This window comes from Cupressus sempervirens, chromosome 4 (assembly GCF_028749045.1).
Source record: "Cupressus sempervirens isolate cs-2001-9-10 chromosome 4, ASM2874904v1, whole genome shotgun sequence".
In the NCBI taxonomy this organism is placed as follows: Eukaryota; Viridiplantae; Streptophyta; class Pinopsida; order Cupressales; family Cupressaceae; genus Cupressus; species Cupressus sempervirens.
The window spans coordinates 485,326,777-485,470,955 of record NC_143121.1 but is presented as its reverse complement, the minus strand read 5'-3'; the positions used below and the strand labels follow the sequence as shown (position 1 = coordinate 485,470,955).

Sequence of the window (144,179 nt, the reverse complement as noted above, 5' to 3'; positions counted from 1 at the left end):
CCTCTTTGAATAATTTTTGATTGATTTGGGAACTCATTACATCAAAGAATGAAGAATCCAAGTAGGTAAAAGGAGATAGAGAGATTTGATTCCAAAGAATGAAATGCAGAGTGAGATAGCAAATCCTAAGTGCACAACAGGGCAGCGATAGTACTGAACACTATATATATATATATATATATATATATATATATGATACCAAAACTCAAGAAGAGTACTAACATCAAGAAAAGTAGATAGGTCAAGAGAAAATGGAAAGGTCAAGCATATGCTCCTGAGAAATAGATAGTCATGGCAAGCAAGCAATTTGCAGTAATGGTAGAATATTCCTACCCCTTCAGGATTGAAATCAAAATGAGGTATAGGGGATGCAAATATGAGAAAGATATGATCAAATTGAGATAAATCAAGGTATATGATTAAATATATGTGATAAAAACCAAGAGTGACCACTATAAAGTTATAGAATGCCCCAGTTCCACTAGATTTGATGAAGAAAGACAAATCATGAAGATGAGGTCAAAGTGAGAAGAAAGATGGAAAGATATGACATGGAGTGATCTAAAAGGATGGAATAGAGTGATAATGACAAAGATATGAATAGATAGTGATGCCCTAATGAAGAATCAAAGGTTAGACCTTAGAAGGTCAGTTAACCGCATAAAAGAAGGTAGAATTTTAGAATATGATTTTGACCATCAAGATGAATTTAGATTTCAATTTCAATTCTAAAAATGGATCTATTACATTGACATTAGCTAGGGGTGCAATTTTTGCAGAATTTTGAGGAGTCTCAAAAATGGGTCAAATTGGGTCAAAGGCCTATATAAGGGGTCCAAGGGTCATTTTCAACTCATTTTGTCTTTTGTGAATTTAAGATCTGTTGAGTGACTAGAGAGAGATGGTGATAGCTCAAACATGGATTCTAACACATTGACATCAATTCAAGCATAGCCAATTGCACAACCAACCTCCACAATATGGTGCCCCAGGAAGTCATCAAAACATTTAAGTGTTTTAGTCATTTTTTGCATGTTTTTGGCACATTTTATGCATTTTTTGATATTTTTGTGCAAAATATTATGCAACACTTTAAAAATATCATATACCTATTATAGAAACTATTGTATGGTACTTCTAGCAATAAAAAAGTATTGCACAATTGTTTGGGGAAGTATCATATGAGGACTACCCATTAGTCATGTGATATTGTGCAAATTATTGCATGAGCACAAAGTATCACACTCATATAATGAAAAGTATTGTACGATACTAGATTAGCTATAAGTATCCCACTAGTATAATAGAAAGTATTGCACAACTATTTCTTGAGAATTTTCACATGTTTTGAAGTGGAATTTGATTATGTTGGTCTTGATTTTGTACTTTCTTAGATACTTATAGCTTTATTTGATCTATCACGATTAGTATTGATTCTCTTTGGTTATAATTTTGGTTATGCAAATGGTATTTCCTACATTTATCATCAGAGCCCCCAAGGTGGTGGGGTTGTGATTTTTACATTATCTAGATGATGAGGATAGAAGGATACTAGAGACCATGGATTTTGGTTGGTCATTTTAGATGCCCCATATCTAGGTGAACAATGGCATTCTTATAGCATTAGTAGAGCCATGGAATAGTAAGCATAACACATTTCATTTTCCCACTAGAGAGGCCACTATCACACTTGATGATGTGTATCACATCTTTTGGGTTCTATGCCACAAGGACTCAATAAGTATGATAGGTATGCTTTGAGGTTTTTGCTTTTGGTTCATGGTTTTCATATGATGAGTGTTGACATGATCTTTTGCATGTCATGGGTGTATTATGATCAGGCCCCAACAGAGGGGAGGGTGATAGTACAAGATCTTTTTGAAGATGTCACCATCCTATTTATGCACTTGAGCTAGAAGCATTTGGTAGAGGAGTATGGAGATTAGTTACCTATAGCCTATCTTTTGTGATCTCTAGTAGCCTAGGAACTGGTGATGGATAGGAGCCACAAGGGCTTCCCTTTAGGCTAGGGTAGATTGATAGCAAACCTGGTAGACTGATTGAAGTGGATGGCATGGGGACTGATGCTAATTAAGAATATGTATCATGAGCTTCATGAGATCATATATGTGATGGGAGGACTTGGGTATGCGGTGCAATTTTGGCCCAGATTTGGGTATGGGAGCACATAGTGGTGGTCTATCTATGAGTAAAACCTTGAGAGAGGAGGTACCACTTCATATATAGATACACCACTTTTATCCCATAGTCTCATAGTGGTGATTTGACATACTACCAGAGGCTTTTTGAAGAGTTGTCTTCACTTGAGTGGAGGCCCTACTAGTAGTGTGCAAGATGGGAAGATGTTGATGATGGGTTATGGTACATGTCTTGCAGTAGACCACTCCTTGGTAGGCACTCAAAGATTGTAGAGCATTTTGTGATCAGCTAGGTGTGGTGATAGTTTGAGTGCCAATAAGGAGTATCCACAGAGACTACAACGTATTTCCAATGTTAGATTACTAGATAGCCTTACAAGATACTTTAGTATTACTGTAGGAGGCATGGGACTATCTCCCTAATTTTGCATATGCAAGGGTAGAGCTAGTATATGTGTATGAGATGTAGAGGCATCCATTTCCCCAATTCAACATGTCAAATGCCTTACCACATTAGATGTATCCCTATGTTAGATTACCAAATAGCCTTACAAGATACTTCAATATTATAGTAGGAAGCATGAGACTATCTCCCTAATTTTGCATATGCAGTAGTAGAGCTAGTATATGCATATGAGATGTAGAGGCATCCACTTCCCCAATTCAACATGCCAAATGCCTTACCTTAGGTGGCAAGTCAAGGAGGGGATGGTGGAGATAGAAGAAGAAAGGGGAGAGGTGTTAGGAGGAAGGAGGTTGGGAGCAATTCTAGGGAGCCTTGATTAGTCAGACATGGTCTCAATGTAGAGCCAAGAGGGAGGAGGTTGAGGAGGAGGAGGGGGAGGAGGAGGAGGAGGAGGAGGAGGAGCCTAAGGAGGAGGAGAGATTGGTCAAACACCAAAGAGTGGAGAGGGTAGATTCGAGGTGGGAGAAGTCTGAAGAGGGATGTAGGGAGGATCCTTAAGGTGCTTAGATCTAGGTGCTGGAGGTGAAGGTACAAGAGCTAAGGACAACCATTGTAGTCAGAGACCAATAGCTAGTTAATACTAGAGTAGAGGTTGATAACTGGGAGAGATCTTTGCATGGTGATCTAGTAGAGGAATCGTGAGAGGCAAAGAGACATGGAGCCAAAGCAGTATACTATCATGGGGTCTATATAGTTGCGGTTCTAGCAGGGCAGTGAGTACCTCTCTATTTAGAGAGAGAAAGTAGATCAGCTTAGTCACTAGTGAGGACACAGGCAACTCTCCTTCAGTCATATCCTCTTCTTGAGGGAGGGAGTGAGTCTTAGGTCTAGGACTAGCTCTAGGCTAATGTCCTTGTGATACATTGATGTATATGTATTTTTAGATAGTTATCCAAATTTTTGGATCTCACATGTATATGTACTTTGATTCATCTTGAGATATATGAGATAATGGATTTGATATCATTGTGTACTTGTCTCTTGTCATGCTCATGTGATGGATCTGTATGGGTGTTTCAATATTTTCTCTTATGTTTCCATGTGATATTGCTCATGTATGTTCATTCTTATGTATGCTTATGTTTTATCTTTATATGCTCATGGATGTATCTCTCTTGTAGATGTTTTAGCTCTCATGTTTATGATATAGACTTGTGATTTGAAAATGTGATACTTGGATATATTAGATATGATGATAAGATTAACACCTTGTGATGACAGGTATAGAAGAAGCATTAAGTGGACATGATGAATGGGAGTGAAAGACATGATCAAGAGGAAATTAGAAAATATGAATGTAGTTAGTTGATGTGTTCATGAAAAATTAAGAGAGATCTCTCTTCATATGCAAGATGTAAGACTAAGCTAAAATTATCCTTAAAATGCAAACTAGTATGAAAAAGGTTTGATCGCAAGGGACACATAACTTTGAGACTCTAATTTCATCATCGAGCATTATTTAGGAACATTGGAAGATCGTAATGTTGGATACAATTTTTCAATTGTGTGTTGTCTTTGATGTCACACAAATGTCATATCAGTCATCAAATAGAGTCTACCGAGCTCAGAAGGTCAGCAAGGCAAAAGACAGTATCTATCGAGCTCAAAAGGTCAGCAAGGCAAAGGACAATGTCTACCAAACTTAGAAGGTCAGCAAGGCAAAGGACAGTGTCTATTGAGCTCAGAAAGTCAACAAGGAAAAGGACAGTGTCTACCAAGCTTAGAAGGTCAGCAAGGCAAAGGATGGAGTCTACCGAGCTCACTCGATCATCAAAGGAAATGTGGCAGAAGCAATTCTTACCAAGCTCTCATGAAGGAATTCAATTCCTATCGAATAAACTCTACAGCCAAAGGATTTTAAGGATATTGCAATGTTAACCGAGTCAAGAAGGTTAACTTAGGAAATTTTTGGAAGCAGTATTTATCGAGTAGGGTCGGCTAGTAAAGGATTTCATTATTTTATAAAATAACATTTATTTTTTTCATGTAATATTTGTAGCCGACTGATGTATGGTTTATTGGTAAATGTAACATGTAAATGGGCCAACTTAACAATCAAAATGGTATAATTAAGAGGTCAAGTTGCGAATTCTAGGTGTGTGTAGAATTAATGTGATATGAAGACTGATTATTGTGGAAGAAAATTTGAAGGATGATCAGAGATCATTGAGGAGCAACAAAGCTATATTTGATCAAGGAGGATCTAATGATGCTAAATAGAGACCTATAGTCAGAAAATTCAATTACATCTTGTTTAGGTCAATTCATTGTTGCTTTCTAACCATTGTAGCAGTGATTTCAAATCTCTTAATAGAGTTGGTTTAACAGCCATTTTGTAAATCCTCTAACAAGGTGACAGTTTAGTTGAATTATTCTAAAGACCTCTAGCAAGGCCACTCCTAATAGGGTGATTAAATCCTTTAACAAGGTCACACCTAATAGTGTGTATTGTAACCTTTAATAGGGTTGGCTCCTAACAGGGCTCACTTCAGAAGAGTGAAAAATTGGTGACTAATTACTTGGTGGTTTTTCCCATATTGGGTTTCCATGTTAAATCTAGTGTCTCTTGTGTTCTTTTTGTTTTTAGTTACATGCATGAATGCTTGAAGATAAGTAATAGTTTAATTTATCGAGTTATAGAATTTTTTTATTGAGTATCAGCAATAACTAGATCTTTAAGACATCTAAGGGATCTATGGATTAATTTTTGTAATCGATTCACCCCCCCTCTCAATTACTCTATCTTTAATCCCAACACATAAAATGGTCACTATTATAACTATGAGAATATAAATATGATCGATATCAGATAGGTATGTGGGAATCCAACCTAAGCATCAAAGAAATGTAAGTCAAGATGACTAATGTAGTTAGATTTCCTAAGTTTAGCATAGAAATATTACACATGTATCAAGGCATAAGTGCCAAGATAACCCCCGAGTGCGGTCTTGCGAAAATAGACAAGGATGATACATTGTCTTCCCAAAATGTCAAGTAGGACAAGCATGAATTCTCATAACACTTTATATCAAAAAAGTATACACAAAAGTAGAAAACAAGTAAAACATGCCCTATGCCCCCATTCTTCTAGTCCATGACATCTTCAAGAGACTATTAGGGATGAAACATTCAGCAAAGAAATTGTCATAGACAACACACAAAGAAAGTAAAGTCAATCAAGTCTCAACAAGTTTAATGTGTGGGTGCATGTATGTAAGTCACATGATTATCTCTTTAGGAATCATATCTGATAGTGAGAAATGTTGCAACATCCTAAACTGTAACTAAGGTATCTAAAAAGAGTTGAGAAATATTGTTGGACAAGTTTGCCAAAGAAGTATGAATGCACAAAGAGACCCTGATAAGCTAAATAGTTGTAACCCCTAGACCTAAACAAGAGCTAATTCTAAGTTATGCAAGAAAAAATGAAGCAATTGAGTGCAAAGTAGGAGTGATAGATATAGGTGCAAGGGTCTCAATTAGCACTTGTTTCTAGGTTTTCACCACTTGGCATTTTTTTCAAGATTTTTTATAATTTTTTTGGTGATACATCAAAGCCCCTATTGCTAGGTTTTCACTAAGATGGTCATTTGTTCAAGAAATTTAATAATTTTTAGGATTTTCTCAAGATCATAAAGTATGTACAAATAGTTGATCCTTAAGAGCCTTAGGCATAGAACTTCTTCAAATGGAGGATGTTGATAGGGTCAGAGAGTTGTTCACCCTCAGGTGTAGAAAGCATTAGCATCAGGCCTGAATGTAGCAGTGACTATGTATGAACCTAATCAATTTGGCTCAAACTTGCCCTTCTGCTCTCTTTTTTGTTGATTCTTAGGATTCTCTCAAAAGACAAGCTCACCCACTTGGAATTCACAAGGATGAACTTTTTTATTATAGTTAGTGGACATCCTCATTTAATAAGCTTGCATGTGGCTAAAGGCATACTTTTGGCACTCATCAAGAGCTTCAAGCTTATATATTCTTATAGCCCTATGGTCCCCATCAATTATTAATCCATGCAAAGAGACTCACAAAAATAGAATATCGACTTCTAGAGGAAGGACAACTTCAGAACCATAGACTAGTGAAAAAGGTGTAGCCCAAGTGGGAGTCTGTATGGTGGTTCTACAAGCCCATAATGTTGGATTGATCTATAGGTTCCAGTCCCTACATAATGCAAGATTTTTAGATGTTTTTTGTTCAAGGCCTCACCTTGGCCATTTCCTTAGGAATGATATAATGAAGACCAATGTTTCTTGATTTTGAACTTTTTGCAAAGTTGTTTTAGGTCCTTATTTTTAAATTGCCCTCCATTATTAGTGACTATAGATGAAGGAATACATAACTAAAATTGATTTGATCCAATAGGAATATGGAAACATGTTTTCCTATTGCAACTGATAGCAAAAAAAAATGACCCATTTTTAAAAATATTCAATTACTGTGATTATGAACTTATGTCTGGTAGACAAGTTGGGATGGATCTTACCGACTAGATCAAATGCCCATTGCTAGAAAGGCTAATGTGTGATAGAAGGAATGAGTTCATGCCCAAGAGAATGAATCAAGTTTCCATGTAACTGACATTTTTTACATAATTTAGCATATCTAACAGCAACAAATTGCATAGTCAAGAAATAGTAACCCACCATAAGCAATTTCTAAGCAAGTGCAAGGCCATTAGAGTGTGACCTACAAATGTAATCATAGACTTCAGCTAATGCCTTTTCAAACTCATCTATCTCCAAACACCTAAGGATTTTTTCATCTAGGCTCTTCCTATATAGGTTACCAGAATGAGGGTATAGTGAGAGGCATTATGGATAAGCTGGAATTTTTCATTGTATGTATGGTTTTTGGGAATGATTTGATCACACAAGTAGAAGAAAATAGTAGAATAGTGGGAGGAATCATGACTGACAATAGTGAAAATTACTTGGTCATCAAAGGATTCATAAGAGAGATGACAAGTTCTTCCACTAGCAACTCAAAGCAAGATTTATGTTCTTGTAGTTGTAGGATAGATGCCAAAGTAGTCATAGCATTAGCAGCTTTAATTTCTACCATAGGAATTTTTTGGAATATGAAAAATGTGAAGTAATTCCACAAGGCATCAATCAACTTCTTGTAAGGTATGAGCTTTTCATCTTTAGTTTGGTACTCATTGTTCACTTGGTTGATGAAAAGTTGAGAATTTCCATAGATATATAGTTATCTTATTCTCCATTCTTGGGCTAGCCTGATTCCATTAAATAGAGCTTCATATTTAACAATATTATTCGTGCATGGAAACAATAGTTTATAGACTTTGGGATAGTGTAGCCATGAAGTGTTATAAATAGAATTCTAGCACCAATACCATTTTGATTATGTGATCCATCAAAGAACATCTTTCAAGTTTTGTTTGTAATGTACATGATAGAAGCATTTGGGAAATCAATTTGCATAGGAGCACTATTCGTGATGGGAAATTCAGCTAGGTGATCAAAAATAGTTTATCCTTTAATGGCCTTATGCTCAAAATATTGAATGTCTAATTTAGAAATAATCATCATCCATTTGGCTAGTCTATCTATAAGTGCAACCTTACTTAGGAGATACTTAAAAGGGTCAATTTTGGAAACCACCTATGTGGTGTGAGCAAGCATGTAGTGGCACAATTTTTGTGATTCAAATACTATAGATAGAAAAGCTTTCTCAATGTTGTTATAGTTAAGCTCATAAGCTAACAATGTGTGGTTGATGTAGTATATGGCCTTTTCTTTCCCATTTTCATCATGTTGTGCTAACAAAGCTCCTGGGGAATTTTTTGTAGCTGAAATATATAGAATTAATAGTTTCTCTTGAATTGGAGGCATGATAATAAGTGGTTTGAATAATTAGTCTTTAATTTGAACCAAGATTTTCTCACATTCTTCATTCTGAATGGATATTGATCCTTTCTGTAGATTAAGGTTGGGACCAATCAACTAATCAAGAAATGAACCTCCTAATAGACTAAAGGTATCCTTGCAAACTACTTAGTTAGCTAATATTTTTGGGAGGTGGCATCTCCATAATTGCTTGGACCTTATATGGATCCCCTTAGCTAAGATGATGTAACCCAATAGTTTTCCAGATGTGACACCAAAAGTACATTTCTTTGGATTAAGCATAAGTTGAAACTATTCCATGTGGTTTGGTATCAGACTTAGGTCAAACAAGTGATTTCTTCTTTGTTTAGATTTTGCTAAGGTATCATCAACATAATCTTTCATGTTTTTTTGCATCATATCATGGAAGATTGTGATCATGGCCCTTTGATATGTAGCTCCTACATTTTTTAGACCAAAAGGCATGGTGTTCCAGCAGAAGGTTCCCCATAAACATGTAAAAGATGTTTTCTCTTGATCCTTAGGAGCTATTTTGATCTAATTATAGCCTAAAAATCCATCCATGAGGGAATACATTTCATAACCCACAATAATTTCTACTTCATGTTTATGTTTAGTAGTGGAAAGTCATCGTTTGAGCAGGCTTTATTTAAGTCCCTAAAATCAATGCACACATGAATGGATTTTTCATGTTTGAAAATAGGGACAATATTTGAGATCCATTCAGCATAATCAATAGCTCTAATGAATTTTGCATTTTTGGAGATTTTCTAACTCATCTTTCAAAAGTAGGTTTGCATGTGTATGCATCTTTCTCAATTTTGTTTAACGGGCTTGATGCCACGAGCTATAGCAAGATGGTGCATAATAAGATCTGCATCAAGTCCAAGCATGCCACCTTAAGTCCATGCAAAATTGATTTTCTTTTCCTAGAAAAACTGAGTGAACTATTATTTTTCCTCTACTGATAAGGATTCAGCCACATGTATGGTTTTAGGAGATTATATGGTACCAAGATTGATTTGCTGTGTCGGTTCAATAAAAATGATGATCTATCCTAGAAGTAACTTGGGAGACTACCCAATGCATCATCCTTAGGTGCCTTTGAGAGGTTTTTACCCTTTGATACATCTTTATTTTTACTTTTTTTTGGTTCAGACATTACCACAAGGTGGTTTTCACCATTTGAATGCATATTTTTCATTTTTCTTTTAAATTTTTGACTAATGTATTAGATGTCCATTTTAGTCATATTGACTATTGGTTCACTGGTGGAAGAAACCATAGGTTCAATAGCACTGAGGTAACATGCAATCTCATAGTCATTTTGTAATAATGGAAGCTCTAGTCTTTGATTTTGAATAGACCAATCTATGAGATCTAGGTGCATGAGGGTAAATGAGGTGGAAGCTTCAAGGTTTTTGATACAAAAGGGTTCATTTGTGGTAATGAGAGAGGTTAAAATTATAGAGAAATCTCCAAAAGAGTCCAAATCAAGAGGAGACCTAGAGACATTAGCATGGTCTATTAAGGAAAGTTAAGAGTCCAACTCATCCAACCCTACACAAGAATCATCAATTGTGTTTGGTTGGGTAACATATTCATGTATCACATCCACACTTAGTTCACAAGAAGTGTTAGAAAGGGACTCCCACTCATATTTTTGAGAGGTAGTACTTTGATCATGAGCTATTAGTTGAGTTGTGTTTCTTATGATTCTCTCAGTATTAGGATTTCAACAGTTGATTCATTAAATTAGGTTTTCTAGACGTGGATGCTTCAATAGTATGATCATATAATAGCATATCTTCTCCCCAAAGAAGGGAGGTAGAAGGAGTGAATCCCTCTTCATGCATCAAAGTAATAGTAGTGTATTGAGTTTCCTCTTCAAACTCACTATTAGTAGGAACTTCCCTATCAAACTGTGGCAAGTCATTTTCAACACTACATCTAAGCCTATTGTATCTCTACTTTGTCATCCTTTAGTGTGACTTAGGGGTTGAGTAAGAGCATTTTTGTTGTTATTTAAAGTTCCTTGACCTCAATAACCCATTTCTGTCAAAAATTTGTAGCATTTCCCATATCTCTTAGGACAAATGGTTGTAGTTAAAATGACCTCATGATTATCCTCTTCCTCTCTATATATCCAATGTCTAACAACTTGGTCCTCTTTTTTAGGGATTTGAGGATTAAACAAACATGCCAAAAATAGCCATGGTGGAAGCCAAAGGATTCATTTTCTTAGAGGGTCATAAGACCATGGAGAAACTAACAATGTTGCTATGGAGTCCAAAATGTACTCCTCCATCCCAATTCCCATCATTTTCAGCTTCTTTTCACACTCTAGAAGAGGTGCTGGTACTAGTGACTTGGTAGTTATAAGAATGTTGATGGACATAGAATTGTCCCCTAGGATTGATATTTTTCACCATTGAATGTGAATTTGAGACATTGGTGATATGTGGATGGTACAACTTGTATCTCATGGATCCATGGTCGACCCAACAAGAGATTGTATGTAAGTGGGATATCTAGCACTTGAAAGACCACCTCCTTCTCAACAAGCCCCACATAGATAGGAAGGATGATTAAACCTTTGGAAGACCTTTAACCTCATCATATTCTTTGATAGTGATCTTCTTTCTAGGGTCAATTGTGAATTCTAACAATCCCAATTGTTGAATCATGTTGAACGAAACAATGTTTAACCCCACACCATTGTCTATCAGGACTCTTCAGACTTGGGTGTAATAGATTTTAATTTTAATATGGAGAGCATGATTATGGGGATGACTAAGGGATTTTTCATCTTCTTTAGAAAATGTAAGGTAATGATGTGAAGAGATATGATTAACCATAGCTTGGAACTATTCAACGTCAATATATGTGGGAAGGTTAGTAATATGCAAAACTTTTTCTAGGATCTCCTTGTGCAAAGGAGACAACTCTAGAAACTCAAAATAGAGATTTGGGCTAGGGTCCACTGTAATTGACTAAAATGATCATAACTACATATAGTGAAGGTAGCCACTTTTTTGGAAGATGAGGCATTCTTGGGATTATTTGCCACTTTGAGCACAACCTTAGATTACCCCCTAGTAATAGCATTTAAGGTCTCACCATGTGAAGAGGAGGATTTTTCCACCTTAAGAGATACCCTAGACCAAGTGCCTCTATAGTTTTGTTGAGAGTTGTTTGTTCTCAAGACTACCTTAAGCTTCTCATCGTTGGTATCATAGTTGGGTTCCTCATCAAACTTGGGGCCCATCATGTAAATGCTTTAACTTAAGGGTTCAATTATGTTGATCATATTGTATGTATTAGTAGAAGCATAGTTGACCTTAGTGTCATTCCCCTTTTTGTTTTCTTTGGACATTTCTCCTTTCTCATAGATAAGTAATGGTTTCTTGAAAGCTTTGTGATTAGAGTTTTTGACTGATCCATCCATGATGATTTTTCCTTGATCAATGAGATCTTGAATGGTATCCTTAAGTTTGAAGCAATTATTTGTATTATGACCCTTGTTTCTATGATAGTTACAATATTGATCATCCCTTCACCAATCAAGCTTGATGGGTGGGTCATAGGGACAAGAATTGTCAAGCAATATAGTGAGCTTGTTAGCAATCAAAGTCTTTAAGACCACCTTGTATAATTCGACCATTGGTATATAGGTGTATCTTGATTTAAAGGACTTCTTAGATTTGTCAGAAGATTGTGGTTTTGAGGTCTCTTGTTGTTTTGTAGCGTATATGACATTGGAGAGGTTAAATTTTGATTCCTTTGTCTAATTAGGAGCATCTACAACTCCATCATTAACTATGTAATTATTTTTGTTCAGAGATTTTCCTTTGTCTTTCCCATTTCCCTTGCCAATTTTGTCCTTATTAAGAACAATAATACCCTTCTTGATGACAACATCCTCAATACTCTCAACCATGTTGTTGAATAAGGTGAACAATTCCTTTCTAAGATCATAGTATAACTTTGGCACAAGCATGTTGACAAAGATGTCAATTTTCTCAAAATAGGTATTTACCAAGGGTACCTATAGTGCAATAATCTCCAGTGTTGTAGATATGTAGCAAATGGTTCACACTAGTTTTGTTTTATATTTCACAAGTCCAACATAGTGATGGGATGGTGTATGTTGTAAGAGTATTGTTGAATAAAGCATTGTGCAAGTTTATCCAATGACTTGAGGTGGGGTGACAATTTAGTGAACCACTCCATAGCTTGTCCCCTCAAGCTTCTAGGAAACAACCTCATCATGCATAAAGTCCATGCTAAGATCATAGAAGTAACATACATGGTCGTATGGATTACCATTTCCATCATATTTGGGAACCTAAATATCCCTAGGAAAGGTACCATGTAGAGACTGCCACCAAATAGGAGAGCACATATAGATTCCACAAAGGATGTTTTAGGTTGATCTTTCACCATTTCTAATTGTGCAAGTTGACTTTTTAACTCTTTCATCTCTTTTGTCAAGATCTCTGCCTCAAATGTTTCTCTCTTTTGTATGATTCTCTAAACATCATAGTCATGGGGGAGTTTCCATCCCTTAGAGGTAGTGTATTGGAATTATTGGTCCCTATTTTGTTCTAAGGCCTTTAGCATGATTTTTTAGAGTTAATCCTATTGGAATCTCATAAGGCCTTCACTATTAACTTTATTTTCCACTTCACTCTCATGGTGTGATTGTTCTAGGTGGTGAGGGACATGTCTCTGCATGTATTCTTGGAAACCTTGGCGGTGTATTATTTCCATTGTTTCCACCAAATGGATTTTTCATAAAAAAGGATTGTTGCAACTACCATGAGTATGTTTAATCTCAAAGTCATGTGCTTGAGTGTAGGTCTCTACATATTGATAAGACATTTCTCTAGCCGCTATGTGGCTAGCCTCATCTAGTCTTTCTCTATCTAAACTCACTTGTTCCTCTTTTTGTCCAAAAAGGTCCTCTAGGTGGTGGTTCCCCTCTTTGAGATGCATGGTGAGTGAAACACGGTTGGCAGCCCTAGGGGTGTCAAAGAAGGTATCAAAGAAATTAGCAAAGCTATAAAGTGGATTGTGCCAAGTATTGGCACTAACCTCTTCCTACCTATCAGGGACAGGTTTTCCTATGAAGATGTCTAGTTGGAGTTGTCAATTTTGTAAAGGTAAATGAGGGATAACTTCCTTGACCAACTTGGAGCCTAGTCACAACCAGCATGTAAGGATTAGTCTTTAGCATAGCAAGAAAAATAGAGCCTTTTGTGGTAAAACTTGTATAGTCACAATGATCACTTGTCAAAAGATAATATAGAGCAAGTGGCTTGTCAAGGGTGCTCAAGAATTTATAGCAATAATGATTCCATCTAAGAATGGAGTAAGAAGCTCGATAGCAAGTAGCTAAGAGAATGAGGTAACCATAATTTTGACAAGTGAACAAGAGTGATATTAATTTTGTATCTGAGAGACTAAACCATCTTTGCATTTTTAAACCATCCTAGACATGAAGATTCCAGACCAAAAAATGATTAGGCTAGGAAAAAAATCCCTAATCCAACTAAGATGTCGTCTAGACTCAATTCTAGAAACAACAAGAACCAGGCGATATTTCTTAGCAAAGAAGATGATACTTGTTCAACAAATATTATCATGTGATATTTCTCTCAATAGTCAATATTTCTCTCAGTAGTCAAGTGATACTTTTTGTTTATGCAATAGTTTTTGGTAGGTCATGTGACAAACTTTTGTATAGAAGAGCGATAGAGTCTGTAAAGATATGTGATACTTCTGGTAACCACAAGTATCATACAATATTACTCTAAACTATGGTACAATAGATAGTTAGTGAACTTTGTAAAATGAAACTTAATGCCTAGAATGTCTATGTTTTAGTTCAACTATTAGATATTTTAGACCAGAATACAAAAATGATAGAGGTAAACTTTAGTTAACAACAATATGCACAATGTTTTGAAAATAGTAGACGAAATGAGCATGTGTCTCAAACAATTGAACAAGGGACAAAGTAACCTTGTCAACACAAAAAATTGTGATATCAAAAGGAAAATCCTATGAATGTTAGCACCATGTTTATGTTTGAAATATTTACACAAATATCATCACAATTGAAAACACATTCCAATTAGAACTACCTAAGGTCACAACTCATTAATCAACAACTTGGCCCATGCTTGATACACCCTCACCTAAAAAAAAGTGGTTTTTCACAATATATGTTGGCTTTGTCATGGAGGTGTCATTGACATAACCAAAGGGATGCAAATGGTGAGTGTAAAATTGTAGGGTGATCCAGGTAGTCCACTAGGATTGATTTTTGCACCAAGATGTTGAGCGAATAAATAAGGTAGCTTATATTCCTATGGTGTTGAAAAAGGGTCCCATTCACAACCTCTTGCACCTATGAATAAAAACCCTCCCTTGTGGTAGGTAATGGAACTTACAACCACTAGAGTACCTTATTTCTTAGTATTTTCCTCATGGTCCCAATCCTGCAAGTACTTATATTAAATAAAGACAAGTGCTACACCTCCCAAGGCTTTGGCCTTTGTCAAGCGATTTGTGATTATAGTGGGTTGGGTTAGTTGGGTTGTGCTCATTCCCACTTTGGTTCATTCCTATTGGTATCTTTCCACCAATATCAAGCCCTCTAAAGATAATATCTCTTTAGGAGATAGCAAAAAAATGGATCCAAACCGAGAGGTCAAGATTTCTAATTCACCGCAATGGTGAAGAGCATACTCTCCTATTCCAAGTGCTTCCCCCAAAAAAACCAAGAAAATTAATTAAGACCACTAAAAAGTGGAATATTCCATTCACTTTTGAGATCTAATGGTGGGTCAAAAATTTTGATTTACCTCAAGGGTGAAGAGCGTACTTTCCTACCAATAAAAGACCCTACTCGCAAGTTTTATGTGCCTACAAAAAAGAAACAACTAGTGTATTTATGCATATGAAATGAAAAAAAAAACAAGCATTCTTGGTTTGTTTATTTTTTACTTTGGGCAACCCTGCAAACAAGAATTAGTAGCCCTTTTAGCACAAAATATTTGACATGTGTTCTTTTAATAACATTTTTGTATATAACCTAGGAAAACCTACAAAACAAATAGATTAGTATATTAAGGGATTAGCCAAATATAATAAAACTTGTAGAAGCTCACTGGTTAAATAGTAGAGAAGTCTAAAAAACCTAAAAGTAGGGATACCCAAACTTGAAATTTGACCAAAGAAACTCAAACAACGAGCTATTTTGGATTAGGTGATACTTTCTACTGATCAAGTATCATATGATACTTCCTTGTATAGCAAGGCAATATTTGATTCTTGTGTAATACTCTATACCATATACATGCAACAAAGTTCACAATTGTAGTGCGACACAATGTGAACTTGGGTGTGATACTTTTATTGGAAAAGTATCACATGATAGTACTAGAAACTATCGTATGATACCAGAAAATATTGATTTCATCTACAAAAATAAAAAGACATAGAACAACAAGTGAAAATGTAGAGAAAAATGTAAATAAAGAGGCAAAATAGAGATTTTTTGCCCCATGATGGGTGCCAAAAATGTACACTCAGATTGTGCACTTATCTAAACCATTCTATCCAAGGTATCTCATAGATTGGAAAGCTTAGACGTTGGCCTAGAGCTCCCTAGTCATGGAGTGCAAAAGGATACAATGAGCAATGACATGGCTCTAAGCTAAGCCTAAGGAATGCATCCCCTTTTGAATAAACTATGAAATGGGAGAATCTAAGACAAGAGAAAGAATGCTAATGTCAAAGAGTTTCTATAGAATGCAATGAAAAATGCAACTGTACTAAATGAATGCAAAAGATGCATCTATGCTAGCAATATGAGAGTGTTACAAAACCATTCTAATTAAGCTAGGTGTGTTATTATATTGCATAAAGGAAACTAAGCTAAGATTATATGCAAGAATGAGAGAGAGAAGATAGAAGTTCTCCACAAATGCTCCAAGAAAAGTAGAGAAAAACCTGCAGCATAACAATAATTCAAATTTGAATCCTTAGATGAGGAGAGGGCTCTCACTTTTAAAGATGTATCTATGGTAGAGATCAAAATCTAGAGGCATATGATCAAAGGTGGGGTTGGCTTTTAATGATCCATGTGTAAGATCATTTCTACCAATGAGAAAGAGTTGACTTTTGCATCTCCATGTGAGACAAAAAGTCTTTTATTTTATTTTTAAACTGGGGAAAATGCTTTATGTGTGCAAATTAGGATAAAGGAGGTTTAAAAGGGGTCTTTTATTTAATTAAACGGGGACATGTTCCTTTTAATTAAATATGAACTTAGGACATAGTGGTCAATGTATATGATAAAATCAAATAAATTAATTTTTAAAAATTTGTTCTAGGCAAATAATTAAATAATTTAGTCAAAATGTTAAAAAAGAGGGCTAATGGTCTAGATGACTATTTTTTGGTGATTAAAGAAACATGTTTAAGAAAAATATACATAACAAAAAATACATTAGCTTGTAGATTGTAAATTGTGAAAGACTCATGTAGGGTTATCTAGGATTGAATAAATTATCCATTTTCCTTCAAATCAACAACACAATTTACAAAGTACAAATGCTTGTGATGTAAAATCAAACATTTGTGCAAAATTAAATATTTCTTGAGGTACTATGAATTTAGGACATCAATGTATATGTATGAAATATCAACTTGGTCCATCACCTAAGTAGTTCTAAGTTAGTTTTCAAACTTTACCTTCCCTTTTTCTCAATAATTCTAATAGAAAAGGGCAATTTTAGGTAATTCGAAAGGAGTCAAGCCTCCTTGGAGGCTCATTATAACATAGGTTACTCACAACCCAAAAATAATCTTATGTTTCAATAAGTTGTTGAGCTAACAAATCAATAAGGGAACAAACTTAATAGATAATAATAACCTTATCATTGACATGAGGCGAGATATTAACATGCAAAGATAGAGCCTCAACAAGAATGAAATGATTAACTAAGAGATCACCCAAATATTTAGAGTAGTAATCACTAGAGACATCATGTTTAACATCATCCTTAACTTTTATTACTTGATGATTGTGCGATCCCTTAATCACTGCATAGATTTCTTATCAGGGATAACTTTAAGAAACTCCTTCCAGAAAAATTACCTAAAATCCTAGTGAATCCAACATTTTATGGGTGGGAAAATTTTCATGTCGAGGGAAATTCTTTTGTTCAATGTAGGGAAATAAAATATTATATGTTGGAGATTTTTTTCTTTCCCTAACAAAAAACATTTTAAATGTGGAAAATTAAAAAAAATTCTTGCTGACACATAAATAAATGTTGGCTATTTTTTTTCTTCCCAAAAATTAGTTTGTAAAGTTAGAGGCAAATTACTTGTTTTGTAGGAAAATGAATAATAATAGTCTTGGTTAATTTTTAGTGGTAAACTAAAATTTTGTTTAATCTGAAAATGAATTTGCCAAGTATATTGACTAATGACCTTTAAGGCTTTATGGTTGCCAAGTGTAATATCTATTATTAATAATGTTAGTATCATCATTACCAATTTGTCCACTATCACTTTGGTATCATTAATACATTACTTTTATTGACTATTCATTAATTAGAGATCAAGAACAAAGATGCATTTTGGGGCCAGTTGCTCAAAAAGACCTAGAGCCACATGAAATTCTTCAAAATGGAGGCATGTGGCAATTCTTGCATGCCAACCATTAACTAAAATGTAGTGAGTTCCATATCAAGATTAAAATCATAAATGTGGAACTAGCACTTACAATTAATGCATTCCATTTCTAGCTAGCTTAGTAGGCACTTTATGTTGATCTCAAATTGGTTTTGACAATTGAGTGTCAACACACTTAAGATATTTACTAAGTTCATGCCGAGCTGGTAATACATGTTGAGTATAACATGTATAGATGCCAAGTTGAAATGAGTTTCGAATCACTCAAGTGTCGAGCAGATAGACCATGCTGAGTGATTCAAGTGTCAAGTAAGTAGTTGATGCTGAGCAATTTAGGTGCCGAGCCAGAAATAGAACTACAATATGTGTCGAGCATCGGTATCATCAAGTGTCAATTAGCATAGATTAGATCTAGTTGTTTGTGATGGCACAAACAACTATGTAAACTATTTTTATGCTGACTTATGGATAAATCTTGAAGCTTTGAAGATAAGGATGAATCTATTTGGATTCCCTATGAAATCAACATGCAACCAATTAGAAAATTGGAAGGGATTAAGTGGCAAAATGAGTGAATCTCAGTTGTAGATTCATACCTAACCCTAAGACACCAAAGTCTTTTTAAGGAAGATAAAGCCCTATAATTGAGTATGTATGCATGCAAGTGAAGAGTAGAAGGAAGAGAAGGGGTGAATTGATTAGAAAGCATTCTAGGTGACTTAGCAGAGTGAAAGAATTGTAGAATTGATTTACAGAATAGAGGATCGAAGACTCAACATTGGCAAATCAAATCAAAAAGGATTAAGAAGGATAGAATGGTGATCTGAAACAAGCAAGTTAAAGTTGTAAGTCCTTAGATCAAACATTCTACTATTACTTTCTAACAAATATATTAGCAGAGTGAAATCCTTTGAACTAAGGTTGACTTAACAATCATTGTAAATAATAGGGTGAAATTCCAAGTGAATGTTCTAAAGTCCTCTAACTAGGCACACTTCTAGCAGGGTGTTAAAATCCTTTAACATGGTGAGATTCGATAGTCTCTTATAAGCCTTTAACAGGGTAGGCCTTTCATAGGGCAGATCATATTTTATGGTCAACTTATTGTAACCTTAACAGGTGACACTTTATTGCTGCAATAGCGAAGAATTGTGGGTGTCATCTCCACCTCAGTTTGACCTTCTCATTTAGAGGGTTTCTGGCTAAACATATTAGGTGTCAAGTGTGTATGCTTATTTGATGCATTTGCTTTACATTTCATTTCAGTTTATTACATGCATCTAATGAATGGTATAAGAATTTTTAGTGCTGAAGTTTGAACTTTTGATTCACCCCCACACCCCCCCCCACCAAGAAGTGTATGTTTCCCATTTTTAATTCCAACACTCTGATATTAATGCAACTACATTTCCCACAATTGCAAATTAATAGGAATATGAAAACAAAAGACATGAAAGATCATGAACAATTTAATGCAACTACTATTAAAGAGTCTCTTCAATTCCTCTTTCACTATCATTTCTAAAATTCTCGATTCTATTTTTGGTTCTTAGTTGTGTTAGTTTGTAGAGTTTTTTAGGTGTAGTTTGTAGAATCTAGGTTTTTAATTGTCATGGATACACTAATTCAATTAAAATGCAACACAATGGGTCTACAAAAGTCCTTTTTGGGCATGATACCTAAGGATGTTCTAGCTATGGTTTGAAAGGAAGATTCTACTGGTCCTTTTTTCTACTATGCTTTGTTCATGGTCCTCGACCATGAATTCTTAAGAAATGAAAAGAGGTACTACATATCCAAAAAAATTATCTCCCATTCCTCCCATCTCTTCTCGACCTAGAAGGAAATCAAGTAGACATTTTGGCTCTTTTGTGTAATGTTTTTAGAAGGTGATGTCAAAATCCTTGTATTAGTTGAGCACTTACTGAGCATTGGAATCACTTTTCTAGATGTAGCAGACAAGTGTTGGTAGCAAGACATAGGGAACATTGTACATAAGAAACCCTTCCTGTTGGGCTCAAATGAATGCCAATTGATTCACCATTGAAAGTGGGCATGGCTTAGGAGGAATTTTTTGCAAAAGTGGTTGTTATTAGATGATGCCAACAACATTAACTTCACATGGTTGCACGAGTTCAGTGGCATTATCATCTCCAAGAGATTCCTCATGGAGGGGCTTGAAGACCTTTCCAATTGAAGGCTTCAAACCCTCACTCTATTACCTATTCCATGTTTCGTATTCCCTATTATTTGTTTCCTCTTCCATGAAACCTTGTTCCTTTACACCTTGTTTAATTAACCTATGTCCTTTGGGAAAAAAAATATTTTAACATTTTTTTTATTGATAAAAATGATTAGTAGTTACTTTGGATTGGGCCTTGCTCTTGCATGTAAATTATGGAAGAGTAAAATTAGGCTGGATTTAATTAGCTATTTTGAATATCTATGCAATGAACATGTACAATCTAAAATCTAATCAATGAAAAAATGGTTTTTGGCTTCTTGATTCGTTGTTCCTATAAATTTGTGAATCGTTCAATTTTTTTACAAATTAAATTATTTGGTTTCAACTGTAATTGCTATAGAGTGATATTGATGAATCGTGATTTTTTGAAATGAAATGCTAAAATGTTGGTTTGTGACTCTATTATAAAAAAATAATTTTTAGATTGTTAGAAAGAAAAAAAGGGTTTCAGCAAGCCCTTTATGGTTTCATATTTGATTCATGAATTATGGTCAAAGATTATTCAATTGAAAATTCTCCAATGAAAATTTCTAATATGTATATGTTGGAAACAATTGATTAATTGTGTATTATCTTTGATGTTACAGAAAATGTAATATCATTATTAGTTAGTGTATGTCGAGATCACTCGAGCAGTGAATATAGTTTCTTGTGTCTACTAAGCATTCCAGAGTTTTCCTAATTCAGAAGATAGTGTCTACTGAGTTCACTTAGGTGACAAAGTAAAGCTTGCAGAAGTTGAGTGTTAACTAAGCTCACTCAATTAATGAAGGAAACGTTGGATCAAACCAATCTTAACTGAGCTCACTTAGTTACTAAAGGAAATTTGTGAATACCCAGTGTTAATCGAGTTCACTTGGTTAATACAAGAAAATCACTTTGAGTTGGTATCTACCAAGCAGGGTCGGCTAATGAAGAATTTTCTTGTTTTCACATATTGAATTCAATTGAATTGTTTGTTGGTTCTAGCCGACTAAGAAGATGAATATTAATTATTCTAAGTTGTATTCAAGTTGACTTGACATTGTGTAAGATATAAATATAAGGTCAAGTTGAGGATTGAATGAGTGGAACATAATTGAAGATTTGATGATGCTTAGAGGAAGCGAATTAAAAGGATAAGCAGAATATCCTTATTGAGATGAAAAGATACATTCAATCAAGAAGGATCAATTATACAAACTAGAATTGAGATATGTAATCAAAAATTTAGTTGCATCAAAAATCAGGTCATATCATTGTTACTTTCTAACCATTGTAGTAGTGATCTAAATCTCTTAATAGATTTGGCTTAACAATTATTTGTAAATCCTCTAACAAGGTGGCATTTCTATTGAATTTTCTAAAGACCTCTAACAAGGCCACTCCTAACATGGTCATTAAATCCTCTAATAGAGTCACACCTAATAGTGTGTTTTTTAACCTTTAACAAGGTGGGCTCCTAACAGGGCTCACTTCAGAAGAGTGAAAATCAATAACTAGTTGCAATTGGTGGTCTTTCCCAAATTGTGTTTCCATGTTAAAATCGTGTGTTCATGTTATTTCTTTTATGTGTTTTCAACTAAATTAAAGTAGCATCAATCACAAATAATATCTTAAAATTTTTATATTAAGCATTTGTCGATCTATTTCAATGTTTACCAAGTTACAACAATTTTCTTGTCTGTTTACCAAGTTACAATAGAGTTTAGTTTTGATTTACATTGACATCTAAGGGATCTAAGATTTATTTTGTGGTAATTGATTCACCCCTCCCCTCTTAGTTACTCCTCTTATATTTCCAGCAATTGGTATTAGAGCTTTTGATGCTTGCAGAGAAGGTTTTAAGGACCAAAGCTAAAGATTAGGATGTCTTACAGAAGGGAGATTCCCAAGTTGAACCAAGAAAACTTTGCAACATGGCAAGGACTTATGAGGTTACATTTGGCAACTATTAGTGATTCAAGTTGTAAACATCTTGATAATGAATACAAGACTCCTACTAGAATATTATCAATTGAAGATATTGTTGAAAAGAAAATTCATAACATCATGATGATTGACATTGCTTCTGCTCTTAATTATGTTGAATTTGATGAAGTCAAAAGTTACACTATAGCTTATGATATGTGGATCAAACTAAAAACCATCTATGGAGGAGATGAAAATGTTAGAAGAGCTAAATCTGAAAGTCTTAGAGGATAGTTTGATCAGATGAAGATGAGAGAAGATAAAAACATTGCAAAATATGTTGAGCAAATTAAAGCAAGTGTGAGCACAATCAAAGCATTCAGAGGACAAATTGATGACAAAATAGTTGTAAGAAAGGTACTTAGAATCATTCTTCCTATCTTTGCAATTAGAGTGTCTATTATTTAAGAAATGAGTTGTGATCCAAATAGCAATATAACTTCAGATGCTCTAGTTGGAAGATTGATAGCTTTTAAGTTGGATAACTATGATAACTATGTCCCTAGTTCCAAAGATATTAAGTCTTCATTTGAAACAAAACTTTCACTCAAGAAAAGGGGTAAAAAATCAAAGGCCAATCAATCAAAAAGTGAAGAAGAAGAAGAAAGTTTAGACAGTGATCTTGAAGTTTTTGAAGCCCTACTTGCAAGGAAATATTCCAAAGGTAGAGGAAAGTACAAAGGTAAGATTCCTCTAATCTATTTTTCTTGTGAAGAAGTTGGTCACATTGCTACAAGGTGTCCAAATAGAGAAAGCAAGGATGAAAAGAAAAGCAATAAGTTCAAAGGCAAGAAGGAATTCAAAAACTACAAGGACAAAGGTAAGAAATCTTGTTTTATGGCTAAAGACTTTGATAACAATGAAGATGAAATGATATATATTATTGTAAAAGATGAATCTAGTGATGAAGGAGATAAAATGACACTTATCTCTCATGTTAGCAAAAGTGATACATGGATTATTGATAGTGGTTGCTCACATCATATGACTAGAGACAAAAAAAAGTTTGAGCACATGGAACATTATGATGGTGGTAGTGTGAGATTTGGAAATAATGAACCTTGTTGCATAAATGGAAAAGGGTGTATCTCATTAACCAATGAACTTAGATGTGACAACACTTATTGGGTTGAAGGACTAAAGCATAATCTATTGAGTATGGCACAATTGAATAACATTGGATTCAAGGTAGAATTCATGATTGGGAAGGCCAAACTATTGGATGGAAAAAGAAATCTGGTTGGATTTGGCAAACAAACAAAAGGTAATCTATTCTATCTAGATCTTAGTGAAAGTTCATATTTTTTTGCTCAAGTAGAAGAAGTTGGTTATGGCACAAAATATTATGTCATGTGAACTTTGATAACCTGGTCAAGATAAGCAAAAATAGAAGAGTAAGAGGTATTCCTAGCTTGAGGAAACCTGATATGGGTCTATGAAAAAAAATTTAAATTGGTAAGATGGGAAAAACTAGTTTGAAAGGCAAAAACTATCATTCAGAAGAAATCTTAGAGCTTGTACATACAGACTTATGTGGACCTATTGGAATATTTATTTTTGTTGATGATTATTCTAGAATGATGATTATAATGTATCTAAAAGAAAAATCTGAAGCTTTTCAAAAATTTAAGTGGTATTTTGCAAGAGTAGAAAAAGAAACTAGAAAGAAGCTGAAATGTTTGAGATTAGACAGAGGTGGTGAATTCATTCCAATGAGTTCAATGAATTCTACATTGAAAAGGAACTAAGAGACAGGTATCAACCCCTGGTGCACCCCACTAGAATGGTATAGCTGAAAGAAGGAATAGATCCATCATGGATTGTGCAGGAAAATTGATGATAGAAAAGAATGTTGCAATCAAATACTGGAAGGAAGCAATCAGTACTGTAGTGCATACCTTGAACAAAGTACAATTGAAGAAAGACTCAAATCAAACTCCTTATGAACTATGGTATGGCTACAAACCTAATGTACTTGAAAGTATTTGGTAGCAAATATTATATCTTGAAAGAATCTAGGAAAGGTAAATTTGATGTCAAAGGTGATAAAGGCATATTCTTAGGATACTCTTGCAAAAGTAAAGCATACAAATGTTTAAATCTATCTATTTATAAAATCATAGAAAGTGCACATGTGAGAATTGATGAGTTTGCAAAAAGGAATGAAGAAGAGAGCAACAAAGAACATAAGGATTACATAAGATTTGTTTACTATGAACCTGATACTTTAAAAATTCTATCTAGAAGATAAGAGGCCTCATCTCCTAGGTCTCCAAGATCTCCAAAACCTATCAAGTTGCAATTAGTACAACCTGAGTCACAATCTAAAGGACCCGAGTTGCAGTCATAAGCTACCAAGCTATTGTTAGAGAAAATTAAGTCTGATGGACCAAAGTCATAGATAGTGGGATCCAAGCTTAATACAAAAAATCATGAAGAAATCAGTGAACAAACTCCAAAACCAAAGTACCTGTGTTAGCAAGATATGTCAGAAGGCTACATCATGCACCTAATCAAATCATTAGAGACAAGTCAAATGGAACAATGACAAGAAACAAATTGAAAGGTACATGTTTGCTTGCTAAATTTGAACCTAGAAATGGTAAAGATGCTTTCGATAATGAAAGTTGGATTGAAGTAATGAATGAGGAAATACAACAGATTGAGAAGAACAAAACTTGGACTCTTTTTCCAAGACTTAAGAATAAAAAATGTAATTGGCACAAAGTGGGTATTCAAAAATAAGCTAAATGAAGATGGAGAAGTTTCTAGAAAAAAAGTAAGGTTAGTATGTAAAGGTTATTCTCAAGAAGGTATTGATTATGGTGAAACTTTTTCTCCTATTGCAAGATTAGGTGTTAGAATTTTACTAGCATATGCAGCTCATAGAGGATTTAAATTTTATCAAATGGATGTAAAATATGTATTCTTGAATGGAATTCTTGATGAGAAAGTCTACATAGAATAACTTGAAGGTTTTGTAGACCCTAGCAAAAGAGATATGGTCTACAAATTACACAAGGCATTAAATGGTCTCAAGTAAGCTCCCAAAGCTTGGTATGAAAGACTTCATAACTACTTGATAAAGATTGGTTTTTAAAGAGCAAATGATAACAATAGTTTGTATATTAAAGAAGGACCAGAAAAGAAGATTGTATTGGTAGAAATATTCATTGATAATACTTTATTTACAATAAATGATGACTTCTGCAAGGTATTTTTGGAAGAAATGAGTAAAGAATTTGAGATATCTATGTTTGGAGAGATAAAATTATTTGTTGGATTGCAGATCCAGTAGAAGAAAGATGGTATCTACATTACTCAATCTAAATATATCAATGAGATACTAAAGAAATTTGGAATGGAAGACTCAAGACCAGTTGGAACTCCTATGTCTACTGGACATAAGCTTTCCAAAAATGATGATTCCAAGGAGGTAGATTAAACCACATACAGATCAATGATTGGAAAAATGTAGTGTGTAGTGCATACAAAGCCTAATATTACATTAGCAGTCGATATGGTGGTAAGATTCTTAGCAAATCCTAAAGAAAATCACATGATGACAATCAAAAGAATCATGAGATATCTAAAAGGTACTGAAGACTATGGTTTATGGTACCAAAAAAGGAGGCAATTTGGATTTAAAAGTATTCACAAACGCTGATTGATCAGGAAGTATTGATGATAGAAAGAGCACTAGTGGTGGAGCATTCTTTCTTAATAAAAGACTAGTGTCTTGGACAAGCAAGAAACAAAATTTTACTTCTTAGTCCACAATAGTGGTAGAATATGTGGCAACAATAGTTAATTGTTCTAATATTATTTGGTTCAAACAATTGTTGGTAGGTATGAAAATAGAGATCAAGGATCTAGTGGTTATATACTATGATAACACTAGTGCAATTAATATATCAAAGAATCTAGTGATGCATATCAAACAAAATACATTGCTATAAAATATCATTTTTTGAGAGAATTGGTACAAGATAAAGAGGTAAGATTGGAATATGTAAAAACAAATTGTAGACATATTCACTATGCCATTACCTAGGGATGCATTTATGTATCTAAGAGGTAAGCTAGGGGTCATTCCCCTATCCAAAGCTCATTAAATGAAGTTTAGTGATGCATTAACTAGAGTGTGTTGAAGATCAATCAGTTGATGTAGTATTGACAAAGGCACATTGCAAATGAATTAGTACATGAGGTTCATTGATATTTACTAGGGAGAAACTAAAGACAGAGGGAGTTCACACCGATAGAGAGAGTTCTCATGGATGAGAATTAGAATGAGACTAAGGATATGTTCCTTACTTTATTCTTGCTCTAAAATTTCATTGCATTATGACATGTTGTGTTGCCATCAATGCCAAGGAGGGAGATTGTTTGAAACAATTGATTAATTGTGTATTGTCTTTGATGTTACACAAAATGTCATATCATTTCTAGTTAGTGTATGTCAAGCACACTTAGGCATTGAATATAGTTTCCTATGTTTGTTGAGCATTCCAGAGTTTTCCTAGTTCAAAAGAAAGTGTCTACCAAGTTCACTCAGGTGACAAAGTAAAACTTGTAGAAGTTGAGTGTTAGCCGAGATCACTCAATTAATAAGGAAATGTTGGATAGAACCAATGTTAATTGAGCTCACTCGGTTACCAAAGGAACTTTGTGAATATGTAGTGTTAACCCAGTTCACTCGGTTAACATAGAAAAAGTGTTTTGATTTAGTATCTATCAAGCACGTTCGACTAATGGAAGATTTTTTTGTTTTCGCATATTGAGTTCAATTAATGTTTGTTGGTTCTAGCTAAATGAGAAGATGAATATTAATTATTCTAAGTTGTATTCAAGTTGACTTGACATTGTGTAAGATATAACTATAAGGTCAAGTTAAGGATTGAATGAGTGGAACATAATTGAAGATCTGATGATGCTTATAAGAAGCAAATTAGAAGGATAAGCACAATATCCTTGTTGAGATGCAAAGATACGTTCAATCAAGAAGGATCAAGTATACAAACCAAAATTGAGATTTGTAATTAGCGATTCAGATGCATCAGAAATTAGGACATCTCATTGTTACTTTCTAACTATTATAGCTTTGATCTAAATCTCTTAATAGAGTTGGCTTAATAGCTATTTGTAAATCCTCTAACAAGGTGGCATTTCAATTGAATTGTCTAAAGACCTCTAACAAGGTCACTCCTAATAGGGTAATTAAATCCTCTAACAGGGTTGCACCTATTAGTGTGTTTTGTAACCTTTAATAGGGTTGGCTCCTAACAAGGCTCACTTCATAAGAGTGAAAATCAGTAACTAGTTGCAATTGGTGGTTTTTTCCAAATTGGATTTTCATGTTAAAATATTGGTTCATGTTATTTTTTATTTGTTTACAACTAAGTTAAAGTAACATCAATCATAGATAATATCTTAAGATTTTCATATTAATCATTTGTCGAACTATTTCAATGTTTACTGTGTTACAATAGAGTTCAATTTAATTTATATTAACATTTAAGGGATCTAGGATTTATTTTGTGGTAACGAATTCACCCTTTCCCTCCCAATTACTCCTCTTATATTTCCTATTGTATATGTATGGCTTGGAAATTTGAAAACCTGCAAATTTTGATAATTCATGGTGGATGAACATAGGGTCGAGCAAGTTATATAATAATTATTAATAATTATTATAATTTGTAGTTAATAGTTATAATAATTTTAATTAATAGTCAATTATTTTGAAATATTAAATAAATAAATAATAGTTTGCTAAAGATAAACTTATGATACATGTAACATCATGCAATTTAAGTTGTATAAATTATATTAAAATTTGATTTAAAAATAAAAACTTTAAATTATAACTTATATATAAGTATTCATATAAATTATTCAATATTAAATTATTAATTCATTACTTCCTATTTTCAAACTTAAATTTATTTAAATATCATCATAATAATTTTTATCATATTTTGAATTAACTAAAAAAAGCTATAGTTATTAAAATTGTTTAAACTTTACATTCTATAATCTATTATATCCTCAAACAATTGAATAAAGTTTAGACATGATGTTACAAGTTTCAAGTTTCAACAAAAGTTTTAAAGTTATATAAGTATTTTAATATTTATTTGGGCAATAACATCATCATTTGTCAAGAAATTCAAAATAATTTGTATGTTTTGACTAAGTTTTTGCACTTTGTGATTTAAATTCTAATTAATATGCTATATAGGCAAAATAATTTAATGCATTATGTTGCATGCACAATTTAAATTTAAATTTATAACAATGAGACAATTTAATATTTGTTATGTGAAAGGTTTGAATGAAAGATAGATCAACAATCGTGGCTTTATTTTGGGGCTAATTTTAAAAGTTCTATGTTAAATTCCATTTCCACCCAAAACCAAGACATGTGTCCCAAAATCACTCAAGAGTCAATGTGACAATTGTAGTCTTTCTTATATTCAAGTGTTGATTAAAAGAAAGATCGATGCCTCGAGATGAATTTCAAATCAATTTGGGGAATATTTTCCCTTGTGCCTAGATTTGTCCATAATTGTAACATGTGTCTAGTCATTTCATATTAACAAGTGATGACATGGTAGTTGTTAGCTATACTCTTTTAACAAGAGTCTCTTTAGTCATTGTTAATCCCAACCATTAATTGAAAGAAAGATCAATGACCTGATATGATTTTTGGGTCAATTTTGGAAATTTCATCATTGTTGACAAGAGTCATCTAGAATCATGACACATGTCCATGACATGTGTCATGATTCTAGATGACTCTTGCCAATAGCAATAACATTCCACAAATCGACCCAAAAATCATATCGAATAATCAATTTTTAAGTTCATTTTTTTATTATTTAATTTATTTCATATGTAACAATGTATTATATAATTAATTATTACCTATTATCACTATGTACATTATTGTTACTATTTATATTAGTAATATTAGTAACTTAGTAGTTTTAACTTACATGTATATTGTACAGACTACAATACTTTAAACCATTAATTGCTTAAGTTTTAACATTTTAACTTTTGCTTTTATGTTTTTAGACTATGAAGTTTTCGAGAATATGAGACCATAGGGTTTTCAACTTTTCAAAGATTGTGAATGAATTCTAATTTCAATTTTGAAGTCTAAAACTCAAGGATCAAAAGAGAACAACAATTATCTGAGTCTCTGCTAGCACCGCTATTATCAAATCTTGATTGTGGGTATTTGAATTTTTAATTTTTTTTGTAGTAGACTTGTAGCAATAGAAGTCTTATTGTCTTAGGTTTACACTTTACAATTTTTTTAATTAGGTCTTGAAATTGAAATATGTGAAACACCAGTAGCATGCATGGGCAAAACAAAGTAAAAAATCGCCAATACAAGTGTAAGCTAAAAGAAAGACATTATAGAAATCAGGTAAGTTCTAAAAACCCCATGTTTCACCAATGAATATCATGATTTTTTTATCCTGTTATCCATAGAGATTTGGAAATCATGGGAATTATACATTCATTGTTTAATAAGTGGAAAGATCCACATAAGGGGATCAAATATTTCAAATTTAATAAAAGTATTGGCACACATACAAATAAACTAGTTGCTTTGGTTAGTGGATTAACAAACTTGGTTGTACCTGAAGCATTTCCTTGCCCAGAAATTGTAATACTATTCACTCAAATTTTTGATGAAAATAGAAAGGCAATTGTAAACCAAAATACTCAAGAGGAAATTTTATCCATAACTGAAAGTGAATTTTTCACTCCGTTAGACCTAGGGCTAGGGTTTAAAGTAGAAAGCTTTAATGAACACATTGAATTGGATAAATTAGCACATGCTTATGACAAATTGGAAAGAATTTTTCAAGATTCATGTATTAACGATTTAATAAACTCAAAGTCATCTATAAAGAATACTAGTGTTACTATTACACTAGACAAAGATCATAAGCCTCCTTATCAATATGATATTTTTGTTCTATAGATTTAGAATACTATTTCTTTGTCATTATTTTTTCTAGGATTGGATAGTAATAAGGCAGTTGGGTCCAATGTTCTTGAAATAATTTATAATATCCATTGTTGAGGTCACTCAGTTGACAAGGCAGAAGTAATATATAATTATGTTCAACACATTGTTGAATTTATGCAAGAATAATTACTAATGATTAAACTAAGTACAACTAGAAGCAAGATGAAGACATTTAGGTTCACAAGTTACTTGTGCTACCTTATTTTAGCAAATGATCACCCAATATTTGAGACTGAGAACAACAAGCTTAATATTGAGGTTTATAAGTTTGATGAGAAAACCCAGAAGAAATTAGAGACTCCAAGTCCAGTATATGAGTGGACACATAAGATGAGGATGATTGGTAACAATAATAACTACAACCATTTTGTAGACTTCTTTTTTGCACCTATTTACCAAAAAATTATGGAAACTCCAATGCCTAGATTGCATGTGTCTTATAAAGATTGCATTCAACTTAGAAGTCAATTCAATTGGTTGACTGATTCTTCATGGAAGACTATACTATGTTAAAGTTTTATAATTCAATGGTTGAACCATGCAAGCTTCTAATGCATGTGATAGAAAGGGTTTTTGCACTAGAATAAGTATGCCAGATGGAGAGTGCAAATGAACTTTTTAGTGGATAGCACAATACAATTATATTTCCTTCCTTGATTTTCACAATTGAAGGCCTCAAATTTGAGAGAAAGGCCTTCAAAGTGGAAAATGAATTGGTGACTTTTTTTAGTTTTGATCTTGATAGTCACTAGAATTATGATCCACCAAACATAATAAAAGAAAGACTTATTGCCAATGGGAACTTTGCAGGAAAATATCAACATCAGGAGATGTCATTGATAGAAAATTTTAAAAACATGGATTTGTGGGATGAGGTTAAGAAATAGATGGAGAAACATGCAATAGAGAATAATATTTAGATACAAGAATTTTTATCCCAAATTACAACATTACACATATCAAAGTCACACAAATCAAAGCCTATGACATACTTCATTTTCTACAAGAAAGAAATTGAACCTTCTAAGAGATCTATGTTGAAAGAAATTAAAGAGGCATGAAAATCTAAATTATGGTCTCAAACCAAAATGAATGATTTTGGGAAAATGAGGAAAAATATGGGTGAGCCAAAGACCTTAGCACCTTTTGGGGAAATTGAGGAGGACAAACATTTTAGCGATTATTGGAATAAAGAGAATCCATATGTATTATATCAATTTGGCACTAATAGTTGAAGTTGATCCCACTGGTACAGCTGAAACTAGCACAAAAAAAGTAAAATGTTATGAAAATTACAACAAAAGCAATGTCAGCGGTTACTTTGCCAATGTATGTACTAGTACCTTCTGGAAAAAACCCTTAAAATAGTCCTAAGACACCAAGATTTGGAACATGCAATCTTCAAGTTGTTGGAAATCCTCAAAATATAATTATAGGTGGAGTAAGTGTAACTGGAGTTAAAGGAGCATATGGTGCAGGAGCACCTAGGTAGGCTAAGCGTGAAACCTAGGTATTTCCTTATTTTTGTCTTGTAGTGATGCTAGCCACATCACTAGTCTAATAATAGTATCAACTTGGTCCTAAGGTGAGGTTAGATAGGTTAGAAGAGCCCCACAATGCAATATTGCTCCTAATTGCTCAAAATTGCTCATTTGGCTCAATAGAGAATTTTTGGTTTTTGAGGGCCAAATAGGGAAATTAAGTGTTTTAGGGTCCTTATTAGGTGTTTTGGATCCATCTTAATCCTTTTGGAAAGTTTGGTAGCAAGTAGAGAAAGTTTGAATGGATAATTTGCAAAATTGCAAAAATTGCTCATTTTTTGCAAAGTTGTCATTGACAACTTTTGTAACTTTTATGCAAAAAGAGAAACTTCTTTGTGGGAGACCTTCAACCACTTAAATTAGTTATAAACATCCATGAAAAGCCTATATTAGGTCGAACTCAACCTTTTCAAGAGGTTGGAGGAAGGAGAAATGAGAGTTTACGAATTGTAATCAACATTTTTACTTATTACAGCAGTTTCTTGTTTTGAGTGTTTTTCATGCTTTGTACAATTCAAACTTAGGTTTTTCTAAGTTGGAAGTGTTAGTGGTAATTTTTATTCCTTTCTATATTTAGTTTTTGTGTTGTTACAGAGAGTTTTGTGTGTTCGAATAAATTATTTTGTAAGTTAGCAAGTTGTTGTTCTGAACTGGGCAGCTAATAAAAAATGGAGTCTTAGGGCCTTTTCCCATCGTATAAATGTACGGCCTCTTGGGATTTGGAACTAGACTCCTTTTACATTATTTACAGCAAAGGAGAGCACATGGGAAGCACGGAAAGCATTTTTAAAGTGATGCCCTAGGCAAGCCAAATGCAACTTGGCTAGGAATCATAGTTGGAAAAATGAGCTATGGAGGGGATTGAACGTGCAAACACCTCAATCCAGATACACAGTGAGTAAGGATAAGGTTTAACCTTGTTTTAGTCCAAAGGAGAGGTCTTAGAACATTTCCCAAGGTGGTTTTCCATCACTATAGCGATAAAGCACTTGAAATCCTCATTTTTGGCCTAAAATTGTACTTTGATTGTACGAATAGTTTGGGGGTTGAAAAATTATAGAATCTTGAAGTACTCTAAAAAGGGTATCCATAAATGTAAATTTTTTGCAAGGTTTTTAAGAAGTTTTTCAAGAAATCTTGTTTCCAGCTATTTAGGAGGGCTAATTCCTAGTAGCCTTTTTGGAGCAATTTGGTGTATTTTCCCTAGTAGATTGAATGCACCTAGGAAATCAAAATTGTTTAGGGTCATGGATGTTAGAAGGAATCTAAACAAACCTTGGATGAATAACTAGCACCCTTGGGGCTATAGATGGACTTGAGGGTTAGTAGTGGACTGGAGCCAGCTAGCAAGAAATTTGATGTTACTTTGTTGGTGTGCCCCCAACTAAAGGATTAGGATCTCTTGAGCAAGGTCCTAGTAAGTGTAGGGTGTGAAGAAGCCCTAGTGGGTCTAGTGGTTGACCTAAGGTAGCCCTGTGAGAGCTTGGGGTTTGGAAGCAAGGTTGGGGTGTTACATCAGCATACAACAATACAAGTGATAATTCACCTTCAAAACACTTACCTATGTCAACAAACCCAAATTTTAGTTTAAATGAATTGGCAACAAAATTTGATCAAACAAACAGAAGAAATGGGCAGATTATGAAGACATTGAAAAGTGATGTAGTTGTTGAACATCAGGCATCTAATACTAATAGTATATTTCCAATAGATAACCCAAATATCAAAATGATGAACTTCATGGCTGTTATGCCTCTAGTTAAAAATAATAATCCATCAGAACGTCTAATAAATTGTAATGATGTGCAAGTTACGATTCTTCAAATGGATTTCTCGAAAGTGAAAAATATTGACAAAATCAATATATCAAAAGAGACCAATAAAATATTCTACTCTACATTTATGAAAGTGGAGAGGGAAAACATAAGGCTTGGAAAGAAAATAAAAAATTTACAGGTAGACCTTCATAATGTGAAGGCCAAGGAGAAAGCAACAGACAATAAGTTCAAAGAATTGCAAAATAGGATAAATAATTCTTCTTCTACGTAGGCAATTATATAGCAAGAAAAGATGAATGAAAAACAAAAAAATCTGACCAAAGAATTGGATGAGAGCAAAAAAAAAAATTGAGAATGGAAAAGTCTCTACTACATAGTTGTTCAAGTCTATTCATGAGAATAGTGCACATGTAAAGAATAAATTGAAAAATGACATGGACTCTACTATCCAGGAAAATAAAAATTTGAAGATTGAATTAGAAAATGAAAGGAAAAAGAACTCCTATACTAAGAATAAAATCAGTAATTTGAAGAAGGCATTGGAGAATGAAAATAGAAATAATGAGTCTAATGCAAGGACAAATCATAATTTGTAGAAGGAATTGGAGAATGAGAAGAAAAAAGAGGAGTCTAATGCAAACACAATCCATAATTTGAAGAATCAATTGGAGAATGCAAAGACATCAAAGTCTACTGCAAACATAATCCATGATTTGAAGAAGGACTTGGAGAATGTGAAGAAAAAAGAGGAGTCAACTACAAAGAAAATCTTTGATTTGAATAAGGAATTGGAGAATGCAAAGAAAGAGGAGTCTACTCATATTGCAAACACACTCCATGATTTGAAGAAGGAATTGGACAATGCAAAGAAAAAGGAGGAGTCTATTGCGAAGATAATCCAAGATTTGAAAAGGGAATTGGAGGACGAGAAGAAAAAAGAGGTAACTATTGCAAAGACGATCCAAGATTTGAAGAAGGAATTGGAGGATGAGAGGAAAAGAACAACTAATTAGCAAGGAAAAAAAAAGGATATACAAAAAAAGAGTGAAATGGAGATGTCTAAAATGAAAAACAATATGGAGAATGCAAGTACACAAAATATAACTACATCTTTCGAAGACCATCATGTCAAGGATAGTATAACACGATTAAGCTTATCAAATAAGAAAATTGGGAGAAATTAATGCACAACACTAATAGCTTGTTTAAATGACTTGATTTAAATAGCAATATCATAGGTGTCTTTGAGAATCTAAACAAAATTGTTGAGGATTTAAAAAGTATCTATTAGAAATGCTTTAGAATAATTGAGGGGGGGTGGGGGGGTGAATCAATTATTCAAGGTCCAAATGTCCAATTAAAACTTTTTCATCAGTGTAAAGTGAGTCTTCAAAACTATTCATTCATCTAAGCTTAAACTTTCCTACTTAGCAAGTTACTATAAATCATCATGCAAGCATAACACATAAAAAGGTCAACACATAATGCAATGATTTACGTGGAAACCCAATTTGAGAAAAACCACCAGTAACATGCTACTCAATTCTCACTCTTCTGAAGTGATGCCCTATGAAAGGCTTGCCCTGTTAAAAGCTACAACACATTGTTAAATGTGACCTAGTTAAAGGATTTAACCACCCTGTTAGAAGTGGGCTTGGTTAGAGGACTTTAGAACATTCACTTGGAATGCCACCCTGTTAAAGGATTTACAAATGGCTATTAAACCAACCTAAGTCCATAGGATTTTACCCTAACTGATACAATTGCTAGAGAGTAACAATAAGGGGTTTTGACCTTATTACAATTCATAACTTATCTTGCAGATTTTAGATCACAATTCAGCGCTACACATTCTCTGGCTTTTAGTCTCTATAGCTCTAATAGCTTGTCATCCTTTCAAGCTTTGTCTCCTTGAGTCTTCATGCTTGATATACCAATGCAATCTTCCTTCTAACCACTTATCGAAGTAGAGTCTCTATGCTCTATTCTTTCTTCTCCTCTTGATGTCTTCTTCTTGACACCCTTCAACCACTTTGCAAATTTGACACTCCAAAAACTCTTGCTTCTTGGTTTGTGACTCCTTAAATAGACGTCTGGAATTGCTTTTCCTGCTCAATTCTTCCCTCCTTTAATTTTAGTTCAAATGGATTAGATAGGATTCATTGAATCTAACCCACATCTTGTTTCTTCTAGAAACATCATGAAGAATCCTCTTAAATTCGCTCAAAAATAGTTTACATAGAATTTTGTGCCACCAGCTCATCATCCTTATCCTCCAACTAGTTAAAAAAATTCAAGGTAATAAACTTGTCGGCTTAGATTTGGAAAATCTTTGACTTTTCCAATAATGCAGTAGCTCGACACTGTTGAAATTCTGGTGCTCGGCACATATTGTGTTACTCAGCATCAACTATGTTTTACTGATGCTCGGCACCTACTGTGGATTCACTCGGCATCTACTAAGTTTTTCTGATGCTTGGCACCTGTTACTTTTCTCAGCACCTGAACATGCTCGGCTCCTATATCACTTGGCACATACTAGATTTTTCATTTGCTCGACACTAACTGAAAATTTGCTTGGCTTGAACTAGCTTGCTTAGCACTCACTAATAAACTTAGTTAAGCTTTGTAGTCAACCTTGTTGCAAATTATTCTTCCAATGTTTTTAGGTGTGACCAACCTCTGTATCTTCAAGTATGTTATCAATACATCATTTAACCATTGTATTAACTAATCCTTGCATTTCATTACAAAATCATAACTCAACCTTTCCCTTAGGTACTTTTGTTACACCTTGTTGAATAAATCCTCTTCATCAATCAACTAAGTGATAGTATTTGGATCTTATAAGCAATTGTCATTCCAAAAAATTGTAGGTTTGACATCAATGACAAAACAATGATTGAAAACATTCTTTATCAACCATCTTCCTTCTTTGCAACAATCTCCCTCTTTGATAGTATTCTTTTACAATTAGTTTTCCAACAATCTCCCTCTTTGGCATTGATAGCAAACCAAACTAATCAACCAAGTTAACAAAATGCTAACTAGGTTAAAAAAATAAATCAAATGCCAAAAAGAAAACTATATTCAAAACTATTCATTCTATCAGCAACATAAGTTAACTTATGACTCCCTTTGAATTTTTTTGTTGGTAAACTATCTTCTCCCTCTTTGTTCTACAATTCCTCTAATTGATTCTTGTTTGCACTGTTTTCTCCCTCTAAGCTACTATTTCCTTTTTCATATCTATACATTCTTCTTCTTTCTGCTACTCATGATTCATTCTTACATTATTTCTTCCTCTATATGCATTGATCATGTTCTGGTATCAGCTACTTCAGCTACTTCTCCCTCTGTCCAATTTAATGCTATTGATCAAATGTTGTTGATTAGTTTCTTCATTCTTCTCCCTCTTTGACAACAATGCCAAAGACATATTGTTTCAACATCTTAACATGCAAATATAACATTTGCAACTACTCCAATTTCTCCCTCTGTTACCTTGCTTGTGACTGATTTGGAACTTCAGCACTTTGATTACTTTAGACATGATCTTAAAGTAAATATCCTCTGCATCAATTTGTAATATGCCAACAATCAACTCATTTGATACAGGGCAGTCTTGCTTTAACTCAAATAGACTTGGCTAGGGGTATCACCCCTAACTTACCTCTAAGATACTCAAAAGCATCTTTAGGTAGTGCCTTTGTAAATATGTCAGCAATTTGTTCCTTTGAGTTGACATATTCCATCCTTACTTGCTTGTCTTCCACTAATTCTCTTACATAGTGATACTTGATTGCAATATGCTTTGTTTTGGCATGTATCACAAGATTCTTTGATATATTGATGGCACTTGTATTATCACAATAGAGTATCACAGGTTCATTTACCTCTTCCTTCATACCTTGCAATAGATGTTTGATGGATACAAATATTGGTGCAGTTGATAGCAGCTGCAACATATTTAACTTCTACTATGGACTGTGAGGTACAACTTTTCTTTTTTCTTGTCCAAGTAATCAATCTTTTCCCTAAGAAAAGTGCTCCTCCATTGGTGCTTTTTCTGTCATCAATATTGTCTCCCCAATCTACATTAGTGTAGGCTCTCAACTCAAAATTTTCACTCTTTTTGTAGTACAAACTAAAGTCATCAGTTCCTTTTAGGTACCTCAGTATTCTCTTTAGTGTCATCAAATGATTTTCTCTTGGATTGACTAAAAATCTTGCCACTATTCCAACAACTAATGCAATGTCTAGTCTACTATGTACAACATACTGCAACTCTCCAATCATTGATCTATATATTGTCTAATTTACTTCAATTGACTCATCATTCTTTGATAACTTATGTCCTATTACCATTAGTGTACTAACTGGTTTTGAGTCTTCTAATTCAAATGTCTTGACTATCTCCTTGATGTGTTTTGATTGGGTTACAAATATGCCATGCTTTAGTTGATGTACTTGCAATCCAACAAAGAATTTGATTTCTTCAAGCATTGACATCTCAAACTCATGTTTCATTTGACCAGCAAAATCTTTGCATAGGGTATCTTTTCCTCCAAATATTATATCATCAACAAAGATTTCAGATATCAAAATGTCTTTACCTTTTTCTGCCTTGATATACAAGTTGTTGTTGTCATCTATTCTCTCAAATCCTATCTTCACAAGGTATTTATGCAGTCTCTCATACCATGTTCTAGGTGCTTGCTTCAAACCATAGAGTGCTTTATGTAGTTTGCAAACCATATCCTTGTTGTTTTCATCAACAAATCTCTCTGGTTGTTCTACATAGACTTCCTCTTCCAGTATACCATTCAGAAAAGCAGACTTCACATCCATTTGGTAGACTTTGAAACCTTTGTAAGCAGCATATGCAAGTAGTGTTCTTACTCCTTCCCTTCTTGCAATAGGGGCAAATGTTTTCCCATAGTCTAGTCCTTGGCCTTGTTTCTTGTTATCTTACCATTCTCATCAAGTTTGTTCCTAAAGACCCATTTGGTACCAATTACATTTTTATTAGCTAGTCTAGGAACTAGGGTCCAAGTTTTGTTCTTCTCAATCTAATCTATCTCCTCTTCCATAGCTTTATACCAATTATCATCTTGCAGTGCATCTTTAACTATTTTGGGCTCAATCTTGCTTAGCAAACATGATTCATTCCTTAATCTATTCTTTGTCATTGGTCTTGCATCCTTATCACTAATGATTTTTTCTGCAGGGTGATGTCTTCTCACATACTTGGCTAGTCTTGGTTCTGTCCTTCTTTCCATATTTGATCCTTCAGCTTCAAAGTCACTTTGTACTTCTCCTTCTGGTATTTCATCATCTCTTTCATATGTACTATTTTTAGAATCAGAATGTGCATTTTCTTCATTCTATAATGTGGCTTTTGAATGCAACTCAGCATTCACTGGCTGTGACTTGACTAATACTGAAATTTGTTGTTGATTCCCAACTTGATTGATAGGTTAATCTTCAGTTGGTATTCCTTCACAGAAGTATACAAAAGATCTATAATCTTTTGGTTTCTTGGATTAATCAGCCTAGACTTCTGCATGCTCATCGAAATTTACATTTGCACTCTCCACAATCTTGTTAGTGTTAGTATTCAAACAATTATATGCTTTGCTTCTAGTGGAGTATCCAAGGAATATCCCTTCATCACTCTTTTCATCAAACTTACCATTTCTAGCATCTTTAAGAATATAGCACTTACAACCAAATACATTGAAATGTTTTGCATTAGGTGAGTGACCATACCATAGTCCAAAAGGTGTTGCATTTGTACCTTTCTTGACTTGTACTTGATTCAGGTTGTAAACAACAGTACTTACAAATTATCTCCAGTACTTCAGAGCAAAATTTTTCTCCATCATCAATGTTCTAGCATAGTCAATCACCAATCTATTCCTTTTTTTTGCAATTCCATTATGTGGGGGAGTTCTTGGTGCTGATGTTTGTCTTTTGATACCTTTATCATTGCAAAACATCTCAAATTCTTTCAACATAAACTCTCCTCCTCTGTCTAATCTCGGGCACTTCATCTCAAATTCTTTTGATGTAAACTCTCCTCCTCTATCTGATCTTAAGCACTTCAGACTCTTTCCTATTTCTTTCTCAACCTTGGCCAAATACCACTTAAACATTTGAAATGCATCAAATTTTTTCTTTAAGAACATGGCAGTCATCATCCTAGAGTAGTCATCTACAAATAGCATTATGTATATGTCTCCTTGATAGCTTTGCACTTCTATTAGGCCACATAAGTCTATATGGACCAATTCTAATACTTCTTTGGAAGTATAGGTTTTTCTTTTGAAGCTTGACTTGGTCATCTTTCCTAGTTGACATTGTTTGCACATTGTATTTTCAGGCTTCTTTAGCTTAGGAAAACCTCTAACTTTCTTCCTTTTGCTAATGCTAATTAGATTGTTAAAGTTAACATGAAACATCCTTTTATGCCATAACCAAACATCATCAAGTCTAACAGTGAGACAGGTTGCATCTTCCATATCTAGGTAAAACAGATTACTCCTAGTGTGTTCACCTTTTCCTATCAAATTTCCATTAGTATCATAGATTTGGTAGTTTTGTTTCCAAATTCTACTTTGCAACCTACATTGCCTAACTATGACACACTCAGCAAATTGTAGATTAGTCCTTCAACATAGTAAGCATTATCACATGAAATTTTCTCTATAAGTTTAATAGAACCTTTTCCTTTGATTTGACATGGAGCATCATTACCATATCTAACACTATTTCCATCATACTGAGTAAAAGCAATAAACTTACTTTTGTCTCCTATCATGTGATGTGAACATCCACTATTTATGATCCACTTGTCATTCTTATTCACATAGGTTACCAATGTTGTTGCCTCATCTTTATCTGATTCATCCTTCATGGCTACATAGATTACATCACCATTCTCATCAGAATCTTCTTCAAGAATGTAGCATCTTTTGCCTTTGTCCTTGTAATCTCTGCTATCATCCTCTTTTTTGTTCTTGTACTTGTTTCCTTCTTTGTAGTTCTTCTTCTGTGTACACCTTGCAGCAATATGTCCTACTTCATTGCAATTGAAACAAATGACAGGGAGCTTACCTTTGAATTTACCTTTGCCTGGGTGGAATCTTCTAGCCAATAGTGCTTCTAATTGTTCCACATCTTCCCCATTTGTACTACTGCCACTGGATGCATGTTTCCTTTTTCTACTCTTCTTGTTTGATTTCACCTCCTTAGCATCTTTCAATGATAACTTAGCCTTGAAAGTAGATTCCAGATTCTCAAGTCTATAGTTATCATAATTGGACAACTCAAAAGTAGTAAGTCTTCCTACTATTCCTTCAAAGGTTAGTGTGTTTCCTAGTACACACCTTAGCTCTTGGATGGCTAAAACTCTAATAGCATAGATGGGGAGCAAAGTTCTTAAGTATTTGCTATTGACAGTGTCATCTTCCAAATGACTACCTAGACTTCTTATTGCACTTACCACTTCTTTCATTCTAGATGCATATTGTGCAACATTCTCACCTTCCTCCATTTTCATGTGATCAAACTTTCCTCTAAGGCTTTCTCTCTTTGCTCTTTGAATATTCTGATCTCCTCCATAGATATCTGATAGGGCTTTCCACATCTTGAATGCAGTATCACATCCTTTGATGTCATCAAATTTAGCATAACTAAGTGTAGAGGCAATCTCTAGCATTGCCTGATTATGCTCCTTCCTTTTGTTCAAATCATCTACAAAAAGGGGTCCAACTAGATCTACATGTTCCACTCCAATTGAGGTTTTTGCATAATCACCTATTGATCCAAGGTGTAGTTTCATCAGACTTTGCCATGCAACAAAGTTATCTTTGTTGAGCTTGGGAACTTCTCTGTTGGACATCTTGATCTTCTGCTTCTAGTAACTTGAATCTAAATCAGCAAATTTCTCTGATATCAATTGTTAGAAATGCTTTAAAATAATTGAGGGGGGGTGAATTAGTTATTCAAGGTCTAAATGTCCAATTAAAACTTTTTCATCAAGTAAAGTGAGCCTTCAAAACTATTCATTCATCCAAGCTTAAACTTTCCTACTTAGCAAGTTACTATAAATCATCATGCAAGCATAACACATGAAAATATCAAAACACATAACACAATGATTTATGTGAAAACTCAATTTGGGAAAAACAACCAGTAACATGCTACTCAATTCTTACTCTTCCGAAGTGATGCCATGTGAAAGGCCTACCCTGTTAAAGGCTATAACACACTATTAAATGTGACCTAGTTAAAGGATTTAACCACCTTATTAGAAGTGGGCCTAGTTAGAGGACTTTAGAACATTCACTTGGAATGCCACCCTATTAAAGGATTTACAAATGGTTGTTAAACCAACCTAAGTCCACAAGACTTTACCCTAACTGATACAATTGCTAGAGAGTAACAATAAGGGGTTTTGACCTAATTACAATTCACAACTTATCTTGCAAATTTTAGATCACAATTCAGCTCTACACATTGCCTAACTTTAAGTCTCTGCAGCTCTGACAGCTTGCCCTCCTTTCAAACTTTGTCTCCTTGAGTCTTCATGCTCAATATACTAGTGCAATCTTCCTTTTGACCACTTATCGAAGCAGAGTCTCTATGCTCTATTCTTTCTTCTCCTCTTGATGTCTTCTTCTTGACACCCTTCAACCACTTCACAGATTTGATAGTCTAGTAGCTCTTGCTTCTTGGTCTGTGACTCCTTAAATAGAAGTCTGGAATTGCTTTTCCTACTCAATTCTTCCTTCCTTTAATTTCAGTTTGAATGGATTAGGTAGGATTCATTGAATCTAACCCACATCTTGTTTCTTCTAGAAACATCATGAAAAATCCTCTTGAATTCGCTCAAAAATGGTTTACAAAGAATTCTATGCCACCAGCTCATCATCCTTATCCTCCAACTAGTTCACAAAATTCAAGGTAACAAACTTGTTAGCTCAAATTTGGTGAATCTGTGACTTTTCCAATAATACAGCAACTTGACACTATTGAAAATCTGGTGCTTGGCATATACTGTGTTACTCGACATCAACTACATTTTACTGATGCTCTGCACCTATTGTGGATTCACTTGACATCTACTAAGTTTTTTTGATGCTCAACACCTATTACTTTTCTCGGCACCTAAACACACTCGGCTCCTTCTATATCACTCAGAACATACTAGATTTTTCGTTTGCTTGGCACTAACTGAAAATTTACTCAACTTGACCTAGCTTGCTCAGCACTCACTAATGAACTTAGTTAAGCTTTGTAGTTAACCTTGTTGCAACTTATTCTTCCAATGTTTTTAAGTGTGACCAACCTCTATATCTTCAAGTATGTTATCAATATATCATTTAATCATTTTCTTAATTGATCCTTGCACTTCATTGCAAAATCATAACTCAACCTTTCCCTTAGGTACTTTTGTTACATCTTGTTGATTAAATCCTCTTCATCAATCAACTAAGTGATAGTACTTGGATCTTATAAGAAATTGTCATTCCACCAAATAGCAGGTTTGACATAAATGACAAAACAATGATTGAAATATTCTTTATCAACCATCTTCATTCTTTGCAACAATCTCCCTCTTTGATAGTATTCTTTTACAATCAATTTTCCAACAATCTCCCTTTTTCAATCAATCTTCTTCTTAGAAAGATTTTTTCAATCAGATTTCCAACAGTATCTTCCTCAGTTCCTTAGAAAAAATTACAAATTTTTTTGCATATAGTACAGAGATCCAATGAAAGGAAATTGGTAAGTTAGGGAATAAACAACCACTGTGATGCCTCTGTAATGGCCTTAGCCATCTGTCAAAATTGTGAAAAAATAATGGAAATAGACGAAGATATGAAATATGCTTCCAAAGACTCGATGAAGATGAATCACAACATACTCCACTAGCTAAATGTTGGATTACCAAATCCATTTGACTCAAAAGGAAAATTCCTTGGAAAAGATGATTACAAGAAATAATTGCACAACATCATGAACTCTGATTTAGGCAATTGTATGAGGAAACCACTCTAGAAAGTATTACAAGTTGCATCAAACCATTGTCAACATTGAATGGAGTTATAGATAAATTCCTCGATTCATATTAAAATATCTCTTTGAAGTATTCACTATTGACGAGGTTACAACTATTTATGTACAACCTAAATAAAATAGAGCTTCCAAATGATGCAGACTGGAGCACCCTAAATAACATCCTTGGGTCATCTACTTAATCCGTTAGTGTCAGTCATATTACTAACAATTAACAACTTAGTAAGTGATAGTAATATAAAAATTTTACTATCTATTGATCTTTAATTTAATATTTTGAATTTAATTTCAACTTTGTTTTATGTTAATTGTTACAGGAATTAGGTACTAGCCTATTAGGATAGCTAGACAACATACCACCTAGAGTAGATGGAATTTTTTCCCCTGGTCATACTTGAAAAAATTGTACAATTGGAAATTTGGTTGTGCACACATAATGTAGTAGTAATCATATTATATATACAATTACAAACTGACCTATAGCTATTGTTACTACCTAAATTTAGGGAGCTTACCTTTGAATTCAGGGTCATTTGCAAAGGGTTTTAATATTCTACTTCTCTAGGCTCTAAATTTGTATAATTCTATTGTCTAAGATTTCTACATATAGATAGTAATGTTAAATGTGCATTATTTTATGTTTGTAATTGTTAAATGTATTATGCATTATGTTTTAGATTATGGTAAAAGCAAGTTTTGAAGGGACCCGAAACCCTTTACAAAAAAACTAAAGATAGACACTAAAGCACCACTAGGTTTTACAAGGACCTAAAACTTAAAGTTAAAAAATAACAAAACCAGGTTTTACAAGGACCTAAAACCAAAAGTTTAAACCATAAAAAATGACCAGGTTTTACAAGAACCTAGAACCTAGAACCTAGAGTTTTAAACATACTAGAAAGCAAAATGAAAAAACTAGAAAACCTGCCTAGACTAGCAATCAGTACACCCGCTCCATAGCTAGCACCTACAACAACTCTTTGATAATGTTCACCACCTCTTTACCTACTTCTATAGTACTTTGGATGATGTCAACTAGAGAAAGAACAAGAACCTCAAGAGCCTCAACAACCTTTTTCCTTGTTCCCTGCCTAGTTCTCTTACTAGGCCCACCTAGACTCCCCATCCTAGCATTACCAAGAGACATTATATCTTCGTTACTCTTCTTACCCAGACTGACTGCCACAACACAAAGACTGGAAGTGACCCATTCCATTTTTTGACCACTTTCCTTTATACAGGTGACGAAGCTCTTGTTCATACTCTTTAAGCTTATTAGGTATGTTACCAATTTGCACTTCCATCTGGGTTCTCTTACCACATTCAACATCCAATTCTCTCTGCATAATCTCCATTTTCTTCTTGAGAACCATTAAATTCATTATGTATTATGTTACACGATGATTTATAATATAATTTTTGAAAGAAAGTTTATTATGTGAAATGCATTATGTTACAATTTCTATAAGAAACTAGAATAAATGAAAATCTCAACATGTCTAAAAAATAAAATAATGTAAATCTTAACATGTATAAAAACTAGAACCAATGAAAATCTCAGCATGTCTAGACTCTAAAAAATAGTTTCAATGAAAATCTCAACATTTAACATGTTAAAAAAAAACTAAAACATCTACAATCGTCAATAGCATAGTTAAGGGTATAAATTCACTTCTACAAAAGGAATTAATTAGTAGATAGTCTTATACATTGGTAAGACTAGACTCCAGAACACATAAATTAATTTGAATTGAAATTAGTAAGACCAGAACTACTAGCCTACTACTTGACTCACATAGAAGCTGCTATAGTTTTCACTCTGGCTAGACTAACTCAACATCACTATCATCAAAATCCTCATGAATTGTTCATTGTATTTTTTTCAGATTCATTGTTAGTATGCATGCCAAAGTCAACTTCATCGTCATTGCTTCCAATATTAGGGTATGAACCACTACTAGTGCTATTATTTATGATATTGTCACTACCACTACCACTTGGATTTGAAATGTTGGTCATCCCTCTTCTTTGACATTTGTTTCTCCAAAGGCTTAGATACCTATCATAAGGGGATTTATCTACCTCATACCTAGAATTATAGAGCCTCACACAATTATTTAAATTTCTATCTAATTTGTTTCTAACTTTGACTTCAAAAGCCCAAACTATTGAAAAATTTCTCATTCCCCACTAAACCCAAAATCATTTTCAAACATAAATTAATAACCTTGAAATATGATGGTATTGACTCTCTCAATAGATTGCTTAGACCAAGGTTTTTCCAAAGCTGTGTTACCACTCCCTCTTCATTTGGATTCTTCATAAGATCATATTGTTCCCTCATTATGTTTGCAAAACAATATGATTGATCTCTAAATTGGGATTCATCTAAAATTCCATTTATAGTTACTCCATTGATTACTTTAATTTTGCAAAAATGCTTAATCAAAGTCATCATCCTTCTTTGAAAATCATTTGGAGTGTTTAGAGGCCAATTGAAGAAAAACAATAGAAATTGCCGCAAGTATTTCCTCTAGAGGGAATCTATATCTAATTTGTGATGAAATATTATATCAAATTTTCTTGAGAGACTCAAGCACAGAGTCAACGATCTTCTTGAAGCCTTCAATTTTAACACATGAAAGTACCTTCTTTGGTTCAACTTCACTTCTTGATTCATTGGGGCCAGACTTGGGTTGACACAGACATAGTACTGTATTGGTATGCCAACTTCACATACCCTAGCACATACCTCATTATTTGCACCAATATGTAATTTTTTTCAAGGACTGTTCAAATCTGTGATTTCTATCCACTTTACAAACTTTGATTCATCTAATGGTTGTAATTAATACATAGTATCTAGGCTATTACATGTCATTATACATAGCTTATTATATTTGGTAATGTACATAGCTCTTTGTTGAACATTTTTCATAATATTTCTCATGTCCTATAGCATGGGGAGAATAGCTGCTAAAGTTAAGAGTACCTTAACATTAGTTAAGTCAAACAAAGCCAAGGAAATTTGTCTTGCATAGAGTGGATTATTCTAAGCAATTACAAATATTTAGAGAATACTCGATGCACTGGTCCGTCCAAAGAGATCCACCTGGTATAATTACCTTTAAGAATCTTCTTCCCGTCAAAGTGTTGAAATCCCTAGACTCATTTTGAACTTTGACAAAAGTATTGGTAAATCTCTTTGATTAAAGATTCTACTTTACGAACACAACCGAAATTGCTGACAATTCCAAAAGCTAGATTCATTCAATAGGTCATACAATGAATGGGAATAATGTAGGGTGCCAAATCATTCTCGATCTTTTTGCAAAGATCGTCTTTATGACCTTACATAACTGAAGCTCCATCAACTCCAACACACACCAAATTTTTGGCAATCTGCATGTTATCCATACCTCCACAGTCAATTAGAGTACTATTTAATAAATCATATAAATTCTTCGCTATCGCACTACAATTCAATTCAGCAACAAATAGTAGAAAGGGTTGACAACAAAGATCATTTATAGTATAAACATGCATGCACACCTAGGAAGTATAATAAATTATTGTAAATTCATCTAGAGACAATGTAATGAAATGTGACTATTTTATTTTTGCCTTCATATCTTCTTTTTCAACTCGTGTAACACAACTAGCCAATTCCCATCTGTTGTTTTCTAACCTATAATTGTTCAAATAGTTTCAAACTTTCAAAAAGTGCACTAAACTAATAATTGAAGGATAGTCTTTCATAGGATGCCCTCTACTCAAAATATAAAAGGTGACACTTAATTGAACAACTTTTTCCATATTTTCCACTTCCATTGCTTTCCTAAGGAAAGCTTTAAGAAAACCTTTTGCTGCAGAACACTTCTCCCATAATTTCTCGTGTAACTTGTATAATTCGGCATTCCTAATATGTAGACAATTGTCCTTTATTTTCCAAGTTAGCACAGATTTTTCAACTCCATCTATACTTTTCTTTTTGTAAACTTTATTGACATGCTTTTCTATGGTATCAAGCTTAATTTGTAACCTATTTTCCTTCTTTGATATCAATGTACAAATCTTACATTTGCATTTTATAGGAGGCTCACCATCAATTGGATTTGGCACTGGTTCAATGAACCCAAACTTCTCCACCCATTCTAACTAAAAACCTTTTGGACAGATCACAGTGAGATCGATCTTTTTTTTATTTCAATTTTCCTTTTCCCTTCTATGCACAAACATCATTTATGACATCACTTTTGGTTTTCTCACCCAAGTCTATAATATCATTTTTGACATTACTTTTTCTTTTCTCACCCAAGTCTATAGTATCATTTTGTGACACCCTACTCAAAGGAACTACCTCAAAATCATCTTCAAGTTCATCCTCAATTGAGATATCAGGTTCACCAACTTGAACTTCTTCAAAATAGTCTGTAACTTGTGAGGATTCTCCTTTTTCAATATGCACTCGAGATGTAGGTTGTGAATCCTATAGGTTGCCATTATATCCATCACCAAAGTATGTTGATAAGGTTCTACATTTTGGTGGCCTCTCTTGGCTTTCAGGGATCCTACCTAAACCCCTCTTGTTTGACATTTCAAACTAATAAAGGCTACAAAACAAATCTCAACTCATTGAACAAAAAATTGTGATAATAGACTACTTAGACTACATATAATAATAATAATATGATTTGTTCACATAAAAAGGATATACCTACTATAGTACTACCCAATAGAATTCACAATCCTATCTAAGGATGTGAGATGTCCAAAGGGTATCTACTACCCACTTCCAATGGGAAATAAAAGATAACCATATAAAAAATATATTAAGAATCACTTACCTTTTAGGAAAACCATGAGTCACAACTTCTTAGTGGGTAATGTTCTCGACACTCTGAAACTTCAGCAACAATAAGAAATGCTAGATTACAAAAGATCAAACTATGTAAAATAAAAATATCTTATGAATGTATATATACCAAACTATGTTGGTGAATTACATGGGATTAATAAGCGGGAATGTCAAAAGTAGGTGAAACGCCACTTCCCATGTAAGCTCAAAATATAAAATAGTTGGCTAAATGAGGCTAGTTGGTGACACACATTTGTAAAATGGTAGGTGATGCCCAATCCAAGGGAGAATATTTTGTTATACTAAGGGCAAAATAATGTTGTCCAATTAGAAAACAACAGGTAAAGGATGATGGAAGTTTTAAAATAATTGTATCCTAAAGGTATATTACATTAGCATTGGACTAGGATTTTCAGCCAATTATGTGTAAACTAATGGGTGACTAGCCTAGGCTTTAGACCCAAATTTTGTAAAGTTTTGGCAATGCAATTGACCAACTATATATGTTCTATTTTCCAAATGATGATTGATCGAGGAGATGAAATCACCAATTAGCGAAGATTCACCGCTAAAAAAAACTTTGTTTCTTATGTTGTAGGGTCAAATGAAGAAAAAAATAAGAAAAAGAAGATTTGCACCCAAAGAAAACAACTTCATAATTAATTATATTTATTTCAAATTCTATTATCCACTTTAAGTTGTATGTATTGTAGAATTATTTTTTGTAAAACTAATCCCAACTAAAATTCAAAAAAGGAAAATATGTAATCATCTACTCAATATTTTCAAGACAAGTATAAGATTATCTAGAGAATCTCAAATGAAAGAAAAACATTCCTTACCAAATTTGTAATTCAAAGTTAGGAAGGGTTGTACAAGTGAAAGAACTAGGAAGAGGAGAAGAGAAAGGTTTGGAGTCTAAAAAACCAAGGTATCAAGCCTCTAAAAGTTTTTCCTAAAACTAGGGAGATACCTTAAGTAAAATATTTCTATTTGTATGGGGATTGCATCCTACCAAAAATCAACCCCTACCACAAGAGAAAATAGAAAAGTCACCTTTTAGTAGGAATTTCTAGTACAAAGACACTCATATAATTTGACTGGGTTAGACTAGAAGTTATAAATTTTGCATACCAAATCAACTTGTGGTAGTCACATCTTAGGCCACCTTGTCATTGAAACTCACAATTAGTACACGATCTACAATATATTATTGAGATCAATGACCCTTTCATCAAATTTGACATGTTAATTTGATGTCCCAACATTGCATCCCCTCCACTATCAAAAATATCAAAGACATCTTTTGTGCTTTTATCCTAAAATCTCATTGAAGTGGAAATAGATCTTGGTCCCAAGTTCAAACCATTAAAGTTCATACAACGTAGATCAATGTAATGAGACATAGGGAAGAGGGGTTGATCCAAATTCTCATCACTTGTATATTTTGGAATTAAAATTTGTCCTAGAGGAGTCTATGGTAGCTTCCATCAATAACTTAGATAAATAATGGTATGGATAGATTTGGATCAACAAATTGAAGATTAATATTGTCTTTACCACCACTGATTTACTAAGCTTCTACCATTATAAAACTCTAGACATTTCGAAGGGAATAAATTAAATGAATCTATGATTTTATTATTTGATATAAATCTATTTGAAAACAAACTCACTTTTTAAACTTGAATTCCATAGAAATTATTTAATAATTTATATATATACATTTTAATTCTATTTAAAAAAAAAAATTACCAGTCAATATTTTTTTAGTGGATAAACGATTTGTAAAAACTTTACTCTTCCCAAAAAAATAGAAAAATATTTAAGCCCTTCTTAGCACACTTACACAAGACATACCACTCTAATCATAATTTGTTATTATATTTTTCATGTGAAAAGTGTTAAATATATATTCTTTGTGTCACCATACAACACTTTCGAACGAAACTTTTGCAGAATACAAATTAGTTATCTATTTTTTCGAGAGAAGTATATTATTTTTAATTTTAAAGTAGAGAGAGAAGCAACATGTGATCCTTGTGTCACTATCCGACACCTTTTAACTAATTTTTATCTGGCATATACTATTTTTTAATCGTATATTAGTTATTATTATTTATTTATGTTTATTATTTTAAAAATAAAGTTGAGGATAACTGGTTTTGCAAATACATGGCATCTCTTCAGAAACTGCGCTGAAAATGGAATTGGCGGTCGTGGCTTATAAGCCAAGTTCAATTGACGCCTTCACCGGTTGTCCTGCTTCTTTACATTTCAAGCTTTATACTCGTGCTTTAACACTGAATTCCATTCGACCCGCAAACATCATTATTGGACTAGAAAACAAGTGATTTCATCTTATCTGAGAAAATAAAACTCGCGCGGATTGCATTTTTTTCAGCTCACAGAAAACTGAATTAAACATTAAAGCAACAATTGTTAGTTATATAGATAAGATGCAGTCAGGGCATGACTGATTCACATACCGGACTTGTATAGAGATTTGCCTGAATTGTATAGAAATTCCCCAGAATTGAATAGAAATTCGCCAGAATTGTATAGAATTTTGTATTGACTAGTTGGAGGAAGAAAAACAATGGGTAACTGCTTGGGAAAGAATCAAACTTTGGACGGGAGTGAGCCAGCAAAATATAGTAAGCGAAAATCGCCTTCACCCGCAAAGCCCAGACAGGCTTCTCCTGCTCCAGAGATACCTGTAGTGAAACTTTCCCCAACTGGTAACATGGGCCCCGCGAAGCCAGTTGTGTTGAAGGAAGAGAGCATGGGGAACGTGCTTGGTCGACCCCAGGAAGATGTAAGGATAAAGTACACAATAGGCCGGGAGTTGGGACGGGGGCAGTTTGGAGTGACATATTTGTGCACCAACAAGGTCACCGGGGAGCTCTTCGCTTGCAAATCCATTGCCAAGTGGAAACTGAAGAACAAGCAGGATATTGAAGATGTGAGAAGAGAGATCCAGATCATGGCCCTTCTCAAGGGACAGCCTAATATTGTGGAAATGAAGGAGGCTTTTGAGGACAAACAGGCTGTCCATTTAGTCATGGAATTTTGTGCTGGTGGAGATCTCTTTGATAGGATAATTGCCAAGGGACACTATACCGAAAGAGCTGCGGCCGCGGTGATTAGGAATATTGTCCAAGTTGTGCATACATGTCATACAATGGGAGTTATGCATCGAGATCTTAAGCCTGAGAATTTTTTACTGCTGAACAAGGATGAGAATTCACCCTTGAAAGCTATTGATTTCGGCCTTTCAGTTTTCATACAGCCAGGTAAGTCTATTGCCTTGCCGTTTTCTGTTTCTTATTTATGCCCAATGCAAGACGTAAAACAGGCAATTATCCGGAAGTTTGTTTTCTGCTCACCATCTTTATGACACAGGAGATGCATCTTCAGACTCCATTAACCGAACGTAAAACTCAAACCTTTTGCTTTTTGCACATTAACTGCAAACATTTTGGGGTTCATAGCCACACGAATTCTCTCGCTAATTAACACTAGCTATCGTAGAAGCATAATCCTCCTCTGCACTTACATTTACAAAGCCCTACGGCTATAGACTTAGATTTAGTATTATGTATTTAACCATTCAAGACAGCAATATAAGGGCAGTGGAAGAGGAAGATGAAGTCTAACATAAGACGACACTCAAATTACACATATTTAAGCCTCCTCGGGCTTGAAATGGATGAGCTCCTATATTAAAGCCGATAAATACAATCTCAAATGAGAATACAATGTTCGCTTGTTATAGTTTTTGGCACTTTTTTAACATGAAGTGCAATTTGTGTGTTTGCAAAGTCAAATATGAAAACTTAACAACAATGCTATTTGAATGAAGCATTCATAACGCTTTTGTATTGCTATAAAATGTTAATCTTGCACCTTTTTGACACCTTGTTTCATGCTTGCGAGACATGCATATTCCCTTTTCATACTTTGCTATTCTACACATCTACCTTACACCCACGTGCATACAGTTGGGTAGGAAATGGTCATCCAGAGTAACGGATGTTGCTTGTTGAATGTTTGAGTAAATTTGTCGGGACCCAAAAATAACATAATTTTATTTGTTCTACAAGATACCCCTGATATTCATCCTAGGAAAACCTAATTATACTAACAGTGGGAGTAAATATAAATGTGTCTTTGTTAAAATATCTATGTTCTCTGTCGATTTAATGTACAACCAGTAGATATGAGCTGTTTTGGTGGTCATATGATTCATGAGAGGATCAGGAAAACAAAATCCTCTCATCAGTTAGCCAAGAGTTTGTTGGCAATAGGGTTCGAAACAGAGTATATTTGGAATAATGGCAAAACTGCCAGGTACATCAGCTATCAATTATGCAACTATTACAAAATTTCTTGGTACAGTAGGTGACGGTTTTGAAACTGCCTGTTCCAACAGTTGGCAAGGTTTTGGTAATTAAACTTTTGTATGAATAGACAGCTCTTAGGAAACCACAAGAGGCTTAAACGTATATGACATTTTGCACAAAATAATAGTTGTCTTTAGAATTTGACAAGGTTGAGTAATAGCAAGACAAGAGTTTGTTGGCAATAGGGTTCAAAACAGAGTATATTTGGAATAATGACAAAACTGCAAGGTACATCAGCTATCAATTATGCAACTATCACAAAATTTCTTGGTACAGTAGGTGACGGTTTCGAAACTGCCTGTTCCAACAGTTGGCAAGGTTTTGGTAATTAAACTTTTGTATGAATAGACAGCTCTTAGGAAACCACAAGAGGCTTAAACGTAAATTATGTTTAGCACAAAATAATAGTTGTCTTTAGAATTCGACAAGGTTGAGTAATAGCAAGACAACTGTCTCATTTTTCAAGATATTTAAGAGTTTTTTCAGGTCATGAAAGAAAGACTACTTGAGCATGATGGGGGAACAAGTTGTCCAAAGTTAGCAGGGGTATGTAGAGCGAGTATTATATGACTGAACCATTGAATTGATTGGAGAAGGAATGAACTGCTTGAGTGACTGTAATAGCAAAAAGCATTAGGTGGTTTTGGAATTGCTTTATTAAGGTGCTTTCAATTAATCTTTAGCCATAACGAAACCAAGAAACCTGAGTATTTGCCTCCTTTAGCTGGTTTTAAAAACCTCTACTGAGGTTTCTAGGGTTAAAGTTGATTGTGTCAATTTTTTGTGTTTGTTTTCAGTGATATTATCTATTTCTTCCTTTGCAAGACAACACTTATTTAATTTTCAGATCATTCAACAAACATGCTAAACTATCATTGAAGTACAAGTATCAGAACTTGTTTCAAATAACCTTTTGCGTATTGTAGAGTTGTGACTTGTGTGATATTGAAAAGGGTCTACCGCCAAGGACAAAGAGTTGCTACCTTGCAATCCAATAATATCTACAAGGAAGTGGGATCAGTTGGTGGGATAGACGGTGAAGACAATGGAGACGATCTGGCTAAGAGAGTAGCTGCCCTTTAGCACAACACGGATACCTGTACAATTTGAAGAAAATATTGTGTAACAGCGGGAGCTAATGACTAGAAACCAATTATTCATGGATATGGTTATTCATGCTCTAGACAAGGAATCAAGTATTGCAGAATAATATCCTTAGTAGAAGAAGAGAAAGATGAATTCACGAGTAAAGTGAAACCTCTAAAACCTGAGGTAAAATCTGAATACACTCATTTCAAGGTGGAAACTAAATTGAAAATTGAGAACTTCAAAGGAAAAGTTAATACTGAATTGTTAGACAAATCGACAAAAAATATAGGGCTATATTTTAGTGTACAAAATGTTTGCGACACTAATTTATTTTTTGCATGTCTCAAAATAAGACATGCTCTAATGTGGTGGGAAAGTTATTTAGCATCTTTAGAGAAGAAAGTTGTAAATCTGCTGGTTGAATTTGAATATTTATGTTGTAAGGATTTTTATCCTACTGGGTATAAAATGATTTAAAAATTAAGTAACAGCATTCCAAGCAAGGAAATGGTCAAAGTGTGTTGGACGATACTACAGAATTCTGTAGCCAAGGTATGTAGATGGGATTGGAATTGGAAAACAAAGACAGCATGATCAAATACATCAAAGAGCTCTGTTCCTGCATAGGTTGGAGACTCATCTTAAACAATCTAAAGAATTCAATGAAGTATGTGCCAACGTATACATTGAGGATGAGTAGGAGAATGGAGAAGGAAAATCCTCAAAGAAAAAATTAGTCTAGAAATCAGTCCAAGGAAGGGCAAAATCAGCTAGATGAGTCCTATTAAAGGGGTAAATAGAATATAAGAAAAATTGCACCACTTTGATTAATTGAAAAGATAACAAGTTTAACTGCAGCCTTTGTGTTATTGATGGGCACACCAATACTAAGTATTGGCTTTGCACAATAAATTACATCCTAAGAGTCACTGCAAAGAATATCTCAGGCATAGTTGAAGAACAAATAAGAGATAGAGATTGATGAAAATTTGGAAGTAAATAAGGAACTGAGGTGCATTGAATGAGAAGAGGAAATGGGCAAGTTGTTCCAACTGAAAACCCAAGCCATGAAACAAAGGAGATTTTGGCTCTCAATGTAATCTGATTTCAGAAGAAACTGTGCAGAAGCTTGGCTTGAACACATATTATATTCACCCTTTTGATGTAGGAGTACCCATTGTGTACATGCTATCATCACCAACCAAAAATATGTTTTACTTCTAATTTCCATAGTTTAGGTCAATAAATGATGTAGATTGAATATTTTTGTAATAAAGGCCAAATATTTTAACCTAACTTACTGGATGCACACCCCTTGCTCTTGCATCGTAGTGCAAATGCGTTTGAGTCTGGATGTGGCAGAGTATGTGTATGGACAGGTTGTGGATACGCATCTGTAGTCTATAGATGCGCATCCACAGTCTATGGATGCATTGGGGTGCACATCCATAACATCCCCAAATAGGATACCAAAAACACAACAATAATCTATGTTACCCTGAGTTTCTGGGACGGGGGATGGGGAAATGGGTCTTTAGGACAATTTTTTTGGGCCGGTGTAGGGGACGACAGGGGACAACGATATATATATCTTTGAAATAGTGAAACACTAAAATGCTTCTGCAAATGCTTTCAAAATAGCTCTACAAATGCCCCTGTGTATATTTCCAACACCCTGTGTGTGTGTTTTAACCCCTACATGCATCCGGACTCAAAAGGCAAAACGTCTGTTTGTGCCGCATCGTACGCCCTTCATCTGTTTGTGTGTGCTTCACAGAAGTAGGAAGAAATTAAAGGAAAAAACATATGATATGTTAGAAATAACATATCATATGTTATAAACCTATTTTTCATTTTAATATCCTTCCATTGTTTGTGAGGTCTGCAAGTGGGCAAAAAATTGACATTTAATAACTTTTTTTAATTTAATATAATTTTGCCCCCGAAAACTTTAATCAGTCCCTGGGATGGTCGGGGAACGACTTAGCTGTCCCCAACTGTCTCTGAGATGGTCAGTGCCTACTAGAAATGCATTGACCATTTCATGTGTTTCGGGTAGGCGTTCCTGGTTCTCTTGCCTGGGCAGGGATGGCTTGGAAACGTCCCTTGCCGTCCCCCCATCCCCGAAACCAGGACGATTTCCAGAACCATGGGTTTAGGGGTGGAAACACATCCTCAGGTAACATAGACACAAATTTATGCAAACCAGGGAAAATCTGATAACAGACTTTTACGAACTGCAGCATAATTCTGGAAATTCATTTGCATATAAATATCTTCATGGCAAACCTATGTTTCTGGTCAAATCTGATTTTTGCAGCTAACTAAAATATGGATTTCAAATTATCATTGAACTTAGGAAAAATTCAACCAAAATCCTTACTTCTGCCCAGAATTTTTAGAACCATGAATTAGCTAAGTTACCAGGTTCGGACCCTGCTGCTTGGATCCAGGTCCGGGTTCGCGCCTGGGTTCGCTGCGGGTCCTGGCAGGGTCCTTCATTTGGACTGTGGATCTGCTCGGAGTCCAAATGAAGGACCCTGCCTGGACCCACAGCGAATCCAGAGGGATCCACGGCAAACCTGGGAGGACCCATGGCCAATTCGGGAGCACCCATGGCGAATCCAGGAGGATCCACAGCGTACCCAGGAGGACCTGCGGGTTTCTTTGATTTTTTTGTATATATAATGCATATATATATATATATATATATAATGCGCACACACAGACACACATATACTCATGAACCCACCCACGAACCCAAATGGGGATTTTTTTTTTTTGCCTGAACCCACGAATCCGAATCCGTCCCTGGACCTGAATTGACAACTTAGCGAATTAGACTTTTCCATCAAACATTATGTAGATAACATATCAAAATATTCCAGATTTGGGTTAGAATATTTTCCAACTCTACCCGACCTTCCGAAAGTGGTGATAGGCTCCCAAATTGACCAACATTAAGTTTGAAATTGGTGCTCTTTAACAGCCATCCACAAAAAACTTAGAATGTCTGGATGATGTTTTCTAAACTCACTTAAGAAATATTGAAACTACTGAGGAATCATTTCTTCACTACCCATATTGAACACAATGATAAAAAATCTGGTTTTTTCCACAAGCTCCAAGATCTTCACCATCTTACCAAGAGTAGGGTCCTTGACGTCATGTAGTCCACGTAAACTGTCTACAACCAGCTATAATACCTTCTTCAATATGCTATCATTGTAAGGTGTAGTAGGAGCTGTTATTCTGATAATTTCACTTAGGTAAGAGGCAATCGTTAGTCTTATTCCTTCATCCAGATGTTCCATTAACATATGTTGCACTAAGGCAACCATGGAGGGCTGCAAAGCCCTATTCAAAAGCCTTCAATCAGAGTGATCCATTTTGGATAAGAATGAATCCAATTCTTCTAGCTTAGACAGGACACCATCCATACTTTCCATTGACTCCAATTGCAATCCAGCGATAAACAACCCATTCCTTGTTTTTGTTTCATTCTGTAAGTTTCTTAGCTGTTCACAATTAAAGGTGTTATTGAATTCCGTTGAGAACATCTTGCTTTTCAAATCTTCCATTGCCTCTATTTTGAAACTGATGCATTGTAAGAATACCCCTGTTTCTACTGGAAATTTCTGCACTAACACTGCTTTATTCTGTCCTTTTCCTCACAGAAAATTTGCCAAACAATTTGCATATGTTTTCTAAGAAATGTTTTCTACTTGCGTCATTCACTTATTAAAACATATTGAACAACCACCTTTAGTAATTCCCAAAAATATGAGTTGGTAACAAGGTTGTATATGAATTATCTGCTCGATGCCTGAGAACTTGGCCCATGATTTCCAGAACTGTCCACACTTTTAACCCCAAATTGCTGCTTAACTTGAGGCTCTCTGTGAACAACCACTATTAATTTGTTGCACTTCCTTATTAGAAGTGACTATTCATCAAAATTATTTCTCTATTTTTATTCCTTCCTTTTACCAGATATTTAATTTCAAAAAAAACAAGTGTTGTATCTCAGGTATGTCAGTATAGTCTTCAGACTGAGTAATGCTAGAATTATACTGAGATGGTTGAATACAGTAAAATCAGATACTTTGATTTGCACACACACTTGAACTGCTTAATGATGCATGAGTTTTAAGATGAAAGTGTTCAACATGCATTAATTCTTATTCAAGTAATTACATAGTCATCTTAAGAATAGAAAGAGGAGTCAAGAACCTGCTTGTTTAATCCAGATGCCTTCAAATTGAGCTTGAGATTTCATAGAATATAAGAAATCAACTTCCCAAAAACTTCGACAACAATTAGATGCCACTTTCAAGGAATCTCACCCAATTTAGACCCATTTTTGAATATTGGTGCAAGCCATTCTTTTTTTGGAACCATGTACCACTTTTTTTTCTCTTAAGTACCATATGCTGCAAACCCGACAAATTTATTTATATGAGCCTATACAGTTGCATCCACAAATCTTAAACGTTCATGACACATGAAAACCATCACCTGAACAAAGTAATGCATTAGACGGAGTAAAAATGTACTCTGTAGTTTATCACAATCCTTGGTAATGATGGAACAAGTGAAGTCTGAAAGTGATGTTGTGCTGATTCTGGGAATGTGCAAAGAAGATGCCGAACCCCTATATTCTAGAAGAGGAATCTCACATAAGTCAGACCCATTTATTATTACTGGTGAAAGCCATTGTTGCTTTGGAACCATGTACCACTTTTTTTATTCACAAGTACCATATGCTGCAAACTTGACAAAATTATGTATATGAGCCTATACAGTTGTGTCCACAAATCTTAAAGCCTTCATGACACATGAAAACCATCACCCAAACAGAGTAATGCATCAGATAGAGTAAAAATGTGCACTGGTCACAATCCCTGGTAACGTTGCAACAAGTGAAGTCTGAAAGTGATGTTATGCTAATTGTGGGAATGAGCACAGAAGATGGCCAACCCCTATATTCTAGACCCCTTTTCATGATTGCTTGAGGACAAGCAATCTCAAGGCGGGAGGAATGTAATGTCCCCTTTTTTGGGACACTACAAGAAATTACAGGCTAACTTCATAAAATACAAAAGGTGACTGGTTTGGAAGATGAATGCAAATTATTAAAAGGCCATTTTAATATTACAGAGGGGAAAAGGTGACAAAAGGGGAAGAAGAGGAAAGACAAAAAAGGGAGTGAGCTCATTTGCAATATGCTTGTATAGAATTTGGAATTCAATTTTTCTCTTGGAGGAACTTGGGAAGCTTTCAACTTTCATTTTCAAAATCCGAGGACAAAAACCTTCAGGCTTCGCGGTGGATTGGATGGAAACCCAGTTAGTCTTCAGTGGTGGATTTGTGATAGAGTTTACAGTTGCATTTTAGGTTCCTTTCTAGTATTCCAATGTGATTGTGCTGCTGTTTTTAAGATTCAATTATATTATGTTACTGTATGGCTGGTTATTAAAATGCAATAACAATTCTTAGGATCTTTATCTGAGTATTTGCTGCTCTATTTACTAGTTAATATGAAATATGTTGCAAAGATTATCTCTTATATTTCTGAAATTAGTTGTGAGAAGTTTGGGGTTAAACATCTGGGCAGGATATTATAATGGTATCAGAGCTGGTTTTCCTACCAGCTTGTGAGGTTTTATCAATTCTAGAAATGCAACGCAGTGGTTTATTTTATTCTAAAATATAACTGTGAGGGTTTTTTGAGTAACAAAAAAGTACAGTTTGATTACCTGGAAATAAGAGTGTAAATCTGCAATATAAGAGTATTTGCAGGAAAACAATATAGAACAAAATTCGCGCTTGTATCTGCAGATAAGTCTATTTTGTGGAAACAAAGGGGCGACCTTGTGACATTTAGGCATTGCACCTGTTTAACAATTTCTTTTAAATTGACATCTTTGGTGGACAAGAGTTCAAACATTTAGTTGTTACAAGAACGATCCTTATTCACCATTGGATGATTATATTAATTAATGTAGATATCTCATAATTAGGCGCTTTATATTTCTGTAATATCTCGCCTGGATATTCTCCCCAAATTTTCTCAAGCATATTTCAGAAATATAAACAGATAAAATTCGCAACACATTTCACGTTAACCAGTAAAATAACCAACAGATACTCAAATAAAGATCCTCAGAATTGTTGTTGCATTATAATAACCAGCAATACAATAGGATAATAAAATCTTAAATACAATATCAACACTTAGATTGGCACAACTAGAAAATGAACTTGTAACTGCATAAGTAAACTCCACCATTAATTCACCACATATAATGAACTTGGTTTGCGTCCAACCCACCAAGAGCTGAAAGGTTTATGTCCCCGGGTTCTGAACTTGAAAGCTGAAAGCTTCTCAGGTTTCTCCAAGAGAAAACTCAAACCAAATCCAATGTCCAAGGATGCTGAATGAATCAAGTCTTCTTCTTTTAATGCCCAAGCAATGACTCTTCAACTTCCTTCTTGCTGTCTTTCATCTTCTTCCCTTTTGTCACCTATGGTTTGGATTAAGCTCCTAATTAAGTCACTTTTTATATTTTTATACATTAGCTTACAATCTCAAAATGTCCCAAAAAGGGGACATTACAACTCTCCCTCCATGAGATCACTTGCCCTCAAGCAATCATGAATCTGTAAATCAATACAAGGATCCCTATCAATTTGCAAGACACTTTAGAGCTTATAATGGTGTCTTTACAATCATAACATGCCATGTTGTGAAACCAAAACTAAGGATGCCACTCATCCATCAGTAAGATCCCTGGATCCCAAGTCAACCTGAGAAACACTGCTGCATCTGCCTGCTGCTTTACTCTGAACATAACTCCTCCATGCCTCAAACAGGTAAGCAACCTTGCACAATCCACAAAATGTAAAGCACTCATCCTGTCAACTCCTAAATCCCAAATTAGCCTGTCGACGCGATCCTAGGAGTAGGAAAAAGTGTCCATCAATCACTTGTCTTCCTGTATCAACCAACTGAAGAAGTAGATCACCATAAAGTTGCCAAAGAGAACTCTAATATGCACTAAAAACAACTCAAAAGACCCCCCAATGTTGCTGTCATGATCTGCGTCAGCTATACGAATGATCACACTGTTGTCACTGTGTCCCTGTATATCTGCAACTCACTAACCCTTGTAGGCCAAGCCTAATCCGAAAATGTACTAATGGGCCAAGTAGGGAAGCCACTAATAACTGTAGCATGGATGAAGAAAAAATCACCAACCAATATATTAACAACTGCCATATCATAAGGACTCAGTGACCAATCTCTAAATGAATTGTGGAAGTTTTCATTATGCACTAATGGCAACTCCGGAATTTCTGATTCACCATAAATGTTATCAATCAAATCTTCCTGTCCATCAATAAAAAGTTCACCCTTAAGAGGAATTTCTGAACTAATTTCACTTGATTCCTTTTTAGCCTCATGGTGTAGTGAAAGATCACCGTGATGGAGCCTTGATTTGAGTCTCCAATTTTTGTCAAGATTGGGAAAACGTGGAAAGTTTTTATTGATTGTGGCTGAGGAGACTAGGAAGAGAGGATCAAAATATTATATCAGATCCTAATATAGCAGAACCATAAAAGTATCAAGAGCAAGACAAAGTTTTCAGCACTATTGACATTGCATTTCTCTGGCTATCAAGGATTTGCTGCTTAGTTATTTCAATTAATAACATTTTGGTGGATTGATTTCCTGCATTCTATTTTCACTTGTTCACTTGCTTGGAGTAGTAGAATGCAGAAACAACACTGAAATACTTCAGATGGGCACAAAGTCAGAGAATTTTCAAACTTATTTCAGTAGTATATGATCCTCTCCTCTCATTGCTGGTTAATGCTCTGCAAACCCAGAAATTGCAGAGTCCACTCAAGGATATGAGCACCGATGTAATCAAACCATTAGTTGATTCTTGTGTAGAAATTGCAAATATCTATACCAGTGTAAGATTGCTGAGACAACTGATATTGAAAGTTTGGGAAGGAAAAGATCTGCGTTAAAGAGTATCCTTGACCTGTGTGTCTATTACTGTGGCTACAATATGAGGCATCAGTTTTGGCTTTAACAATGATTCTGGGACTGCTGTTATCTCCTATGGGATATGGATATGTGTGTGTGTGTAAAATTGAGCACGTCAGTGTATAGAAAGAAACAATGACTTCTGCAAATACTATCTCAATTCCATTTAATGTATCGTCTCATTTGGAAGTAAAGCATATAACAAAAATGATGGAATGTTTACACGCAATGGATGACAACATACACGGAGCAAAGGATGAGATACTCAAAGGTAAATGTTACAGAGCCAAAGGAAGATGGGAGCCTCCAACAGTGAGCTATGACGATACCGATAGGGTCCAAGAAAAGTATTATTGACCATTCCAAATCCTTGCGATAATATATGGTGGACGAGCAGATGATGTTTCTAATAATACTCAGAAAGTAACAACCATCAAAATTGACTCTATGTACAGTTTCAAATATGCGCCAATTCATATGGTTTGTCCTCAACCATGGAGGGGCTTCTTCGCACGGACAAAGACACAGAAAGGCACCTATGTATCGACAAAACGGAGACAAGTGAGAACCTACTGAATATTGTGAGCCGTCAATAAGAGAGTCATTGTGGGTTTCAAATTTGTCGAAGCAAGCAATATTATATAATGTCTATAAAAGATTGAATTTATGCCTAGCGATAATCGGAGGTATTGAGGTTCAGGAAATAATTATACATATCAAATCAAGGCCAGCGATAAATAGAGAGAAAGGTTTATGCAACGTGCAATCATATATTATCCAAAGCAACTCATATACTATTACAACGTATAGTTATCGCAATCAAAGACAAACTAAAAGTGCGATTTATCTAAAAGAAATTATTGTAAAGGTGTCATTACCTACTTGTTTAATATTTGAAGTGGTGCGATTAACTAAGCAGAGAGCAAAATATATTTCAAAAGAGATATGACCATTCATTTGAATAGTCACAATTTTAGATTGGAAAAAAGATATAAATAGGGGTATATTGAAAACGAAAAGACAATATTCACACATCCGAACATTCATACACTTTGAAGAAGTATTTTATATTTATTTATTGTATGGAGGAATAAGGAGCTCATTATGACTTTGTAATATAAATTCTTTTATTTTATTTTAATAATAAAATAAAATGTTCTTTGTTTATTATTAAAGGTGTGGAGATTTAAACTACAGGCGAATCGTCCTTTGTAATTATTTTTTGGAATTCTGTATACAATTTAAATGTCAGATAAGTGGGCATGGTCATTTAGCATTTTAAATTTGATCATCACAGATATTGTAAAATATTAAATCATTTCCGTATCTGTATCCAGTTTGTCTCCCTACTAGAGGAGTTAAAATTCAATCTGGACTAATTTAAGATTGCATAAATATTTGATCTGTTGCATCTTGATTATTTAATTGGTGGCAATATAAGTGCTTAAGAACTTTATGAAGTTGTATGTAAAAATTCACTGAAGTTGACTCTATTGCCTGGATGAGCAGAGGCACTGGTCTTTCTATTATTGAAGTCAGAAAACCTATATATTCCATCCTACAAGCATCAAATCCATTATATAAAAATATTATACAAAACATCCAACCATTACCCAACATCCAATTTTCATTTTAATTGAGTTCGAGGACCTTGCTAGCCGGAGAACTCTAGAAGTTTAAATTTGCTTTAGAAAAGCTCCAAACCAAGTAATCAGGTTCAAGGAGAAGGTCTACCCGCCTGGGTGTAGCGGAGCCTGAAGTGCAGGGGAATTGAGAAGTATTCCTGTTCGTTGGCCAGAACTGATTGAGAAGTCCTATTAGAGAAGTGGCAGGCTCTTGGATTTCCAATCTGTGGTTTTGGGAACCAATAGATTGGCGACTCAGCTGGGGAGAGTTGCTTGCAATACATATTGCGAAGTTACCCAGAATTTTTAAGTTCGTAGATCAGTATCAAAAAGAAGTTGTATTAGTTTGTTTGGAAGTGTACTCTGCTAGAAGCGAGAACCTAGAAGATCAATACATTCCTTGAAAGAGGTGGCGACTCTATTTAATAAAGTTTCAGTTGGTAACTCTATTGAGGGAGAGGACTTAGAAGGAGATGATTTGATTACCTAACATGGAGAAGGTATACTACGATCAGGAGGTGGACCTATGTTACACCATCGAGGAAGAATACATACACCCTTTAGATGAATTTTTCAATTTAGAAAGATATGAAGGCGAGACATTGGCACACTTATTTATAAGGATGGTGGATATTTTTCGGGAAGCACCTTCAAACATCATGCCTTCACACAAGGAATTGATAAGAAAGTTTCATGAGTTGGGAATCTTGCCAAAAGATCCTAATTTGATGCTTCTCTTCCAAATATTGGATGAAAGTTCGAGTTATATATCTCTCTTGGATGCATATTTGAATTTAGAAAAGCAAGAAGATGAGTCTACAACACAATTCTTCATAAGAATGTTTAATGCTTATCAAGAAATACCTTTAGAATACAGACCTCCATCATCTGATCTTCTCTACAGAATGCCGGAATTAGGCCTCTTATATGATCATCGGTTTCTGTAATGGGCACCCCTGGATGTCCCAAAAAACTAAACCAATTTGCTGAAAGGAATTTTGTCAAACAGTTTGCATTCAACCTCTTATTTCTCCGTTTAATGTTTTAAACCCCTTATAACTCCGGAAATCAAACGTTTATTTGTTTGTTGTGTTTTGTGCATGGAATTGGCATCATACAACATAAACAAGAAAGAAACTACAATAATATGCAAAGTGGAAATGAACTGCTGCTAATAAAATGTTATTTTCAGAATTCATAAAACCAAATACATGGCAGATTTATCAACTCACTAATTACTTCAGCAGTATTAACATAATACTCCAGCCCATGCTTTCGAACTTGCTGCTACAGTGCTTTTTCCTTCAATCAGTCCACTACCTTCGTAATATCATTCCTTCAAAGCGGCATAAGCGTCGGAAAAGTAGTGAAGAAGATATGAGCAAAATACCAAATCTGCCTATAGCTAGAAATGCAACTAAATTGCCTGATAATGAAGCCAATAACAAAGAATTCCAAAGGCCAAACCCCAAGGGAATGACGTCTAGAATGTTACAAGAGAGGATAGACGTCCTCAAATGCCAAGAACGGAGCTGCAACTCACACACCAATTTCTTCTCATATTCAACCTGGCTAATGAAGCCACAAATGCTTCCTTTTATTCTATTTCCAAGGGTCCGCTCAACTCATATGGGCAATGTGGGATAAAAGATGTGTAGTATATAAAACATATATTAAAATACCCCTTATGTCTCCCTTGGGTACACATTCCCATAAAATAAATATTAAAGTAACACTTTAATATTTTACAATTAAATTAGACGTTACTTTAATAAAACTTCAGGCATTAAAATGTATTAGCAATCGGACTCCGAATAATGCGAGTGATAGCTCATCGGAAAGTTCTCACCGAGGAGTATCAAATCCAATCACCAAAATTGACCTGCACTGTGTCCTGCCGACTTACTAAAAATAGTAAGTATGCCTGAAATTGAGTAAATCAACTTCATTTTGGCCCAAACTGGAAATGACTAGGCCAAAACACTTTAGGATCCCATTAAACTCTTCGTTAGCCCTCGGGACCATGTAGAACAAGGCTAACGCACACACACTTGGTCAACTGCTAAAATGGGGACATTACAGTTTCTTAACTTTCTCAAACTAATGGATAATGAACTGGTTGCAAAGGAAAATGAATGTAGGACTAAAATAAAATATGAGTCAAATGATGTTTCAGATTCAAATGGAGATGAAAATTTTGAACATTTTAATACTTATATGCCTGCAGATGATAGTGAATTTGATAATGAGGAAGAGGATTCTCTTAGTGTGGAAGAGATTTCAGCCTTGTTAGATTTGGAATATCAAAAACATGTTGAAAGAAATGGTCCAAATTTTTTCTCGTTTCACCATGGTGAGCAAGGTGATGGATCAATGCATTCTCAAGAGGTATTGGAAGAAAGAGATGATCATTTTGAGGAATCATATAGTGAGGATGAAGTAGAACATCAAATGATATATGAACAAGAGGAAAGTTCAGAAGATAATGTTGATGAAGACATTAGTCTTCTGAATGAAACATTTGATGATCCAGATGAAGTCTCTAATGACAGTATGCCCGAATTGTCCATGTACCTAAACCCATTGTTTGAAGAAGTAATAGAAGACAGATGTGAATTCACTATATTCTCAAATCCATTGGTTGAGGAGGATTTTCTTTGCAATCAAGTTCATCAACATCATGATGAGGATAGCAGGTCTGGTTTTGAAATTGATAAAACTCATGAAGTGTATTTAGAAGGTGAAACATCTTTGAATTCATCCCATGAGCAGGAGTTGCAGCGAAGCTTTGAAGGAGATACAAAATCAGATATGCATAATAAGGAGAATGTGTTGAGTAATTCTGAAAATTTTCCAAGTATTATATCTGATGGAGTTCTTGATGAGAGAGAGGTAACATTTCTTGAATGCACTTCGAACTCTTTTTGTGGTGATGGGGTAGATTGTGTGGAGAAGGATGTCCAAGAAGATGCTTGTACAACTGCTCAAAGGTGTTAAAAAAGCTTCCATTCAGCAAAGACCACGTTGATGAAACGAAGCCAGCATGTATTGTCTATAGAGATGATTCACCTAATGCAGATTTGAAAGATGAACAGCAGACCAATGAAATGAAAGAAAGGCATATGTCACGTGATGATTGTTTTCTAACATTTGCTAATGGATCAGATTCTACTAAGGAACAGTATGACATCATGATCAGCAACTTCACAGTGTTACATGATCAGAATCGAGTGTTCAATAGAGGAAAGGATTGATGTTCATTTTTTGGGGGGCCTGGGGCTACGCAAAATTTTACTGTGCATCATGTGAACCATGGATATTCGGTCTGCTCCTCTAGAGATAGTTGGAATCTCATTATGTCCACAAGGGACATATGTCCTCAGCAAGAGCCACTGATGGAGCCTTGATTTGAGTCTCCAATTTTTGTCAAGATTGGGCAAACGTGGAAAGTTTTTATTGATTGTGGCTGAGGAGACCAAGAAGAGATAAAGGTTTTGGCGTAAAATTATCTATGGCATATGGGCTGCCACTCGTCAAATTTTTGGATTCATCATCGATTAAGGGAGCAACATTTCCATCACCCTTCTATAACCGGCGAGTTACAATCTTCTCATGTGGTTTTCTGAACATACCTTTCTTCTTCATATGTTTTATCAGTACGATTCTGCAAGTCACCAACAAATATTTCTGAATACCCCTTACCTATGATGATTGACCATCCTTCACACTAACCACCTTGACTGATTGAAAACACTTTTCCTTTGTGTCTTCATTATGCCATGTAAGAGATGGATCCAAGGCTGCATTTGCATCATTACTTGGCTGCATTAAATCTTCCTTTTGAATAATACTGCAAACATGTTCAAGTGGCCAAACCTCTTGGCATGTAAAACAAATTTTTTCTTGCGTCTTTTGTTTCCTACTCCTTTGGGAAGATCTTGAAATCTGTATGCCCATTGCTACTAGCTCACTTACCACCCTGTGATCTTGAACCTATTAATCTTATGCTCAATCAATTCCTCTTTGAGCTCATAAGCCCTAAGTGATATTTCGTATTCCCCTCTGCAAAATGCCAACAAATCTAACTCTGCATACATCATCATCTTCATCTAAGATTAGGGACATGATAGTTTTAATGCATGATCTCCAAATGTTTGGATGATGTTTCTTGAACTCGCTTAAGAAACATAGAAACAATTGAAGGGTCATTCTTTCACAATCAAGATCCAACATAATGATAAAAATCATGGCATTTGTTATAAGTTACAAGGTCTTAGCCTGCTTACCAAAGGTAGGGCTTTTGACATCATGAATTCCATATAAGCTATCCACAAAAAGTTGTAGAATGTTCTTCAAGATGCTATCATTATACAGTGCAACAAGATCTATTATTTTGATGATTTCATTGAGACTATTACGATGTAATTGGTAAAATACTTGCTTGTTATTAATAGAGACCAAGAGGTCTATACATACAAAAGAACAAAGCGATGTTTCCTTAGGAAACAATCGTAAAAAATAGAAATATTCTATTCTAGCTAAAAGAAAGCTAAAGAAAGCTAACAAATAACTACAACTAACTAAATATTAGAAACATTCTAATATTTACAATAGATTACAAACAGATAACCATTAACTAGTAATAGAAGCTTATCTATTATCGTAATAGAGACAAGAAGCAACTATTAGTCTCACTCCTTCACACGGATGCTCTATCAATCTGTGCTGGACTAAGACAACCATTAAGGATTGCAAAGCCCAATTCAAAAGACTCCTATCAGACTGGTTCATTTTGGATAAACATGAATCAAATTCTTCTAATTTGGAAAGAAGACCATTTGGAGATTTCATGGACTCTAGTTGCAATCCAAAGATATACAACCCATTCTCTATTTCAGTTTCTTTCTGCAAGTCTCTTTACTGCTCATGATTGAAGGCATTAATAAATTCTTTTGAGAAGAGAATACTTTTCAGATCTGCTAGTGACTTCATTTTGTTTTTTCTCTAATCTGAATTTTCTCAAAACAAATGGTAAGGTGCTCCTGGAAAAACTTCTGCCTTAATTTTCCTCAAAATCTTGCTCCTTTCTTGTTAAACAGATTGCATATAGTATATTACCCTTGTGATATTTTGACAAATCTGATGCCACTATAGGGTGCCACCCCAAATCTATTTCAAATCTAGCAAATCTTTCCACCCGTTCCACTAAGAGACATTAGGCTGCTTGCTTGTGGTAATGGTTTGGTTTTCAGTTTGTATTGAAATGATTGCATAATGTGATTACAACTTTATGCAAATACATAAAAGACAGACATAAATGGCACTAACGTCTCAATATTTTAACAGGAACAATTTTGACAATACTTTCAAATCGAATCAAATGGGAGGAGAATGCTACTCTCTAATTTCAGTTTGAACTGGATGAATTGAATATTTAGTGCTAACGTGCCCAACCAGCAGTTATTTTCAGAAGACGATAATGATATCAGATCCTCCGGCTGGTCTGAATTAAATGTTTCCAATTTTTGGGCATGGAAGGAGTTATGTCTGATTTCTTGAGTTGATCCTGTGACTTAAATGTGCTAGCTTTTTAGATTGTCAAATCTGGTGGTAAATTAGAGGAAATTAACTGATCATGTTCTGACAAAGCTCCTCATCACACAGAACTTTTGAACTACTAACTCCTTGCAAATCCTCTCTCCTTGGACTCTAGAAAACTATTGTAATTTGTACTCAAATATGGATATAACCTGCCACTCTAGAGACGACACTAACAACAAGGTATAGTTGGTGTTTTCGAATATCCATAAGTGAATTAGGTTGTTTTCCTTCAAATCAAAGAGATTGCAATCAGACTGATATGTTACTACCAATAATCGTTTCCATATCACTCTGACTCCTATCTCCATTGGTTTGAAAGGTAGCTCCAAATATTTTTGGTAACTCAATGCATATTCCCTTTCCTGTCAAGCTATGTTCTTTATCCCTTGAAGTCGATGTGGCTTTACTTGATACAACTGCTTAAGCATAGTGTACCTGTGTAACAAGAGAAGATTCTACCTCTACTCTCCAATCAGTGATCACTGTATCTTCTAAACCCCAGAATGTCATTACAAAATTTGTCGGAGAATACTGTTTTGTTTTGTCTCTATTTGCTAAAAGCTTTTGCACTCCATCCTCTAAAATTTCATGCATTACTCATGTTTCCTTCATTTCCCCCAATGTATCAACAGCGTTTGTTGCATAATGGTCACCATCACTTGATGTGTATCTTACAACAACTGCTTTCCAATTAAATAACTCAACAATGTCGACATCCCAGACTTTGCAGATCTAAAAACAAAACACTGCAAGACATTTCTCTGAGAACACTGTCTTTTGGCAGTCCAATTGATGTCGATGGGTAACGTGAAATACCTTCCATCTGTGAATCTACAGACGACTGTTCTAACATGTAGGAAGCATACCCAAAATTTTAAAACACTCAGACCCAATGGTTCTTTCTTTGTAACACCACAATATCATCTTCTTTTAATAAACTTCAAATAGTTCACATATACTATAAATTAAGTGGCCCTCATTACTTGTAACTCTATGATCCTTAGTAATAAGAGAGATGAAATGATTTGGGGGGATAATCCCAACGGTAGTTACTCTGTTGCTTCTGGCTATAATTCTCTCTGGTGTTTGAGAGAGAAACCCCCTTGGGCGAATGCTTGGCTTCGTGGTCTCATTCCCAAGATCAACATCTTTTATTGGCTGGCCCTTCAGAATAAAATCCTCACTCAAGATAATCTTATAAAGAGAGGACATGTTATGCCTAATAGATGTCCTTTGTGTAAAAACCAGCGGGAGTCAGGAAACCATCTTTTCATTCATTGTGTTTATTCTAGGGAGGTTTGGGAGTTCCTAACCCAGGATTTTGAGATTTGCTGGTGCATGCCAGACAATCTTCTGGATTTTATCAGTCAATGGAAAAGTCTGTTTAAATCTTCTGTTTTGCAGGAATTTAGCACCTGGATCCTGCCCCACTTCTGCTGGAGTATCTGGAAGGAAAGGAACAACAGAATTTTTAGGGATAGAGAGGAGCCGACTCTTGTTCTTGGGAGGAAGATTAATAAAAACATTAAGGAAAATTTTCAAGTCAAGAAGGGGGGAGATTTTGAAGTTGATGGCAAAAAGATGGATAAGGAAAAAGACAGGAAGCCAGATGGCTTCTTCCCCCGGAGGGATGGCATAAAGCCAACTTCAACGGAGCCTCAAAAGGAAATCCAAGTCCCTTGAGAAGTGGTGGAATAATAAGAAATAATTTTGGTGAGGGAGTTGCAGCTTTTTCTCTTCCGTTGGGAACCTGAACCAATCATTTTGCAGAAGCTAGAGCAGTGTGCCAGGTGGTTAAACTGGCTTTTGAAGTCAGAATAACTAAACTTTGGTTAGAAGGGGATTCCAATAACATAATTAAGTGCATAAATGGCAATTCTCATCCTTCTTGGTCAATTGCCAATCTAATTGAATAGACACATGACACCCTTGCAAAATTTGAGACTGTCCACATCACACATGCGTTCATAAAAGCAAATCTAGTTGCGGATTGGTTTGCCAATAAAGGTGTGGGAACTGACAAGTTGATTACATGGCAATCGGGAAAAGATATTCCGGTGGAAGCCAAGACCCTTATCGACCTGGAAAAAATCCAGGGGTGTACGGTGGAGATCTAATGGTAATAATGAATATTAAAGGAATATGGGATATGTGTACGAGTCATAAAGGCCTTCTTGGTTTACGCAAGCAGTTGAGGTTATCTTTGTCTTTTTGACACGTATTGTGGGTCGAAATCGTCATTTACTACTAGTGTTTTAGTAAGGTGAATTATCTTGGCACGTACCAGACAAACAGAGCCAAAATTTTGTATGTGAAGGAGTTGCAGGGCCTGGAGTTTATGAGAATTGTAGGAGCTAATACTGAAGAGATGGTGGGAGAATGCTGCAGAAAGGAGCTGGTGGGGGATTTGGAGAAATGGAGAAACAGGGGAAAAGTTTGGAAGAAGTTGAAAAAGGGAGGGGTTGTAAATTACATTGCCAAACTTCATGGTTTCGATCCTGAGGTCACCAATAGTATGGTCAATTCGTGGAAAGACGGCAAGGTGAAAGTGAATGGTGTCTCTTTTTTTATCACTGAGGAGGTTGTTGCTACGGTCACCGAGATTCTATGGAGGGTTTCAAGTTTTATAGGGATAAAAAACTCTCTACCAATGCAGTGAAGGATTTTGTGAAGAGCACCGAAGAAATGAATGAACTGATTAAAAGCAAGACTTTTCATGTGACGGAGTCCATCAAAAAGCTCTGGAGGTATGTGTTGCGTGCTATCATTAAATATATTACTCTGGACCCTAGGTTTGATCGAGTTAGAACACACCATTTTGTTCTGCTTAATCATTTCGGCCATGATAAGAAAATTTCTTTCCCTTACTATTTACTTAACTCCATGAGTAAGGCTATCACTAGCTTTAAGAAGAAACCCATTGTCAACCCTGCTTTGCATGAGGCATTGTTGCTGCTTATCCACGAGTACTTCAAAGCTTACACGGTTAGCAACAATCCCTCGCTAGATGCGGAAGAGGACAATGGTAGCTCTAGCTACTCCTCTGACTCTGATGATATTCAGAGCATAAGTTCGGAGGAGGAGGGGAACGTTTCTTTTGGAAAGAAAATTAAGGGCCATGTTAAGAAGCAGTCCTCTGATTTAACCCCTAGAAGAAAGAGCCCAAGGGACCATGGTCAAACCTTTGGTAAAGATGATATGGATTATAATGAGGATGAGGAGGACATGGCTTCTGATGATGAAGACAAGGAGATGAAAGAGGAGATTAAAGAGGATAATGCGGGGAAGAAACGGAAGAGGGATGATGTGGATGATGAGAGGGGGAAGTGCTTGTCAAAAATAGGAGAAAAGCTTGGAGGAATTTCAATGTAAGGATTGCGACGTTGGGAATTTATAGAGAAGCCATGAATCCTCAGATTCTTGTGGAATATCAGGAAGAGCCCCGGCTTGAAGAGCTCATAGACCCTGCTATTGTGGCCATCTCTGATAATGCTAGGGAGACGGTTGTTACATCCCAATTTTTGACTTAGCTTGAAATATAGACATTTAGGTCACATGAAGTCAGTTGGGAGTTTAATTTGATATTATCTGGCGAAATGGTAAGTTAGTTGGTCGTTATGATTTCAAGTGCAGATGACATATTAGTTGATCGTTAATCGCAAATTCATGAAATTAGGATGAAAGGTAAACTGTTATGATTATTTATGATCATATAATTTATAATTTAATTACAGAGAAATTTCTTGCAAGGAGCATGTCGAAGGGGTGAAGCATTGTCAGAAAAGAATTAGACAGGGTGTCACCATCACTGGGCAGGCAGACTTGCAACAGAAGACATCTGTGGAATTGCATGAGTTATTTTAATAAATAATTTAATTATAATAATTGTGTTATTTAATAAATAATTTAATTAAAATAATTAAATTATTTATAAAACATATCCTAAATTTTCTTTTTAGAATTATCTTTTGTCATAATATAATTTGTTTAATAAATTTGAAAGTTGTATTTTATAATAATGTTCGGATTTTAACAATTATATTATTATAATCTTCGAATTTTAAATTTTATAATTCTATTCTCTTCCTTTCGTTATTCTTGTTTTTAACCGATTATTGTTGGCATGATTAATAGAATTTATGTTTTTAATTCATTTAGACTTAGGAATTCGAATGGTGTTACATCTTTTATGTTTTGGAAGCCATAGGGTCAAACTTTTGGCTTATTTCTAGACTTCCATATTAGTTCCAGACATTAAAAACATTTCTTTTTTATTTCCTTCTCTCTTCATAGTCGATTTAATTTCTTTGGTCATCTTGGATTCAAATAGTTTATTAATCTTTTGAGTAACCGGCAGAAACCAAAGGAACTCGGTTCTTCTTGTAACTGTAGGAAGACGTGAAGTCAGTCTTTTTATTATTATTTAATAGTTCCTTTTCGACTGCCGGCAGGGGGGGTTCTTTCTCTTATGAATTTAAACGTCCTTCCAATCAGTATTGCATAGAGAGGAGAGATTGAAGTGTGCATTGATTATTCAAAGTGTGTGTGCCATTATCATGGCAGAGGGGGGGAGATTATCGTGTCTGCTTCATGCATCACAATATCTATTGTTTTTGTTTTATCCGCTTCAGGCATCCTGTGTATGATCAGTTTCTGATCATTTTGTGTGCGTGTAATCTCTAATCTATGTGATAATTATATTGTTGTTGCTAAGCGTGTTGCTTGTCTTGTATGATCAGTACATACTTCTGAAGATTACAGTGAGAAGAGTTCGATGCATTTTTTTCTTTAGGTTCATTGTGAGATCATTCAAGTAGCAGGTCAGAGACGGTTTTTGTAAAATTGTTTAGTGTTATAACATTTGGTGTGTTTTTATCATGTGAATTGTTTTATAAATATGATTTGATTGCAAAAGGTGATGTGTATGTGCTGTAGATGTCTAATCCTTTAAAGACGCACTATCAGCATTTGTTATGTGATAACCATTTTTTTTGTTGAAGTTGTTCTTCTGGATAATCTTGTGAAGCTTTATATTGATTCTCTTGTTTTCAAAAAGGATTAGTTTTGCTTTTCTTTTCTATAACAACAGTAGTAGAAGATAAGGATATTGTTATTATTATATAGTTTCATTGAGATGCAAGGGAATGTGAGATGAAGTTAGATATTTATACGTTTGTATTCTGATCCTAGTAATGAAAACCATGCTGTACAATTTGGAAAATATATGTTGGAGTCAAATTATAACTAAATCCCAAGTTGTAAAAGTACTAAGTCAAAGACAAATTCTGAACCCACCTTCTTCCATTCAATTTGAAACGATTAGAGAAGATTCTTATTTAACATCACTTGATAATCCTTGTTTTTAACTTAGAGTAATAACCTTGAATAAGCTACAATAAACTTGAATAACAATCTTGATCAGAACCTAATTCATTCTTTTCTCTCTTAATGAGATTATAAATGAATCCACACCAAGGAATGTATGTGGCGAAGAAGTTGTAAGTATCTTTGTGATCTTTAATTTGTTTACACCTGGAAATCACCGGTTTGGAGGACTGAATAGGTTGAGGAGGTGAAGAACTTTACATTAGTATTCATATAATGCCACATAAAACATTTCTATAGCTTATGCAAGTTTCACTCAGGAAGAATGTTGTCAAGAATATAATCTCAGAATGTGAAATAATGATTGAATGTAATCTTCTTGAATAAATAGAACCATTTGTTTTGAGAATTCTGGATACTTGGGGACTCATCCAGATGTGTAGCCGAGAAGATAGGTGACAAGGTGTGAAAAGGGAAATCATCATTAATATAATCCATTACTAGTTATGACACTTAAAAATATTAACATTTAATATGAAACTCATGCGTTTTCCTATTATGGTGATCTCCTGCTGCCAAGTCGTATGGCGTGATATATATATATATCTTGATGCTCAGAGAATGGTAAGATGACTCTTGTCTATTTTGGGTAGGTAGGGCCTTTCTCGTTAGAGATCGTGTGGGGATTTGTTGTGGTCCGAGGTTGGGTGGTTAAAGCCCCTGACAATGTTTCACCTCTCTCAAGACGTCGGATATGTGTCAGAGAGAGATAAGCCATGCATTCAATTGTTTATCAGGAATCAGGCATTATCATTTTTTTTTATGAGAAGGTAAGATTTAATTGAAGTATTTCATTGTTATCATCATTTTACTTTATATAAATGAATATTGAATATAAGTAATTATCTAATTTTGAGAAATTGTCACAAATAAGCAAGCGGAAGGAAAAGAAATTCGAAGCCCTAATTGATTGTGCGACAGTTGGAACCTTAATTGATATGGTGGTATTGGAAGCCCTAACTGAATCCGTGGTATCGAAAACCCTAGTTGAATCCGTGGTTGCGGAAGCCCTAAATTGAATCTGTCGTCGTGGAAACCCTAGATAAATCCATTGTCGCAGAAGCCCTAAATTGAATCCGTGGTTGCGGAAGCCCTAAGTGGTAAAGCAGTACCAAAAGCCCTAAATAACCCGATGGTAATTGATGCCTTAATTTGTAAGATGATATATGATGCCCTAATTTAAGTTATAATGGTATTTAGTGATATTCATCATATGATATTTGAGATAGCAATCGATTTGAGAAATTGTTATAGTATATTTGTGGACTAACCCGGGTGGATGCAGAAGCATGCTTAGATGAATTTTAGTCTTAGTTTTTCCGAGGTATATGATTTCAATTTCTGAAGTAATTTCATTAAAAAGTATTTCAAGTATTTAATTAAGATTTTTTATTATTTTTATTTATTTTAACTGACTTTAACGGTAATCTTCTTCACATGAACATGAATGATGTAACTGCCTTCTTATGAAGTTGAAGTTAAAATTGTAATCTTTGAGTATGATTGATGTTAATTTAGACCTTGGAAAATCCGGATGTTACAACGGGTATGAATCTTCTGAACAACGCTTGTAACAACATGATTGATAATTTTAGATCAATCAAGTGGCTTTACCATGAGCTGGAAGAGGTCAGAGAGAAGGTTTGTCAGTTGGAGGGCAACAACAAGAAGACTGAAATGGAGAACCAGGAGGGTCAGAATGATAGAGCCAGTCTGGTTGAGAGGAGAATTAAGAATCTTGAAAACTACAATCATAATTTGGCTAGTCAGATGATCTCTCTCCTCAATTCGATCAATGCCAATATTCTCTCTTTAACTGGTGTGTTCAAAGACAGAGGCTTGCTAGTAGGTGAGGATGGAAAGGACAGAGGAAAAGCTAGGTCTGAGGATGATATGGCCACTGATATCACCATTACTAGTTTGGACTAGGATATGGAGAAAGTCCAGGAGCAGAAGGCCGAGGAGCACCAGAAGATTTATGAGGCTGCCCAGACCATGCAGGATCTAGAGAAGAAGAATGAAGAGTAGCCCTCTTGTTCTGTCTTTTTGTGCTTTATGCTGTTTCTCTTTGGCTTTTGCTTTGTTCTGTAAAAGATAGTTTGTTCTGGCCTTTTTGTTGGCCTCTGTTGTTGGCTGGGCCTCGTGCTTATTATCAACCGTTAGACTTGTTTTATTCTGGCTGGGCTTCTTTTTCTTATTATCAGCCTTGTTTATGTAGCTACTTTTGGGTTTCAAGGTCCCTATAAAACCTGTTTATCTTATCAAAAGCTTAATGTTATTTTGTTTCCCACGATGATGGAGATATTCACCCAACGGTTAATCTTAGGACAAACAAGCCATAATGGTTAAATAACATCCTCTTTATATTAATTAATAACTGAGAACCATTTAGTTTTATGTTTCCACTGTTTCTTCTCTTCCAAATTCTCCAATTCGTTCCTTCATGACAGGTATGATTGACTTAGTCTTAAAATTACTGGCTTGATATAGGAAAGTTTGATGTGAACTAATACACTAATCTTCACATAGACTTCCAATGGCCAGTCTTTGAGATATTCAATCGACATTAAAGTTGCTTGAGAAAGAGAGCTCGACGTTAAACTCTAGCTATGTTCTAACTAGCATAACAACTGTTTAACAGGGAGTTGACACTATTGAAGGCTTTGATGATTAGTAAACTGATAATTTACACCAACTTCAAACCATTGCTGCTGAATAATCATGTCGTCGGTAGATTTTGTATTTTGTAGCCGATTGGGTTATGCCGTCGAAAATTTTGTATTTGGTAGCCGATGGGTAGATTAGGATTGTCTGTAGCTGACGGACCCCTTTTGAAAGGTTCGACGGAAAGTATTTATACACCCTCTTGGGTCATTGTAAATGATCCTATCTAATCTTATGCTTTGTATGTAATCTGTTGGCATATGCAAATAAAGGAGTACTGTTGTTGCTGTTCGTGTTCATTATCAGTGTGCATTTCTTAATTAATATATGCAGTAAACATTTGGCGCCGTTGCCCCATGAATCTAGAAGGTGGGAGGAATGAAGATTAATCCCAAATTAGCTTAACAAGGATCGAAATAAGGTCAAGGGAAAAGATGGAATCCGTATTGCGCAAGAAAATTTAATTCTGGCACAGCAAGCCGAACGCAGAAGGAGGTTTTAGAAGATTACCAACGGACATAGAAGTGCGGAAGAATTGTTGTAGGAGACTAGACAGTGGGTGGAATTGGTGGAGGAAGCAAGGGAGGAGTTTTTGAATTTGTATTCATTGAGGGAAGAGTGTCCAGACAGAAGAGAATTGACTCGCACGGCTCGAAGTGTCGAGGGAGCAAGAGCGTGGAGTGAACTCTTCGTCCAGGATACACTTTGGAAAGGGACAACTTCAGAGGATCCTTCTTCACCACCGTTCGCAGCTGTTGAGACTGCAAGTGTGGGAGTACAGTCCGCCGGTGTGGGAGAACAGTCCGCCGGTGTGGGAGTACAGTCTGCCGGTGTGGGATTGCAGATCGCCGGTGTGGGAGTGCAAAGCCACGGTGTGGGAGTGAACAATGCTAGTGTGGCAGGACCAAGCAACAACCATTCACAAAACCTAGTAGTGATGGCAGGACCAAAAGAAAAGCTGCCAAAGTTTGATGCCGATGGTACGGCCGACCCCATCCGACATTGCAAGACATGCGAGATGATTTGGAGGGCAAATGGCATAACAGATACAAACGAATGGGTTTGGTAGTTTCCGGCAACCCTACAAGGTGTTGCAATTGATTGGTTCGCCGATGCAGATCCCTAGAACTTAACCACTTGGGATAACCTGAAGGAGTTTACGGCGAAATTTCAACTACTCCGCGACGACAACGAAATTGTAGCAGAGATATACAATACATGACAAGGGAAAAATGAAACAGTCCGAGTCTATGCCAGGAAGTTGAAGGACTTGATCAACAAAATGGAGCATAAGCTAGCTGATGGATTACAGAAAAGGTGGTTCATTGAAGGTCTACACCCGAAAATGTGAAAGAAAATGAAGATTGTGCTGCCGTCATCATACATTGAAGCATACAACTGAGCACTAAACCTGGAAAGTGAGCAAAAGACGAAAAAGAAGAAGAGTAGCTCCTTTGAGTTAGACGATGATGCATCCTCGGAAGAAGAAAGTAGCGATGAAGAAAATAGCAGCAAAAAGGTCCGAGCCCTCCAGAAGGACATGATTCGGATGATGAAGGAATTTAAGAACATGCAGAAAGAAACAAAGGGAAGCAAATTATGGTGCACGAAATGTAAGGCAGAAGGTCATACAAAGGGCTCCTGTCCAAAAAACCAGTTCTGCGACATTTGTCAGATCATGGGACATTCCACAAAAGAATGCCCCTTCAACATGAAAACTAGAGGCCCTCAATAGGTGTTCCTGGCATAGGAGGCTTCCGCATTTGGAGGGAGTGGAAATACAAACACGGAGGGTGCCACGTCCGGAGGATATAGGAATAATAAACATGGGCAAAACAACAACAATGCAAACAATAACAATAATAATGGCAGGGGGAGTCGAATTCAGTATGATGCGAATGGACAGTCGATTGTTCAATGCCGAGCCTGTAATTTGTGGGGTCACTTTGCCCGAGAGTGCACAATAGCTACCACACCAAAATTGTTATGCAGATGGTGTGGACCAGGCGATCATGAAGATGCCAAGTGCCCGAAATCCGGAGTAAGCTTGATCACTGTCGAGATGGATGAAGAGGAGGTTCTGGCAATTACGCGGAGGCAAGCAAAAGAGTACCCGGACCTGGCGGAAGAAAAGAGGAAATTTGGGGAAGCACGGGTAGAGATTGAAAAGGCATCGCAGGCGGAAACATCTCAGTTGAAAAACACCACTGATACTTCGGCAAGGAACTTTGCGGAACAAAACATCGTACGAAATTTTTTGCAAACAAAGGTACCGGTCAAGATAAATGATTTGCTTCTTATGATGCCTCAGCTCCGATCCGCTCTCACGAATATCGCACCAGTTCCAAGGATACCAGGAGAACAAGGTAGAGGGAAAGAAATTGCTGCCGATAGTGAGGACCCAATGTTGCTAGCGCTTGCATCTGGATGACATCCAATGGTCGTCGAGATGGGGATTCTCGAAAGTGTGCTGACGGACACAATTGTTGACAGCGGGTCCGGCGTGAACGTCTTACCCGAGGATACTTGGAGGAAGTTGGGACAACCGACACTGTGGCCACCTACATTTCAGTTGTTGATAGCAGACCAACATGGCATAAAACCTCTCGGCGTTTTGATGGCACAACTGCTAATTGGTACACAGCCTTTCCTACTTGACTTTGTCATCATCCCGTTGAAGAGAAAAGGATACGACGCCATTCTGGCCCGCGGATGGCTTATTTAGGCCACGGATGGCTTATTTAGGCAAGAGTTAAACACGATTGGAAGAGAAACACTTTATCACTGGAAAGCAAAGGGAGAAATTTCGTCATTGATTTGCACACTCAGATGGTGGGAGAAGAAGCTTTGTCATTAGATTCCGAAGAGGAAGATGAAGGGAGGTAGCATATGGAACCGGATTAGGAGGGAGTCCTGTGGTTGGAAGGTGGATCAACAGATGACTGTTTGGATTTGGTCAACGGTCTCTACCACTGGCACTACGAACTGTTCCAGAGCTGCAATGTACTAACAATTGAGGAAGGTCTGAGGGAAGATGAATTTCCAAGAGAATTCACCGAGATAAAGGAGGGGGATGCCCCGTTGGATGTCACACCTGCCCATACATTTAGTGAGGGGGAAACAATCAAGTATAATGAAGCCACATTGCAAACTATGAATTTGGGAGACGAAGTTGAACCAAGAAACATATTGGTGGGATATAATTGGGATCTAGTATTGAAAGCAGCAGCATTCAAGATATTCGTGGAATATAAGGATGTGTTTGCATGGACATACAAGGATCTGAAGCGAATACCTCTGGAATTGTGTTTGCACCGCATCCCACTGGTGGAAGGAGCAATGCCGGTATGGAAGCGACCCTACTGAATGAATAAGAACTATGCAGCACGAGTTACAGAAGAAATCAACCGGATGCTGGAAGCCGAAATTATTTTCAAAGTGCAGACAAGTGAATGGGTGTCCCCTATAGTTATCTCACTGAAGGACACCACCCAGATCTAGATTTGTGTCGATTTCAGATGTCTTAATGCAGTTACAATCGAGGATCCCTTTCCAATTCCATTTACAAACAACATCCTGAGGTCGTCGGACATGAAATTTACTCCTTTATGGATGGGTTCTCCGAATACAATCAGATCTCTATAGCGGAGAAGGACAAGTTGAAGACAACATTTGTCGTCGAAGATGGGGTGTATGCATACAATCGGATGCCATTCGGCTTGTGCAATTTGCCCTCCACCTTCCAAAGGATCATACTGCACATCTTTGACAAGATGTTTGTCGACAACTTCAAAGCGTTCCTCAATGATTGGTCTGTATTCAGTGCAGAGGACAGGCAACTGGCAGCACTTGGCGAATGTATGGAGAGATGTCAAAGGGCGCGGCTAGCTTTGAACCCCAAGAAGTGCAGTTTCATGGTTCCGCAGGGAAGACTGCTCGGACACATCGTCTGTAAAGAAGGATTGAAGACCGACCCAAACAAAGTCAGGGTCATCCTGGAAATGCAGCCATCCACTAATGGGACAGAGGTAAAGTCTTTCCTTGGACATATAGGCTATTACAGAAGGTTTATCAAAATTTTTGCCAAAGTGTCATATCTGCTGGATAGGTTAACCTGCAAGGGAGAATCATTTAGATGGGAGGAGCATGATGAGGCATTTGAAGTGCTGAAGATACGATTGGCTACGACACCCATCTTGGCATATCCGGATTGGGATAAGGAATTCCATGTTCATGTCAATGCATCCAACTATGTGATCGGAGCAACCTTGGCGCAGACAGGTAACCACGGCTTGGATCACCCAATATGTTTTGCCAGCCAACTGTTATCTAAAGCAGAACAGAACTACAGCACCACGAAACGGGAAGCATTGGGTATGGTGTACGCAGTACAGAAATTCTGACACTACTTGTTGGCGACACCATTTGTGTTCTATGTGGACCATCAAGCTTTGTTGTACCTTGTCAATAAACCTTTCATTCAAGGAAGAATCAACAGATTGCTGCTTCTGTTGCAAGAGTTTACCTTCAAAATCATTGTACGGCTGGGGAAGAAGCATGTAAGTGCCAACCACCTGTTGAGAATCAAAACAGGGGAACTTGCGGACAGGGTGCACGATAACTTTCTTGACGCATAGTTGTTTAAGATTGCAGTACTGCCGGAATGGTATAGGAGCATTGGAGAATACCTATCGATAGAAAAGTTTCCCAGTGAAATGCCAGCAAACGAAAGGTGCAAGTTGATAATCAGGAGCCATACCTTCCAGTTGATCAACGGATCGCTCTACAAGATGGGGCCGGATCATATTCTTAGACGGTGTGTGTTGGAGGAAGAAATACCGAAAGTACTGAAGGAAGCACATGAGGGACCAGCAGGTGGACATATGGGACCTGAGACCACGGTGAGGAAGATACTACTGGCAGGATTGTGGTGGCCGACAGTGTACAATGATGTGCGGGAATGGGTCATTGGGTTTGACACTTGCCAACGGGCCGGGAAGCCGCTGAAGTGAGACTTTATGCCGCTCAATCCCTCGCACGCGCAGGAAATCTTTGAGCGGTGGGGATTGGATTTCATTGGACCCTTGAAGGCGAGCAAGACTAGACGATGCTGGTACATTATTGTTGCAACGAAATACCTGACAAGGTGGAGGCATGCGCACTACTAGACAACTCGGCCGTCAGCACAGCAAGGTTTATTTATGAACAGATCATTACCAGGTATGGAATTCCATTACAGTTAACAAGTGATAGGGGTGGACATTTTGTTAATCATGTCATCAGACTGCGCACAACCGAATTCAAGATCTGCCATTCATTATCAAGCCTGTACTATCGAAGAGCAAACTGATAGGCCGAAGCTACAAACAAGATTCTGGTATCCATTATCTACAAGTCTTGTGTAGTTGAAGGGGAGGATTGGGAGGAAAAGCTACCTTCTGCTCTGTGGGCATATCGTACAACATACAAAGTGACGACATAACACACCTTTCCAATTAATGTTCGGATAGGAGGCAGTGGTACCGGCGGAGTTCATGGTACCAAGGTTGAGAATAGCACTGGAAAATAAGCTAGGTGACATGGAAAGCTTAAGGGAGTGGCTGCATAATTTGAATAAGCTTGAGGAGAAGCAATTGTTGGCGCAGTGGGCCATAGAGGTGACACATAATAGATGTAAGGCGTGGCAGGATAAGCATTTCAAACTCAACAAGTTTCAACCAGGCCAGTTGGTACTGAAGTACGATGGGCGGAATGAAATCAAACCCAGAAAGTTTAAGGTTCGATGGGTTGGACCATACTAGATCCGGGAGGTCGGTGACAATGGAGCAATAAAATTGTGGACCTTGGACAGGCAAGAAGTACCTCAAGTAGTGAACGGATCAAAATTGAGAATATACCACGCTAGGAAGAGCTCGTTGCAGAATGGCTAGATGACTTTGTCATCATTGTAGAATGGCGACGTCTAGAGGCAAAATTGAGGTGCTATATAAAAAAAAAAAAAAAATTTAAAAAAACCAAAAAAAAAAGTGTGTGAGGCCCACGGATAGAGTCCCCCCGCAAATGCTTGTTCTGCGGGAAGCCTCACGGATTGCCCTTGTGGATGGTCTGAAGCTGCGGCTTCTTTTTCTGCGGACCTTTCCTTCATCCACCTCCCGTGGTGTTTTTTCTTGCGGACCTTTATGTTTCCCCCGGGATTTTAGCATTTCCTTCTGCAGCTTCCAGTTCCTCTGCGGACTGTCTTAATTCCTTGCGGTTTGCCTTGGTCATGTTCCACGGACCTTGCTCTCCTCCGCGGGTATCTTCTTCCAGCGGGCACCTGCTGTTTCGCGGGCTACCTTAGCCTTGCTTTTCCAGCAGATGTTTATTTTGTTTTCTGCGGGCAGGTGCATACTTCTGGTTCCGCTTCTATTTTTTCGTGGATGGTCTAGCTGCCGCAGCTCTTTTCCCCTTCTGTGGGCGCACATCTTTATCCCCACGGCCTAAATGGCCTTGTGTCTCAGCAGGAAAGGATAAGCCCCCACGGGTGATGTCTCCGCACGGCTTTAACTTGAACTCCTTGGATTGTCTTCTTGCGGACTGCTCTCATTTGCTCTTCCGCGGCTAACTTCTTCCGTGTATTGACCTTGCTCTTTTGCGGCAGTGCTTCATTTTCCCTCGATCGTACTTTATCCTCCCGTAGTGGTAATTTCCTCCTCCCACGGGTTTCCTTCTTTCCTGTCCTCAGCGACTTCTTGGCTCTCGCGGATTGCATTATGGTTGCAGTTGCCTTGAGACATGATTTTCCAAGGATGTCTTTGTTCCCTGTAGCGTGAAGCTTGTTTGGAGGTTGCTGTAAAGAGCATTTTGCATCACCATTTCCATTCTCATACAGTTTGAATTCTATTTGCATCTGAATGCTTAGATACACCATCTTCACTAGCGGATTTGAACACATTGGGATCTGAAGTGTCTGTGGTCTTAATATTTTCATCATTTCCTTATTGCTTGGCAAGAGACAGTGTTTTATCGGCAGAGCGGAACCACCTTCGGCGCCTATAATTCCAAGAACTCGGTGTCCTAGATTTAGCGCCTTGCATTTGGTAGCAAAGATCTTTTTTTTGTGGATGGTTGATTATTCACAAATTATTTGTGAAAGAAAAAGGAAGAATAAAGCAAAGATATTTTTAGGATTCCGGATAGAACCTTGTAACGGAAGGACAATCCATATCTTATAAAGCAAAGGAAGAGCCGTTATTGCATGGAATCGGTAGGGAAACGGAAGTGGAAGAACTAGTTGAAGACAAGTATGGAGAAGAACGCAAGGGTTCTAGTGTCGAGAATCCGAGTTGCAGGGCCATCCGCTTCTAGCAGTAAGAAGCAGAAAGTTAGGGAAGAACTCACTCATCTCACTGTCCAGTTTGAGGGACTTAATGGCAGCAAATGCCGGAAGTGGTGGCAGGAAACTCCGGACCCGACCTAGTTAAGCAAATTTTGATACGAGCACAGGTGCATTGGGCCATCCAGCTTCTAGTTTTTTCTATCCGATTATTTGAATCAATTTTGCGTACCATGATAGAAGCATATAATCAGCACAATAGAACGAGCACATTTTTTTACAAAAAACATTGGATGACAGTTTCTTTTAAGCCTAGGGATTTCACGAGGGTTTTTGGCATTCCTAGTCCTGGAGGTAAGAAGGTGGAAATTAAGAATCACAAGCTCTCTCAAGAACGAAAGGAGCACTGGATTTGATTGGTGGGCCACAATCTTACACCTGACGAGATGGAGTTAGTTATCAAGGGGTCAAGATGCAGAGGACTTCGGCGGGATCTCATTCGGGAAGGCCATTGGAGGTGTATTATGGACATGATCAAGAGCAAGTTGATAGGTGCGACTCGGGCTTCAAATATAACACTGCCTCAGATAGTATTCATGAATGGCATCATGAACAGCACGGTGTATGATTGGGCTACACTTCTTGCTGACAGGATGGAGGAGTTCATGACACTCCAGCACTACACATTCTTTATGCCGCATCATGCAATTGACTTGTTTCTGGAGGCAGCGGTTGATCAGATACCCATGGATGATTTTGAGGCACCACCTCGGGGAAAGTTGGCACAAGGAGAGCCTCCGATATTTTATTGGAGACATCTGGACACGGGTGGGACAACAGCGGGACAAAAGAAGGTATTTCGGGGATTGCAGGTGGCTCATGGGGACACTGACAGCGGATGGGAGGAGACTTCGGAGAGCAGTGAGGCGTAGTATGAGGAAGAGAGTACTTCTGCGGAGGTTGGCAGTGAACTAGCAGATAGTGAGCCCACATTTTTCACCCTGCTGCAGTTGTCAACTTCGTTGCACTTGTCCGCTCCCACGTCACACATTCCTCCTTTTGGTTAGCGTCATGCACCGGTTGTGATAACCCTGCTGGCGGTAGCAGATGTCCCACGGGTAGTGGCAGAGGGTGTCCCACCGACAACAGATGTTGCATCGATGACCACTCCTAGTGTTACTTTCTCCACGGTCGTAGCAGATGTTCCAGTTGCACTAGTGGAGCTAGTATCGCAAAGGGTAGAGTTGCCAGCGCCGGAGTCTGAGCCCCAGGTTCACTTGGATGTGATTGATTGTGATGCAGTCGTCACCATTTCGTCCTCCCTATTAGTAGCCGCCGAGCCAGTACAAACAGTCCAGTCAACCCAGCCAGCATAGCAGGAGGAGAGTATGGAGCCCGCATAGTCAGAGCAGCCGGAGGTGATGGATAGATGCAGTGCTTTCTTGAGACAATAGTTCCGACTCATCCCTGCCGAGGTTGGTCCGTCCATCCAGTCCCCCGGGCACCTAGGAGTATCAACTGTTGTACCAGAGCCTCAGGAGGTGGGGGTGCCACAAGCCGAGGTTGCGTCGAGAGCAGAGGAGGCCGCACCGGATGTGGGCATGGTCCCCATAGATGAGAAAGAGAATAGTGATGCCGAGTGGACAATGGAGGGTTTTGCAAAGGAGGATAATGGGTCGGATGAGGACAGGTGCAGGGACTACCTCAGGGGTATGAAGGTTGTGCTAAAGAAGGGACACGATGTGGCATTGTAGGCTATGACTCGGTGGAGGGATTGGCATTTGGTTTGAGCCTACATTAGGGGGATCTATCCGCAACGGTTCTGTTCATGATTTGAGGAGAGAGGTTGGCCAGCAGTTGAGACACTGGAGATGTTGGCAGATTGGGCCAGTGAGCTAGAGTTGGGGCTGTGCAACACTCTGTTGGAGAAGCTAGCGCATGAGTTTGTGGGACTGTATAAGGAGGTTTATTATGCTCACAGACGCGCAGAGGCGGATAGGATTACAACCGACAGATCTCTGGCAGTTGAGAGGGAGGCTAGAGAGAAGTTCGCAGCAGATTTGGCCAGTCAGCAAGCAGCATGGGCAGCTAAGAGGGCAGCTTTGTTGAGGGATAAGGAAGCGGTTGTGCGGGATAAGGATGCAGTAGAACAGGAGTTGTAGTTAGCCAAGACGCAGGCTATGGATGCGACGCTTCTCCTGAAGGAGGCTGTCGAGGTTAATTCATGGATACAGAAGGATTTGAGCATCCGGACAGAGTAGGTCTATGAGTTGCGTTGGTAGCAGCATTCTTTGGGGGCACCACCTTCTCTCTAGTATTTTTTTTTTGTTGTATGTGGGTTGTCTCCTATTTTGTTAGTCGTCAGGGTACGATTTTTCTTTTTGGGGGGGATGATGTTGTCGGTAGATTTTGTATTCTGTAGCCGATTGGGTTATGCCGTCAGAAATTTTGTATTTGGTAGCCGACGGGTAGATTAGGATTGTTTGTAGCCGACAGACCCCTTTGGAAGGTTCAACGAAAAGTATTTATACACCCTCTTGGGTCATTGTAAATGATCCTATCTAATCTTATGCTCTGTATGTAATTTGTTGGCATATGCGAATAAAGGAGTATTGTTGTTGCTGTTCGTGTTCATTATCAGTGTGCATTTCTTAATTAATCTATGCGGTAAACAAATCATATGCTCCAAGCCACACTTCATCCTAGTATTTCCTTCCGCTAAGACTCATGCTATACCATTCCCCAGAAAAATTTTCACTGGAGCGACTTTACTATGCAAGCATTGCCAATTTCAGTCTCAAACTTTACACAAATCTGTCTTTAAAGGCTTTAGTATCTAGGAAAAATATTATCTTTTCGACACTTCAAAGCTCTAGTATCAGGCTTTAGTATCTAGGAAAAATATTATCTTTTCGACACTTCAAAGCTCTAGTATCTCAAGATAACTCTCATAGGCTGGCAGGAAAACTAGCTTTCATACCAGTGTAATATCCCGCTTGGATATTCTCCTCCAAATTTTCTCAAATATATTTTAGAAATATAAATAGATGAAATTTGCAACAGATTTTATATTAACTGTAAACTTAAAACAGATTTTATATTAATTGTAAACTAACCAACAAATACTCAAATAAAGATCTTTAGAATTTTTATTGCATTATAATAACCAACAATACAATAACATAATAAATTCCAATTTTAAATACAATATCAACTGCCAGATTGGCACAACTAGAAAATGAATCCATAACTGGAGATATGAACTCTGTCATGAATTAACAACATATGATGAATCAGGCTTGTGTCTAATTCACCAAGAGCCTGAAGGTTTCCATCCTCAAGTCCTAAACTTGAAAGCTGAAAACTTTCCAAGTTTCTCCAAGAGAAAACTCAGACCAAATCCAAGATCCAAGCATGCTGAAAATGAATCAAGTCTTCTTTTAATGCCCAATCAATGACTTTAGATTTTCCATCTTTTCGTCTTTTGTCTTCTTCCCTTTTATCACCTTTTCCCCTTTTAATATTAAAACGACTTTTTAGTAGTTTGCATTCGGCTCGTAATCAAGTCACTTTTAATATTTTTATTCATTAGCTTACAATTTCCTAATGTCCTAAAAAGGGGACATTACAATTTCCAGCAAGTATTTTGAATAATATTGCCATTTGTTGAAGGCTGTAGTGGGATATGATATATGCTGAAGACTTTAATACAAAACATTATCGTCATTGGAAAATTTTAATGAAGTTGGGTTGGGAACCTGGAGCTCGGGTTCGGGTTTGAATTTGAGCCTAGGTCCACTATAGGTCCAGGCAGGGTCCCTGTTGGGGACTGTGGGTGAAGCGCGGACCCGAATGGATCCACAGTTCCCAACAAGGACCCTACCCGGACCCATTGCGGACCCGGGTGAATCTGGGCAGACCCATGCGGACCCACACCCCATGGGGCTAAAAAAAATTATTTTTAAAACATAAGACAACCAAAGTTTTAATATATTTTTGTTTGTAACCCTAAAAGAAGCCTAATAAGAAACATTTCATTCATCTAATCTTTCATTTGCTTTCTCATTTTGGTGTTGCCATTTTGCAAGTTTGAAGAGAAGGTTATAGAGACTGTTTGTGGAGTCTCAAATCCTTCCAATAATCAATGTTGAGTGTTCCACGTATGCAGTTGATTCTTCCCTATGCTTCTTTAATAGTTTGTTTTTAGTTTTTTTATTGTTCTAAAATTTTATTTTGTATAAGTTTGAATTTTATTTTATTCTATTTTTTATAGATTGCAAGAATGAGTAGTCAGAGTTCAGTGGGTGGGGAGGGATCCCAAAGATTTAAAATTGATAAAGTTCTCCTTTGTGGAAGTATACAACAAGAATTGAACAATGTGTTGGAGGGGGAGGGTATAAATGGAAATGCAATTTTTGCCAAACCCAATATAGAAGCTCATATTACTGAGTTAAACATCATTTCATAGGCCTCTTAGGTTAAGGGATTAGCATGTATGAGGGGCCCCTAGGTTTAGATCGGAAGGGGTTGTCGGCTTCTCAAATAGCAGGCATGTTAAAAGAACAAGAGGCTGATAGGTTAGTGTCAAAGGGGAAAAAGATAGAACAAAAGAAAAACCACAAACACCACCCTCTCAAACAACCACTAGACAACATCCCTTCCCACCTACCCTTTTTATAGATGAAGAATGAATAGAAACACCCCCATCCTGCAAGAGAGGCCCATTAGATAAGGCATTTCAAAATGAATTGAGAGAAATTGCTGACATAAAGGTTTTTACAAATGGTGTTCTATTCAATCTAGTGAGATCACCTTATTAGAGAGAGATGGTGCAAGCAATATATGAAGCACCTCGTGGTTACCAAGACCTTGGATATGAAAAATGGGAAACCATCATATTGTATAATGACAGAAAGAATGTAGAAACTCCTCAAACCAATAAGACATTCTTGCATCCAACGGAGGATGAGTATTGTCTTTGATGGATGGAAAGATTGCAAAAACGGTCCATTAATAAATGTGATTGCTATCTCTCGCAAGGGGACAATATTTTTTGGGGCAGTTGATTGTGAAGGGCAGGTAAAGGATGCAAATTTTCTTGCCGGGCTTCTCATTGAATCCATAAAGTCCGTGGGAGTTGACAATGTTGTCCAAGTAATAATGGACAATGCTAAAGTTTGTAGGGCTGCAAGTGCTTTGGTAGAAGCACAATATGATCATATCTTCTGGACACTGTGCATTGTCCACTCCTTGAACTTGGTGATGAAAGCAATTGGCATCCAAATTGAATGGGTGAAAAAAGTGTATGAGGGTGAGGAGATCCAAATGTTTGTGACAAACCACCATATGTCACAAGCAATTTTCAGAATTTTCTCTTGCTTGGAATTATTGAAGGTAAATTTTAAACTTTATTTAGTTTCATTTATCATTTTTTGTCATACTTTACATAATTGAATAAAATGGTTTTTGTGTTGTTTACATATTTGAAATCTGTTATTAATTTACAATTTGAATTAACATGGTAATATGTAGCTGAAACAAGGTTTTCTTCACACACAATCACCCTTAAACGACTTGTGAGGGTGAAACAAGCATTGTCCCAAATGGTTATTACTCTTAGCAACCAATGGGGTGGATAGAAGCAAGCCGATACAACAAGTGCTAAAAATATAAAGGGTTTGATCTTGAGTGATGATTTTTTGAATAGGGTGGAATATGTATTAGAATTCATCGAGTCCATGTCTATGCTTCGGTTTGCCGACATTGATGAGCCTTGTTTGGGGGACATATATGATGCCATGGACTCCAGGCAAGAGAAAGTGAAAATTGTAAGTGTAAATTTTTATACAATACTTTATCCTTGTTTATTGAGAGATTTTGTGTAATGTCTACTTCTCCGCTCTAGGCCTTATGAGGTCTTGTTGGTCTATCTTTCCATCTAGATAGGCTAATGACATTTATTCTGAGGATGCCAACTAGTCACAGGATTCTATTTGGTTTCATTGGGGAGATATTTAAGTGTGGAACTTCCTATAGTTAAGTCACCTTATTTTATAAAGTTGATTTATAAAGTTACTTTATGATTTAAAGTCACTTTAGGACAAAAGTAACTTAAGTGACTAAAAGATGAAACGAGCTTTTATCCCACATTGCCTAGTTGTTTGTATTTCCCCTCACATAGAGGTTATAAAGGCAAGGAACTACATGGGGATTCACACCATGAAAATATATCAGTATATTGAATTTGAAATCTGTTGCTTAGATGTGACTGACATTCTTAAGGACAAAACCCCTTAAGAAGTTGGGAGACTAGACGTAGCCCCAGTATCTCTTGGAGGATTACACCTAGAATTAGGTATGAAATAAACAACATGATACACGATTCTTCCTCACAAGACATTCAGGAGTAAATCAAAGAAGGCATCCGGAGTTTGATTTAGCTGATAAAAAACAAAGTTAATATCCTCGGCATTTGGTGATGTTGTGAGGTGGGTTAGCAACAATTGCAGACGTTAATACCTAGGAAAATTATAGGAGCAGATAGTGATAGTCGGCGTCACCATTAGCAGTAAGAAGGCAGATGTAGCACTGCAGTAGCCACTTGTGGGAGAGCAGAATAAAGGAGTGGAGTGTTAGTTACTTCTATGAAAGACAGGAGGCGGTGAATGGTATCTTTGACGACATAGTTGCGAGTCAAGGTTCGGCACCATCTAGGTGTGAACTCTTCAATAGCTGCAGGGGAGTAAGGAGGTCACAGTTTCAGCTTAGCCAACCATGGTAACAGTCAGCAGCAGTTACATGGATAGAAGGAGTTTGGAATCAAGTCGGGTAGCATTCTTGGCAACTCATACGAGCCCAGCTGGACAATCCTTGACATCCAACTCACCACGATTGCTCCAAGTTCATTTTCATTTAATTTCGTAACTTGTTTGCTTTGCCAATATCCCTAATTCTTAGACCTTGGAATATAAGTGCTTGACCTTTACTGAATACTTGTTATTGCAATGCCCATTGGTGGGTGAAATGAGCCCCTAGTGTAATGCATTTTTGGAGTTTGGTTAAATTTCAGTATTGATTCTGTTCAAGTTTTCACGTTATATTGGACTTCCTTGTTATATTTGCTGCATTTCTGGGGTTGGTTTATTATGGTGGTATCAAAGCCACAAGACCTGCCGACTTGTGGGTAAGTTATTAAGTTGCAGGCTGATTTGAAAAGGAACAATTTTAGATAGGAATGAATAGGAAATCTTATAAATTTAGTCATGTTCGATCTAAATAGGCAGAATCTTCAGATCAAATTGACATTGAGGACAGTTATATAGTTGATGAGGAGCTAACCTTTGGGACAAAACTTACAGGTTGAATAGGTTGAACAGGTACACGTCTTTCGAATGACACATGAGGGGAATGAATAGGAACAAGAAGTGAGAGAAACCTTGCGGGCAATTAGAGATGGACAGAATAACATTGCTATTGCACTTCAACAGCTTACAGGTGCTATGCAACAGCTAGCTCCGACTCATAGGAGAACACTGAGTTGTCACAGTAGAGGTGGTAGTGTGGCAAGATCACCTCGAGCTGCTAGGGCCCCCACACAGAACACTGACAGGCCATTGATGCCCATTTTTGCTGAGAATAATCCTGAGGAGGAAGTAGCATTACCTGTGACACCTGGTTTACTTCTAGATGATGTTATGGCTATGTACGATGAATGGGATCTGTTCCTTGATTAGATTACATAGAATCTGACTTTTATTCAATACATGAATAAAAAAACAGAGACAAAGAGACCATAGTAGGACAAAAATCCTAGGGCCTAGAATAGGGACTTGCAACATGCCATGAACAAGTTATCTCTTCCCACTTTTGATGGCAGCAATAAGACATCCGCTAGAGCTTGGATTCACAAGTTAGACACCTACCGGACACTTAAGCCCATGTCGGAGAAAAAAGCCATTATATTCGCCACAATGCATTTAGAGGGAGCAACATATGATTGGTGGCATCATGGTTTGGTCACCCAGGATCATGGTCTCATTACATTTTACGAGCTTTTTAGCTGTTAGTTGATTGCTCGTTTTGACAGGAAGAATATTGAGGTCTACTGCAGGGATTTGGCGCAGTTGCAAAAGGGTGGATCTCTAGATGACTTCATTGATGAGATTCAATGGATCTCGGTGATGGTTCCAGATATGATAGAACAACGTAAGGTAATGCTGTTCACTAAGGGCTTATAAGACAGATTTAGAGGTTTGGTCAAGGTCCTTAAAATAAACACTTTGGATGATGCTCTTAAGATCACTCATGATCTAGATTCACCCGCTTCGATACTACAACCTCCTAAGAAACCTTATAAGTAGTCTACCTCATTCCAGAAGAACAAGAATTAGCATAAGGTTACCCCCCCCAAATTGGATTTTGAGACATGGAATGAACTTAGGAGGAAGAAGCTATGCTTCACTTGTAGGGAGCCATGGATGCTAGGTCACATATGCCTTGGCAAAGGTAAATTACATTATGTCGAGGTTCTTTCAGAAGAGGAGGATGAGCAGCAGGGGGGCAATGATGTTGATGGCTACGATGAGGAAGAAAGTGAGGAGTAGCCTCCTAAAGAGAGGAAGAAGAAATCCACTTCGGAACAATCTCCTATCATAGCTTCCCTTTCTAATGATCCCATGGGTCACCCCTTTCGCTTGAAAGGTGTAGTTAAAGGGTTGCGTATTGTGTGTCTTTTAGATATAGGTGCATCACATAACTTCATAAGCATGTACTGGGTTTCAAAGAGGAAGTTACAGATTGATGACATACTTGAGTTCAAAGTTAAAGTGGCAAGAGGCGATAGATTAAGGCGCATAGGGAAAGTACAGGGCTTTTGATTCACTTTGATGACTTTCTTCTGGAGGCAGATTTTTATTTTGTTGATTTGGATGGATTAGATGCCACGTTGGGAAGACAGTGGTTGCAAACTATTAGTAGGTACACAGTTGATCATGATAAGATGCAACTAGAATTCTTACAGGATGGTTGACAAGTGATTCTCAAGGCCATGCTAGAGAGTGAACCCAGATTGATTTCAGCTCACAGGATGGAGGCTATTATGAGGCATGATGACATGGATTGGGCAGCACACTGTTTCATTTCCTCTAAGACTACTTTAGATTTAGGATAGCAGATTCATGTTGACATTCAACTGGTGCTTGATAAGTACAAGAGGGTTTTTGATGACATACCCCCAGGTATTGCCCTAGATAGAGGGTTTGAACATATCATTGAGTTAGAGGAGGGTGCCAAACCCATCATCATCACCCCTTATCGTCATCCCAAGCACTATAAAGAGAAAATAGAAAGGACAATTAAGGAACTCTTGGACATGGGACACATCAGACCTAGTTCCAGTCCCTTTTCTTTTTCAGTCGTTTTGGTGAAGAAGAAGGATGACACTCTTCAGATGTGTATAGATTACTGTGCTCTCAACAAGAGGACCATTAAGAACAGGTACCTATTCCTTGCATTGGTGAGTTACTAGACGAATTACATGGGGCAATTTATTTCTCGAAGATAAATCTTAGATCTGGATACCATCAGATATAGATTCGTGAGGATTTGCATAAGTTTCCGATGTCGCTATGGACACTACGAGTTCTTGGTTATGCCATTTGGGCTCACCAATGCGCTAGCTACATTTCAGTCATGTATGAACCATATATACAGAAAATAGTTGCGCAAGAGCATGTTATTTTTTGATGATATCCTGGTTTTCAACAGAACTTGGGAGGAGCATTTGCAACACCTAGATTAGGTACTTAGCATTATGGAGGAGCACTCATTGTTTGCGAAGGAGTCAAAGTGTGAGTTTGAATTGATTGAGATTCTTTACCTTGGACATGTGATTGGTGCAGATGGGGTGAAGGTACACGAGGGAAAGATACAAGCAATCCTAGATTGGCCACCTCCAAGGAACATATCAAATTTGAGGCGCTTCCTTGGTCTTTGCTCTTATTATAGGAGGTTCGCTAGAGGCTTCTCTTAGACATCAACTCTCCTCACCAATCTCACACAGAAAGGGGCATTTAGGTGGACAGATGATGCAGAGGTGAACTTTCATAAGCTCAAAAAGGTGATGAGCACATGTTTGATTTTGACACTTCCCGATTTCTCTCGCCCTTTTGTCCTAGAGTGTGATGCTTCAGGGAGTAGAATTGGTGCAGTTCTGATGCAAGATAGGCATCAAATAGCTTATAAGAGTCGGAAGCTCAAGGACAGTGAGAGATTGTACTCTACCTATGACAAGGAAATGTTAGCCATTATGCACGCTTTAGCCAAGTTTAGACAGTACTTGGTGGGTAGAAATTCACGGTTAAGACAGATCACAACAATTTGCAATACTTCTTAGAACAGAAGGATCTTAATGAAGGATAACAAAAGTGGGTCAGCAAGATTCAAGCCTATGATTTTGATATTGAGTATGTCAAGGGTAAGAACTATATAGTTGCTGATGCGCCTTCCAGGAGACGTTCAATAGCAAAGTGTTGTGCTGTTTCTGAGATATCAGTAGATTAGAAGTTCCAGTTACTGGTTGAGTATTCTAAGAATACTCAAGCTTGTCAGATCATTGATGGGCAGCTCCAGGACAATAGGTACAAGGTAATGGATGATGTGATTTTTTATAAGGATAGGATCTATCTTGTACCAGAGTCTAAGCTCAAGGGAAAAATTATTGAGACTCTTCATGATGCACCATCAGCTGGATACCCAGGTTTCTTCAAAATCTATAAATAGGTTAGGGAAAGGTTTTTATGGAAGGGCCTCAAGGATGATGTCCTTCAACATGTCAGAGAATGCCGGACCTGTCAGCAGAACAAGTCGGAGCATAGGTTTCTTGTTGGATTATTACTGCCTCTTCCTATTCTAGTGCAGAAATGGGAGAGTATCTCCATGGACTTCACTACAGGATTACCGAGAGTGCAGGGCAGAGATTCCATTTTTCTGGTCGTGGACAGATTTACTAAGTTCACTCACTGGTTTGCTATAGTGGCAGATTGGTTGGCCTTTCAAATAGATGAGTTATCTTTTTGAGAGGTTTTTCGTCTAGATGGTTTCCCTCTAACCATTGTGAGTGACAGAGATAGCAAGTTTCTCAACACTTTTTTGTAGGAACTATTTAGATTGACAGGTACGGAATCAACACCCAACACGAGAACCCACAGACGGATGGGCAGACTGAGTTAGTAAACAAATGGGTGGAGGGTTATCTCCAAAACTATGTAGGAGAGCAACAGAGAGCTTGGGTTAAATGGTTATATCTAGGGGAGTACTACTACAACTCCTACCACCAATTCGGATGACACCATTTTGAGTTCTCTATGGCAGCAAACCTCTATTGTTCGTAGATCTGACTTTGCAAGACAATAGAGCACTGCTAGTTGGAGATTGGATACAGGATTAGGAGGACATTCTCATATCTCTTCAGGAGAACATTCTAAGGCTTAGAATAAACAAAAGATGTACGCTGATCACCGTAGGACAACAAAGTTTTGAGTTAGGTGGTATGGTTTACCTTCATCTCCAACCTTATAGGCAAAGCTCCTTGAAGAAGAGTTGGTCTAAAAAGCTTCAGCCTAGATTTTATGGTCTCTATCGCATTACTTTGAGGGTTGGAGAGGTTGCTTATGAGCTAGACTTGCCAGACGATCGCATAATTCATAACGGTTTCCACGTTTCTTGCCTCAAGAAGGTGATTAGTCTGCATGTAGTGCCCTCCATTGGATTGCCCCCATTTGATGTAGAAGGGAAGCTAGTTCTGGTTCCACTAGAGGTGATTGAGATCAAAGAAAAGAAGCTGCGTATCAGGTCCATTAGGGAGTATCTAGTTTGCTGGAAGTATTTTCCATGTGAAGATGCCACTTGGGAGGGCAAATCAATCCTGCAGCATCTGACACTGAGATTGCTTGAGGGCAAGCAATCTCGAGAAGGGGGGACTGTAATGTCCCTTTTTTCGTGCTAGGCCTTATGGCGCCTTGTTGGTCTATCTTTCCATCCAGATAGGCTAATGACATTTATTTTGAGGATGCCACCTAGTCACATGATTCTATTTGGTTTTGTTGGGAAGATATTTAAGTGTGGAACTTCCTATAGTTAAGTCACTTTATTTTATAAAGTTGATTTATAAAGTTACTTTATGATTTAAAATCACTTTAGGACAAAAGTAACTTAAGTGACTATAAGACAAAATGGGCTTTTATCCCACATTGCCTTGTTTGTATTTCCCCTCACATCGAGGTTATAAAGGCAAGGAGTTAAATGGGGATTCACACCATGAAAATATATTAGTACATTGAATTTGAAAGTGGTTGCTTAGATGTGATTGGCATTCTTAAGGACGAAACCCCTTAGGAAGTTGGGAGACTGGACATAGCCCTAGTATCTCTTGGAGGATTATACCTAGAGTCAGGTATGAAATTTACAACATGATGCACAATTCTTCCTCACAAAACATTCAGGAGTAAATCAGAGAAGGCATTTGGCATTTGATTTAGCTGATAAAAAACGAAGTTAATATCCACGACATTTGGTGATGATGTGAGGCGGGTTAGTAGCAACAGTTGCAAATGTTAATACTTGGGAAGATTATAGGAGCAAACAGTGATAGTTGGCATCACCATCATCAGTAAGAAGGCAAATGTAGCACTACAGTAGTCACTTGTGGGAGAGTAGAATAAAGGAGTGGAGCATTAGTTACTTCCACGACAGATAGGAGGCGATGAATGGTATCTTTGACAACATAGTTGTGAGTCAAGGTTCGGCACCATTTGGGTGTGAACTCTTGAACGACCGTAGGAGAGTAAGGAGGTCGCAGTTTCAGCTCAGCCAACAAGGGTAATAGTCAACAGTAGTCACGTGGATAGTAGGGGTTTGGAATCAGGTTGGGTAGCATTCTTGGCCACTCATACGAGCCCAACTGGACAATCCTTGACAACCAACTCACCATGATTGCTCTAGGTTCATTTTCATTAAATTTTATAACTTGTTAGCTTTGCCAATATCCCTAATTCTCAGATCTCGGAACATAAGTGCTCAATCTTTGTTGAATACTTGTCATCACAATGCCCATTGGTGGATGAAATGAGCCCCTAGTGTAATGCATTTTTGGAGTTTGGTTAAATTTCAGTATTGATTTCTTTTCTAGTTTTCGCATTATATTGGACTTCCTTGCTATATTTGTTGCATTTTTGGGGTCGGTTTATTACATTTTGATTTTTAATTTTAATTAAAACTACATCAAGATAACTTACATGAACATCATTTGACATCCCAGGTCATTTAGAGGAGAGATTAGGATCCTGAGGAAACCTTGTACAAAAAGGTGGAGAAAAATGTTTGACATTGTTGGAACAAGATGACTACACCTTTACACCTCCTGGCATATGCACTTTCTCCCAAGTATTAATAGCGGTGAGATCCTTTCTATTCCTAGTAGAGTGGCACCATAAAGAGATCCTGAGGTTGCTAGTGGGTATAAGAAGGCATTTAGTAGGCTCGTTAGCGATCTTGAGGTGGCATCAAATGTTAGAAGAGAGTTTGTTGACGTTGTCTTGGGAAAAAATGCAGACCCTAATGCAATCAATGATCAAAGTAGAATTGATGCCATTGGATGATGGTACTTACATAAGTAAGGTTACATGTACCTCCAACCTCTTGCCATTAAGATCCCATCGCAAGTAAGTTTTTAAGTTTCTTTTTCTTTCTCCTTTTTTTATGCCATTTAGCTTGCAAAATTAACACTCTTAAATTCATGTTGTATTATTATTTACAATTTCTAATTTTTAAAAAATTTGTTGGTTGTCTCTCTAGGTTGTGAGCTCTTCTGCTACTGAGTGGAATTGGTGTACATACTCCTTTATCCACTTAGTAAAGTGTAACTGGTTGGGTTCCAAGAAAGCAGAGGACTTGGTATATAATGTTAACAACAGGCGCTTCCCGTCATGCAAGGATCCAAGATATAAGAAGGGGCCAGAGAAGTTGTGGGATGTATTACCCGAGACTGTTGATTTGGATATGATAGTCCAGGATCTAGCTAGAATTGCCTTGCTAGATGTTGAGGAGGACAAGGAGGAGGGTGTGACAACATCTGGGGCTAGTGGAATTGGTTTGGGTTCCAATGATGAGGATGTTGATATAGTTGGGGATGAAGTCATTGGTCCCTCATTTTTTGATGACCCATTTGACCCTTGAAGGGCATTTGCATCATTGATACTATGTGCCTATGATCATTGATAAATTATTAAACATTTGTTATTTATCATTATGTTTCAAACTTTATTGTCTGTCAATCTAATGAACTAGTTTATGTTTTGAAATCCCATTTTGCAATTTGTTGTCCTGCATTTTGTCAATACAAAATGTAGGTAACAGTACACAACTTTTTCAAACTTGTTTCGCATTTCACTAAGTTGAATTTGTTATTCAATTGGTTAATGTTGATCAATCAATCAACTCCAATTCAAGTAGAAAATTCTTTTATTGAAGGCTTTTGTCAAGTCTTTTCTATTTTTCTGTTTGTCGAGCCTATGCCTATTTTTGAGGCCTTCATCATCCTTTTCTTTGTTTTTTAGTGTGTTTGTTGGTTTTTAGTCTTTTGGTTTTGCTCAAGTCATCGCTTTCAGTTTTTCCTTCGATTGATCTATTTTAGGGCTTAATTAGAGTTAACAATCAAAAGATATGACCAACTTAGTGCCCAAAAAGTGGACCTCTTTGATACAATTGCATGAATTAAAAATATCATGTTATATTTTTAATTTGACATTCACTTTTTGAAAAATATAACTCAGTTCACTTTATGTTGTGTTTTTAAGTTACTTTATGGTTTAAATTTTCACTTAAAGTAACTATAGTGCACTTTATGTTATATTTTTAAGTTGAGTTTGTTTTTTGATTTTTCACTTAAGGACTATATTAACTATATAGTTCAATTTAATTTTTGGTTTTTAAATCAAATGTTCTAGCAAATATTACTTATTAAATGATATTTGCATATTGTATTTCTAATATGATAATACAAATATTATTTATGTCCCATTTAAGTGATATTTCATCAAAATTAAATTGACACGTGCTTAATTTACCACTTAAGTTGTGTGCAGCATGTTTACATGCAAAATATGCAATCATCTCCAAAAGGTGCGATTATGATGAAGAATGCATGTAATTGCAACAAAAACATGCCAAGACATCAAAAAGTTGAGATGTAAATGTCATATGCATGTGCATCCAAAAGGTGCATTTTTGCCTTTGGGTTGCAATTGCAAGTTACTAAAACATGTCTTTGCATCTAAAAGGTGTGTTTTGGCCAATGTGACATGTATATGCATCTCTTAAACCCGTTTTTGGGCACAAAGCATATTTTTAAAACATGCGTTTGCACCCAAAAGGTATGTTTTGACTAAAGAAAGGCCATTGCATGTTTTAATATATGCAATCACCTCTAAAAGGTGCATTTTGCTTTTCAAACCTATGCATTTGACCATCTAAAACTCGTTTTTGGAGATTGAAGACAAAACTTCATGCTTTTGGCCTCCAAGAACACGTTTCTGATGATTTTGCTTGGATTCTTTTATGAAATGTCTTCAAATCTTCTCCTCTAGGGGTGTTTTTGCAAATCCATGTATTTTCATGCTAAAAATGTTGAATCTCCTTGCAAAAAACGTTATTTTTCATGCCCTTTTGGACCCACCTTTTTGAGAAAACGTCCATTTTTGGAGTATTTTTTATCACATTTTGGGGCAAAGAAGAAGTGTTTGGTGGTTTGAATGCATGTCTTGGTCATTGGAATGCACGTTTTTGCTCCTCGATGACAAAAACGATTTGTAAAAGTGCAGATGTGAATCATGTTTTTCTTCAAAAACGTTCATGTGCTTGCATTTGCTAGAAATGTTGGAGTTGGGAGGCATTTTAGGGCACGTTTTTGGCATTGTGCATAGAAAATGCCTCATTAGGTGCTCATTCAAATTGCTCTTTGCAAGGTTGAAGAAATACAAGTTTGTTTGAGAATTTTTCAACATTGGAGTTTCTTTGTTCTTCATTTTTGGCACACAATCATCATGTAAGTGGACATTTTCCTTCGTGCTAATTAATTTGTGCTTATCTTGCTGATTTTATGCATTTTTTTTAGCTTGAGGCTTTACACTTGTTGATTTTGATGCCATGGAAAATGCATTTTTCCTTAAAACTGATGAAATGGTTCATTTTCATGTTTTTGGTATTTTCTTAAACTCCAAATTCGAATTTGCATGTTGAAGTGGCTTGCTTGTTGATATGTCTTTTGCCAAAGGTACGTTTCTCTTTTGTGTTTGTGTTTTGCTTGTTTGCTTTTCGGTTTTTCTTCATTTTGAAGTTGCAAGTTTTATCCCAAGAAGTTGCAAGTTCTTTCCCAAGAACTTGATCATGTTTCATTTCACTCCACCTTCCATTTCATGCAAGAACATCATTTCATTCCATTTCTATCCTTCCATGTCACAACACTTCACATCCCATGCTTCACATGCAGTTACATGTGTTTCCATCTATCATCCACATGTACATGTAATCTCATTTCATTCTATTACTATTTTTACTCTTCATTTTCTGCATTCAATCGCATGTCATGATTACATGCAAAGTCTTTTACATGTAATTGCATCTCTAGAATTTATTTTTGGCTAAAAGTCACTTTTTAAAGGTCAAAAAATGTCATTTGCATGTACTTTGACTTTACCTTTCCTCAAAGATGTCTATAAAGCTCACTTCGCTTCAAGGCAAATTGCATTTGTTCCTTCCATATGCACTTACACCTCCATGAGCAAAATACATGTCATTCCACTTCCCTTGTTGTTACGCTTTTCATCTCATTTTTCATACACACTTACATGTAAGCTCATTCTCCATCCGCATTCGCATGTTATCTCACTTTCCATTCCTCATTACATGTTGCATTTACATGCAATCAATTTTCCGTGTAATGACATCTTGAAAGACCGAGTCACTTTTTAAAGGTCAAGAGTCTTTATTCACATGCATTCCCATACTTTCCACTTTCATGTCTTAAAGCATATCCATCTCTTTCCATTCTCACTTCATGGTTTCTCTTTCCACCTACCATTTTCATCCTCTGCATATGTATGATGTCTCTTTTTGAGATCATTTCATCGGGTCCTCTAAGTATCTAATCCATACTCGAACCTTTGTTGCTTATCGAGAATCAACTTTTTATGGCAATATCCTTTGATGATGTGTTCACATTTTGGAATTTTTGTGTTGTAGCACAAGCACAAGAGATGCCTTCACCATCAAAATCTAAGGGCAATCTCATGTCACGTCCATTCTTGACAATGTATTAGATACAAAGATTGGACATGTGGACATGACTGATTTCCTGCGAAGAGTAGAAGCTCCTGTTGGTCATGAAATGAAACATATCAAGAGGAGTCATAATCACTTGGTGTCTACGTTTCTCATGGCTGCCATGGAACTAGAGTTTGTTCTTGGATGTGCGAAGCTTTTCAGCCCAAAGTCAAAGATGATCAAGGATGCTAATGACAACGTTATTATTAGCCTTGATCTAGAAGTTATTGAGCAGATTTTTAAGGTACCCGCATAATGTAGAATGCGTAGATCTAACCAAAGAGTCATCTTTGGAGATATGGAATGAGAATAAAAGAGATTATCAGAAGTATGTGAATCTATATTGGTTGGATACCAAGAGAAACAACTTCCCAAGATGGCAAAGACCATTCACAGATCTAATTTCAAGCAGGAGTACAAAGATCTTATTATTCTTTTCAGTAGAATTTGTGGTCTTAAAGATTCCACCAATTTTGAACTATGGATGTATAAGTTCATCTTCTAGATTATGGAGAACAAGGAACATATCTTTTGGGGAGAACTAATCAACACTGCATTTTGTCAACAATTGCTCAATGTAAGGACTTCAGTACCTTTCTACATGAATTCCTACCTTGTTTATATTGCTACTGCCATGTGACCTTTTTCTGGACTCTCAACCAAAGGAGATCGTCTTGAAATTCCAGTTTGGGATTACTATGACTAATAGTAAGTACCATTACAAAAGAGTTCAAGATGCATTCTTTAGGCATTTTCGGTGTTTATTTGATAGACAGTTATCCCTCAAAAGGGTATCTGATGAAGCTTGGGAGAAGGTAAATCAGCATGGTTGTATCTATATCCAGTTTCCAACCTTTACTTACTTGAGGGTTGGGTACTTTAAAGGCGAGACATATACATTACCTAGGTATGCTACTGACAGGATCATTTTGATGGAAGTAGCTAGACAACTCATGGAAGTTCAATTTGATCAACATGCTTTGCATAGGCTAAGTTTTGATAGTTCTTCTACCAAACCCCTGGTAATTGTTAATTATATGATCAATTTTGTACATAAAGCAAAAAATATGGAAGTACAACTGTAGCTGATCACTTTGAAGAGATTCAAAGCTAGATTTGACTTTGATTACAAATAAATGAATTCTCAAATCAAGAGAGCTTTTACACATGTTCATCATATCAAAGATGTTTGGATTGACATGCAGACATATTTGGATATAATGAAGATGGATTACTACAGATTAACTTTGCAACAAATCAATAATCTTAACATGCTTGAGATCCCGTTAGATTTTCAAATTGAAGATGATGGCAATATTCTTGATCCAAAATATCATCAAGTTGGTTTTGATAAAAGAAACCCTTTTCCCATTCAATGACAACATAAGGAAGGTACCTCTATCCTTGATAGATTTCAATCCATTTTAGCAAACACTAACAAGTGGTTGAAAATTAAAGGCCTAAAAAGGGTTAATCCGAAATTGGGTTTGGATTATGGAAGTTCTAATCCTCCTGGAAGGAAGTTGCAGCTGGAAATTACAGGTAAAGATGGAGCTTCTTCATCTAATGTGAAGAAATCTCTTAAATTCAAGTTGAAGGATGGAAAAGAACGTAAATCATCTTAGATCTCTGAACCAGTAAAGGAGTGAGAGGAAGAATTAGACAAAGAAGATGAGGAATAAGGGGAAACTATGATCATATCTCCCCCAAGACCTGCACAAACTCATGAACCATCCATGCAGGTAGCACCTTTTCTGGATGAGATAAATGATGATGTGGATTCATTTTCCACTATTTTCACACCTTCTATCCCGGTTTCAAAAATCAAGACATTGGGTCTTTCTATATTTTCAGTGACTCCTCCCATTTTAACAAATGACCAATATGAACATTTGGGAAGTGTGTTTGAGGATTTTCTAACTCTTACAAAGGGTCAAGTTTCTCAACTTGATACATCCTTAACAGGTTTTGAATTATTGATGACAAAATCCTCTATACCTATGAATTCAGCTGTGCAGACTTAATCTTGCTCAGTTACGATGGAGATACAATTAGGATCAATGCCAATGGTCTCCACTGTACTTGTTTCCACAGATGAAAGTTTCAGCTTGCCTGCATGGTTAAGCAGAATCACAATGAAGAGAAGGAAAGTGGTTATACCTCCAGATAACCTTCCTGTAAAGAAAACTAAGTCCATTTGAAATTCCCAGCGTTGCATCTGCTAGCAACGTGCTAGGGAACTACTGTTTGGGGCATGGAGTTGTAAGGGTAATCTGCTGCAATTCTTCTAACACCAACTTGTCTGCTAGCTGCAAATTACACTCAATTTGCTGTTACATTCATTGGATGCCATATCTTATTAGATTCCTTGTTTGATTTGGTTTTTCCACGAAAGTTATTAACTTATTTGTGATAAATTTCAAGTGTTATGATTGCAAGTCATTAGTTCTATACTAGCATTGTTAGTAGTTGTTACTTGTTATTCATTTCAACATTCTTATATATTTGGAAATACAAAAAATAAAAATTATATATTGCAAAAAAAAATGAAAAACATTCCAAAAACTAAAAAACACTTCTTCAACATTGCTATAGTGTGAGCCACTAGGGCTCCTACAGTGGTGTCAGAGTAGTTTCCTACCAACTTGCAGGGAATTGGAGCTCAACATGGCATAAAGATTCATACATAGGAAAAACCCTAAGATTTGCATCAAAGAGTTGGCACAATTGAGACACACAGGTGGTGTTGAGGCCATTATCATTGAGTTTTAACAACTATTTGTGATGGTCTATGATATTTCTAAGAGGAGACAAGATAGGCTTTTCATTGAGGGTTTGGTTGAGCCACTTAGAGGGTGGGTTAATTGCTTGGATCCACCTACTTTACAAGAGGTAATGTAATAAACAAGGAATCTAGAGTCATCTACACCACAAGGCAAGTTTGCTTCGAAGGCTACTACTTCATCCTATGATAGGGCAGCCCCTAAAAAAGATGATAAGAGCTTATTCTAAGTATCCTATGGAAGCCCCTTTAGATCAGGAGTCTTTGAAAGATCTAAAGGAGAGGAGGATGTTTTTATGAGGATTGTTGCAAATGTGCTAAGCACTGCCATGTATTTTGGTTTGTGTTTTCCAAATAGCAGCAACCTCTTATTTTTAATGAGAAAAGGCTAAGAAGAGACATGTCCCTTGATTTGTTATTTTAACAATTAATATATATATATATTATATTAATTTCTCTCATATAATAAACTTATATCTTATATGTAATTATATCTCATATATAATCATATATAGTCATAGGTTTATCCGACTAAAGCTACCAAACATCAACAAAGGAGACTATGCTTTAATAGCAAAGGACCTTATGATGATAAACATGATTGCCCTATGAAGCCTAAGGGTAAAAATAAGATGGAGTGGTTCTATGGTGATGAGGGCAGTTCTGATTTTTTCGGACAGCCAGCTGATTATGAGAAAGTGACACATGTGGCTTCAGGTGATGGTGATGAGGTGATAGATGATTCTAACCGCAAGCTTGTTTACCTTTCTAGCATGAGAAAGAAAGGTGCTTTCAAGATGCATGGACTCTTGGCAGGGCAGCGTGTTATTGCTCTCTTTGATACATGTGCTACACATAACTTTATTGATTCACGTTTAGTTTCCAAGAGAGGGATTACGATAGAAGACTTTGAGGGACTTAGAGTACATGTGGCTGATAGTTACACGCTTAGGTGTAACAAGATGACTTCTGAGCTTCCCATGAAGCTAAATAATAATTCTTTCAAAGTTGATTTTTATATTTTAGACATGCGCATCACTAATGTAGTACTTGGCATGAGCTGGTTGCATACCATCAAGGACATTTATATCAGCACTGAGAATATGGAGATGAGATTTATTAAGAATGGAAAAACACACATCCTTAAGACCAATAGTGTAATGTCCCATTTATCGGTGAGTCTCTACAGTTGGCTGAGTCAGTTCATCATAGCGACCCTCATGAGCTAACACTGAGATTTGAGGGTCTCAGCCATGCACTTGTTATTTTTACTAAGTCTATTTTGGGCAGTTGTCATATTTGGCAATGCAGTTGGTGGCACTAGCAGTTGGTCACCACCTGCATTGGATGGGGCTATTTATTGCATGGGTTCTTATCTATTAATTAATTATTAATGTTACACAATTATAGTAGCACTTTATTATATTTAATGTTATAAAATGATGTTGTGTTGATGAAGCTTCTTAAGTGGAAGTTGTGTTTGGGAAACTAAGTGTCATTTGGGGATTATAAATATGAGTCCATTTTGCGGAGAAAAGCATTCAATTGTCTAATTTGCTTTTGTTTCTTTTGTGTGAGGATTTCTGAGTTCTTTGATTTGTGTATTCAAATCCCTTGCTGAGGTATAAGGGTTTGATCTGGGGTATTTCTCCATTGCTGAAGTATGTTGGTGATTGGAGTTTGAGGATTCTGAGAATTTGCTTGTGGTTTCTCTTACTGTTTCTCAATGTTACTAAGAAGTTGGTTGATAGTTGAAGAATTGGTGAACTTTACTTTTTTCTGGGTAGCGCTTATTTATGTTGTTGGTTGGTGTCCATCTTGTTATTTGTGGCGAACTTACATCTCTGTTATTAGGCCATCCAGGGCGCCCAATTCACTACTGCATTGGCGTCAAGTATTTCTGAGTAAATCGGCGTTCGGGTTTGCTAATTTTAGTTCTGATTTATTGATTTTTTATAAGCCTAGATACTACCATTGTTGGGTGTGGATCTTCTTTTCAATTTAGTGTTATTGCTGTCCAAGTTTTAGCATGGGTGATTGTGCTGGTTTAGGATTATATTGTGATGCAGACCCTCCTACAAATTGCCCATAAACATCTATCTATCTTCCTGCACTCAAGCCTTCTAGTAATTCTGGTGAGCATTTTCATGCTGAAGTATTTGTTGTGTGTAGACTGGCATAGATCGCTTCAATTTTCTGAATATTGAATGTCTTTTACACTTGTTGTGGGACGTGGATTTTATTGCATTATGGAATTTCTGAATGTTATTTCCTTTCCCATCGTGGGACTGTTAGATATTGGCTGGGAGTTATATTTTGCATCTGTAAACACCATTATTGGCGATCTGTTTGGTAGCCACAACACCCGATTGTGGTGTTACATTCTCTGCACAATGAACGCTAAGTAACTTCATCTTGGAGACATTGACTAAGGAAAAAATTTATTTGTTGGTCCATTGACCACTGTTTCTGTTCGATGACCTTGAGGTTCAATGTTCTATATTATAAATAAATAAATTGTAATCTGCAAATGATTATTGTGCAAAGCAGTGAATCATAGAGGAAAATGCTCTTTGCTTTATCACTATTCTGGTCATTATTCAATCAGTACAAAGATTGAAATGTAATGAGTAAATGTTCATGGTTTTCTGAGAATGCCAACTTAGTTTATTATTTATTACTGTCTGGTAATCCTCAATTTGTAGTTAGTTTAGACAAGAGAAACTTATTTATATATCTAGTAGCACAAATAGGTATCAGAGTATACTACGCCAAGTGTTTGACAAAATGCTAAATTGTTGATTAGTGAAGGAAATTGATGTTTGTTTAAGCTATAACCAGCTGAGGGTTTTTACAGTGGTATTAGAGCAATTTCCAGCCAGCCTGCAGGAATTAGGCTCAAAGTTATTGTGATCAGTGCATTGTACAGAGACTGTCACTATTTGATTCAATGATTGATAATTCAGTTCTATGGCTCAAAGGTCTATTTCGGGTATGCATTATACTTGTAGGTTGCACCTCTCCATCTAGGGATGGAGAACTTGATATTCAGTTTGGTTTTATAGGAAATAGGGGTGCAGGTTGTCCTAGGGGTTCATCCAATACAGGTTATAGGGTTACCGACACAGGGCCTGAGGTTGATAGAGAGGTTCGGGACACATTCAGGGGTCTTGCACATGGTCAACACCATGTTGTCAAGGTGTTGTAGTAGCTTTTTGACACTGCAGCATATTGCACTCCCTAGAGATCAAAGTAGGGAGTGAGGTGCTCGTGATGCTTTCATTAGTTCACACCAATCTCAAGTAGATGATAGATCTAGAGATGGCAACAAGGCTAGAGTTGAGGATCAGGTCAAGTTAGCTGATAGAGTTGGAAGGTTCAGATAGGCTGGCACATATGATAGGTCATAGAAGCCCACGTTTATGAGACCTGAGGCAGATGTAGTCAGTATTGAGTCTGAGAGGCAGAGTATGTTGCTGCTACAGAGGCAGCCAAAGAGATGATATGGCTTCAGTTCTTCTTGGAAGAATTGGGACATCCTCAGAAGGATAATTATTTGTTCACCGATAGTCAGAGTGCCATTCATCTTGCTAAGAATTCAGCTCTGCATTCTAAGACCAAACACATACAGTTGCGGTACCATTTCATTCGGTCAGTTTTGGAGGATGGACAGTTAAAGCTGGAGAAGATACATACCAATGAAAATCCAGCAGATATGTTGACAAAGGTTGTCACAAGGGAGAAGCTGAACTCCTCTTCAGCTTCAGTTGGTCTTTTAGACTAAATGTGAATAAAAGAACAGCAGAGTCCAGGGTGGTTTGATCCAGTGGGAGCCCCATGCGGTAGTTGTATTGCTACAAGATCAGTCTCCAAGTGGGAGATTGTTGTTTAGTGTGGAGCCTGATCAGTCCCCAAGTGGGAGATTGTTAGATTGTGGTGACTGATCAGGAAAGTACTGTACATACTTCATAAATTTTTTTTTTGGAAGTAGCCGACATATTATGGCCGACATGTTATAACCCTAAAGCGGTTTAATACTTGTATAAAAAGGGCTTAGGGTTGGGTATTTTTCAGAGGTGTGGTGATGCGAAATTGGTTCTTGCGGCGGTATTGAGCTGTAAGGGATTACGGATTGTAATCAGGTTGTAATCACTGGATTGTAATAAGATCGGACTTGCTGTTTGGTGGACGTAGCCCAGGGATTGGGTGAACCACGTTAAATCTTGGTGCCTTGTGTTCATTTTTATGTGTTCTATTATTATTTTTTGTTATTGGTTATATTTGCATGTAGTTTTTATTTCTGTCCGTGGTTTATCCTAACAAGTGGTATCAGAGCCTAGTTGTTTCTCAGTTATCCTCTGCAGGAAAGTCTCACGGTTAAGTGGGAGTCTCACGGTTGAGTGGGAGCAATGGCAGATGATGGTAAGCTGAGGGTTGATAGGTTTAATGGGCAGAACTTCCAGTTATGGAAGATGCAAATGGAAGACTATTTATATCAGAAGGATTTATGGAAGCCGTTGGAAGGAAAAGCCAAGAATCAGGGATTGGGTGAACCACGTTAAATCTTGGTGCCTTGTGTTCATTTTTATGTGTTCTATTATTATTTTTTGTTATTGGTTATATTTGCATGTAGTTTTTATTTCTGTCCGTGGTTTATCCTAACACTGCAGCATATTGCACTCCCTAGAGATCAAAGTAGGGAGTGAGGTGCTCGTGATGCTTTCATTAGTTCACACCAATCTCAAGTAGATGATAGATCTAGAGATGGCAACAAGGCTAGAGTTGAGGATCAGGTCAAGTTAGCTGATAGAGTTGGAAGGTTCAGATAGGCTGGCACATATGATAGGTCATAGAAGCCCACGTTTATGAGACCTGAGGCAGATGTAGTTAGTATTGAGTCTGAGATCGCACCTTTTGCAGATAACGTGGTGGCACACTTTGCGGAGTGGGATACTTTGCAGCAGGTAATCAAATAGAACCTTAATTTCGATAGATCTTTGACTCATAAGTGGGAAGATACTAGAAGTAGGCCTGCATCGGGTAGACATAGGCCCCAATAAGATGGCACGTTTTGATACCTTGGTAGCTACAAATGTGCACAACATTCCTTTTTAGTCATTACATGACAGTGCTCAAGTGTTGGACACATTGGATGTGGAGTTTGATTGGGATTCATATCAGGTTGAGTAGGATGATGCAGTTGTTGGCATGAGTTCCAAGGATTGTGCATTCGATGGTGATGCAATGTTAGTTGATCCATTTATGGGGTGTTTAGCAGTTTTCATGCAGTTGATGTGTGTATTGATGATAGCTCACATGTTGTTGATTATGAGAAGAGTGGTGTAGAGATAGCATCATGTCATATAGTAGACCAACACAATGTTGAGGTTCATTTTGTGAACAATCCCATGTTTGACATGGATGCAACATTGACTTATGACAATCCACTTTTTGAGCTTGATGTTAATCACTCACCTGAGTGGAGCTGGGCACAATTTACATCATCTGCAAACACAATTAAGTTTTCTATAGCAGCAGTTGGTGATGATTAGGATTCCAATGCAGTATATATTGTGGGGAGTTCATACAACTTCATATTTGATCCTCAGAGTTTGTCTATGCCTAAGTTGGATTGTTGGCAGGTTAGTTGGGTGGATCTAGTGAAGGAGAGTGTGTTGATTTCTCCTATGGAGGTGTTTTCTGGTGATACCTTGACTTCTACATCAACACAGGTTCTGAGTGCTATGTTGCAAGTTATGTTGTTGGCTCTGATGATGTTGTTGGGTTACAATTGGTTTAGTAATGATAGGGATGTCACATGCTTCTTCTTGTGAGATCTAGGTGGAGCTTTGAGTGTGTTTCCAGATTGCTTGAGGATTGACAATCTTGGGGAGGGAGGACCAAAATGTCCCCATTTCTGGCGAGTCTCTGTAGTTGGCTTAGTCAGTTCATCATATCGACCCTTGTGAGATGATAGTGAGACTTGAGGGTCTTAGTTGTGGACTTGCTATTTTTAGTAAGTCTATTTTGGGCAGTTGCCACATTTGGCGGTGCAGTTGTTGGCGCTGGCAGTTGGTCATCAATTGTGTTGGATGGGGCTATTTATTGCACAGGTTCATATTTATTAATAAATTATTAAGGTTACATTATTATAATGGCACTTTATTATATTTAATGCTATAAAATGATGTTGTGTTGATGAAGCTTCCTAAGTGGAAGTTGTGTTTGGGAAACTAAGTGCCATTTGGGGGTTATAAATATGAGCCCATTTTGGGGAGAAAAACATCCAATTGTCTAATTTGCTTTTGTTGCTTTTGTGTGAGGGTTATTAGTTTTTTGATTTATGTATTCAAATCCTTTGCTAAGGTATAAGGGTTTGATTTGGGGTATTTCTCCGTTGTTGAAGTATAGCGGAGATTGGAGTTTGAGGAGTTCGAGAATTTTCTTGTGGCTTCTCCTACTATTTCTCACTGTGACTGAGAAGTTGGTTGATAGTTGAAGAATTAGTGGACATTACCTCTGTTTGGGTAGCACTTATATCAGTTGTTGGCTGGCGTCCATCTTGTTATTTGTGTCGAATTAACATCTCTATTATTGAGCAATCTAGGGCACCCAATTCACTACTGCATTGGAGTCAGGTATTTCTGAGCAAATTGGCGTTGGGGTTTCGTAATTTTGGTTATGATTTATTGGTTTTTAATAAGCCCAGATACTACTATTAATGGGCGTGGATCTTCTTTGCGATTTAGTGATATTGCTGTCCAAGTTTCATTGTGGGAGATTGTGTTGGCTCAGGATTATATTGTGATGCAGGTTCTACTACAAACCACCCATAAACATGTGTACTAGGGCGTCTATCTTCCTGCACTCAAGCCTTTTAGTAAACCTGGTGAGCATTTTCATGCTGAAGTATTTGTTATTAATGCAGTTTGGCATAGATCGCTGCAATTATCTGAATATTGAATGCCTTTTACTCTTGTTGTGGGATGTGGATTTAATTGCATTCTAGAATTTCTGAACATTTTTCCATTCTTGTCTTGGGACTGTTATATATTGGCTGGGAGTTATATTTTGCATATATAAACACCATTATTGGCAATCTGTTTGATAGCTACAACACCCAATTGTGGTGTTACATTCTCTGCACAATGAACGGTAAGTAACTTCATCTTGAGGACATTCACTGAGAAATTTAATTCTTTTGTTGTTCCATTGACCACTATTGGTGTTCGAATACCTCCAGGTTCAAGGTTCTATTTTATAAATAAATAAATTGTAATCTGCAAATGATTAAGGAAATTGCTGTTTGTTTCATCACTATGCTGGTATCATAATTCAATAAGTACAAAGACTGAAATTTAATGAGTAAATGTTCACGGTTTTCCAACAGTGCCAACTTAGTTTATTATTTATCAATATTTTGTAATCCTCAATTTGTTGTTAGTTCAGACTAGCAACTTATTTATATAGCCCGCTGCACAAACAGGTATCGAAGTATACTAGTTAAGTGTTTGACAAAATGCTAAATTGTTGATTAGTGAAGGAAATTGATGTTTGTTTAAGCTATAACTGGCTGAGGGTTATTACAATTAGGCATAGTATTTGAAGTTGATTTCTTTCAGGCATATGCAACATTTAGTACATTATGATGATGTAGTTGATTGGGCAGAAGAGTACTAGATGTTGCCTACATTGGATGGGACAAATAAGCCAGTCTACCACTGTGATATTCAGCTAAGAACTGAACACTCTAAAGAGTTTAGTGACATTTCTCCTTGCAGGCCACCTGATAGAGGGATTGAGCATATTATTGAGTTAGAGGAGGCCACAAAGCCCGTTATGATTACTCCTTACCGACAACCTAAGCGGCTTAAGGATGAGATAGAGAAGGCTATACAAGAGCTGCTCTCTATGGGACATATTAGGCCGAGTAAGTCTCCTTTTGCTTCATCAATTGTTTTGGTGAAGAAAAAGTATGGGACATTGAGGATGTGCATAAATTATGAATGCTAAATAGGAAGACTATAAAGAACCAATATCCTATCCCTCATATTGATGAGCTTATTGATGAGTTGCCTGGGGCATATTACTTCTCCAAGATTGACTTGAGATCAAGGTACCATCAAATTAGAGTCAGAGAGTAGGATGTGGAGAAGACAACATTTAGGTGTCACTGTGGCCATTTTGAGTTTCTAGTCATGCCTTTTGGCTTGACTAATGCACCAGCTACATTCTAGTGTACTATGAACAGAGTCTTTCATAGCTAGTTGTAGAGATTTATTCTAGTGTTTTCTGATGACATACTTGTTTATAGTAAGACTTGGGATGACACGTAGCACACCTGGATACAATGTTGGACTATTGTGATAGGGCTTACTTGTATGCCAAGGAGCTCAAATGTGCAGTAAGCATGATTGAGTTGTTATATCTTTGGCATATCATCAGTACAATGCATGGACTCTAATAAGGTTCATGCTGTTCTGGATTGGACTACATTGGAGAACTTGATACGACTTAGAGGTTTTATTGGGTTGTGTGCATTTTATCACCGATTTGTGGCAATGTTCTCTCAACATGCAAGTCCCCTTACTGATTTGACCCGTAAAGGTGCTTTTGAGTGGATTGCTTAGGCACAAGAGTGTTTTGAGAAGTTCAAGGAGATTATGACAGCATGCCTAGTCCTAACATTGCCATATTTCACGAGGCCATTTGAGTTACATTGTGACGCCTCAAGTGAGGGCATTGGAGCAGTTTTGACCTAGGATTGCCATCCCATTGCATTTGAGAGAAGGAATCTCAAGAGACCTTGGAGATAATTTATTGTTCATGACAAGGAGATATTGGCCATTATGCATGCCTTGGCCAAATTTAGGTAGTACTTAGTTGGCAACAAATCTTGTACCAAAACAGATCACAATAGCCTGTAACATTTCCTTGGTCAACGGTATCTAAATGAGAGGCAACAAAACTAGGTCAGTAAGCTACAGCCTTATAATTTGATATCTCCTACATAAAGGGTACTCTGAATATAGTAGTTGTCATAGATACCCCACTTATGCATGGTTATTGAGATTGCTGAGGGTTGGAGACACATGATCATCATAGAATGTGCTAGAGATTAGTGGGTAGTTGGCATTGTTGATGGTAGCAAGCATGAAAAACTATACCCTTGCAAATGAGTTCATCATTTACAAGGGGAGGATCTATTTGGTCCTAGGATAAAGTGTTAGACATATTATACTATGGGCTTTTCATGATTCTCCATTGGCTGGACATTCTGGGTTCTTTAAGACCTATAGATAGATCTAGGAGAGGTTCACATGGAAGGGCCTTAAGTTTGACTTGCAATAATATGTTAGAGAGTGCTCTGTTTGTCAACAAAACAAATAGGAACATACCTATCCAATACGGTTGTTTTAACCACTTCCCATTCTTGAGTAGAAGTGGGAATATTTGTCTATGGACTTCATTGTGGGGTTGTTGAAAGCCCACGACAGGGACTGCATTTATGTGGTTGTGGATCGCCTCACCAAATATGCTCACTTATTTCCCATCACCACCACTTTTTCAATTGCACCTATTGTGGAATTGTTTTTTCGTGAAGTGTTTAGATTGCATGGTTTACCTCGAAGTATTGTGAGCAACCATGATAGTTGTTTCATGAGTCATTTTTGGCAAGAGCTATTCATATTGTGCGGGACAAAGGTGACTCTCAAGTAGGTAATGTTTTGAAGACAATTTTGGCTCGAGGGCGGTCTTTGTTCGAAGCACTATAATGCTCGAAGGCAATCTTGGCCTAAAGGAAATCTCTGCGTGAAGGCATTCTTGGCCCGAAGGCAACCTTGGCCGAAGGCTATCTCAGTTTGAAGGAAATCTCAGTCTGAAGGAAATCTTAGTCTGAAAGAGATCTCGATTCAAAGGCAAAGATTGTTTTAGTCTAAAGGCAATCTCGATCTGAAGGGAATCTTCGTCCAAAGGAAATCTTGGCTGAAGGGTATCTCGGTGCAAAGGGGATCTCAATCCAAAGGCAAACTCGATTTGAAGGGGATCTCAGTCCAAAGTCGAAGGCTTTCTCGGCTGAAGGCAACTTCAATTAGAAGGGGATCTTTGTTGAAGGCAATCTTCATACGAAAGCAAATTGGTTGAAGGATATCTTGGTCCAAAGGGGATCTTTTTCCGAAGGAAATCTTTGTCTGAAGGGGATCTTGGTTGAAGGCAACCTCAATCTGAAGGGGATCTTCATCCGAAGGCAATCTTGGCTGAAGGGTATCTCGGTCCAAAGGGGATCTTTGTCTGAAGGCAATCTGGAAATGACCATAGGTTTAGCTCTAGGAAATGAAGATTGAGATGCCCAAAACATATGCACACTATTAATTGGATGCCCAATATAAACAAGATATTCATTAACTGAGATATTCACCGAGGAAAAGGAATGTATGCAAATTGTCACTGATCATGGAATTTTTTTTATCAGATAAAGATGGTGCCTCAGATGTGCTAGAGCCGAAGCAAAGTAATATAGAGAATTACAATAGGGTGAGGCTTAAATCCCACCGAAACCATAATAGTCAAGAAGGGAAGATTTTTCACTTCCAAATTGGTGAACAATACTAAACTCTAATAGGAATTCACAGTACAATAAAATAATCTAAAATCACATACTAACAACTTCCTACATGCCACACATAAATATCCCTTCAGAGAAAACTCCCGAGAGTTGCCAACACGACAAACACCTATGGATAATTAATAAATATTGGGCTCCTTTATTAATTAAATAAGTCCTAATATTATTTATTTTTTAGGACCATTTAATTAATTAACCTAATTAAAAAAATATTAAAAATTGGGGACATTACAGAGTACCATTTACTACCCTTAGATTGATTGTTAGACAGAGATTGTTAATGAGTGAGTGGAAGGCTATTTGCGGAATTATGTATAATCTTAGTTGCGGGCTTGGGTGAAGAGTGGCAGGCAGTCTTACATCAAGAAGAGTGGGTTTGAGAAGCTCAAGCCCCTTTATTATGTTCCCTTCTGCGTAGTGTGATGTGTGGGTGAGGTAGCTTATGAGTTGGATCTGCTAGCGGACAAAAGAGTACATAAATGTGTTCCATGCATTGCACCTCAAGAAGGCGTTAAGTAGACTTGTTATTCCAACCTCCACCTTACCCCCACTGGATGATGAGGGGAGGCTTGAGTTGATCCCTGAGGCTATTTTGGATACCAAAGAGAGGCATTTGCATCGGTGGACCATCAGGGAGTTTTTAGTGAAATGGTAGGGTCTTCTAGATGAGAATGCCACCTAAGAGCTTGAGGATATACTTCATCACCCTAGACTGTGATTGCTTGGTGACAAGCAATCTTGGGGAGGGAGGACTGTAATGTCCCCAATTTAGCAAGTTCCTATAGCATGGCGAGGTCAGTTCATTATAGTGACCCTCGTGAGTTGACAATTAGATTTGAGGATCTCTATTGAGTGCCTTTCTATTTATAGTAAGTCAATTTTGGACGATTACTATTTTTAGTAGTGCAGTTGAGGTACCCAGTGTTTGGCATCTTCAGTGTTTGTATGGGTCAATTAATAGAGCTTCATATTATGAGTTATTTATTAAGACTATCTTAATAAATAATTTTATCATTATAATGTTATAATTTGAAAGTGTGTAAGAGAAGCATCTTCAATGAAAGGTGTGAGGAAGGAGCCAAGTTGCATTTTGTAATTATAAAGAGGCCTCTTGGAGAAAATCGACCCATTCTGACATTGTATCAAATTTCATTTTGGAGAATTTTTCTGAGGGTTCCATCATGAGTTTGTGAGGACTGATTTCTCTCTCCAATTCACACTTTAAGTGATTGAGATATGTGGTGATTTGTGTGTGAAATTCTGGAAATTATCCTTGCTTATTGGATTGGAAATTTGGTGTTGTTATATACCGAATTGTCCATTATTTTTCTTCTATTCGATCAGAGTTTTGGATGCCAAGGATTGCCTTCATTTATGTGTGAGTTTGTTGTTTCTTTGTAGGCCATTGTTATCTGTGGTTGCGTAAAGTGTGCAATTACATATTCATCTGGGTGGCCAACTTCCTAGTAGTGGTCATGTGTATTAAGGGGTAGTGTCTACATATCAACAAGCTGTGTTTCGGTTTGAAATTCCCAGTGTTGCATCTACTAGCAACATGCTAGGAAACTATTGTTTGGGGCGTGAAGTTCTAAGGGTAATCTGCTTCAATTCTTCCAACACAAACTTGCCTGCTAATTGCAAATTACACTCAATTTGTTGTTACATTCATTGGATGCCATATACTATTAGGTTCCTTGTTTAATTTGGTTTGTCCATGAGAATCATTTGTAATAAATTGCAAGTCGTTAGTATATTGGCATTGTTAGTAGTTGTTACTTGTAAGTCATTTCAGCATTCTTATATATTTGGAAATACAAAAACAACTATATATTGCAAATAACCAAAAAGATTGCAAAACATTTGAAAAACAAAAAACACTTCTTTAGTATTTCTATAGTGTGAGCCAATAGGGCTCTTGCAGCTCATATACCAATTGTTAATATACTTAAGGTCCAAGATTACTTGGGGGGAAGGGGTGAATCAATAATCTGTCAAATTCATAAACTTTAACCACTTTTTGAACAATGATCAACCAAATCAGATCTTAACCATTAAACCATTCACCACATGCATGCAATGTAAACTTGTGAAACTATCAATAAGACAACTAATAAAGCATCCACAAAAGTAACATAAAGACACTAAGATTTTTAACGTGGAAATCCTTGGTCAAAGGGAAAATATACATTGGGAATAAATATGGCCAAGTATTTTGCACTCTTTTCAAATGCGTCTAGTTAAGAGCTTAGCCTTGTTAAGAGCTTATAATAATGCCTTCTTACGAGAAGACCCTATAAGGAGTCATAAGGGATTTTCCTCTAGCCCTATTAGGAGTAACCTCCTTGGAGGAGTTCTAACCCAAATTAAGGAGCCACCTAGTTAAAGGAATTACACTTCAAATTTGTCAAGATCTTGCTCACCTTGTTAAGACTGACCCGATAAAGGGATTTTAAACTTGAGAACCTTTTAGGATACAACAAGGTAAGTAATCTAGGAATAACACTTTTCTATTGCTTGTACAAATCCTATTTAGCTCAACATCTTGTGATTGCATGAATTCATCTATTGGCTTGATCGTGCACACCATTCACAATCACGACACTTGCATCTATAAATATTATCATATCAATAGACATCTCAATCTTCATGACTGTTGTGTGGTTTTCACACTATTACTCCATTGCAAATGGGGACCCCCTCTTTTTGTTTTAGCAAGTAGGAGTCTTCGTCTTAGGTAGTTTTGGTTGGCAAAATTTTTAAGTCTCCAAGCTCGAAGGTAAGTTTGAGCAATTTTTAGCCCGCTATCTAGGGTTTGCGTAAGAGTTCTGGTGTCCTCTGGGGTGTTTTGTTAGCCTAAGTCCAAATTGGAGGATATAATCTTATTCTTGGTGAGAAGGGTTTGCATGTTTGAGAAATAGGAGAAGGATTGTGACCGTTTATGCTCGGTGGAAATTCCCAATGCAAAGGATTCTCTACCGGGGGGAAATTCCTGACGCAAAGGATTTTCCTCTGGGGGAAATTCCTTATGCTTAAGATTTTCCACTAGGGGGAAATTCTCGATGCTCAGGATTTTCCCCTCCCCCTCATTTCTCCCCAAAATCTTAAGATTCCCCCCTTTGAACAAAATGAGGTGCAAGCGCTTTGAGAGATCCTTATTATGATAGCAAGCTAATTATTCCACTACTAAAACAATGAAGAGAGGAAAAAATGGTAATCTACCATAAAATTCTAGCGGATAAGGGGGGAAATTCTTGATACTCAGGATTTTCACTGAGGGGAAATTCCTGACACTTGGGATTTTCCCCATTTCTTCTTATCAACCCAAAAGGAGGTGCAAGATCACACTAAGCCATGGAAAATCAAAAAATTAATGAAAGAATGGGCATAACGGTCAAAATGACAAATTTTGGTGAGTCTAAGCAGCATATTCACTAGTCTGCACCAGCAACACAATCACATATGTAAGCATATCTGCCATGTGGTAGTTACAGTAGATACATAGCCTAGCACAGTCGTTATCTAGATTAACTAGTTTCAGGTGTATATGAAGCAGAAGCATCCATACATAGAATTGTAGGGGAAGCAGGGTAAGTGGCAAAAGTGCATCTGGGGGAAATTCCCAATGCTAAGGATTTTCCACTAGGGGGAAATTCCTGATGCTCAAGAATTTTCACCACATTAATTCTCCCAAATTTCACTATCCTCTAACGCATTTAAAGATCAATTTATAATACGAGGGAAACATCATGAGCAAGAATACAACAAGGACTCACCAAGGAATATTTGAATAGAGGTAAATTTTGAGAAAATCCTATCCGGTGGAAATTCTTGATGCTAAGGATTTTCCACCAATTTTTCCCTTTTTCATTTTTTTCGCCAAATGCATTTTAAGAAAATGTCGGGGTAGAGGAGGTTGAGTTAGGATGAAATTGAGTGACAATGATGAAATTTGGAAAGTTTTAAGACAAAAAAAGGCTACACCATGTTCGATGAAAATTCTTGAGGATTTTCCCTAGTGGAAACTCCTAAAGTTAAGGATTTTCCACCAGCCAACTCTCATCCTTTATAATCACTAGCACTACCCATCATGAATTATTCTTGCAGCCCATGGATGGAAATTAAATTTTTTTTATGCTAGCACTTTTGATTTTGCAATTAAATTAAAAAAAACCTAGGAGTTATCACCACTGAAATGCCTAGCTTACGATGATTTAAAAAGGGAAATCCAAATTACTTGAAGACAAATTTAATGGGCAGATTCGTGAGTTGTGAGAGAGATGAATTTTGATGCTAGAGTTGGGATGAAGTTTGTTTATTATTGATGTGATTTTATTTTCAGATATTTCTCACAAACTTAATGTTTTTCTCCTTTGTTTTGCAAGGTGCATTCAAAGAGGGCTGAAATGAAATTCATTCTTAGAATATCTTAGAAAATTATAGTGTTGTTGGTGCACATACCCTCCATCATTATACCAACAGAAATTTGCTTTAGGAGGAACTAGAGGGAAAGGTGATGATCAAGGCCTTAAAACTTCAAGTGGGTACTACAGGAAAATGACTCAAGCCTGAGGACTCAAGTGAGAAGGAAAGATTCATGTTCAAGCTATCAACCCACAAATTCAGATTGAAATCAAGGGAAATTCAGGAAAGCACACAAGATCTAGCTACATGAGGACATATTCAAGGAGAATTGAGAAAGACCAAGTTCACAGGTTCACAAAGATGCAAGTGGTTCAAGTTGATTCCATGAAGAAATTTCAAAGGATGGTGAAAATTTCAAATGTTGGAGATACTTGTTAACATTCGAGCAAGAAATATTTGCAGTTTTAACAAACATCTTCTCAAGCCAAGACTTCAAGCACATGATAAGGATGATGACGTGGTAATTGTTTATCTCCTATTGAAAAATTTCAATTTCAAGCACAATTAATCACAACAAACCAAGTGTCCTATTTTCTCATTGGTTGGAAAAAAAATAATTGTAATTTTCATATTGGCCCATGAATTGGTTCCTTCATGTAATTGGTTGTAAATTTGACAACCCTAATCAGGGTTTGTGGGAAGAAATCTTGACCGTTGATCTTCAATCAATCTTGGCCCTTCGTTATAATGAAACTACTATAAAAGGTCAAGGTCTCCTCATTTGTAATGAAATAGAGGAGCTTAGGAGATTAGTTTTAGGAAGTGAGATTAGAAAGCTAGAGTAGAATACAATAGCTAAGGGAGAGACTTGATCAAATTGTTGCTATGATGCTTTCAAAGTAATGGATTGTTCACTATTGGTTCTTCATGGTGAATTATTTGTTATTGCTTCATAGTGTTGCATGGTTTCCTTAGTCTTTCAATTGGAGTAAATTTATTTTCATGTTGAATTAGTTTAGTTGAATGGAAGTTGTTGTGGATGTTTACTTGTTTGACTTGAACAGATCCGGGCCACTAGCCTCTTGTCAATGGTAAGGGTGTCTTGTGTGGTAAGTCAATGATTGAATGCACTTAACTTCAATCGATGTTGAATCTTTTGTTTACATCCATTTGATGGGATTGGAGAGGAGATATTGATTTGAAAACCATTTGAGTGGTCCTTACAAGCTTGCACGAGGTGGGTGGAGCCACTGGTGAGATTACATCTAGTAGAGTTCAAGTCATCGATGATTCATTGCATTCGTGGTTAGAAGTAGAAGTAGAACCTCCTTAACCTAAACGTGTTACACTTGAATTTCATCTTAGGCCTGCCAAAACATGTTAACAAACCCTAATCTGTCCTTTACCAATTCCACACGATCAACAATATGAATTGCACATCGATTCAACAAAAAACATATGGTCTTATGTACTTTTTCCAATGGGCATGCTTGACTTTGAGAAATTTGATCACAACGACCAATGTATGACCAATTCTCGACAGCCCACAAGTGCCACATCATTGTCACATCATCACTTAACTTTCCATCTCGAAAGATCTATCATAGTCAACCTATTTCATACTGGTTTAGGATCAAACTTAAACCGTTCTAAGTGTTCTTGCATTTTGTCCTTAACATACTTTAACTAATCCTAAACATAGCTTCCTGTAAGTCAAATCACGCACAACTGTAACCATGATCACATAACTGAGTATAGATCATAAATCTTGAATCCCAACATTTCGATCATCACAGATTTGATAAACCAATCAAATCATTCACTGTCTGTCACAAATTGATTAACCTGGTTGCTCTGTCATACTTCAATCAATCATAACTTTCTCCAGTCACATCGAAGCTGCTGGAGGTAATTGTCCAGAAATTGTCTGGCATGGCAGTATGTACTAAAAGAGAACATTGAGACCTGTCTACTGGGTACAGTTGTATAGATTCCTCAGGTACACAAAACATCTCCAATCTCTTCTCTTTATACTTTGTTTCTGCCTCATTTACTCTAGGCCTATTGTTTTTGCTTCATATATATATATATATTGATGTTCTCTGATTTATCTTCCAAACTAGCCAACATTTCTACATGATGGCAGTGGAGTCGGGCCTAGAGCATTATCATGGTCAGATACCGTTTCTCCATTACCTCAGGGAAAGTTTTCCTTTGTGAATGGAAGGCTTCAGATTCCTGGAGAGATAACTAGTGAGGATTTAGTTCCTGCTGAATGTGCAATCTTTCACAGTTCTATATGAGTATTTAGATGATTTTGATTTATCCCACAGCAACATGAAAACCATTCTTCTAACATGCCCCCCTGTAGGTCATAACTATGAACCACACGAACATGAACATCTAACTCTTTGATATTTACACAACTTGTGATGATTTTGCATTTGCACACACATAAGTTTCTCCTTTCATTATTGTTTCTAGAACTTCAAAGTTCTGCAAATTTTAAGGTTCCATCAAGACTCAAATTACAACCAAAATCACTTCAACATGAAAACATGACTAATTCCATCCCATAAATCATTTGCAACTCACAAACATCCATTAAATTGAAGTACAAGAGACTAATGAAGAAATCTGTACTTCAAATCAAGCAAATATCCAAATTTGAAGTTGCTAGAGACTCAACAAGATGAAATGAAAACTAGGAAGCTAGAAGAATTCAGTTAAAGAGCCAATACCCACAAATTTCTCTGCTCGAATCATCCAATCCAAGCAAAAGTCCGAATCCACCAGAAGAGGGTTTGAGAGCTCCAACAAATAAAAAATGACAGATAATTTAAAATGATCTTTTCTCACAATAAAAATAGCTCTTTTGAAAATCAATAAAATATTGTAAACTACTTAAGATTAATAAAATAAACTTTCAAAATCCCAAAACCAAATAAATCATTTAATTCCAATCAAATCAAATACTTATTTGACATAAACTGCCACACAAAATACTTTATTACATATATTATTTTAATTCAAAATATTAGCAATGACAAATGTGGAGATTGACAATGCACACAAATAGATGTTATTGGTCTTTCATAATATGCAAGGGATAACCATACATTACCATGCGGTAACCAAATGGGCAAGTATGTGCAATATGGTGATTATCACCTAGATTAGGAAAGATAATTAGGCTGGGTAGTATGAATTGCCACATGACTAACTTTGTAATAATCATCAGAAAATATAGGCATGTTCAAACCTTTGAAGCCAGGTGGACTCGATGCCCAATATATCACTAAAACATTCACATGTCAAGTGTACTCGCTCATGTATATAAAATAGATGAAGCACATATAAAATAATCAAATAACATAAATCACTGATGGCATAATCATTCTTATGTATTCAAATGTTACAACACCACCTCTTTTCACATATATTCATCATTTAACTAATTCCATCAAATATCATTACTTATCCTTAACAACAATAATAATCATAAAACAGATTACTTGAACCTGAACAACTCATGTATAGTAGCACAACATCTCGTCAAAACACTGACACAAAATCAGTACGCATCATAAAATCGCCACCAACTCAATAAGGCTGAAATATCATCTATATAAATATAAATGTATCTAGACATCATCATAGAGTCATCATGCATATATTATCATCATTGAAATCACAAGAATAAAATAAAATATACATCACCAATGATATCATATGAACAAAATAATGTAACAGTAATCAAATGCATCACATGTTTGTCACTGCAAAGGAATAATATATGAAGAGTCATATGATAAACCATACGTAGGTTCTAGCTTGGATAAACAATTACAATGACCAAATGCAAACACGGGAGGCACTACATTCATAACCATTCCCCCCACACCCACCGAAGAACACACACTCCATCATTTTGCGAATTTCACTTTCACCCCTAGTCCAAATTACATTGGGTCTAGGAGCATTGGAAGAAAATAAAGTAGTACCTAGGGGATGTGACAACTTGCTAAGTCATCAGGCTAGCAAAGTCTAGCTAAAGGCAACCTACTACCATCCCATGAATTTGGGATAATTATTTTACTCTAATCTACCATATAGGTTGATTTAAAAAGTAGATGCACACAAACTATTGCAAACTAATAATAATACCTTTATTAGAATAGGGGTTCTTAACAAGCTCTTTGACAATTTTGGAATATAAGTCATCACTCACATTCTTAAAGTGTTTTTGCATTTCTTGGTTCTAGAATTTGTTATAGAATTCATGGAAGTTTTTGTGTTCAAAATTTTCTCTATGAAACCTAGAAATATTTGTTTATCAGTAGAGCATGGATAAGGCAGAAGGTAGTGTGAAATGTTCTTGTTTCTTGTAGCTTTTAGAGCTGTTGGTAAACTGAATTGCAAGTAATTTCCTTTATTTGACATTCGTTTTCCCTTAGGGATATAGAGATATTTTTGTTGGCATGGGTTAGATGGTTTTAGGTTTTTGGCCACAACTTTTATACATATTTAATTCTCAGCTATAAAACTTCATTGGGAGCTATCTTGACTCACATTGCAAGGGAGTTGGTAAACAAAGGGAGGAAATTTTCCAACATTATATGCTATGACTTTATGTGTGATGGGATTCTAACGTTTCATGGCAATAGGCATTAGCTCAAGATTGAATTAAATAGTGTAAAGTGGCATCTTGGAAAGGTGAATTCTGTCAAATTACGCATGATTACCTTTTTCTTTTTTAAAAAAAATAGTATAGAGAGTTTTTCCAAGAATGCTTTATGATTGTGTTGGTGTTCCATTTTCAATCTTCAAAAGCCTTCTAATCCTTGCTATATTTTCTTAATGTGGGAAGTTAACAATGATGTGGGAAATTTTGTAAGTAAAGTAGGTTTTACAAACAGTTTGATTTTGGTGGTGTCTAAGGTACTTGATGGACTTGTAGAGGCCAAAATAGGGGTAGAAATGGAAAGAATGCAATGAAAAATAAATAATAATCTATGAAATTACAATATCTAAGATGGTGAATGGAGCATTAACTGCTATAGTTGAAGGGAGATGTAGGGATGGACAACACACAATTGTTCAAAGAAGCCATCAAGGTTTGAGAGTTCCGGAACTTAATTTTTCTTAATATTTTGCTTTGATTTGTGGGTGTGTCGAAATATAGTGGACCTTGTGGATGTACATGGAAACCATGATTAGTTCAATGAGATCATGCCTTAGAATTTTGAAAGGGAGGGATGCAAGAATGTTGGGTTTGAGGATCTAGCAGAAGTATGAAAATGCAATATCATTGAAAGGGACAAATTGAAATTCACTCATATTATAGATTTCAACAATTGTTTTACATCAATGAATTAACTTGGTCTTTTGAGATGTTTGTATATATGAAATACAAAAATTAAAGGATATATGATCTTAATGTCATTTATCTTTTTCTTGGCTAGATTTACTGTTAATAAATAATCATAATATTGAGTATCATAGTGTTAGTGTAGTTTTTTATTTTTCCTATTTTGCTAGGTTTTTTCTACACTTTTAATAATCTCGCTTAGGTTAATAAAGCATGTCTTATTAGGTGAATGGTTGTGAGGTGTCACCTTCTTACATGTGAGCATCCATTAGCTATCTTGGGAAGATACTTTGCTATCTTTAGTCCGATAGATGGTTGCTTCTCATTGGTTGGTGTTGCCACCTTCTCCCTCTTCCTAGCCTATATAAGCATGCTACCTGGCTTGTATTTGTATCTCTTGTTTTTGCATCCTCTTAATGCTATTTTGCTTCCAGCATTTGCATTACTCTCTTGGAGACTAACTCTATGATGCTATTTTGATTTTGTATCATTTGCATTCATAGTTTAGATATTTACTCTTTGCACTAGTTTTCTGGGTTATTAATCTTTTCAGATTCTAACACATAGCATTTAATATCGATTTAAACTTTTGTGGGATATGACATTTGTTTCAACTTTTAAGTCATCATAACATAACCTCCATACATAGTCATTACACCTATGATATTCTTCTTATGTAGATAATTGTAAGAAAATAGGGGGACCCAGTTAACACACAAGCACCTTTAAGCATTTATTAGTAGGGAAAATGAACAATGAATGTAACCCACCTGTTTGGTCTTTTCACCCTCTAGTCTCTTTTCTCATTGATAGTTTTTGGAGCACGAAATGCCTTAAAGTGACCCTTGTTTCATAATTCTTAGCAATGTGGGATTAAACCAGTGTTACCCGGGGATATGCATTTTTGGTACAATTTGATTTGTCCCAAAAACATGAATGTCCCAAAAATGGTGAAACTTTTGGAAACCCGTCCCTTGGCTGAACCATAAAATTAATTTAAATAATGTTTGAGTTTTGTTAATTTGTTTACTTCCACTCTCATGTGAACTTTTAATTTAAACTATTTAACACAAATGTTATATGTTAAGGTTCTATAATGTATATATGCATTCTTTATCCATGTTTACATATGAATATTTAAAATTCCCTATATATCTAAAATTTTCGCTATGTCTTTTATAGCTGTCCCCATGGCCGTCCCTTGCTTTGGGAAAAATAAATCCATTTTGAAACATGTTTCCCCATCTCTTTGTCCCCTCATTCCGGAAATCCAGGGCAACTTAGAATTAAACCAATGATAACATTCTTGTATATCTATGTTAAGCAATTGAAGACATCCATTTGCATGTTTGGTTGGTTTTTAATATTTTGTAGGATTTGATTTGTATTGTTTATCTCAAAATTACCTGCGTAGTCCCTAAACTAATGACACTTTTTATGTATGTCGCTTATTTCGATGCAACGAGATCCACTTAGCACACATGTGCCTTCAAATACTTTTTGTCGTGGAGAAGAATGGTAATTGTAATTCATGGAATTGGGCTAATCCCTCCTTTATTGGTATAGTTATTGAAATATTTAATCCTTATACCCTGATCGACATTTTTATATTAATTTAAATTTATGATTTTTTAACAATTGTCGATTTCAGAACCAAATGAACTTTTCTTAAAATCATAACTTCTGGTTTCTTCCCCTTTTGGATGGGCCATTATCTATCTTCATGTGTATTTGATTGTCCCTTGAGAAATGTTTGTAGTCCCTAGTTTTAATAGATTTGATATTTTTATGTAGTGGATTTAAGATGATGTTTTAAAGTAATTTTATATTTCTTAATTTTCTGAACCAAATCAATCTTTTCTTCCACCAGATTTTCCCTCAAGCTGAACTGACTGAATATTTAGATATGACAACATTGAAGCCAAACATCAACTGGGAATGCTAATATATATACAAAACTACACTTGAGGTCTTTTTGTTTCATTGCCTTTTTGAAATGGTTCATTTACACATATTTACATGTTATGATGACACGCTTTTACTGAAGTATTTGCTACTAGAAAAAGTATTTCCTTTCACAAATTCTGTTTGCTTCCATAGTTGAAAATTGTTCCCTGCCCATTTGGAGGTTTAATGCATGTATCATCTTTTTTTCCGTGTGTATATTGGTGCAGGAAAAAAGTATAGAGATATTGTGGGCAGTGCATTTTATGTTGCCCCTGAAGTTTTACAGCGAAACTACGGACTGGAAGCTGATGTCTGGAGTGCTGGAGTTATACTTTATATTCTTTTAAGCGGTGTGCCCCCTTTTTGGGCTGGTTAGTACCGTGTAAATTTGCTATAGTTTTTTATTTGCTTGTTCATCATGTTTATAAGTTGATTAAAATGATTGACTACAAACAGAAACAGAGCAAGGCATTTTTGATGCTATCTTACATGGACATGTTGACTTTGAAAGTGGACCATGGCCATCAATATCAGCCGGTGCAATAGATGTGGTCAAGAAGATGCTGAATCAGGACACAGAAGAACGTCTTACAGCTCAGCAAGTTTTAAGTAGGTATTGTGCTATTTATTTAAAATTATCCTAAGGCTGAGATGTACAATGTTAAAGATTAGGAAGCAATTTTTATGTCACCTAGCAGGGCTTTTCATTTGATGATTATTTATTACCTGATATCATTTTCTCTGCAAGAGCAGTAGGTGTTAATTGAGTTGCATAAATAATTGTACCCAAGTGCTTGTAAAATGAGTTTTATAAGTTCATTTCTTTAGGTGTAGAATTTGTGATATTGTTATAAATTTTTTAGTTTGCTAAAAATCTGTGATGCAGATCACCAATGGGTTAGAGAAGATGGTGAAGCACCTGATAGACCCATTGACGATGCAGTATTGACTAGGTTGAAGCAATTTAGGGCAATGAACAAGCTCAAGAGGGTTGCTTTGAAGGTATGCTTATTTCATTGTTTTTATGGACTTTGATGAAAAGTGCAGGACATCCAATAGTTCGTATTTTATCTGACTGTTTTGGTACCATTGATCAGGTGATAGCAGAAAGTCTATCAGAAGAAGAAATTGTGGGTTTGAAGGAAATGTTCAGAAGTATGGATACTGATAACAGTGGCACAATAACACTTGAAGAATTGAAGATTGGTCTTGCAAAACAAGGCTCGAGAATCTCTGACTCTGAAGTTGAACAATTGATGGAATCTGTAAGCTTAGGCATATTTGGATGCCTGATTAAATGAGTGACTTAAATTTTTTAAGACATCCCTTATTTTATCTTTGGTCCTGAAATTTCTGTTTTTCTTCTGTTAGGCAGATGTAGATGGGAATGGATCTATTGATTATCTTGAGTTTATCACGGCCACGCTTAACATGAATAAAATTGAAAAAGAAGATCATTTGTATACAGCCTTTCGGTACTTTGACAAAGACAACAGTGGGTATGTTTTCTAGATTTTCAAGAAAGACATGTCTGAATTGAGTCTCATTGAATCTCTAATGCTAAATTTGTTTGGCTGGAGGTAAAACAAATAATACCATCTTAATCATGCAAGGATGTAGATCAGTAAGAACTTACGAGGTAGAAAATGTTTGAGAGCACCATCTGTAATTGATAGATTATATTTCAGGTGTCTTTGGTATAATTGATGTATACCTTTGCTCAATCAACATAAATTTTGATGATATGGTTGCAATGAGCATGCTTGACATTGGTCACTTGGATCTGTTTAACGTTTTGTTTAGCTTTATGAACTTAAGACTGAATCCTGTACACATTAGATATTTCCCAGGTTCATTCTCCATTTTTTCTTCAGGTACATTACAAGAGAAGAACTACAGCAAGCTCTAATAAAATATGGAATGGGTGATGATGAGACCATAAAGAATATTATAGCTGAAGTGGACACAAACAATGTAAGTATAGTTTCTCCAGTCGGAGCTGAAAAGCAATTAATACCATACATTGTTCATTTTAAGCCAACACTTATTCCTAGACTGCATCTGCAGGATGGACGAATTAACTATGATGAATTTGCAGCAATGATGAGGAAAGGTAACCAGGAGGGTAAAAGGTGTAATGAGGTAAAATTGGGGGTCTAAGTGGTAAATTGTGAATAAATTTTCATGGAGCTTAATGTAATGGGACAAATTCGCATTCAAGCTCTCTCAATCTTGAAGTACAAGGTGATATACAAATGCTTCCAATGTTATTTGTTCTTGACAAAAAAATGAAATATGATACTAGATTAGATTTGGTTGTATAATTTGAAGGGATGCACAAGGGATAACTATACCAAGGTATTTTCCTTGTTATATCATAGCTCAGGTGTCTGGCTTGACTTAGCATGCATGTGTAGGCACCATTTACTTAAAGCTAGATTCTCTTTTTAAGTACATCTTGCAGGGGCATTCTTGTTTTCATCTTGACAATTGGCTTGGTCTTGATAACAACGTTGACAACATATTGTAATCTTAGTAATTTATTTGTATATCAAAAATTATATTATGATCATTTGTTTATGTATAGTAGTTGGTGTGTGTACACACAATTTTACATTTCTAGGGAATTCTTTTGGCTAGTTTGGCCTGGACATCAACTATCAATATGTTTTTCCAAAGGATGACAAATAAATGGCATTTCTACCATTTTATCAGTACGTGTTTATCCAAAGAATGATGAATAAATGGCACTATTACCATTTTCATGCTTCCCAAAGAATGATAAATAAATGGCTCTTCTGCCATTTTATCAGTATGTGTTTATCCAAAGAATGATGAATAAATAGCACTGCTACTTCTTCCTGTGAAAGTTTTTGAAAAATTATTCAAGTCTTTTTTCTTTAATTTGAAATGACAATCTTTGGAGAGAGCACACCACCACAAAAGAAGGTATATGATCTAATGGAAACAGCCTGAGTTGGTCTGATGGTAAAGGGATGTGTACTCTATGTTAGAGGTCACATGATCAAAATTAAAGTGTGTGTTTTATGCCTTGTTGAACAATATCTTATATAGATGGAAAAGAAATTCCCTTGTTTAATGCTTACGTTAGGGGTATCTTATAACCTGTTTGGTGTCTCACTTTGCAGTAATATATGAAATTACTGTTGGAAATTTGAAGTCCAACTGTCACATTGTAATGTCTCCACTATTAGGGTTATTTCGGGACTAGTAATACTTGCAAAATAAATTTTTTTAAAATATAACTATACTAGCCTATCCTCTAATTTAATCCCAACCTTAATGACATCTCTAGGTTGGGATTCATAACCCTTAGCTATTCTGTCGTCTTCTCATGGAGTGCTTCCATTAAAGTTCTTGGATGGGACATCCTCTATCCAAGGCCAATCACATATGCATGTGTTGACATCATCAGAAGATTCTGGCACAAGGAGATTGTCTATTGATCCTAGTCACGGTGGTCAGATGGAGATAGTTAATGCCTCCCTTAATCTCCATGGTGTCAGCCCCAAGAACTGACACAACATTATCTACGATCCTATATTCCTTACAAAAAGAACTATATTGATTATCATAAATAAAATATATTGATATTATTCAAAGAAATAAATAAAACATATTCTATTTATGTAACCAAATTCTATAGTAATATCACTTCAATGAATTTCCTTTCAAATAATTATGTTTATAATAATAAATACCTTACTATTATTTATCATGATAAAATATCACATATTAATGAATTTATCAATATTATTATTTATCTTGAGAATTTTACAATATTCTATCTATATATGAATTTACACATATATGTTTCATTATATACCTATAGAGAAACTAAAAATAAATAAATAAATAAATAAAACTAAAAGTTAAGAATACCTTATATATTACCTTTGACTTATTATACTATTCTGAATTCCTCATTAATTTCCTCCCCTTTACTCCATACTACTAATATTTCCCTTTTCTTGCTGAAAACATGGTTTTGTAATTCCACTTATATTTTATTGATCCTTGGTTTTAGCAGCCAAAGTGGAGAATGGCCATCCTTTTTTTATATTTTTTTCCGTCGTTCCCAACCTATGCCTTCTCACCGGATTTGATTGGCATATATATGGCCCCATATGAATTGTGTAATAGTGCCACCCTTTTACTAACTTCCTTTGACCAACATGTATGGCTCATTTATTTTAGGAATTAATTATTATTATTTATATTAGCTCCTAACAATATTAATCACATAGGTTGGTGCTTGATAATCATTTAGTTACTAATTTGTACTATGTTACTATATATTGTTTATTCATTATATAATTAGTTATATTTAATCAATATATATTTATATATTGATTTATTAATTACTATTTATTAAATTTTTATTACAAATGGAAATATCTATTTAATAATATTATTAGAAAGGTTATTACACAAATGATTGTTCGGCTTCTCGTGGCTCTCTGCTTGAAGGTTATATGCAAGTGTCTAAATGGATGTGTGTGATCATGTATTGCAGTTTGGATTAATATTAAAGTGATTCCCTACTTGAGAGTGGATGTAGGCAATTGTCGATCACTGCAAATTCGTCTCCTGTTTTATTCATTTTCTACTTCTATTCCATTTGTCTGCTCTGTTTAATTTACAATTGGTATCAGAGCCATGGTGAAGTATTTAGTGGTGATTGTACCAAGCCATCATGTCCATTGTTGGGATGGATGGACACAAGAGAATGGTTCAAAGGAGGAAGCTAGGTTTTCTTCTCGACTCTTGATGCAATTGTCCCTTTTGATCCAATCATAGGTTGGTATACTGAGATGGGGAGGGGGGAGGTGAAGCAATATACCATAGCAGTTTTAATTTTTCTACTTTTATCTCACTTATACTAGTCTACAAGTTTGTGTTAGCTGCAACATAACTGGTCAAGATTAAGTGGAAACAATGAACATAAACATAACAACACATAACACAATATTTATCTTGTCAAAACCCAGCTAAGGTAAAAACTGCAGTGTGTGGGTCGATCCTCACGAAGCTTGCTCTCTTTTGAAATGCGCCCGGTCAAGAGCTTATCTTCGTTAAAAGATTACTATGTAACTGTTAGGTGCCACTTGATCAAGGGATTTAGATAAAACCTATGAAAATCTTGCTCTATTAGGACCAACCTGGTTAAAGGACTTTGAAACACAAGTTAATGTGTCATCCTATTAGGGGATTTAGTACAAAGAACCTGTTAGGGACCACCCTCAATGGGATTTACTATTGTAAAGATTAGTAAATAACATGGAAATGATCTAATGAAATAGCTACTACACTTCTCTTGAATGGATCCCTTTATTGCTCTTTGAATTGTCAACAATTGTGTTATGCCTTCTCTTGGCTTTACAATCTTCAGACACAATCACTTATGTGCTTGACACTGCTTGCTCTTGCACGCCTTCACTCTTGTGTTGCTTGGGCTCACTAGCTTCTCCTCAATAAACTATCGCCTTAATTGTGACCTTTATTTGTCACTCTTTCAAACTTTGAGATTACACTTAGCTAGAGTGTTTGGCTCTATGGCTAATCAATTGGCAAAATAATCTTTTCTCTTTAGACTTTGTTTTCTTTTATAGTCTCTTCTCGTTCAGCTTAGAAGCCCTAATTTATGAATTCAAAATTTGAACTCTCAAGCCTACTGCTAGCTAGGCTTCTTATTGTTGTTGTGCACCACTCTTGTTAGATGTAGCATGTTCGTACAAGAGTCATAGATGTCTTGTGTTTTCAATGCCTTGCATTGTTGGAAAGAATTCAAATTTGGATTCTTTCAATCATTCCTTGATGTGACAACTCTATCACTACGAATTGCAACAATGAGTGCACTTCTACCTACTTTGTGACATGACAGTCATGAGTATCTTGCTCCATGCTTTCCTTGCTGACTCGGCCAATCCATCCTATGTGATTACCAGTTGTTCTAACTTCCTTTCATGGTTGACATCCTTCAATACAATCTTACTTAACTTCTAAGCATAACTTCTATCCAAGTGGATAACCTTTGGCATCGCCTCTGCTAGGCTTGACCTTCACCTTTCTCTAATCACCTTTGTGAACTAGGGTCACACACACAAGATTGATGTGCCTTGCTGGTCATAAATTTTATACTAGTCTTGATTCTTTCTATACCTTGACATCAATGATAACATAGTCATAATTGAATGCACAAGTCATTCTAGCAACAATCTCCCCCTTTGATATTGATGATGACACTTCAACATTATCAATTTTTCAACTTCAGCACATTGTTGCCTTTGCCTCTGTCCTTTGCCCTTTTTCTTTTTCCCCAACATCTCTCCCTAAGATGATGCATCCTCATTCTATGACTGCTCTTAGTCCTCCTTTGTGGGTTCACTTTGACTTCACTCTTTTTAATGATCTTCCTCAACTTCTTTGTCCTCTTGCTCCCCTTTTCTAGCTTCCCTTTAACCAACTTCTCCCCTTTGACAACAATGCCAAAGGTGTGCATCCTTAGCTCTGTGACTGGTCCCTATGTGGAGTAGTCCCTTGTTCTCATCAATCCACCATTTGATTTCATTGCTTGCCTACCTAGCTATCTTAATGCATGCTTGATAGGGGTAATACCCCTAACTTCTCTCTCGAATACTCAAAGGTATCCTTTTGAAGAGACTTTGTGAATATATTAGCCATTTGTTCCTTGGTTTGTACATATTCCAACCTTACCTACTTTGCCTCCACTTGTTCTCTTAGAAAATGATTGATATGTGCTTTGTCTTCGAGTGCATTACTGGGTTTTTGGATATGTTGATTGCACTAGTGTTATCACAGTTGATAACCTTTGGTTCCTTCATCATCTCTTGAATTCCTTCAAAGAGTTGTTTGATCCAAACAACTTGACTACAATTCATTGCCGCAACAACATACTCTGCTCTTGTTGTTGACTATGATAAGCATTCCTACTTCTTCCTGGCCCATGTAACTTGTCTTCCTCTAAGAAAGAATGCACCACTGGTCGTGCTCTTTCTATCATCTATGTTCCCCGACCAATCAACATTGGTAAAGAAACTGAGTTCAAAGTTTTCCTCGCAAGGATACCAGAGGCCATACTCTTCAGTACCCTTTAGATATCTAAAGATTCTTTTCATAGCTAACATGTGTGACTCCGTGAGTTGGCAAAAAATCTGGTTACAATTCCAACCGCTTGTGCTATGTTCAGTTTGTTGTGAAAAACATACTACAGTTTACCAATCATTGATTGGTAAAGTGTCTCATTTACTTTAGAGATTTCATCTTCCTTTGATAACTTTCAATCGATCACCATTGGTGTGCCCACCAGTTTTGTTTCCTCCATACTGAACGTCTTCAGAATCTGCCTCAAATACTTTCTTTGTCCTATGAATATTCCTCCTTTCAGTTGGGACACTTGGAAGTCCAATGAAGAATTGATATCACCAATCATTGACATTTTGAGTTCTCTTTTCACGACTTTCACAAATTTAGTGCTCATCTTATCATCTCGTCCAAAGATGATGTCATCAACAAATATCTTTGCAATGAGAAAACTTGCTTTTGTTTCTTGCTTTAGACATACTTACAAACTCAATTTTTTTCTATGAGTGCAGTCTCTCATACCACACTCTGGGTTCCTGTATCAATCCATACAAGGCTTTTTTGTCTCCACAAACTTGTTTTTTACCTTCTTCATTCTCAAACCCTTATATTCAATGTATACTTCCTCCTCTAGAATTTCATTCAGAAATGCAAATTTTACATCCATCTAGTACACTTTGAAGTCTATAGTATCCCGACTCCTTCCAGTCTGGCCACCAGTGCAAAGGTTTCTCCATAGTCTATGCCTTCTTGTGCATATCCTTTGCAAACAAGTTTGGCCTTATTTATGAGTACTTCTCCATTCTTGTTCATTTTATTTTAGTACACCCACTTTGTTCCAACGACATTGTCTTGTCATGTTACCAAGGTCCATGTATCATTATTTTTTATTTGATTAATCTCTTCCTCCATGTCCTTCCTCTAGCCTTAATCCTTAAGAGCTTCCCTAGTAACTTTGGACTCCATGTCTGAGAGCAGACATATTGTCTCTCTCATCTTTCTCCTAGTCATCAATCCAACATCTTTATCTCCAATGATCGTATTAACTGAGTGGTGTCTTTTAACATACTTTGCTAGCATTGGTTCCCCTTCATGTGCCTCTTTCTATGTTCCTCAGACTTAACAACTTCTACCTAAGCCAATACAACTTTTGCTTCCACTAGTAGTCTCTCCACAACACCATTTAAAGGAATATATTCAAATAGCCTATAATCTTCCAGTGCTTTCTTGCTTTATTCTTTGTGCTTCAAAGAGAACTCATTTATCTTTACATTGGTATATTCCACAATTTTATTTATCTAGAGTTTTAGACATAGTAAGCTTAGCTTTTGGTAGAGTATCCTAGAAAAATATCCTCATCATTTTTAGGTTCAAACATTCCTTGGTATCCATCTCTTTTGATGTAACATTTGCTTCTAAATACCTTGAAGCAACTCACAGATGGTTTTGGCCAAACCACGGTTCATAAGGAGTCTTCTTCATTCTCATCTTTACTTGTATCCTATTCAAGATGTATGTAGTTGTGCTTATAGCTTCTCTCCAATAGATTTTTGAAACATTGTTCCAAATCATCGGTGTTCTAGCACAATCTATGGTTGTCTAGTTCCCTCTTTCAGCAACACCATTCTACCTTGGTGTCTTGGAAGCTGACATTTGCCTTCTAATTCTGTGCTCCTAATTGTAACTATCAAATTCTTGTGAGGTGAACTCACCTCCCCAGTCTGATCTCAAGCATTTCAATTCTTTGCAGGTCTCCCTTTCCACCTTTACCTCGGAAGCCTTGAACATGTGGAAGGCTTCTGACATTTCCTTCAAATAGACAATCCACATCATTCTACAAAAAGCATCAATCAATAACACAAAGTATATGTCACCAGATATGCTCTTCGTCCTTATGGGACCACACAAGTCAGTATAAACTAGATCTAGAACTTGTTCAAAAGTAAATGACTTCTAGAGAAACTAGAGCTTGCCAACTTCCCTAGTTGGCAGTCTTTATACATAACATTGGTTTAGTACTACAAGGTAGACCCCTTACATAGTTTTTCCTTCTTAGCATACCAATGCTTTCAAAATTTACATGACATAATCTTCTATGCCACAACCAACTATTGTCATTCTTAGCTACCAAGCACTTATTTTTCAAAGATATTGAGATAGGAAAGGTTAACTCTTCTTTGTTCTCTCACAACTAAAGTTTTCCTATCTTGTCAAATATTATGCAAGACCCTTCATTAAACTCAAATCTATAACCTTTGTCCATTATTTGGGCTACACTAAATAGGTTATATTTTAGACCTTCTACTAAGTATACATCTTCACAATTACTATATTCATTCAGAGCTTCAATACCTTTACCTTTTACTGTACATGGTGAGTTGTTGTCAAACTTCACCATTCCTCCATCATAGGCTTCCACCTCATGAAACTTTCTCCTGTCACCAAACATGTGGTGCGAGCAACCATTTTCAATTATCTAGTTCTTGTGGATACTGGTACTAGTTATCAAAGCTCTTTCCACCTTTTCTTCTATGGTAGCAACACATTTTATTTCATCCTCGTCCCCATCATCATCATTGGTTGACTCTTCATTAGTCAAACCTTCTTCAATGATGTAGCGTTGCTTCTTCTCCTTCCCTTTGGAGTTCTACCATCTTTTGTCAGTCTCCTTATTTACATTCTTTGGACATCTAGTAGTGTAGTGTCCAACCTTTTTGCAATTAAAGCATGTGAAAGGAAGCTTACCTTTGTACTTCCCTTTCCATTTGACCATTCTCTTTGCGAACAACCTCCAAATCTTCTTGTTTGGCTTCTTTAGCGTAGAGACTCTCCAATTCTTTTATGTATTTGGATGTGCTCGTCTCCTCTTTTCCTTTTTTAGTTACAGCCGGTGCAACTTAGGCCTTGAATGTCATCTCAACCTTAGGTTAATAGTTGTCGAAGTTGCTTTTCTCAAATATAGTGAGCTTTCCTACTAAGGCATCAAGAGATACATCCATTTCATTGATTGTTCTCAACTCTTGAATGGCTGACACCCTTATAGCATATTTGGGTAACAAGGTTCTCAGTATCATGCTTATTTTCTTGTAGTGTGCCTCCAGCTACTTTGATGGATAACATCACATCTTTCACTTTTTTTCCAAAGGTCACAGTGTCCTCTCCTTCCTGCATCCTCATGTCATCAAACTTTCCTCTCGAGCTTTTAGCTATAGCCTTTTGGACATGCTTATTGCTGCCATAGACGATTTTGAGCTTCTCCCACATCTCATATGTTGTTTCCAGTTCTTCTACATCTTTGTACTCATAGTAAGATAGGGTGCTAGCTAGAGCATCCATTGTGGTTGTGTGAGCTTCCTTCTCCTTTATTTGGTTTAGACTGAGTTGAATAGCAAGCTCTACATATTTAACCTCCACATGGGTCATGTAAGCATCACCAAGAATTCTCATATGCAACCACATCTATCTACACCATGAGCTATAGTTTTCCTTGTAAAACCTCGATGCTTCTCTAGAAACATCTTGATCTTTTCCTCGAGTTGGTGAACTCTTACTTTAAAGGACCTAAGCTCTAATACCAATTGTTGGTTCAATCACAAGTTGGTATACTAAGAGGGGGGCAGGTAGGAGGGTGAATTAGTATACCCTAGCAGTTTCAACTTTTCTACTTTAAACCAATTTTGAACCCTAATTTGCGAATTCAAAATTTGAATTAGCAAGCCTACTCCTAGCTTGACTTTCCCTTGTTTTCATGCACCACTTTTGTTAGATATAGTATGTTCATACAAGAGTCACAGATGTCTTGTGTTCTTAATGCCTTACATTGGTGAAAAGAATTCCAATTTGAATTCTTTCGACTGTTCCTTGATGTGAGAACTCCATCGCCACTAAGTGCAATGATGAGTGCACTTCTACCTACTTCGCGACGTGGAAATCAAGTATATCATGCTTTCCTTGCTGACTCTACCAATCCATCTTGTGTGATTACTGGTCTCTCTAACTTCTTTTCATGCTTGACATCCTTAAGCATGATCTTACTTCACTTAGCATAACTTTTATCCAAGTGGATAACCTTTGTCATTTCCTTTGTTGGGCTTGACCTTCACCTTTCTCTAATCACCCTTGTGAACTAGGATCTCACACACAAGATTGATGTGCCTTGCCAGTCATGATTTTAATACCGGTCTTGGTTCCTTCTATGCCTTGACATCAATAATAGCATAGTCATAACTGAATGCATCATTCATTCTACCGGCCAGCCTTCGAGCATTGAGACAGTTATGCCAACAATCCTTACAATTGGCAAAGAGATGGAAGAGAACAAAGAGACCAAGAATCAAGAGGGTTTCCTTAAAAAAATTGTTACCCTAAAAGAGCATGTTTTGATGCTGAAAGAGCAGATTTCACGTATAGAGAAGGAAAAGGAGAAAGTTATATAAGAGTGGGAGTTTTGTGATAAGAAAAGAAATGAAGAGCTAAAGATGGAATTAGTTAAGCTTTGTATAATTCCTATTGCGTTAGGAACTGATGACAAGAAATGTGAAACCAAAGAGTCCATACAAGATGGAGAAGCTAAAATTGAAGGTTGCCAAGGGATAAGCTCACCTATGTTGTTTTGAGGTTGCCAAACATAATTGCAGTGGTGAAAAACTATTTTCTAGCAATAGGAATGACAATGGTGTGGCAGTGAGGAAAACAGAGAGGTGGATTTTTCCATCAATGTGTCGCTGGAAAATGAATGGTCAAAACTGGTTGTGAAGGAGCATAGTGGCTCCAAGGGTAATAGCAACAATAAGGTTGGGAATGTATTTGTTGTTGCCAACTAAGGGAGGTAACAACTGTGATAGTGCAAATGAGGTGTCTTTGAAACCCATGACTAGCTCTTGCGTGTGCCTTTGTCAATCACAACTTCTTGAAGAAGCAAAAGAACTGCCTACTATGCAATTCCCAATAACGACAAATCATGGTAATCGAGAATTGGTATCCACATACATAAGTGGCTCAGGAGGAAGTGAAGGTAATAGTGATAAAAATGATTTACAACAAGGTAATGAATTGAGGTTCTGTATGAGGCAGTGGAAACCTCTAACCAAATTGTATGATTGTGAATTTATAGGTGAGCTTACCATTAAAAATATTTTCAATTGATGCAAAAATAGGTTTTAAGGGTACCTCAAAACCCTTTACATCAAAAGAGAGGAGATAAGCATTAAGCACCAACAAACTAAAAGATTGCTAAGATAGAGCAACATAACCCCAAGACTAAAAAACCTTTTAAGCAAAAAGAGCAAAAATTATTGAACAACCAACAATACCAACCGTAGACAAAACTCAATCAGCACACAAGAATGTTAAGGAAGACAAATAGTAGGGTCGAATAGACCAACTTCTTGAGAAAGTCAACAATATCCTTTTCCAAATCAAAAAGTTTCTAGAGGGACTCCTTGAGATTAGTCATCTCCTTGGGCTCCATGTTATCTTTTCTCTTTAGGCTTGCTCTAGTGCATTTTCTCAGACCAACAACTTGACCTACAACAAAGTCAATCTCTTGTTCCACAATTATAATAGTCTTGTCTTATTGAAATCTCTCAAGCATAGTATGTAGAACTTTGAGGTTGACAATGGAAGCCTTCAAACCTTCGTGACTATGAAGGAGGAGTCTTTTGAGCATTGTTTCATTCCTATCAAGCTTGACTTTCAAGCTCTACATCTCATTATCCACAATTGCCCTAATTGTTTGCGCCATCTCAACATTATCCAACCCTAAAATCCTAGTCCCCTCTTTACCAACACTATTAGCCTCCTCCATATCCTCTTTTTTTTCATCCATTCTATTTAGAAAGCTTCCAAAATGAGAAGTAAGATCTCGATGTTTGAGGTGGAGATCCTTAATTTCATCAACTATCCATTTATCCATCTATAAAGAGTAGGTATACCTGGCTTTAGTAGTGTGAAGGATACCTTTAGTGTCGTCTCTTTCATCGTTGAAATCCTCTTAGTCCGAAGTCTACAACATTTACCCTTATAAATGTTCTACTAGAAGATATTATGTTGTTCGACAATATTTAGTTTGACAAAAATTGGAGAAGGTTAATTCACAATTTTTGAGAACAAAGTTTGGTGATGTTGAAATCTTCAATGAGGTCTAATTGTGATGTAAAGAATTGGAAATATGGGGAATGTTGCACAACATGGTTGTGTTGGTTGGGCTTCAAGTGGGAGATTGTTGGAAATGTGAAGTTCAATGGTCACACCACTATTCAGCTTCTCATGACTCTTCACTTGAAGGTTGTATGCGAGTGTATAAATGGATGTGTATAGTCATGTATTGCATTGTATTGTAGATTGGATAAGTAATAAAATGATTCCCTTCTTGAGAGTGGATGTGGGCAATTGATGAACCACTACAAATTGTGTCACTTGTTTTTTTCATTTTCTATGTTTAATCATTTCTATGTCTCATTTAATTTATAGTTACCTTTACCCATTCTAAAATCCTTGTTACCATAATTCTAAACATAGAAAATAGGAGCTAGTTGATGTGGCATACCTAGGATGGTTTTATTTATGCCACTTATTCATAGACATGATAGCATTTGAAAACACATTTAACACATTCACAAAGAAATAGAACTAGATTAAATAGTTAGGATAATTTTCATTTTTTCATGCTTGAGGAAATTGTGCTTGCATAAAATAGAATGGAAGTTTTCTTGCATCCCTTTGGATATGATAGTTCTTAAAAAGGAAAGGAAAATGTCATTTTAAGCTCCACAATCCCACATGCATATGATGCTAACCTGTACATGATAAAGTATGTTCATAATACACAACTTGTTTGTAAATAGATGGTGTATGCAACACTCATGATATATCACATTTCATACATAAACGATGGATGCCTAAATAGCTCCATAAGAATTATGTTGTTTACCTCTTATGTAGTGAAAGTCTAATCATGAATCTTATAGAATACAAATATCAGAAAATAACAGTTATGAAACTCCCATGTAAATAAAAAGTTGATAATGAAGCTTTTGGAAAAAACCATATACAATTTATTTAAAGCATAATAGAGAGCCTATTTGAGCTAGTCCAAATCATTAATGTTGCACAGACAAATGTATCATCACCACATATAGATTTTTTTTTTATGAAGTTCGCAAAGCATTATGTTCTATATACTCTAGTTTGATCTAAACACTACAACATTTGGGGTCGAATTGTGATGACAATGTTATTTGTGTTTGATTTTTATGTTGTTTTTGTGCAAATGCCCCTGATGTTGTTGTAATATTGACCTTGGTGTTGCACTTGCGATGCTCACATCATTATAAACAAATAACAAAGTAAACACATTCCCCATTTGGTCGACATTGATAATTCCCGCATGGAGAGCTGCGAAAGAGTTGAAAGAGTGGAGTGAGAGCTGGAGGGAGTTGAAAGACACTAGTACTGGTCAGATATGCCAAGTTTTCCATGCTCGTGCCATTACGTTGTGCCCTTGCTCTATATTTGTCATCTTTCGATCCCCAAATGTGGTTGCACGTGAAGAGGAGCTTGGGCAAACTCAAGCCATGAGGATGCATTTGTGCTACAACTAAGTGTTGTGAGGATGCATATGTGATACAAGAAATTGTGCTGCTCAAAGAAGTGTGTTACAATTTCTTTAGGGCATCATTGACGATGTTTTTCATAATTTTGGTTACAAATGATACGCATACTATTCTTGCACCAATTTTTTGCATTTTTTGATGCACTCTCTCCCTCTCTAACTATGTCATTTCGAATCCTCATTATCATCTTATTGTATTATCTCCAAACTAGTATTATCGTGGGTTGGGTGTTCTTAGAATACAATATCGATATTGATCCTATTTAGACAAGAATGAATCTTCAACCAAATGCATATTAAGATGATCGATAGGATATCGGGTAAGAACTAAGAATTCATCATTTCAATCTGAGGGAAATTCCTAGTTTCTACTATTGTCGATGCCATTTAACCTCCACAAATTCAATTCGCAGACACTCCTTACAAAGGCACATACAATCCTCTTCTTTTCACAAATACTTGTGGCCTGACATATCGTGAGTAATGATGTAATCTTGTGAATTATTTGTTTCTCGTAGATAGAGCACACTTTACTTTTAAATTGCTATATCACTGCTACTAAACTCTTTGTGTATATTGAACTCTCTATGTAGCAACTAATGCTATTAAATTCGAAAGATATTTTCTGATAACTCACCAAAAAGGTTCCTATTTAACATACTATTTGCTCATAGTCATCAGACTATACCATTTCCATAGTGCATATTGGTAATGAAGATAAATGGTATAACGAAGTTTATAAAGTAAACTTTGATTTTTTTCCCTATAACTAAGCTTTATAATCTGCAGCTTGAAGCCCTTATGATAGTAGGGACCTAGGTTAAGCATGTGATGTGCAAGGAATTTGGGTATTGAAAATAATTGTTTCTTAATATTAGTGGTATTCTTGTTCATCCTAATCATAATTAGATTTGAGATTCTTGAGCCTCATTGCAAATCATGGCATGATAGTTAAACGATTTCTTTGGCATACCATGTAAACAAAACTCTAAAGAGTGGATGCTGACATGAGTGCATATGTTTCAATATTTTTATACAAGCAACAACAAAAATTATTCTTTTTTGTAAGTGATATTCGGAGGATGAAAATAAAGCCACTGTCAATTACATTTTATTTGCATTATGTTGATTTCTTAATACTATTTAAAGGGATGTCTATAAGATAGTTAGAAATATGAATTTTCTTCTAAATTCTAAGTTTAATGTTGTTCATCGGATGTAATAATGATAGGAAACCAGAAGAACAATTTCCCTACTTTTCCTAGTCTGAGCTTGGCATCTCTACCTATGCTATGCTAATTATGCTCCAAACAAACTGCAAAATGAAGAATTTCAAAACACATTTTACTAGCAAACATTTGACATTTATTTAGATCAAACATAAACATAAAGAGATAGGTATTTGTTTTTAGTAAATACATGAAGAAACAAAGTATCTATGGAGCCTAAGAATCCGAAAGCCCAAGGCCGTGGTGTTGAGATATGTTTTTTATTCACCCCAATTCCTATTGTATTGTGTTATAAAATGTTATTGACTTGTAATAATAATAATCTTATGGATGGCATGCTATTATAAGAAGAAATGGAAACAAACTTGTTAACCAAATCAAGGGCTTGTTTTATTTCCTTTTGAAAATGTCGATCTGTTCCAGCGCATTTGATATTATCAACTAGGGAAAGAAGTGGACAAACATTGTTTTTAGCAACAATAAACATGTTTTTTTATCTGGTTGATAAGTCTCCCACAATGCTTAACATTGGAAGGACATTGTTTTAATTTCAAGAACAATTTAGTTTAGTACTAAAATACTGTAGAAACATTTGATTTGAATATAATAGAATTAATCGTAATAAGAGATGAATATTTTGATAGATGAAACTATTTATGAAATATAGATCAATGAATTCAATTTAAAAACTATAGAATTGAATTCTAATACCAATATCACAACACCAAGAAAACTTAAATAAAACTATACCACTATCAAATTTAGGCCTTATAGTCACCACCAACTCAACCATAATTATTCTCTTAAAACATTGCCATATTAACATAAAAAATAGCACCATTTTCTAAACATCCCAACCCAAATTTATTGAAAATAAACTA

At 36.3% G+C, this 144,179-nt stretch overlaps 1 protein-coding gene across 1 annotated transcript; it reads left to right on the top strand.

The window, feature by feature from the left end:
- The first annotated feature begins 50,875 nt into the window (after positions 1-50,875).
- On the top strand, positions 50,876-129,904 carry LOC149562073 (calcium-dependent protein kinase 17-like). The gene is made up of 8 exons (XM_089825607.1): positions 50,876-52,019; positions 127,560-127,703; positions 127,789-127,941; positions 128,219-128,334; positions 128,430-128,597; positions 128,704-128,831; positions 129,207-129,306; positions 129,400-129,904. Exons 1-8 carry the CDS (start codon positions 51,323-51,325, stop codon positions 129,490-129,492), a joined length of 1,599 nt encoding a protein of 532 aa, XP_089681733.1. The 5' UTR covers positions 50,876-51,322; the 3' UTR covers positions 129,493-129,904.
- Positions 129,905-144,179: the final 14,275 nt, after the last annotated feature.

Bases quoted from the DNA above. Each gene is read 5' to 3' on its own strand.
- LOC149562073 (XM_089825607.1), top strand. From the start codon at position 51,323: ATGGGTAACTGCTTGGGAAAGAATCAAACTTTGGACGGGAGTGAGCCA. The intron at 128,598-128,703 runs GTAAGCTTAGGC...TTCTTCTGTTAG, and splicing joins TTGAACAATTGATGGAATCT to GCAGATGTAGATGGGAATGG. The intron at 128,832-129,206 runs GTATGTTTTCTA...TTTTTTCTTCAG, and splicing joins TTTGACAAAGACAACAGTGG to GTACATTACAAGAGAAGAAC.